Source organism: Rhinoraja longicauda, chromosome 29 (genome assembly GCF_053455715.1).
Source record: "Rhinoraja longicauda isolate Sanriku21f chromosome 29, sRhiLon1.1, whole genome shotgun sequence".
NCBI lineage: Eukaryota > Metazoa > Chordata > Chondrichthyes > Rajiformes > Arhynchobatidae > Rhinoraja > Rhinoraja longicauda.
The window spans coordinates 6,401,539-6,545,717 of record NC_135981.1 but is presented as its reverse complement, the minus strand read 5'-3'; the positions used below and the strand labels follow the sequence as shown (position 1 = coordinate 6,545,717).

At 46.5% G+C, this 144,179-nt stretch overlaps 3 protein-coding genes across 4 annotated transcripts in view; all 3 read left to right on the top strand.

Annotated features, from left to right (window-relative positions):
• med24 (mediator complex subunit 24) overlaps nt 1-28,352 on the top strand; it is a 47,835-nt gene extending 19,483 nt beyond the window's left edge. Inside the window, exons 13-28 of one of the 2 annotated variants that reach the window (XM_078424471.1) lie at nt 824-935; nt 1,607-1,749; nt 3,090-3,127; nt 3,345-3,467; nt 4,373-4,455; nt 6,370-6,545; nt 9,020-9,119; nt 11,385-11,560; nt 13,435-13,699; nt 14,946-15,127; nt 15,947-16,040; nt 17,315-17,414; nt 19,758-19,838; nt 21,313-21,461; nt 23,979-24,106; nt 25,929-28,352. In XM_078424471.1, coding sequence (XP_078280597.1) covers nt 824-935; nt 1,607-1,749; nt 3,090-3,127; nt 3,345-3,467; nt 4,373-4,455; nt 6,370-6,545; nt 9,020-9,119; nt 11,385-11,560; nt 13,435-13,699; nt 14,946-15,127; nt 15,947-16,040; nt 17,315-17,414; nt 19,758-19,838; nt 21,313-21,461; nt 23,979-24,095 — 1,939 coding nt within the window. In that variant the 3' untranslated portion in view covers nt 24,096-24,106; nt 25,929-28,352. The remainder of the gene's footprint in view (nt 1-823; nt 936-1,606; nt 1,750-3,089; nt 3,128-3,344; nt 3,468-4,372; nt 4,456-6,369; nt 6,546-9,019; nt 9,120-11,384; nt 11,561-13,434; nt 13,700-14,945; nt 15,128-15,946; nt 16,041-17,314; nt 17,415-19,757; nt 19,839-21,312; nt 21,462-23,978; nt 24,107-25,928) is intronic. The other variant, XM_078424472.1, reaches the window with a different exon arrangement.
• A 53,727-nt stretch (nt 28,353-82,079) lies between these two features.
• On the top strand, nt 82,080-134,588 carry LOC144607735 (uncharacterized). The gene is made up of 5 exons (XM_078424776.1): nt 82,080-82,109; nt 123,524-123,690; nt 128,832-128,939; nt 131,998-132,150; nt 134,124-134,588. The coding sequence occupies exons 2-5, from the start codon at nt 123,532-123,534 to the stop codon at nt 134,313-134,315; spliced, it is 612 nt and encodes a 203-aa protein (XP_078280902.1). The 5' UTR covers nt 82,080-82,109; nt 123,524-123,531; the 3' UTR covers nt 134,316-134,588.
• Nucleotides 134,589-139,922: 5,334 nt separating this feature from the next.
• mrpl10 (mitochondrial ribosomal protein L10) overlaps nt 139,923-144,179 on the top strand; it is a 9,659-nt gene continuing 5,402 nt past the window's right edge. The window contains exons 1-3 of the mRNA XM_078424775.1: nt 139,923-139,994; nt 140,695-140,864; nt 142,819-142,983. Coding sequence (XP_078280901.1) covers nt 139,940-139,994; nt 140,695-140,864; nt 142,819-142,983 — 390 coding nt within the window. The 5' untranslated portion in view covers nt 139,923-139,939. The remainder of the gene's footprint in view (nt 139,995-140,694; nt 140,865-142,818; nt 142,984-144,179) is intronic.

The window sequence follows — 144,179 nt, the reverse complement described above, 5'->3', positions numbered from 1 at the left end:
CAGAAGCTGGGAATTGGACCAACTTTTTCTGTGTAGCAAATTGGGGAATATCTCTGATTGTTGGTGTATTTGATTGTCCAGTCAAATTGCTGGTAAGGGAAATACATTGTTAAATTTATGACGAGAGTTTATATTAAACTTCTTGACGTTGACATGAGTAAATAAATGCTGGCATTATTAAGCAGACCTTCTGGGATTTCTCAGGAAAGTAGGAGCTGGAGTGTTTCTAATGCTTGCAACTTTTCAATTTGCCTAGTATACTGTTGGCAGTCAGTCCATGGCCAAGAAAGGTACATTTTTACCCCGGCGATAAACTTTATAAATTTTCACATTGCAGTCACCCAAGACTCCATTTACACCTCACTCTGCCTCACCCAGGCCACCAGCATATTCAAGGACAAGTCTCTCCCCGATCACTCCTTGCACCAGGCACGAGGTAGAGAAGTATGAAAATGCGCACCTCTAGATCCAGGGACAGTTTCTTCCCAGCTGTATCAGGCAACTGAACCATTCTATCAACAATCGGAGAGTAATCCTGAGCAACTATTTACCTCATTGGAGACCCTTGGACTATCTTTAATCGGACTTTACTTGCACGAATGTTATTCCCTTTTTCTTGTATCTGTGCACTGCGGACGGTTCGATTTGCAATCATGTATTGTCATTCCGCTGACTGGTTACCACACAACAAAAGCTTTTCACTGTACCTCGGTACACGTGACAATAAACAAACTAAAAAAAAAGTTTAACTTAACTGAGTTTTCAGTTATAAATACCTGAAAATGTTTCTCACGGCATTTCTTCTTTCTTTTTCACATTACAGGACTGCAGATAGAGAGCTAGCTCCCCAACTAAAATCTGCTGAAAATGCCAGCATTCAGCCCAACCCAGGCCTGATTCTGCGTGCAGAGCCCACCGTCACAAATATTTTAAAGGTGAATTTTGCTATTGTTTGTTTCTATTAAACCAATACTATTGTATTTTTGGACAGAACTTTTCTCCACAGGTCCTTGATCCAAGGCAGGAGTGAAATGAGAGCGTGGGCAGGGTGGTATGGGTCAATGATGATGCTGGCTCCCTTTTTGAGGCAGCGTCTCCAATAAATCTCTTAAATGACCTTTGATGGGCTGGACAGTGTTCGCCACTTTTTGTAATCTCCTTCATTCCTGGGCGTTGGAGTTACCCATCTCCTCAATCTTCGAAGGAAGTAGAGGCATTGATGGGATTTCTTTATGGTTCCAACAACGTGCTGGGTCTAGGACAGATCTTTAGATGTCGAAGAGAGAAGGAGAACTTCTTCAAAGTAGACATACCTTGAGGAGAAATCACAGTGGAGCAACAGGTAGTGTAGGAAAATAACTGCAGATGTTGGTGCAAATTGAAGGTATTTATTCACAAAATGCTGGAGTAACTCAGCAGGTCAGGCAACATCTCAGGAGAGAAGGAATGGGTGGCGTTTCGGGTCGAGACCCCTTCTTCAGACTGTGTCTGTGTATATACCCTGCTTCTGAAATTCAGCTCCATTTTCGTCAATGGATCCCTAATATAATGCACTTAAAATTTGGCCATTAAAATAACGCTTAAAAAATGTATTTGTTTCTTGCAGACCATGGATGCGGACCACTCCAAATCCCCTGAGGGGTTGTTGGGCGTCCTGGGTCACATGCTTTCAGGGAAGAGCCTGGATTTATTGTTAGCAGCTGCTGCAGCTACTGGAAAATTGAAGTCTTTTGCCCGGAAGTTTGTCAAGTAAGTGGAAAGTGAGTCTGAAATCACTGAGGGGCTGCTTTGAAATTTAGATATTTTACAGATTTTAATGACAGTAATTTACCTAATGTAATTGATTGACCGAATGAATTCAGTGTTGTTTAGGAAAGTAAGCCCTGTGTATGACTTGCTTCCTCAGATGAATATAGCAGTCATTGACCCATATTTGGGGAAGAATAAATAGTGATGATTTACTCTGGGGCAAGGTAAATGCGTCGGGCATTTTCCTTGCTAATTGACATATTGTCATTTTTAAATTTGGGCTACTGAGAGCTAGTTGTGGCTTGCAAGTATGGAGTTGAAAAACGTGCATGACTTAAGGCAGTACAGAATATAATTAAAGTTTCTGACGAGCGGCAATTTATGGAGCATTTTGGGTGTAAGCAATCAAGGATGGTTTAAGATTCGTCAAATCTAGACTGGAGAAACATGTAGCGAGCAAGTGCCCTACCATTCTTGTAGTACGGTAGCGCAGCGGTAGAGTTGCTGTTTTACAGCGAATGCAGCGCCGGAGACTCAGGTTCGATCCTGACTACGGGTGCTGCACTGTAAGGAGTTTGTACGTTCTCCCCGTGACCTGCGTGGGTTTACTCCGAGATCTTCGGTTTCCTCCCACACTCCAAAGACGTACAGGTATGTAGGTTAATTGGCTGGGTAAATGTAAAAATTGTCCCTAGTGGGTGTAGGATAGTGTTAATGTACGGGGATCACTGGGCGGCATGGACTTGGAGGGCCGAAAAGGCCTGTTTCCGGCTGTATGTACATGATATGATATGATAATTAGATTTTGCACTTCATGTTGACATGGCTAATAGTACAGTATAATATATGATGCATAATTCTATATGCCTAATATGAAGCAGCCGAGCATCTGAACTGGTTTAACACCGACAGCATGAAAGAATTGCTAATATTATTTATCATGCTGTCTCTACTGTGTGAGTTTGCAAAGCTAGTCTGTGGGAACTATCAAAAACAAAATCTATTTTAGAAACTATACGACTCTTGGAGTTGATCGTGTTGTTATCAGAATTGCAACCTCCAATTTGGAGGTGTAGTTATAAAGTAATTTGTGAAATATTTTGACATTTTTCAACCTGAGGCTGGCATGGGTCTGCAAATGACCACCTGGAAGGGTGGTGAAAGAAGAAACGCTCATCACGTTTGAGTACTTGGTGTGTACCTGAAGACTCATGACCTCAAGGTGGTTGGACAATCTAGACTGAGGAACTCTTTCTTTCCCTGCTCAAACATGATGGGTCAAACAGTTGCTTCCTGTGTCATAAATGTTCTGTAAACTGATTGTTTAAATTTTATCTTAGGTTAAATGAGTTTGCCAAGAACATCACGATGGAGGGATGTAAGTATTATTTATGTAAGATTATGACCTGATTCAGTTAATTCTGTCTTCAATCTGATGTCACAAAGTGGCATGCTTTCAACATCTTTTTGGGCAGTAAGTAGTTGCAATTCTGTGAGGGTCATGGTAACTAGACATGGGATCTGCAACACTTACATTTTCCAACAGTTAGGATTAGATAGGAGGCTGAAACCTGATTGCATTTTTCTTTGCCAAGCAACCGAATACTCTGAGAGACAAGAGACTGCAGATGCTAGAATTTTGAGCAAAACACAAAGTGCCGGAGGAACTCAGCGGGTCAGGCAGAATCTGTGCCAGGAATATACGGACGACTTTTCAGGTTGGGACCCTTGTTCAGACTGAACTGTTGAGCTGGATGTAATTGAGATTTTAGGACATAATTACCATTGACCAATATTTTGAGAAGCACAAGGGGGGCATCCGGGGGGGGGCAAATCAGCCTCAATCCTAATAGCCATTCCATTTGTATCTGGTGCATAGCGGAGGCATTGTGAACCATCTACAAAGTGCAGTTACTCACTCCGGCTACTCCCATAGCACCGAATCATGACTTCCATCCAACACCAGGCCACAGATGCCTGCAGGGTTTTGTCCAAAATGCATGCCACTCTAATTTGGGGGGTAAAAAATGTCACCAGTCCTTCATTACTTTTGGAAGTAAATCCTACGCAAGAGAGCTATAGGAATATATTCATCAAAAAGAATACAGTAGTTCAAGGAGTTAACTCATCATCACCGTTCCAATGGAATTTAGTGGTGAGCAAGATCCATGAAAGCTGACTAAATAAAAATAATTTAAAAATCAACTTATTCATTGAGAAGTTCTTGTTGGTGGCACAGGCAGCACGGTGGTGCAGCGGTAGAGTTGCTGCTTTACAGCGCCAGAGACCCAGGTTCAATCCTGACTACTGGTGCTGTCCATACAGAGTTTGTACGTTTCCCTGTGACTGCATGGGTTTTTCCCAGGTGCTCTGGTTTCATCCCACACTCCAAAGACGTACAGCTTTGTAGGTTAATTGGCTTTGGTAAAAATTTGTAAATTGTCCCTAGTGTGTAGGATAGTGCTAGTGTGCAGGGATCACTGGTCGCCGCTGACTCGGTGGGCTGAAGGACCTGTTTCCATGCGGTATCTCTGAAGTAAACTAAACTAATACGGTTTCTATAAATATAACCAATAACATGTTGAAAACCCATTGTTAATTTGTTCTGTCTTTTTCTTTCCAGCAAAAGCAGCCTCTGTCCGAGCATTACTGTTTGACATTTCCTTCCTCATGTTGTGTCATGTTGCTCAGACTTATGGATCTGATGTAAGTGCAAACTGGGCTCATAAATCTGGTGAAAATGAACTTTTCCATGCATATCAAGCAACCTATATTTAAGATTGATAATGGTAACTCATTCCTATCGATGACATTTGTCCCCACTAATTAAGATGCTGCAGATAATCATATGTGCACTGATGGATTATATTTGTTGCAAATAGTCTTTGCTGTCAGCACTTTCAAGATTCAAGATATCTTTATTTGTCATCCAAAAAACAAGTTTTTTGGACGAAATTTGGTCACCCACAGTCCAACAATAAAAGCAATAAAATAAGCAAATTATAAAATAAGCAAATTATAAAATAAGCAAATAAGCACTTATTTATACATTACATTTTAATGGAGTTTCTTTAGGGAAGAGATATCCAAACATTTCTATTTGGTGCTTGTTTGGCCAAGGCCTATGGAACTCCTGGTTGCTACCCATTTTGAACTCCTTTTCATATTTCCAAGCTGACCTTTCTGTCCTGGGTCTCGTCCATTGCCGGAGTGAGACCACATGCAAACTGGAGGGACAGCACCTCGTATTCCACTTGGGTAGCTTGCAAACCAACTCTTAAATTGTACTCTTAAAATTTTCAGAACAATAAAATTAGGCAGCACAGTGGCACAGCAGTAGAGTTGACGCCTTAGAGCGCCAGAAACTCCGGTTCATTCCAGACTATGGGTGCTGTCTGTACGGAGTTAGTACGTTCTCCCTGTAATATGTAATATCCCTGCAGCTGGTTATATTTAACTTCTCTTAAAAATCTTGGCCTTTCCCACCTTCTCCACCCTTATTGCCCTCTCAATAACCTCTCTACACAGCCATGGGTCTTTCATACATAGAACAGTTCAGCACAGGGACTAGGCCCTGCAGGCCATGGTGTTAATGACAACCACTGTGCCAATTTAAACCAATCCCATCTGCCGACATGGTTCATACTCCTCCAATCCCTGTGTGTTTCTGTGCTTGTCTAAAATCAATTATAATAATAATAATGATAAATTTTATTTGTCATATGTAGGTTGGCACAGGGTCAACGGTACAATGAAATCTATTTGACAAGACAACGGGTCATCTCAGCAGTAATATTCCAAGGATAAATAAGATTAAAAAATGACATTAGTAAGGTAAAAAGACAATATTAAAAATAGGTAAAAAGACAATATTAAAAATAATCAACATATATGATTTTAAATGTGTTTATGAGTTCAGAAGCCTGGTGGCCTGATGGTAGAAACTGTTCTTAAGTCTGGTGGTACGCGCAGCCATACTCCTGTATTGACAATTGTGGTTGGCTTTACATTCTCAACTCACTCGAGACCATTGCAACAATTGATTTGCTGAACCACTACGTATTTGGTTCCCTGGATAAAACATTCGCGTTCACCTTGTTTGTTGGATGAAGGAATTCCTTGTTTTTAACTCTTCCTTCACTTGGCATTTGATGCTTAGTTTAATGTTGAAGTGTTTAAATACGACAACAATCTGCCAGTAGACACAAAAGGCTGAAGTCACTCGGCGGGTCAGTCAGCATCTCTGGAGGAAAGGAATAGGTGACGTTTTGGGTCAAGACCCTTCTTCAGACTTCACCTATTCCTTTTCTCCAGAGATGCTGTCTGACCCGCTGAGTTACTCCAGCTTTATGTGTCTATCTTTGGTTTAAACTAGCATCTGCACTTCCTTCCTACACAACAATCTGACAGTGTTAATTCAATTTTGTGTCAGTTGTTACCGTACCTTTTCCTTTGTTACCTTTTCCTTTACAGGCTTTAAAAATAGACATTCACAAATAGCTGTCCTGAGCTTGTTTTGTGATCTTCCTGGCATCTGAGAACATGAAAGGTGTAGATTTTGTTATCATTTCATTCTAACATTGTAGGGAGACACAGTAATGTTTTGTATTTTGTTTGCAGGTGATTCTGTCGGAGCCCTGTGCGTCAGGAGAGGTGGTATTCTTTGAGACCTGGATGCTGACTTGCATGCCCGAGGAAGGGAAAATTCTAAATCCAGAGCAAGGCTTTCGTGCCGATCCCACTAAAGTAGAGTCGCTGATGACGCATCTGAACTCCTCTGCTGAAATGAAACTCGTGTATGTTGCAGTTTGGTATTTCATCTATATACTAAAACTCTCGTTTGTTTGTTTGTTTGTTCCTGAACTACAGCCAAAATGGTACACGCTAGCGCGACCATTTTAGGCCCACCTTACTCACCGTTGTCCCTTTGGTGCTAATGGAAGAAGTTTAATTGAAATAGGTGTTATATGTTTTTAAGTTATTCACATTTTAAAGTTTAAATCGTTCTCCTAGGGAGGGGGAGGGGGGAGGAGGATAAGGGGGAGAGGAGGGAGGGGGAGGGGAGGGGGGAGTAGGGGGGATGTGGAGGAGAGGAGTGGGGAGGAGAGGGTGCTGCACCAATGCAGGAGAGGTTTGGGCCCAACGGGTCCACGGTCTAGTTTTCACTAAATCGGATTGATTCTTAACTTCTATGGATAAATAGTTAGCAGTACAAAGAATACGGAGTTCAGCTTACCTATGTATTGGTTAGTGTAGGAAGGAACTGCAGATGCCGGTTTAAACCAAAGATAGACACAAAAAGCTGGACTAACTAAACAGGACAGGCAGCATCTGGAGAGAAAGAATGGGTGACATTTCAAATCGAGACCCTTCTTCAGACTGAATTAGGAAGGTTTGCTCTCATGGAAACTCAGTTAATTATATATTTCAACGATAATTTTAAGCAACAGGTCTGTAAGATGGTCACTAAGCAGTTCTAATCTTATGTCAAGTGAGGAGTTTTATTTCAAGAAATGTAGTCAGATATTATCTATCAGTCTCTGGTAGCAATGTCATGTTAGAAGACCATTTTTCAAAAATTGGTATTGCTTTTGATGACATATGGTATAAATGACTTGTGGTGAAACTAGGGCGGATGAGCGAAAGTTTGCGTAGAAGAAAGTTTTGAGAAGTGAAAGAGAAAGAATTACGTAGGCTACCTAATCTATTGCTTAGAATCTTGGTAGATGGGGTGATTAAATTGGTGAGTATGATCAAGGAGATAGAATTAGAGGACTGCATTTGTCTGGGAGAGATTGAAGGAGGTAGAGGAAAAAGATAATGGTTTTAAAGTTGAGACATTGCTTAACTGGGAACTAATATGCCAGCAAGAACATGGGAGATGGATGAATGAATGTAGGCGACAGAGTATTGGATAGTCTTTTATTAACAAAAGGTAAGACAAGTATGTGGAAATGAGGTTACAGACAACGTGATGGTGGGGGGTGGAAAGGATGGAGTCTGTGTCTAACAATTGGCACATGTAACTGGCCAGCGGTAGGAGGTTGTGAAGCGCCATTGTCACGTGTCCTCTCATAATTAATTGGAGGAAAGGTCTGCCGTCAAGCAGTCCAACAATTTGTGGAGATTGTGGCAGTCATAAAAAGTGTTGAAGTTTATTTGGGTGTTCTCATTGTACAAATGGAAACCATGTTTTATGGTAACGTTGATTTGTGGAAAGAAGTGTAAGAAAATAACTGCGGATGCTGGTACAAATCGAAGGTATTTATTCACAAAATGCTGGAGTAACTCAGCAGGTCAGGCAGCATCTCAGGAGAGAAGGAATGGGTGACGTTTCAGGTCATCCGAAACGTCACCCATTCCTTCTCTCCCGAGGTGCAGCCTGACCTGCTGAGTTACTCCAGCATTTTGCGAATAAATACCTTTGATTTGTGGAAACGCCTATTGGAGAGCCAAAAGACATGGATTGATTCCTGAGAGACACGAGGTAATGGTTGATTGCAGAAGGAAACCCCATAGCCAGTCAGCATCCCCTTAAAAGAAATCTGAACCAAGAGGGCATGAATTCAGCCTGTTTGGTGATTGTAGAGAGGCATTAGAGGAGGTGGAGAGGTTGGACGTGTCCAGGACTGCAAACAAATTGAGAAGGGCAGGCACGGTGGCACAATGGTAGAGTTGCTGCCTTACAGTACCAGAGGGCTGGATTTGGTCCTGACTGGGGGTGCCTCTCTGTACGGAGTTTGTACGTTCTCCCCTGACCAGCGTGGGTTTTTTCCATGCTCCGGTTTCCTCCCACACTGCAAAGACGTACGGGTTTGTAGGTTAATAGAAATGGTATCATTGTAAATTGTCCCTAGTGTGTAGGATAGTGTTAGTGTGCGGGGATCGCGGATCAGTGTGGACTCAGTGGGCTGAAGGTCGGCGTGGACTCAGTGGGTGTTTCATCGCTGTATCTCTAAACTAAATTAAACTAAAAGATTGAGGGAGTAGATGACTTTGAGTGATATTTTGATGATATACTTGAGATCCACATTACTCAACTTCCATCAGTATCAAGAAGATCTCCTGTAACGTAACTATTATATAATTGCCAAAGATTTGAAACTCTTCGAAGCTTTCAATTCTCTTCTGTTAAAGTGTCCACATGTCCGTGATTATTATTTTTAAAGTCATCTTTCTGGATTCACTGATTCACTTTGTTACCTTTTTAACATTTGGATTGCCATGTGTAATAGATAGCAGGAGTAATCAAACTCCTATTATTCTCAAGGCAGGTGAAGTGGCATGAAGTGTGCTCTTGTACACCAGCTGCTATTCTGGAGGTCCTAAACGCCTGGGAACATGGCCTACTGACTTTGGAAGCGGTGCAGGTAATGCGACACTTTTTGTTTTGCTGTGGGTCCGATTGATGAATGTATGCTTGTCACTTGTGTTGCTGTCCATACCACAAATACAAATGAATATTTCAAATTTCTGCCTTTGAATCACAAAAAGTCTGTTGCGCCTAATGTCTAATAGGTGAGATGCTGCCCAGTTGAGCTATCAAATTTGGCTTTTGTCAAGCTACTTGATCTCACTGAGGTGGCAATATAGTGCTAATTTGATCTCCATCTCCCTGGATTGGGGATGAAAGTCTAGCAAGGTTCCCCACTCCTGTTCGCTGTTCACTAATTCCTGCTAGACTCCCAGAGCTATGTAGCCTATAAACCAAGAAGGATTGAGTGTTTATTGTATTCTTCAATGTAAAATAGGTAGTCAGCTTGAAGATTGGCTGGTTGAGCATAGCCCAGTAGACATGAAAATTAAGAAACAGGGGAGACTGGAATTAATAATGTAGGAAAGTGAACATACAACATCTCTATACACAAAACTTAATTAATGTAATTTTTTTAAACTGCAAATACAGCTGGTCCTGCCTTTATTGTGATGTTAGATTCATAACTTCTACTCGTATTCTGAAGACACTGGACTTTGTTCTAAATCTGTTGGCTTTTTCACTTTCCTCATGTACTTGAACTTTTGTCATGGAACATTTCTTACCCAATATCACAGTCCAGCTGTTCTATTTCAAGACTTTAGCGAAGAATTCCTGCTCATAATTATGGCACTGATTATTACACAAATATTGAGTTGCATGGATTACTAAAAGTTGAGAAATAAAGCTTGCCTTTAATATATATATTCATGCAGGATCTCAGATGAGAGCCTTCTGAAATCCCAATTTTAAAATATTCATAATATTTATAAAGATTTGCAGAGAGAACATTAATTCCCTGTGACCGTGGAAAGGAATATAAAGTTCCTGAGAACCACAATCTGCAACGGTTATTTCTAAGTGATTATTCATGAGCCAGTGCAAAGGTTTATCTAAAAGGGGAAAGTATATATAAAAATGAGGTGTAGTCTCTTTGTGCCCATTAATCCATTCATTATCCGGGCGGCACGAGTTCGATTCTGACTACGGGCGCCGTCTGTACGGAGTTTGTACGTTCTCCCCGTGACCTGCCTGGGTTTTCTCCGAGATCTTCGGTTTCCTCCCGCACTCCAGGGTGTAGGATAGTGTTAATGTGCGGGGATCGCAGGGCGGCGCGGACCCGGTGGGCCGAAGGGCCTGTTTCAGCGCTGTATATCTAAATCTAAAAATCTAAAAAAAATCTATAATGTGCATGGACTGAAAATGATGACAGATTCAAACAGCTAGGAGTGGTGGAATGCCATGAATCAAATAAAATCTCAGATTCAACCACTGAGCAAAGAGCAGAATTTAAAACTTTTCTTATAAGAAAATAACTGCAGATGCTGGTACAAATCGATTTATTCACAAAATGCTGGAGTAACTCAGCAGGTCAGGCAGCATCTTGGGAGAGAAGGAATGGGTGACGTTTCGGGTCGAGACCCTTCTTCAGACTGATGTCAGGGGGGCGGGACAAAGGAAGGATATAGGTGGAGACAGGAAGATAGAGGGAGATCTGGGAAGGGGGAGGGGAAGAGAGGGACAGAGGAACTATCTAAAGTTGGAGAAGTCGATGTTCATACCACTGGGCTGCAAGCTGCCCAGGCGAAATATGAGGTGCTGTTCCTCCAATTTCCGGTGGGCCTCACTATGGCACTGGAGGAGGCCCATGACAGAAAGGTCAGACTGGGAATGGGAGGGGGAGTTGAAGTGCTCGGCCACCGGGAGATCGGTTTGGTTAATGCGGACCGAGCGCAAGTGTTCAGCGAAGCGATCGCCGAGCCTGCGCTTGGTTTCACCAAGGAAAAGAACACGATCAAGACTAGTTTTAGTGTGAAATTGACAATGAGCATAAGTTTCTTGTTAAAGGCTTCGCCAATGCCCGAACATCAGAATGAATTAGAATTGAATAAATGAGTTTGAAAGTTGATCAATACAATTGCAAAATGATTTCCACGAGAGCATCAATTTACTCTGTGTATTGGCTTTATATTTGCTATCATTCAGAGTGCAAACCTGGGGAATACTTGGGCAGCATTAATGGGATCTGCTGCTTATTCCTGTTGTAAGAGACCAGAGCATAAAAGTAGTTATCAATCCTCGTCTCATGCAATTAGTCTGTGATCTGTTTTGTAGCAAGGATGAATTTGTGTGAATCATTGCTCGATTTCTTCCCAACTAGAAAATCACCGATAACATCAAGGGGAAGATTTGCAGCATGGCTATCTGTGCAGTAGCATGGTTAGTAGCGCACGTTAGGATGTTGGGTCTGGAAGAGCGTGAGAAACCATTGCAAATTATCTTCCAGCTTGTAACACCACTCTATGCAGAGACCACCCTTCAATTCTACAATGAAAGGTAACTTCATTACATACCAGCTTTGAAAGAAAAACATAGCAAATCTGTTTTGATTTTGACAAATGCAGTCTGAAGAAGGGTCCCAACCTGAAATGTCAACAATCCATGTTCTTCAGTGGTGTTGCTGAGTTACTCCAGCACTTTGTGTCTTTTTTGGTAAATCAGCATCAGCAGTTCCTTGTGTCTCAAAATATTTTCCTTTCTTCAACCTTCCCAAAACTGAAAGAGTAGATGGTGATCAGCTTTAAGGATTCTGTCAGTTTTGCACTAAAGCTGACCCAAATTGGCCTTTATCGTGTTCTTTTCATATCAAGAAAAGTTTTAAATTCTGCTCTTTGCCCAAGTGGTGGAATCTGAGATTTTATTTGATTCATGACATTCCACCACTCCTAACTGTTTGAATCTGTCATTATTTTCAGTCCACGCACATTATAATGAATGGATTAATGGGCATCAAGATACTACAACTCATTTTTATATATACTGTCCCTTTCTAGATAGACCTTTGTCCTGGCTCATGAATAATCACTTAGAGATAACCGTTGCTGATTGGGGCTCCCAGGAACCCTTTATATTCCTTTCCAAGTCACAGAGAAATAATGTTCTCTCTTCACAAGTCCTTATAAATATCGTGAATATTTTTTCAATTGTGATTTCAGACGGCCCTCATCTGAGATCCTATGTGAATATACACCGATGTGCCAAAACATTATGACCACTGACAGATGAAGTGAATAACATTGATTATCTTGTCAAGGGGTGGAATATAATAGGCAGCAATTGAACAGTCAGTTCTTGAAGTTGATGTGTTGGATGCAGGAGAAATGGGCAGGAGTAAAGACCTGAGCGACTTTGACAAGGGCCAAATTGTTATGGCCAGACGACTGGGTCAGAGCATCTCTGAAACGGCAAGGCTTGTGGGGTGCTCCCGGTCAGCAGTGGTGAGTACCTACCGACAGCGGTCCGTGGAGAGACAAACCACAAACCGGCGACAGGATGTTGGGTGCCCAAGGCTCATCGATGCGTGAGGGCGGAGGACCAACAGCATATTAGGCAGGTGGTCATAATGTTTTGGCTCATCAGTGTATATAATATGCTCTTTGAAATATGGTAGCTGGAGGTGGACACAGTGCTCTAGCTAAGCAGACCTGCTCTTTTATGTGGGTTTAGCATAACATGCTGATATTTATACTTGACCCTTTTATTTACAAAGCCTGTATGTACTAATTTATTCTCGATCTCAAAATTCAGATGTTAATTCTAGTTCCGGGAACTAGGTTAATTCCCGGAATGGCGGGACTGTCATATGTTGAAAGATTGGAGCGACTAGGCTTGTATACACTGGAATTTAGAAGGATGAGAGGGGATCTTATCGAAACGTATAAGATTATTAAGGGGTTGGACACGTTAGAGGCAGGAAACATGTTCCCAATGTTGGGGGAGTGTAGAACAAGGGGCCACAGTTTAAGAATAAGGGGTAGGCCATTTAGAACGGAGATGAGGAAAAACTTTTTCAGTCAGAGTTGTGAATTTGTGGAATTCCCTGCCTCAGAAGGCAGTGGAGTCCAATTCTCTGAATGCATTCAAGAGAGAGCTAGATAGAGCTCTTAAGGATAGCGGAGTCAGGGGGTATGGGGAGAAGGCAGGAACGGGGTACTGATTGAGAATGATCAGCCATGATCACATTGAATGGCGGTGCTGGCTCGAAGGGCCGAATGGCCTACTCCTGCACCTATTGTCTAATTGAATCTAAGCCATCCAAGATTTTTCGGGTTTTGTTTCAGATTGGCAAGACTACAGACAGTAAATGTATTCACTAGTTTAGCGGGAAAACCTGTAATTTTTCTATTTCCTATTTTTCTGCTTTCTCCCAGGGTTGCTATCATGAACCTGATCTTGGAGCAGATGTGTGCCGATGTCTTGCAACAGACAGCAACCTCCATAAAGTTTCCCACAGCAAACCTGGGCCCCATCCCATACCGCAACCTGCTGCCAGTGAAGAAGCCAATTAAGGAGGTGCTCATTACCAATTTCAACAATGTACTGAATAAAGGCTGGGTCGACAGCCGCTCCATCCACGTGTTTGAGGCGCTGCTGCATATGGGAGGAGTATACTGGTTCTGCAATAACTTGGTCAAGGTTGGTGGACATGTTGAGGAAGATTTGTGAAATTAGGCAAAAATATTTGTAACCCATCTCTTGGCCTTTGTATTAATCCTTCTTATAGACAGGCATAGATTAAACTTAATCTATTCTAACATAATAAAACAGTTCTAATTCCTAACTACCATCACACACAGCAGGTACGTAACTTTGAAATACATTGATGGCTGCATTTGTTTAAAAAAGTCTTCTATTCAAAAGTGTAAATTTTGTCCCCCCCGACCCCCTCCCCTCCCATTGCAATAGGACAGGTTGCCACAGGATGTGTAAATCTTGGAGGATTTCCAACAGACATCATTTGCTTGTTCTTTATCATTCATTGTTCTTTATCTCCACATCACCGTCTACATCTCTCGTTTCCCTTATCCATAACCAGTCTGAAGAAGGGTCTCGTCCCGAAACGTCACCCATTCCTTCTCTATAGAGATGCTACCTGTCCCGCTGAGTTACTCCATCCATCCTTTTGTGTCTATCTTCAGTTTAAACCAGCATCTGCAGTTCCTTCTTGCACAGCGTTTATTTCTAATTCCCACTGACATAAAATATCAAGCAAAAAAAAAAAAAAATCCTGGAGGAATTTAGTGGGTCAGGCAGCATCTGTGGAGGGAAATAGACAGACGGGTCCAACATTTCGGGTCAGGACTCGTCTTCGGACTGACTGATTTGAAGAAGGGTCCCAACCCATTATGTCATCTGCCCATTACCCTTTTCAGTTGCTGCTTGGCCGGCTGAGTTCTACCATCTCTTTCTATTTTTCTCTGGATTCCAGCATCTGCAGCCTTTTGTGTCATCATAAAATATTAGTCTGAATATATTTATTCGCAAGTACAGTTATAGAAACGAGGGAATTTGAGATTGCAATTCCTACTTTAGCTACAACTTTATAATCAGCTGAGTGTGTGTATGACAAGCCTTGTATTTTAATAAAATTGTTCTATCTAGAAGCAATAGATTTTCTAGCTGCTTTAAACTCTTACTTCAGCAGTTGGGTGATATATTTCCTATAATTTAACCTGTTATTCTGGGCTGATGTTTTGTGCAAGAAAATGATTACTTTTGGATTCTTGCACTCTAATGCCAATATTTTTAAATCTAAAATGCTGTTAATTTTTGTGCGACTCCATGAGGTTGAAAGTTTTAGCCCGTCTCGTCTCTTATTGAGAACAATTATCAACGACGTCACCGACTAATCGCCTTGTCTATACATTTTGTTTCCCTTTAGGAACTATTGAAGGAGACAAGGAAGGAACACTGCTACAAAGCTGTTGAGCTCCTGCACAGTGTGTTTTGTTTGGACATGCAACAGATCACCTTAGTCCTGCTGGGTCATATCCTGCCTGGGCTCCTGACCAATTCCTTGAAGTGGCAGACGCTCATGGATCCACCTGGAAGAGCTCTCGCCAAGTATTCTCTTTTATTATTATCTTAACCATTCCTGTTACTCACTTGAAGCCGCTACTACCGTACATTTTCTTTATTCTGTTTGATTAAACAAAAAACTTAGGGGGCTAGAATTACAAAGAACTGGCAAATCGTAAAAAAGTTCTCTCTCCTTTTTGAAGTTCCGCTTTCTTATATTTGAGATATGAACTTTGCAAGAATTGAAAAGTAACCCAAGGTATTGCCCAGATATTGTAATGATAAATCAAAATTAATTCCTGGCGTTTTTATTCTTCACTTTTCGGCCTTGTTTCCCTTCTCACCTCTGCAAGGTGTGGCCCCTTACTGGGAAACATTTCCTTGGATATCAATAATGTTCCTGCACCTCTGTGTGAAATGATGTGGTTTGTATTGGCAGTACATTCAATACTCAAAGAAATCTCAGAGCATCTTTAATTCTCATTTGATTTGGCGCACACGAACGTGGGCGTTGCAGCTGGGACTTTCCTCTCCTTGAGATGCATTTCTAACTGTAGTTTGGTACCTCAACATCAAATACTATTTCATTTAACTTCTCAAGCTGCAAAATGAATTCTTCACTCTATCCTAAATAACAGGCAGTAAGCTCCTGTTAGTGTAATCATAAAGTAACTGTCCCTTTGCCCCATCTTGCCCGTAGTCATTCAGAGTACTTTACTGAGCGGGTCTCAATGCCTGCATTTGGTCTATATCACACTAAATCTTCTCTTAATATTAAAATAATATTAATTTTCCCTTATTGACTCAATTGCTTGGTTCTGGGAGAAATTCCATTATTTTACCGGCTTCTTCTGTTTATTGCAGGCTCTCGGTCTGGTGTTCTCTGAGTTCTCATTCCTCTCATAACAAGGGTCAGGCCACAGCCAAGCAGAGGAAAAGACACAGAGAGGATATTGAGGTGAGAACAGTACCTTTTCAAAAGGAACATCCATCAGTGTATTGTTTCTGTTAGAAAAATAAATCAGTAATAATATTGATCTGTAACCTTTAAAATTGATTATGTTATGAAAACGATTCATAGAATTGAATTTTTTTCCCAGAGAAAATGGGATCTTCCATTAATATAAGCATATTTCACATTTATGGGATGTTCAAAAATGCATAATTGTCATCCTTAAACTAATACTGTTGCATTAAATTTCCTCTGCATCCTCTCTACTTATTAAGTAAGTTTTTTGGTGAATTAGTTGCAAGAATTATTTTATTTTATCGAGTTGAAATAAAGGATTTCTGAGGCTTAACTGCAAAGCCCATATGTGGAATGAACCTGATCTAGTTGGATGTACAGACATTCCATAACCCCAACATTTCAGCGTGATCATATCACAGGATTGTCCAACTACAGTAGTCTGTCCCAAATATGTGCTGCGCCTTGCTGAATTTCTAAACCGCAGTAAAGTTGCCCTATTCTGTGGTAAGGTGGCTTGTTCCACGAGAGTTTGATTAAAAGAGAAACTGACTAATAGGTTAGAAGTGAAAGAATACCTTTTGTAACTACATTCCCCGAATCACACTTAAACTTGTATGTGGTGAAGGTGCACATGAGTCAGTTGTGTTAATAGTGGGCTGCTGACACCCAACAATTTTTCACACACTCCATTCAGCCTTCAACAGTCAGCAGTAAAAAACAAATGGCAAAGAAAGAACATTTTTTCACTGAGGTTATTGTAATGTCAGCCAAAAATGGACCAGAAATTTCACGGCTGTTCAGAGATTCACCAATTTACCAATAGCATTCCGTGTAGCATGGTGGGACCGCGGTAGAATTGCTGATTTACAGCGCCAGAGACCTGGGTTCAGTCCTGATTGCTGGTGCTTGTCGGTACGGAGTTTGTGCGTTCTCCCCGTGAGCTGCGTGGGTGTTCTCCGGAATCTTCGATTTCCTCCCCCACTCCAATGACCTACAGATTTGTAGGTTGATTGGTGTGGTATAATTATAAATTGTCCCTAGTGTGTGTAGATTAGTGTTAACATGAGGGGATTGCTGGCTCGGTGGGCCGAAGAGCTTGTTTCTGCTCGGACAAAATCTTCCTTGTGTATCTTTGGTAAAGTGATAGTCGCTGGTTGTATTTAAAATAACAATTTGAGTAGCACTGAGCCACCCTAATTTACAAATTAAGTGGATCATCAAAAGAACGGTGAAATGTAAAACTTGGGCTTCTGTTTCAACAGGACTACATCAATTTGTTTCCTCTGGATGATAGCCAGCCATCAAAACTGTTACGATTGTTAAGCTCAAATGAAGAGGATCCAAATATCCTTTCCAGTCCCGGTAGGTGCTCTTGATTCAAATCACGTCCTAGCCCAATAAAGAGCACTGGGTTATTAAAAGTGTGGGTGCACTAATATATTATGTTGCAGCTTTCCATTTAGGAAGATTAGTGAGTAGAAGTGAAACCGGATGTATTTTAAATAATGCTACAATATGAGAGTGTAAGATGATGTACATTAGCAACAGGAGTTCCACAAATTTAGGAACCATGATTTCAGACACATGGCATTTTCCTCCAGAGAGTCCTTACTGTGGACTATATGTTAGATGTCTTTAATGGAGTGGGCTTATGTGCAGATTGCAATCAACAGCTATAGTGAAATACAGTCTACCCTCATTATTATGGAGCTCTAAAACAGATTTCAGTTGTGACAGATGGAGCATCCCCATAGTAATCAGACACCACCGTTTCTTTAAGAACACATGCTGCGATTTACACTGCGGAAGGCCGTGGAAACTGACAAGCGATTGCTTCGATCGACACTTTTTTTTAGATTTTAGAGATACAGTGCAGAAACAGGCCCTTCGGCCCACCGGGTCCGCGCCGCCCCGCGATCCCCGCTATCCTACACCCACTAGGGACAATTTTTACATTTGCCCAGCCAATTAACCTACATGCCTGTATGTCTGAAGATCTCGGAGAAAACCCACGCAGGTCACGGGGAGAACGTACAAACTCCGTACAGACGGCGCCCGTAGTCAGGATCGAACCTGAGTCTCCGGCGCTGCATTCGCTGTAAGGCAGCAACTCTACCGCTGCGCCACCGTGCCGCCCTTGTGCAATGATAACCTATTAAACAATGTATCAAATAGTCTAGTATTTTTAACTTGCAGTAACAAAAAATACATTTTTTGCTATTAAAAAGAACATTATTTAAAAACAATTTGTCGCTTCACGGAGTGATTGCTAAGTGGGTTGGAGCGAATCCCTTAGTCAGTTATAGCGGGCAGTCGACAATAATGGACACCATTTCCACCTTCCCTATGGTCCATTATATCTGTAGGATTATCTGTCTGAACCTTGACCTGAGAGAGTAAAAGATGCATCCCTGCCAGTGATTCAGTGGTTTACTGTGACCGCACAAAGTTTGCTTTTTTTTAGCAGCGTGATAATCTGTTCACCGTTAATTTTGTTTCGTTGGGATCCACAGTGGATCAGCGTTGCCATATTTTAGAATTTCATAAAAAATATAAGTAAAACATGCAATCCCTTCTGCCGGCTCCATCTTTTTTTGTCATAGTATATTTCTTATGAAATTCTAAAATATGGCAATGCTGAGGTTACTTTACTAACCTTGTATCCCTCTGTTCCCTTATTGATGAAAACCTATCAAACTGTTGCGTACTAGCAACAGGAACGGGGTACTGATTTTGATTTTACTGATAAAGCAGGAACGGGGCACTGATTTTGGATGATCAGCCATGATCATATTGAATGGCGGTGCTGGCTCGAAGGGCTGAATGGCCTACTCCTGCACCTAATTTCTATGTACTATCGTCCAATTTCCTTTTGTGTGTGCTGAAGGCTGCGCTCTGCCGGTATGGGCTATCCCGATTAGTTGATTCAAGTTCTTAGATTAAAGTTGGTGGAGCCAATCTTCGGAATCTTCAGGCATGCCCAAGGCTCTTATTTGACTAAAACTGTCAGCTTGCTAGCAAAACCACCATCACAATATTCTATGTGTAGGAAGAAAATGCAGATGCTGGTTTAAACCGAAGATAGACACAAAAAGCTGGAGTAACTCAGCGGATGAGGCAGCATCTCTGGAGAAAAGGATGAGGTGACTTGTCTCGACCCAAAACGTCACCTATTCCTTTTCTCCAGAGATGCTGCCTGGCCCACTGAGTCACTCCAGCTTTTTGTGTTTATCACAATATTCTAGTTAAGTATCTCATCAAGACACTAAATTTATTCAAGCATTAATTTGTATGCTTATATTGAATACGAAAGGGAAAGAAATCTGTCTCTTATTCCCTGATCTCTCCCTCCAATTCTCATTCATGGGTTTGCCTGATTGTTCAATTATGTTTCTTTGTGGAAATGCGGCCTGCTGAGCTCGGCTGTTAATAATCACATCTGCTCCACAGAGTTAACTTTACTTCCATCATCAGGCATGCTGTCATATAGCTAGCACAAGACCAATTAAAAAGCACTTTGTTTACTTCTCATTCTTCCCATGAATATGTTCAAATATTTTGACAATTCAGTTCTCCTTTGCAATTTTTTTTTTTTGCATTGTAAGTCTGGGCTCTGGCCTCTTTAGATTTTCTCTACTTCTCCTGCGTAGCTGTTTTAGTCATTGTTCTGATTGTTTTATAATTATTTCAATGTTTGACGTTTAGGTGACCGTTCAATGAGCAGCTCACTGACTGCCTCTCAGCTTCACAACATAAACATGAGAGATCCCTTGAACAGAGTATTGGGTAAGTTCTGGGTGTTCATTCAAGCCCATTCAGGTGTGTGCTGTGTGTGCATTTGAGTTCGGAGTTGTATTTAACTGACATTAAATTGCATTGCTGTGTTTAAATGGTCCCACAGATCCTGTAGAAAAACTAAGTTGTTGGTTCCCTCTTGAGATTGTGATTTTAATTTTGTGTTTTATTTTGACCTATTTCATAATCAGATATTCTGCAACCCATTAATTGCTGTTTCATTACTAGGCATGTCTATATTGTGAGACACACCTAAGTCGACTCTGCACTACTTTCATGCCCTTTTTGATGATCAGAAATATCAAGAATCAGTTGAAACATATTTATAATGAGAAGTTTAGAGTTATCCTCATACAATGAAATAATTCGAAAACATTAAACTTGTATAAATTCCTAATTAAAATTAAAAACATTCAGTTTGCCGTTCCCACGGGGCAGCAACTACATTCAGGTGAATGGGGCAGGGCTAGGTGTACCATCTGTGACCGGTACAAAACTGAGGGACAATTTATGAAATTTAACCAAAATTTATTAATTTAATGAAATTAATTTTATTTATTTATTAAATAATTATTTATTTATTTAATAATTTATCAAAATTGATTTATGAAATTTAACCCTCAGCCAAGTAATATCAGGAACCACTCAAGGAGTCAGTGCATCTGCATCTAATCTCCAGTGAATTGTGTACTTCAGTGCTGCAAACACGCAGCCACAATGTGAAGTGGAACAAGTCCGGTTTTTTTCTGAGAATTTGCCAGCTGGACACATCAGCACATTCTAGCCTAATATATTGAAAAGTGAAAATAACTGCCTTTATTTTCTAGTATTCCCTAACCTATTCAGAATATAAAACTCCAAGTCTAAATTCCTGCCAAAACTCATTTTATCATATCATATCATATATATACAGCCGGAAACAGGCCTTTTCGGCCCACCAAGTCCGTGCCGCCCAGCGATCCCCGTACATTAACACTATCCTACACCCACTAGGGACAATTTTTACATTTACCCAGCCAATTAACCTACATACCTGTACGTCTTTGGAGTGTGGGAGGAAACCGAAGATCTCGGAGAAAACCCACGCAGGTCACGGGGAGAACGTACAAACTCCTTACAGTGCAGCACCCGTAGTCAGGATCGAACCTGAGTCTCCGGCGCTGCATTCGCTGTAAAGCAGCAACTCTACCGCTGCGCTACCGTGCCGCCCGTGTTTTGAAGCCGTGTTTCAGTAATGGTGTACTTCTTTACATTCAGTGGACAAAGAGACAGAAGTACAGCCATTTCTACTTTGTTCAGCTGAAGAAAATCTAAATTGTATTACGTTTCATCTCATTAATGTCTCGGGAGAGTCGTTCAGATTCAACAGAATGCCAAATGTCCCTCCACTGACACTGCTGAATTTGAACCAAAAGCTGGAATAAAAGATGCAATAACCTGTTAACTTTCTCTACTATCTTTTCAGCAAACTTGTTCCTCTTGATTTCCACAATCCTGAGCTCAAAGGTGGCTGGTCCACATACACAGTTTGTTCAGTGGTTTATGGAAGAATGTGTCGAGTGCTTGGACCAAGGAAGTCGCGGTAGCATTCTCCAGTTCATGCCTTTTACCATGGTGAGTCAGATCTTTAAATCACTAGATCACTAAGAAAAATAATTGAAAAATTAGTGCTTTAAATTATTTAATCTATATCCATGCTCATTGTTTAGCAATAAATGCTATAAAACTGGCATACAAAACTAGTCTTTTTTTTTAGATCCCTTAATTGTGTATTGATACAGGTTTAGAATATTTGAGCTGTTCAACTGTGTAGTCCCATCAAATTATTATAGGCATTTAGCTACAGCATCTATTTATCTGTACTTGTCTTAAAATAAGACTTGTCTTAAAAACTCGTTCAGAGTGGTCAGAATCCTTTAAAAGAAGGAAACCATGTCAATAATTCCCTTTTATTCCTTCCCACTTTGCCATGAAAATGGTCATGTGTCAAGTCAGTGAACTTTGCACTTAATTTGTATGAGAACTCGTTACGTCAATGTCCCTTTGCTAGTTCAGAATAGTGTATGTTAGTTAATGATCCATTCACATTCCACTTGCCACTTATTCTCATCAAAGAACAAAACAACTACAACTTTGAATTTCCAAAGGATTTGTGAACTTTTCCCTGGAACCCTCATGGGGAAATCGTCTCAATGGAATCTCCCTTTCTGTCATTTTAATGCCTTGTCTCTTGTTCATTGAAATGGCCCTAAAATGGCTATGAATAGATCAACATGCTGGCACTTAACTTTATTGTTGAAAGACACAATTTTGTGGGCATCAGTATTCTTCACAAGTGGACATTTTTCTACGCAAGTGTAAATATTGAGAGTTGGGGTGGGTTACCATTTCAATTTAGATTTAGAGATACAGCGCGGAAACAGGCCCTTCGGCCCACCGAGTCCGCGCCGCCCAGTGATCCCCGCACATTAACACTATCCTACACACACTAGGGACAATTTTTACATTTTACCCAGTCAATTAACCTACATACCTGTACGTCTTTGGAGTGTGGGAGGAAACCGAAGATCTCGGAGAAAACCCACGCAGGTCACGGGGAGAACGTACAAACTTCGTACAGACGGTGCCCATAGTCAGGATCGAACCTGAGTCTCAGGCACTGCATTCGCTGTAAGGCAGCAACTCTACCGCTGCGCCACCGTGCCGCTTTAATGATCCTTCATGAGAACTAACTGCACCAGCCTGGATAACACTCCAATGAAGAATTGAATGGAAAATGTATTGCTGAAGGTGCTGTTTGTTGGCTGAGGTTTAATCCCAGGCCATTTGTGTGCCTCTGGGTAATAATCATAAATGCTCCCAAGAGAATCGGGGAAGTTCTCCCTGCGATAGACACAAAGTGCTGGAGTATCTCAGTGGGTCAGGCAGCATCTCTGGAGAAAATAGATGGGTGACGTTTTGGGTCGGGATCTTTGATATAAACCAACACCTGCAGTTCTTTATTTCTATGGTTCTCCCTGTGTCCTTGTCAGCTTATTCATCAACTAAAACCAAATTAAAAAACTCTGCTTATTTGTGTTTATGAGAATTTGTCGTGAACCAATTGACTGATCAAGTCAAATTAATCTAAAGGGTCTGTAAAAAGTTTTGGGTATCTTGAGGTTGTGAGAGGTGCGACATTAAATGCATGTGTTATTTTTGTTATTCCATATTTTATAGTCATCTTTCAAAATACAACATTCTCACATTTTAATTACATTGCAGCATAAAGTAGTGATGGTTTATATGATTGTTTTTTGGAAAGTGATTTTTTTTGGTCTAAACTTTGCAAGGGCTTTGTTTTTAGAAGTTGACAGCTGCAAAATATATATTTTCAGTTTCTCTTCTTTGTAACCAAAGACCGTAAGTAATGTTGTCTAATTGAGGGTTCTTGCAAGTAAAAATTACTGCAAATTTCAAGAGTAAGTTCTTGCTTACCAGTATCTTTTACAATTGTAAAGGGCCCTAGTGAGACTGCACCTGGAGTACTGTGTGCAGTTTTGGTCTCCAAATATGAGGAAGGATATTCTTGCTATTGAGGGCGTGCAGCGTAGGTTTACTAAGTTAATTCCCGGAATGGCGGGACTGTCATATGTTTAAAGACTGGAGTGACTAGGCGTGTATACACTGGAATTTAGAAGGATGAGAGGAGATCTTATCGAAAAGTATAAGATTATTAAGGGGTTGGACACGTTAGAGGCAGGTAACATGTTCCCAATGTTGGGGGAGTCCAGAACAAGGGGCCACAGTTTAAGAATAAGGCGGTAGGCCATTTAGAACTGAGATGAGGAAAAACTTTTTCAGTCAGAGAGTTGTGAATCTGTGGAATTCTCTGCCTCAGAAGGCAGTGGAGACCAATTCTCTGAATGCATTCAAGAGAGAGCTAGATAGAGCTCTTAAGGATAGCGGAGTCGGGGTATGGCGAAAAGGCAGGAACGGGGTACTGATTGAGAATGATCAGCCATGGTCACATTGAATGGCCGTGCTGGCTCGAAGGGCCGAAGGGCCTCCTCCTGCACCTATTGTCTATTGTTTATTCAAATGTTTTTGTTTTCTTTTCATTGACACTGATATTTTTTTTTCCTGAAATAGGTTTCTGAACTCATGAAGTTGCCTGCCCTATCCAAACCAAAGACGGTGCTTGCTATAACTGATTTGGGCCTCCCTCTGGGACGTAGGGTTGCCGCAAAGGCGATTGCTTCACTTTAAAGGCCGGTCTGGTGAGTGGGCACGTGATACAGTGGTGTTGGCTTCATGCAAGAACAGATTACACAGCCTCTTGAATCTTTTCTGCTTGCACTGAAAGTATCGATGATCTTTGATCCCCACGTTCCTCTGTTCTCCCACTGCTGAGAAACCTTTCATTCTCAGCCCCCTTGTGCTCAACATCTGAGCATCCAAAGAGAAATCCAAAACTTCACAATCTAACACATCAAGAAACACATCTCAGTGTTGCTCCTTATGTCCCCTAGCAGTGGACATCTTGGCCAGTGGAATCAGTCTTTGGGCATCGACCCTGTTAACCCCTATCAAAATGCTGTATCTCTCGTTCTTCTAAACTCCAGAAAGTATAGACGAATCATATTCCATTTCTCTTCATTGTGCAACCCACTCGTTCCAGGAATAAATCTTGTAAATCGCTGCTGCAAGACAATTATAGTCCTCTTTACGTGCCGAGCCCAAGACTACACGCACTACTCCATTTGTGGGACTGCATGGTGGCACAGCCATTGGAACCACTGCCTCGCAGTGCCGGAGACCAGTGTTCAGTCCAGTCCTGACCTTGGGTACTGTCTGCGTGGAGTTCCCTTTGTGAACCCACATGGGTTTCCTCCCATGTCCCAATATAGCTTAAGTGGCCAATGGAAATTGTCTCTTGTGTATAGGTGAGTGGGTGGAATCTGAGGGTGGTGGGGGTGCTGTGTCCAAAACAATGTAGAGAATAATTAGGATTAATGTAGGATTAGCATAGTTGAGGAATGATGGTGGGCATGACTTTGATAGGCCAAAGGGCCTGATTCCATCTTATATCGCTCTGATTCTATGAGCAAAGCCCAGTAAAATGTCTTCAACCTCCTTGCTTTTGCATTTCAATGTTTTTGGCTTACTAAATTCTTATTGTATCTACATGTTTTGTTACTGTACCTTAGAGCCTAGTACACCATAATTTACAAGCTTTCCTACAATTTCTATTCCTACTAAAGATTATTTTTTTGGTTGGTTTATTTCCATATACACCAGGGTGCCATGAAATTCCTCATTCCCATTCTCTTACAACCCTGTGATCCCTGTACTTTAAGATTACTGGCTGTTCATATCATAGAAACATAGAAAATAGGTGCAGGAGTAGGCCATTCAGCCCTTCGAGCCTGCACCGCCATTCAATATGATCATGGCTGATCATCCAGCTCAATAACCTGTACCTGCCTTCTCTCCATACCCCCTGATCCCTTTAGCCACAAGGGCCACATCTAACTCCCTCTTAAATATAGCCAATGAACTGGCCTCAACTACCTTCTGTGGCAGAGAATTCCACAGACTCACCACTCTCTGTGTGAAGAAATGTTTTCTCATCTCGGTCCTAAAAGACTTCCCCCTTATCCTTAAGCTGTGACCCCTGGTTCTGGACTTCCCCAACATCGGGAACAATCTTCCCGCATCTAGCCTCTCCAACCCCCTAAGAATTTTATATGTTTCTATAAGATCCCCCATCAGTCTTCTAAATTCCAGCGAGTATAAGCCTAGTCTATCCAGTCTTTCTTCATATGAAAGTCCCGCCATCCCAGGGATCAATCTGGTGAACCTTCTCTGTACTCCCTCTAAGGCAAGAACGTCTTTCCTCAGATTAGGCTGTATCAACTTGTACATTTGTAACATTTGCTGCTAAAATAAGAAATTAGCACAGCATATCAGAATAGCACGTTTGGCCATGACCTTGGCAAAAATATACGGTAACATTTTTCATTGAATTGTAAAATGAGAGACAGTTTTATACAATATGTTGTTATGGTCACCAACTTGAACTTCTCTTCCTATCCACAGTTTCCCTGCTGGAACACGATTACACATTTGTTTACATGTTATCTGTGAAAAGCAGACATAAAAATGTCGAGCTGCTTGGAGTTCTGCATAAATACGAGGTGGAGGCAAAGATATTCTGGTCCACGGCAGCCTACTGCTTTCACTTCCGTTCTATGTACTGAGAATGCCCTTGTCTCATCAGATCCTGCAGCTTGAACTTGTTGGATTAAGACTTCCAGATCCTTGGTGACAAAGACTTGGGAATGAAGGGCTCGACTGCCTAAATGCGGTATTACATGCATGGGCTGCCTCAGACCAAGCCCCAGGCAAGAAATAGATGCGGAAAAGACTTCTGGCAATCTAAGTCAACCCTTCTGATTTGCTACCAAACCAGAAAATAGCTATGGATGTTCCTGAATGACTGTAAATCAGAAATTCTAATCCAATTGTTTATTTTTAAATGTTTTTATCAAAAGCAAAATATGTAAGATCACTTAACAATTAAATAAAAACATTTAAATCAATTTAAACTAAAAAGGGACAGTGTTGGAATAACTCAGTGGCTCAGGCAGCATCTCTGGAGAACATAAATAGTTGATGTTTCGGGTCAGGTCTCTGTAGGAGGGTCCTGACCCAATATGCCTCCGATCCACGTTCTCCAGAGATGTTTCCTGACACGAGTTACTCCAGCACTTTGTGTCCTTTGTTGTGTTGTAAACCAGCATCTGCAGTTCCTTGTCTCCATGTTTAAATCATTTGGTTCGATTAGAGTCATACACTGTGGAAACAAGCCTTTCGGTCCAACTTGCCCAAACTCACCAACATGTCCCATCTACACTCGTCCTACCTGCCTGCATATGGCCCATATCCCTCTAAACATGTCCTATCCATGTACTGTCCAAATGTTTCTGAAACATTTAGCTTCAACTTAAACTTAGTGTAATACCTTTTCCCTCATTGCCAATTCCTCCATTCTGCAGTGTTTGTTCTGGGGAATTGTTGCAATTTTATGTTCTGCGATTGGACTCCATAAGGAGTTTATTATAGGAATGCACAAAGCGAAAGTGCAGATGCAGCATGACCAGCAAGTTCAGAACTTTCACATTCAAATGCACACATTGAGGGAAAAAAATGCTGGTATTTCGATGTGGATCATAGCATCATATGACACCATCATAGTATTAAAGTGCTCATAGTATATTTTGCTGTGACTCACTCATAAATTAGCACATAGCGTAGAAAGACCCAGGCCTTAGCATCTGCACTTATTACTGGACCACTAGTTGCAGAAATCTTGGGACATCTTCAATGGCAATATTATTTATGTAACTTTTTATATACATGCATATGATTTTACATTGCCTCCAATCTGTTAATGATGTATCGAGCATTATGTAATATAGCAGTATTTAGCATGTCCACATGTGTCAATTATTTTTACGTGGATAGGAAGAGAAGTCCAATACAAAGTGCTGGAGTAACTCAGCAAGACAGGCTGCATCTCTGGATACAAGGAATGGGTGATGTTTCAGGTCAAGATCCTTCTTCAGACCGGAAAATAGTTTTTTGTTAATATTGTTTAGTATGGTATTGACATCAATTGTTAAAATCCTACGTTACTGAAAGGTGTGCAGTAAATTGCCTAAACAAGAAATGGTCACTATGGACTTGATGGAATTGAACTGAACAAATTTACTTCTTCTTTCGTGTCCATCATTTTACATCACTATCATCGTCCGTCCTGAAGAGGGCACAAGCTTCCGGCGACGATCAGTGAGTGCCTCACTTGTACAGTAGACCATGGTGGCAGCAGAATTAGCTTGGGACACTTCCAGTTTCCAGCCCCGCGACGTGGACACTTCTGCTGTGGGGCCAACAAATTTACTGAAAGCAGATAAAGATGAAATGTTTTTCTTACTAAATATTTAAGGTAATTGCATTTGTCAGGCAGTGGCCAGATTAGTCCTCACATTAATTAAAAGAGTAAATAAAAATACATAAAGTACACTTGTGAAATGCAGAAAACCTGGGCTCATTGGAGAGATTTGTTTTAAAAAAGCAAGAGAGTTTGGATCTTCCTGGTTATTTGAGTGTATAAGATGTGGCTAGAAACGCCCATAGTTGGAGGACTAGAACTACAATCGCCATCAGTACGTGCACTCCACAGGAAACTTGTGAGTACTGATAATGTGATGCCCACAACCTCAAACCAAATGGGGATTGTGACCATAAACAGTTTGACACGAGTTGATCTCTTGATTACTTATTCTTTTGGGAATTTGTTACGCATTCTACATTTTATATTTAAGTCATTTTAAAAATCATAATTAAAATGATATTGAAATCATGGTAAACGGTTCGTGTTTTCCTCGGACAACTGTTTACAAATTATGGTCACCGCTGCTGAAAGATCTGCTGGGATTTCAAAAGAAACAATAAATTGATTTCGTACAAATACTATTTTTGGTGTGAAAAGTTTATTAATCAAATGTTGCATTATGTTTGGTTTTTTGTTGTAAGAACATAAATTGTACATGTCAGTCTGCTGGTTTCATTGTTAATAGGACTGGGGAATTAGTCCATTCTTTCTTCGTCAGTCCAAGATGTTGCTGGGATATATTTTCCAATGATCAACTTGAGTCACAACTGGACTTCACTTTCTGGAAAATCAAAGAGAAGGTAAAATGGTGGGAAAAAAATCCTCCATTATAGACTATAGACAATAGGTGCAGGAGGAGGCCATTCGGCCCTTCGAGCCAGCACCGCCATTCAATGTGATCATGGCTGATCATTCTCAATCAGTACCCCGTTCCTGCCTTCTCCCCATAACCCCTGACTCCGCTATCCTTAAGAGCTCTATCCAGCTCTCTCTTGTTGTTTAACATCCAATGTTTGTTTAACAATTTAGAGGCAAATTAGAGGTTAAAGAGGCAAATGCTGGATTTCACAATGCCAAAATATTTGCTGTTTCCTTGTGCTTTTCAACACAAATATACAAGTGGCTGTTGTGGCTCACGTATCAATTATTTATTTGATTGCTTAAACTGTATAAAGTTTCCGGAAACATTTAGACGTTCAACACGTTTAAAGTGTGACATTCTCACATCAACCAAAAATCAAAGAGAAGGTAAAATGGTGGGAAAAAAATCCTCCATTATAGACTATAGACAATAGGTGCAGGAGGAGGCCATTCGGCCCTTTGAGCCAGCACCACCATTCAATGTGATCATGGCTGATCATTCTGAATCAGTACCCTGTTCCTGCCTTCTCCCCATACCCCCTGACTCCGCTATCCTTAAGAGCCCTATCTAGCTCTATGACATGGATTATAAAACCTGCAAGTCAGGTGGATAGTGTGGTGAAGAAGATATTTTACGTGCTTACCTATATTGGGGAAGGTATTGAATGCAAAAGGTGATTTGTCATGATGCGGCTGTATACGTCATTGGTGAGACCACACTGGTCTGGAGTACATTGTGCAAATCTGTGTTATAGAAGATATTTGAACTGATACCTGGTTAGGTAGAATTTAGCTGCCTGTAGGCCAAATGTAGGCAAACAGGGCGAGCCCAGTGTGCCAATTTGGTGGGCATCGATGGGGTGGGCTGAAGGGCCTGGCCTCTGCTGAATAGCTCTAGCCCATATTTCAGGGGCCTTCTTTCAGTGACGGCAGAGACGTTGATGCTTAAAACCGCCATTGGCTTCAATGTGCTAGCATTATCTTTGGTTCATTGGGGAAAACAGCATTTGAAGATCAAGATTTCAATCCCTCAATGTATCCTGGCGCATAATGCATGGTCTAGGCCTTTATTTAGTTTTAGTTTAGTTTATACATCATAGAAACAGGTCCTACTACCCAGCGGTTCTGTGTCGACCACCGATCACCCATACATACTCTAGTTCTATCCTACACACTAGGGACAATTTTACAGAAATCAATTAACCTACAAATCTACATGTCTTTGGAATGTGGAGGAAACCAGAGCACCCTGAAAAAACCCACGTGGTCCACAGGGAGAACATGCAAACTCTGCAAAGATACCACCCGAGCGAGGTCAGGATGGAACCCGGGTCTCTGGTGCCGTAAGTCAAGTCAAGTCAAATTTATTTGTCACATACACATACTGTGCAGTGAAATGAAAGTGGCAATGCCTGCGGGTTGTGCACAAAAAAGAATTACAGTTACAGCATATAAATAAAGTTAATAAGTTACTATTAGTGTCGACAAAAATTTAGTCTCTGGGGTTATAAAAGTTGACAGTCCTGATGGCCTGTGGGAAGAAGCTCCGTCTCATCCTCTCCGTTTTTGCAGCGTGACAGCAGAGGCGTTTGCCTGATCGTAGCATCTGGAACAGTCCGTTACTGGGGTGGCAGGGGTCCCTCATGATCTTGCTTGCTCTGGATCTGCACCTCCTGATGTATAGGTCCTGCAGGGGGGCGAGTGTAGTTCCCATGGTGCGTTCTGCCGAACGCACTACTCTCTGCAGGGCCATCCTGTCCTGGGCAGAGCTGTTCCCAAACCAGACTGTAATGTTGCCGGACAGGATGCTCTCTACAGCCCCACAGTAGAAGCAATGAAGGATCCTCAGAGACACTCTGAATTTCCTCAATTGTCTAAGGTGGTAAAGGCGCTGCTTAGCCTTACCCACCAGTGCGGCAATGTGCGTTGCCCACGTCAGATCCTCTGCGATGCGGACTCCCAAGTATTTATAACTGCTCACCCTGTCCACAGTAGATCCATTTATCTCCAGTGGTGTGTACGTCCTTGGATGTTTAGCCCTTCTGAAGTCCACAATCAGCTCCTTTGTTTTAGTGACATTCAAGAGGAGGCTATTGTCCTGACACCAGAGTGCCAGATCAGCCACCTCCTCCCGGTAGGCCTTCTCATCGTTGTTGGAGATCCGGCCCACCACCACAGTGTCATCAGCAAACTTGATGATGGAGTTTGAGCTGAACCTGGCCCCACAGTCATGTGTGTACAGGGAGTACAGTAGGGGGCTAAGGACGCAGCCCTGGGGGGATCCTATGTTCAGGGTGAGGGAGCTAGATGTGTGTTCTCCAATCCTGACCACTTGGGGCCTGGCAGTGAGAAAGTCCAAGACCCAGGCACACAGAGGGGTGCTAAGCCCCAGTTCCAGCAGCTTCTCAACCACTCTGCTGGGGACTATCGTGTTGAATGCTGAACTAAAGTCAATGAACAGCATCCTCACATAGCCCCTCTGGCTGTCCAGATGAGAGAGAGCGGTGTGTAGAACCTGGGAGACCGCATCATCCGTGGACCTGTTCGGACGGTATGCGAACTGTAGTGAGTCCATGTTGCGAGGAAGGAGGGCGCAGATATGCTTCTTGACTAGCCTCTCAACGCATTTCATGACAACTGAGGTGAGGGCCACCGGTCGGTAGTCATTTAAACACGCTGGAGAGGCATTCTTTGGCACCGGTACAATGATGGATCTTTTGAAGCATGCAGGGACCACGGACTTTGCCAAGGAGAGGTTGAATATTGTGGTGAGCACTGGAGCAAGCTGAGTAGCACAAGACTTTAGTACTCGCCCAGATATACCATCTGGGCCTCCAGCTTTCCTCGTGTTCACACGTGTCAGAGCCCACCTCACCTCATGCTCGGACACCGAGAATGTGTGCATGTCCCCGGGGGTGGATCCCCCTCCAGCCTCGCTAGCCAGCGCCCCCTCAGTGCTGTTTTTAGACGGCGAGCTGGTGGAATTACCCGTCTCAAACCGTGCATAAAAAGAGTTCAGGTCATCAGCTAAGGAGGAGCCGGCACTTCCGGTTGAGGGGGTGCTGGACCTGTAGCTAGTTATAGTCCGTAGCCCCTGCCAAAGGCGCCTGGTGTCCTGCTGCTCCATCTGTGACTCCATCTTGTCCCGGTACCTCCTTTTTGCATCCTTCACTGCCCTTCGCAGTCGGTAGGACTCTCCCTTGTAGTGGTCCATGTTGCCGGATGCCAGGCCGGAGTTGTAAGCAGCGGTGTGAGCATTCAAGGCCACGCGAATAGACCTGTCCACCCAGGGTTTTTGGTTAGGGAAGATACTGACCCTTACCGTGGGGATGATGGTATCGGCTATTGTGGCAATGAAGTCCGTAACCGCTTCCGCAAACTCATTTATGTCTCTGGAACTTGCTTGGAACATGTTCCAGTCGACTTCGCTCAGTGCATCTTGCAGCATGGCCTCTGAATGGTCAGCCCACCGCTTTACGTCCCTCGTCACTGTCGCTTCCCGTACTATCCGTTGTTTGTACTCCGGCAGCAGGCAAATGGCAGCGTGGTCAGATTTTCCAAAAGGAGGGAGAGAAACGGCCTTGTAGCCTTTCCTGAACGGCGTGTAGCAGTGGTCCAAAGTTATTTCCCCCCTGGTGACACACGTGATGTGTTGGTAGAAGTTGGGCATGACCTTTTTGAGATTTCCCCTATTGAAGTCTCCAGCCACCAGCACAGCCGCATCAGGGTTCTTGTTTTGGTGTTGACACAACACATCGTGTAGGGTGGACAGTGCCACGTCGGTGTCCGCATGCGGTGGGATATAGACGGCTGTGATGATCACCGAGCTGAACTCCCGGGGTAGGTAGAATGGTCGGCATGAGATAGTCAGATGTTCCAGGTCCGGCGAGCAGGAACGAGAAAGCGTCTTAATATTTCCAGGATTGCACCAGTTATTATTGGTCAAGAAGCAGACTCCTCCGCCCTTGGATTCCCCGGATTCTTCCGTTCTGTCCGCCCGGAAAACAGTGAAGGACTCGGATGGGCAGATCACCTGGTCAGGCACCAGCGGGGTCAGCCATGTTTCGGTCAGACAAAGGATGGTACATTTCTTTATGTCCCTCTGGAATCTGATCCTTACCCTCAGGTCATCCAGCTTGTTCTCCAGGGACTGGACGTTGGCCAGAAGTATGCTGGGCAGAGGTGGACGTAAGGCTTGGGTTTTCAGCCTGTTCCGAATCCCCCCTCGCTTCCCTCGGTGTTTTTTCCGACTTTCCCACTGACCTGCGCTCCCACTGCTGCTGCTGCCGCGGTGCGCTCCTTTGATGATCTCTATCGGTATATTGGTGAGTAGTTTTCTGTTTAATAGTGCTCCGGTAGCGCTCGAGTTTAATTTTACGAGCGTTTCCCGGTCGTACATTGGTCAATGCTAAGTGCTAGCACACGCTAGAGCACTTAGGGATAATTTTAAAGTAAACATACCAGTTGAAAACGCACAGTTCCCGCAGAGCTACCACGACGGCGACTGGACTGGACTGGACCGCGCCATCTTCTCGCCATCTAACAGTGGGTCCCACTGTGCTGCCTTATTTTTAGAATATGCCCTTAACCCAAGACTCCCAAATATCTTGATTTAACTAAATTATCAGTTGCAACGAAAGCTTGACAATTTAGTACATAAGACATAGAAGCAGGAATAGGCCATTTTGCCCTCTGAGCCTGGCCCACCATTCATGGTTGATCTTCCATCTCAACACCATTTTACTGTGTTATCCTTTTAACACTCGATTGCCTTAACATTCAGAATTCTGTTGAATAGTTTTGAAATCTACATGATCCAAATTTTGGGTCGGGGGCGAACTAGTTCAGAGATTGCATTGGGTGAATTCACATTTGATTCACTTTTGTGGATTTGGAAATAAAAAATAATTTCTCTTGATTCCAACCAACGGATTACTTAACTTGCAGACTCATGTAGAATCCCCCTCCTTCCCCTTTTTTGGAATTTCCAGAATGAATTCTCAGGCTTTTGAAGAGGAATGTTCCATGAGTGAAACGTGGGAACTGATGACTTATGTATGGGCACAACAAAGAGCAGAACAGTGGAAAAACTCAGCGGGCCAATCAGCATCTGTGGATCGAGACTGGGGCACCATCTCGACCAAACACAAGACTCCTTGTACCTTCTGCCTCCACAGTTGCTGACTAACCGGCTGAGTTCTTCCTGTGTTCTGTTTTTCCTTCCGGTATAAACATCTGTGGTCTCTTTTGCCTTCAAATGAATTGTTATAATGGAACATTATGATTTCATCACTTTACATGCCACAAGATTTTTCCTATTTCACTCTGGTGATTTCACATTACACCATTTGTTTCATAACAGTGAGTATTGCCTCATCTGGATGTTGCAATATTCGATCGTGAACCATGTTAGTCTTAATAAAGCATTTACAAGTTACTATTTTGGTCAGCAATGATTAGATTTCTCTGTGTCAGTGATATTTGGCTCAGCTTGATTCATGTATCCTTCTGAGGATGGAGGACTAGCCCGGTCTGACCTGCGGGGCACATCTTCCTGCTCCACATTTCGCATCTCCTCCATTTTATTAGTTTAGTTTACAGCGCAGAAACGGGCCCTTCAGCCCACCGGGACACTAACACTGTCCGACACACTAGGGGCAATTTACATTTATACCAAGCCAATTAAATCTACAAACAGCACGGTGGCGCAGCGGTAGAGTTGCTGCCTTACAGCGAATGCAGCGCTGGAGACTCAGGTTCGATCCTGACTACGGGTGCTGTCTGTACGGAGTTTGTACGTTCTTCCCGTGACCTGCGTGGGTTTTCTCCGAGATCTTCGGTTTCCTCCCACACTCCAAAGACGTACAGGTATGTAGGTTAATTGGCTGGGCAAATGTAAAAATTGTCCCTAGGGTGTGTAGGATAGTGTTAATGTGCGGGGATCGCTGGGCGGCGCGGACCCGGTGGGCCGAAGGGCCTGTTTCCGCGCTGTATCTCTAAATCTAAATCTAAAAACCTGTACGTCTTTGGAATGTGGGAGGAAACCGGAGATCCTGGAGGAAACCCACGCAGGTCAGGGGGAGAACGTACAAACTCTGTACAGACAGCACCCGTAGTCAGGATCGAACCCGGGTCTCTGGCGCTGTAAGGCAGCAACTCATGCAGTGCCACCACCATTATTGTCTACTCTCACTTTCTCATACTGCTCCCATTCATTCATTGACCAGACGGCTTGTTTACAGGTTATTGCCATGGTCACCCCAATTTTACCTGTCAGAAACACCCTCCCCCTTCACCCTCTCCACAACTTAACAAGCTTCATTCCTCTGCTTCCACTTCTGATAATTCTTTGAACTGAAACCTTGACTCTGTTCCTGTTCCCACAGGTGGGACCTGAACTGCTGAGTATTTCCAACATTTTCTGATTTTTATTTTAGATTTCCCAGCATTTGCAGTTTTGATTTTTTCCAGTTTCTGTTTATTCTCTGGTGCGTTGACTTTAAGTGTGCGGCTTATTACTTGTATTTTTATCTGGCTCGTGGGCCTAATTTCCTTTTTGGCATCTAGCGGACTTCTTGGTCTCGGGCAACCCCTAAAGCCTCCGAGACTGAAGTAGCCCTGGTGTGTAGACATTGAGGTAACGTAAAAACTCCTTGTCAACTCTTTACCCCACTCCTCCCTATTTAAAAACCATGTCTAACAGACGCCTGATCCAGATCCATAACCATTCCCTTTTAAAATTAGACACAAAATGCTGGAGTAATTCAACGGGTCGGGCACCATCTCTGGAGAAACGGAATAGGTGACATTGTCGGTCGAGACCCTTCTTTCCTACACCCCATTTAAACTAGCTTCCTATGACTGCTTTCTTAGTGAATACAGTGCAGGAAACACATTAGCATTTGAGAAAATTGTGCAACCTTAAGAAACATAGATGTGAAGAAGGCAGCAAGTCTTCATTCAAATCTAGGTTACAATCACCTTGTTGCCATTTCATTGAAACCGAAAACACCAGTCTCAGATAAAGGTGTTAAGGACATCTGCAGATTTACTGTCATTTACACGACCAGCATTCATTTCAGTGCAAAGACACTTCCCTTAAGAGTCATACCAGTCGATTTGTCGGTTTTCAGCCATGTAAACTACAGAGGGATTTGGGTAGAGTGTTATCACACCATGACTAATCAGTTATCTTTTTTTCCACAAAGTGATTTGCCAGCCTATTCATTTTCTAACTGAAAATAATAATCTACCTGATCGTGGAATCTCACATCTTTGGAACTAGACTTCAAATCAGGTTGTTTGTGGCAAGTCAAGTCAAGTCAAGTCAATTTTATTTGTATAGCACATTTAAAAACAACCCACGTTGACCAAAGTGCTGTACATCTGATTAGGAAAAAAATGAAACATACAGTAGCACGCAAACATAACAGCACATACAAAACAGTTCACAGCGCCTCCTCAATGAGCCTCAAACGCTAGGGAGTAGAAATAGGTTTTGAGCCTGGACTTAAAGGAGTCGATGGAGGGGGCAGTTCTGATGGGAAGAGGGATGCTGTTCCACAGTCTAGGAGCTGCAACCGCAAAAGCGCGGTCACCCCTGAGCTTAAGCCTAGACCGCGGGATAGTGAGTAGCCCCAAGTCGGCCGACCTGAGGGACCTGGAGTTAGAGAGGGGGGTTAGAAGATTTTTGATGTAGGGGGGGGGAATGTCCATTTAGGGCTTTATATGTGAATAGGAGGAGCTTGAAGTTGATTCTGTACCGTACAGGGAGCCAGTGGAGAGAGGCCAGAATCGGCGTGATGTGGTCCCTTTTAAGGGTACCCGTCAGGAGTCTCGCTGCGGCGTTTTGGACCAGTTGCAGGCGGGACAGGGAAGATTGGCTGATCCCAGTGTATAGGGAGTTGCAGTAGTCTAGGCGGGAGGAAATGAAAGCGTGAATGATTTTTTCAGTGTCGTCGAATTGGAGGAAAGGTTTGATTTTAGCTATGGTACGAAGTTGGAAGAAGCTGGCTTTTACCACAGCGTTGATTTGCTTGTCAAATTTTAATGCAGAGTCAAATATCACGCCGAGGTTTTTGACATGCGGTTTGACTAGGCAGGATAGGCTTCCAAGACTGCCTGTTATCGATTTGATGGAGTCGGGGGGGGCGAATAGGATGACCTCAGACTTGCTCTCGTTTAATTGGAGGAAGTTCTGTGCCATCCAACATTTTATGTCCTCAAGGCAGTGTAAGAGGCTATTTAAATTTGACTGGTTGTTGGGTTTCAGGGGGAGGTAAAGCTGAGTGTCATCGGCATAGCAGTGGAAAGAAATGCCGTGCCTTTGAATGATTTGGCCAAGGGGGAGCATGTATAGAGAGAAGAGAATGGGGCCTAGGATGGAGCCTTGTGGAACTCCGCAGGAGAGGCTAGCTGGAGCAGAGGAATAACTGCCTATGTTGATGGCGAAACTCCTATCCTAGGTGGGTCATTTAGTATTGTGTTCTCATCATTGGCAAAGAAGGGATCAAAAGGAAAAGTGGCTTAACTGCGGGTGTGAATAGACATTAAAGACACATAAAAGATACTTAAAGATACATTAAAGGCAAAAGGAAAACACTTATTAAGCTGGGGAAATAAACCGGTGTGCTTGAAGATTGGGGAATTAAATTTCAGAATTCAGCAAACAAAGGCCAAAGCATTGTTAGAGAGGATAAGTAAAATAATGTATGTAGGCTAGCGGGAAAAATATAAACAGTCTGTAAATATGAGCCAAGTACAAAATGCTGGAGTAATTCAATGGGTGGGGTTCTTTAGACTGAGGACGGGTGACGTTTCATCAGACCAAAGAAGGGTCCTGATCCAAAACGACGCCTGTCCAATTCCCTCCACAGATGCTGCCCGGGCCCCTACATTACTCCAGCCCTGTGTGTTTTGCTCAAGCTTCCAGTATTTGCATTTCCTTGTGTGTATCTGAAAATATTAGTGGCAACTTTCATTCCTTCCTGCCATTCTCTTGATCAAATGTGGATAAATATGATGCCTTCCCGACAGTAAAGCACCTTCACGGTAATACATTTTATTCCACCAAATTTAAATACATTGTACAACCAAGCAATCGCAATGTACATTGCAAGAAAAATGCCCGAGTGATGGCGCTGCACATGGAAACACAGGACGTCCCTCGACAAAAAACAGGCTCAGTTTTACAGATGCTTTTAAGTCGATTTTGTCTGTAAGTCAGAAAATGCACAAAAGTTACATAAATATTGAAAGCAGACTTTCACAGTATTATAATGACTGGCATTGAAAGCTCATGAGACTGATTAGAAAGAACAAATGCTAAAAATGGAAGGAGAGAGTTATTGAAGTAACTTATGTAGGCATTAGTTTGTTTATCATTGTCAGGTGAGCCAAGTTTAGTTCACTAGAGATTGAGCATGGAAACAGGCCCTTCGGCCCACCGAGTCTGCACCGACCGGCGATCCCCACACACTTAACACTACACTACAGACTAAGAACTATTTAAATTTATACCAGCCAATTAACCTACAAACCTGCACGCCTATGGTATGTGGGAGGAAACTGGAGATTCCGGAGAAAGCCCACGTGGTCACAGGAAGAATGTACAAGCTCCGTGCACACAGAACCCATAGTGAGGATCAAACCCGGGTCTCTGGCGCTGTAAGCAACTCTACCTCTGTGCCATTAGTGCTGCCCTGCAAAAGAGTGGAATGATTTCTGTGGATAATAGTAGATCCTCTTCTGGGACAGCAGACCAAGTTCTGCCATCAAGTTGCATCCATCAAGTTTCAAGTCTCTGCAAATATCATATCTGATCTTGGCCTGATTTGTTCAAGGAGGAAAAAGTAGGCTTGCAAGAAAAAATATAAACAGATTGAAAACATCAGCTCTTTTTGACCAGGTAGTAAATCACCTTCGCTGTCCTGTTGGCTATAAATCACTTGGTAGAACATTTTATGCCATTAGATCATAGAAACAGATATTCCCTTTTAAAATTAGACACAAAATGCTGGAGTAATGTAAGTGCCAAACATGATGCCAGCGCCATCTCTTATCTACCTGCACATCACCAATATCCCTCCATTCCTTGCATAGCCATGTGCCAAAGATAGACACAAAAGCTGGGGTAACTCAGCGGGGCAGGCAGCATCTCTGGAGAGAAGGAATGGGTGACGTTTCGGGTCGAGACCTTCTGACTCAATGTGCCTATTCATGTGCCAATCCAAAAGTCTCTTAAATGCCCTTTTGAGTTTAATAATGTTATGGCCGCTCATTTGTATGTAGAGGTACTCATAATTCGGGCATTTGTAACTCAGGGAAGGCCTGCAGGCTAACAGTTATAGAGTCCACCCCACACATCCTTCCCCATCCAGGCACATGAATGGTTCCTTCCAAGTGATTGGAAGCATATGTTTAGGGGCGAGTTCAAGCAACAGCCAATACTCTCCCAGATATCTTCAGCTCAGAACCAGAGTCAAATTTATCACCCATTGCTGCTTGTGTAAAAAATGATGAAAGGAATAGATCGGGTCGATGCACAGAGTCTCTTGCCCAGAGTAAGTGAATCGAGGATCATAGGTTTAAGGTGAAGGGGAAAGGATTTAATAGGAATCTGATGGGTAACTTTTTCATACAAAGGGTGGTGGGTGTATGGAACAAGTTGCCAGAGGAGGTAGTTGAGGCAGGGACAAACCCAACATTGAAGAAACAGTTGGACAGGTATATGGATAGGACAGGTTTGGAGGGATATGGACCAAACATGGGCAGGTGGGGCTAGTGTAGCTGGGACTAGTGTAGTTGGCCGGTGTGTCTGCGTTATATCACTCTATGACTCTATAACATTGTTTCTGAAAGTGCAGTCAAAACATGTATTTTTTAAATTAATAGCTGAATGGTTTATAATGGCAGATGCAAGTTCATCAGCTCCTGTCATAACCAAGGGAATCTTGGTCAGGAATGCTGGAGGTTGAGCAGAGACCGGATTGAAGATCTTATCGAAACGTATAAGATTAAGATCTTATCGAAACGTATAAGATTATTAAGGGGTTGGACACGTTAGAGGCAGGAAACATGTTCCCAATGTTGGGGGAGTCCAGAACAAGGGACCACAGTTTAAGAATAAGGGGTAGGCCATTTAGAACTGAGATGAGGAAAAACTTTTTCAGTCAGAGAGTTGTGAATCTGTGGAATTCTCTGCCTCAGAAGGCAGTGGAGGCCAATTCTCTGAATGCATTCAAGGGAGAGCTGGATAGAGCTCTTAAGGATAGCGGAGTCAGGGAGTATGGGGAGAAGGCAGGAACGGGGTACTGATTGAGAATGATCAGCCATGATCACATTGAATGGCGGTGCTGGCTCGAAGGGCCGAATGGCCTCCTCCTGCACTCATTTTCTATTGCCTATTGAAGTACATAAAATAATGAAGACACACAGAGGGTAGACAGTGTCGAAGACTCAAGGGCATGGATTTAAGGTGAAGGGAGCAAACTTGATAGGAAATGTGTAGGGCAAGGGTTTACAAGGTGGGTGATGGGGTGCCCAGAACGCGCTACCTGGGTCGGTGGAGGTGGAGGTGGTGGCAGATACGACTGCTACGTTTAAGAGACATAGATAGATAGGCACGTGGATATGGATCATGAGCAGGTAGAGACTAATTGGGATCATGTTCGGCGCACACATTGTGGGCCCGTACCTTAGATTTAGTCTTAGGGCTGAAGGAATCAAGGGATATGGGGCAAAAGCAGGAACGGGGCACTGTTTTTGGATGATCTGCCATGATCATATTGAATGGTGGTGCTGGCTCGAAGGGCCGAATGGCCTACTCCTGCACCTATTCTCTATGGTTCCCTGTGTGTAACTGTCTATATTCTAACATAGAAAATACACAGTGAATTTTACTAAACACTATCATGAGATGGTGAAAAAAAATGATGTGGATTTTATTAACTGCATTATGGACATTTTTTCCCAAAAAAACCCCCCATGCAATCATTTTGGGTTTGTTTTGTGATCTTATTTAAGTTCAGTCAATGCATTTTTGTGGGCTTTCGCTGAGAATAAATTGCTATTGATGTGGTTAGGACTGTTAGACAGCATGCCATTCACATAGGTTTGGCTTGTTCTGTTTCACTGCTCGACAATGACTAAAGCTGTTGATAAGTGAATATTTTATCAAAAGTCTAGCACTTGTTAGACCAAATGTAATAGACATGTCGCACAAACGTAGTAAACTTGAAATGTCATTTACTGGCATTGTGCAAATCTTCCTGCAACTGGCACAATTTATTCCGATTAAATACAACTCGGGTTTAAAGTGGTCTGAAGCTATCTTTTGCACTTAGCCACTTCTTACCGTTTAAATTAAAGGGCGGCACGGTGGCGCAGCGATAGTGTTGCTGCCTTACAGCGCTTGCTAGGTTTACTAGGTTAATTCCCGGAATGGCGGGACTGTCATATGTTGAAAGACTGGAGCGACTAGGCTTGTATACACTGGAATTTAGAAGGATGAGAGGAGATCTTATCGAAACGTATGAGATTATTAAGGGGTTGGACACGTTAGAGGCAGGAAACATGTTCCCAATGTTGGGGGAGTCCAGAACAAGGGGCCACAGTTTAAGATTAAGGGGTAGGCCATTTAGAACTGAGATGAGGAAAAACTTTTTCAGTCAGAGAGTTGTGAATCTGTGGAATTCCCTGCCTCAGAAGGCAGTGGAGGCCAATTCTCTGGATGCATTCAAGAGAGAGCTAGATAGAGCTCTTAAGGATAGCGGAGTCAGGGGGTGTGGGGAGAAAGCAGGAATGGGGTACTAATTGAGAATGATCAGCCATGATCACATTGAATGGCGGTGCTGGCTTGAAGGGCCGAATGGCCTCCTCCTGCACCTATTGTCTATTGTCTATTGCAACGCCGGAGACCCAGGTTTGATCCCACTATGTAACTCTGTCGCTGGCCTTTATGGCAACTTTTTGTGTGCTTTGTATGTAAAAAAATAAAGAATTTCACTGCACCTAGCTAGGTACAAGTGACAATAAAGTATCATCATCATCATCATCATCGTGATCTCTCAACTCTCAACTCCACTCCCCTATCTAGCCCCAATCGCCTGTCTGTCATCCTGTTACCATTTTGGCCCCATGTTTCACACCTTCCCCTCTCCCGGAATTTCTTTGCTAAAACTACAGCTACCATCGTCCATGTAGCACAGGTCTTGAGTACCACAGCTGGGACTTTGTTTAATCTCATAGCCGATGCTGCAGTCAGTGCTCTAAGTTTAGTTTAGTTTTTAGTTTAGAGATACAGCGCGGAAACAGGCCCTTTCGGCCCACCGTGTCCGCGCCGCCCAGCGATCCCCGCACATTAACACCATCCTACACCCACTAGGGACAATTTTTACATTTACCAAGTCAATTAACCTACACACCTGTACGTCTTTGGAGTGTGGGAGGAAACCGAAGACTCTCTGGAAAAAAACCCACGCAGGTCACGGGGAGAACGTACAAACTCCGTACAGACAGCACCCGTAGTCGGGATCGAACCCAGGTCTCCGGCGCTGCAAGCGCTGTAAGGCAGCAACTCTACCGCTGCGCCACCGTGACCGCCCTAGGACCACAGCTGCAACTTTGTTTGATCTCCTGGCCGTTGCTGTGGTCAGGGCTCTACGTTGGTCCTTGATATCACATGGCATTGAGTCAAGTTCGCTGGAACCGGGTTTCCACGACTCCAAGAATCTCAGCAGGAAGCTGAGATGAATCATCTCACGGGCATAAAACACACAGGGTCGGAATAAATCGGTCACTTTTGGGTGGAGACACTGGGAGGAGTGAGCTGGCACAGTGGTCATTGTTGGGACCCCAACTGTTCACAATCTCTACCGTGATCTAGGTGAAGGGGTCAAGTGTAATGTTGTAGATCGACACAAAATGCAGGAGTAACTCAGCGGGCCAGGCAGCATCTCTGGAAACAAGGGAATAGGTGACGGTTCAGGTTGAGACCCTTCTTCAGTCTGAGATTCAGGGGAGCGGCAAACTGGAGGTGGGAAAATGTACAGAACAAATCAGAGCCGGCACCGATGGCCAAAGAGCCCACAATGGTCCATTGTTGGCTGTGGAGGAGGTGGTAATGAGGGGATATGAACAGTGAAACCAGCAGGATGACTAGGGTGGGGGAATAGATGGAGAGAGAACGAGAATGCAAGAGTTACTTGAAATTAGAGAAATCAATATCAATACCGCTGGGTTGTAAGCTGCCCAAGCGAAATATGAGGTGCTGTTCCTCCAATTTGCGAGAGTCAGAATCATTTTCTCCGGGTAGAAAAGGCAAAGACTAATAGGCGGCCTGGCTTTAAAATGAGAGGGGAAAATTTAAAGAAAACTAGACCAAGTGGACCCGTTGGGCCCAAACCTCTCCTGCATTGGAGCAGCGCCCTGTCCTCCCCCCTCCCCTCTCTCCTCAACCCCCCCTCCCCTCTCCCTTCTCCCCCACTCCCCCCTTCCCCCCTCCTTCCCTCCTCCCTCCTCCCCTCCCCCTCCCCTCCTTTTAAACTTTAAAATATGAATAACTTTAAATATATAAGACCGATTTCAATAAAACTACTTGCATTGTCACTAAAGTGACAACAGTGAGTAAGGTGGGCCTAAAATTGTCGCGCTATCATGTATCGTTTTGGCTGAAGGTCAGTCACAAACAAGATAACAAACGAGAGTTTTAGTATATAGATGTGGAGGGCACGTATTTTACACAGAGAGGTGGTGGATACCTGGATCACATTGCCAGGCATGGTGGTGGAGGCAGGTACAATAGTAGACAATAGACAATAGACAATAAACAATAGGTGCAGGAGGAGGCCATTCGGCCCTTCGAGCCAGCACCGCCATTCAATGTGATCATGGCTGATCATTCTCAATCAGTACCCTGTTCCTGCCTTCTCCACATACCCCCTGACTCTACTATCCTTAAGAGCTCTATCTAGCTCTCTCTTGAATGCATTCAGAGAATTGGCTTCCACTGACTTCTGAGGCAGAGAATTCCACAGATTCACAACTGTCTGACTGAAAAAGTTTCTCCTCATCTCAGTTCTAAATGGCCTACCCCTTATTTAACAAACTGTGGCCCCTTGTTCTGGACTCCCCCAACATTGGGAACATGTTTCCTGCCTCTAACGTGTCCAACCCCTTAATAATCTTATACGTTTCGATAAGATCTCCTCTCATCCTTCTAAATTCCAGTGTGTACAAGCCTAGTCGCTCCAGTCTTTCAACATACGACAGTCCCGCCATTCCGGGAATTAAACTAGTAGTGGGCGGCACGGTGGCGCAGCGGTAGAGTTGCTGCTTTACAGCGAATGCAGCGCCGGAGACTCAGGTTCGATCCTGACTACGGGTGCTGCACTGTAAGGAGTTTGTACGTTCTCCCCGTGACCTGCGTGGGTTTTCTCCGAGATCTTCGGTTTCCTCCCACACTCCAAAGACGTACAGGTATGTAGGTTAATTGGCTGGGTAAATGTAAAAATTGTCCCTAGTGGGTGTAGGATAGTGTTAATGTGCGGGGATCGCTGGGCGGCACGGACTTGGTGGGCCGAAAAGGCCTGTTTCCGGCTGTATATATATATGATATGATATGATATGATTTAAGTGGCTTTTAGATCGGCGTATGGATGTGGAGGGATATGGATCACGGTCGGGCACTTTAATTTGGCATCATGTTCAGCATGGATATCAGAACTGTTCCATGTATTCCTTTCCATGTTCTATGAGGCAGGGTATCATTGCTCATAAAGGGAGGTATCTGAACAGTGCAGTATCATTCAATGGAGACAGTAGATATGAATGAATGAATGAATAATAATAATAATAATAATGCATTACATTTATATAGCGCTTTTCTAAAAACTCAAAGACGCTTTACATGGTTTACTAAAACATAGAAGAAAAAAAAATAGGTAAACGAACAGAAAAGGAAAAATAAGGTGAGGTGACCTTCAGTGGTTGAAGGCAGTGTTGAACAGGTGAGACTTCAGTGATGTTTTGAATGTGGTGAGTGAGGAGGAGTCTCTGACGGTTTGGGGTAGTGAGTTCCAGAGGGTGGGAGCGGCGATGGAGAAAGCCCTGTCCCCCCAGGATCTGAGTTTGGTCCGGATGGGGGGGGGACAGGAGGTTGGCAGCAGCAGAGCGGAGGGTGCGGGTGGGAGTGTGTCTGTGGAGGAGGTCAGTCAGGTAGGATGGGGCCAGGTTATGGAGGGCTTTGTAGGTCATGAGGAGGATTTTGTACTGGATTCTCTGGGGGATGGGGAGCCAGTGGAGCTTGTAAAGGACAGGAGTGATATGGTCACGGGTCAGGGAGTGGGTGAGTAGACGGGCAGCGGAGTTCTGGATGTATTGGAGTTTATTGATGATTTTTGAGGGTGAACCATAGAGGAGGCTGTTACAGTAGTCCAGACGGGAGGTGATGATGGCGTGGATGAGGGTTTCTGCAGCTGTGGAGGAGAGGGACGGACGGAGACGGGCGATGAATGAATGAATGAATACTTTGCTGTGATAATTCTTTGTTTTGCATATTCAAGGTATGCAAAGAGTTGGGTATGCAAAACAAAGGGTTTTGCATAAAGGGTGCCAACAAAGTTATAAAGTGTCCCGTGCCAGGTCCTCCTTTGTTCCCCGCCCTCTCCCCCCCTCTCCCTCCCTCCCCATCCCCTTCCATTGGCGGGGTCCTCCTGTGTTCTCCCCCCCTCACGGGGCGGTCCCACCAGACCAGGTCCACCTTTGTTCTCCCCCCCCCCCCCTCCCCCCTCACGGGGCGGTCCCACCAGACCAGGTCCACCTTTGTTCTCCCCCCCCCCCCCCCCCCTCCCCGCCTCACTGTGGTCCCACCAGACCAGGTCCACCTTTGTTCTCCCCCCCCCCCCCCCCTCCCCGCCTCACTGCGGTCCCACCACACCCTTGTTCTCCTACACAGTGATGTGGAATCAGTTTGAGCTGAAGTCACGAGGAGCAGGGGAAGGGAAGACATGCCAAACTGCGGCCTGTCGACATTGGGGAGCACAAGTCGGGAAATATCCGCCTCATGTTTAAAGAGGACAGCAATTGTCAGGAGAGTTGCAGGGTCCTCCATTGCGATGATCATGCAACAACAACAAAAAGGCTCTAGAACAGTTGGGCGTTTCGTGGTAGAAAAACGTACTGAGTGCATCACTTGGAACAGCTTCTTGGAACAGTTTGTTACGCAAACTAGCCAGGGTCAGGCTATTTTTGATTTGGTCATGATTAACGAGGAAGGATTAATAAGAGATCTTGCCATTAAAGTTCCTCTTGAAAGTATTGACCGCATTATGCTATTTCAGGAGCACTGTATTCAAGTGACAAGCCAGTGAATGAACGATGGCAGTTATTCATAAAAATGATTCTGGGTTCCGACCCGAAACGTCACCCATTCTTTTTCTCCAGAGTTGCTGCCTGAGCCGTGGAGTCACTCCAGCATTTTGTGTCCATCTTTAGTTGAGTTTGTTGTCACGCGTGCCGAGGTACAGGGAAAGGCCTTTTGCTGCGAGCTAACCAGGCAGCAAAAAGACTATAGGTGATTACAATCGAGCCGTCCACCATGTATCTTCAGTGTAAACCAGCATCTGCAGTTCCTTCCTATACAATGACAGCTGTTCAAACAGCTGGAATTAACACTGGACAGGAATTTATCCCAATTTAAGTGTTGGATTTCACTGGAAACAGACACAGTTTGTGGATAAGAAAGGAATACACCTTAGTCTACACTTGCCTTGGTCTCCACTTCACGCTGCCTCGGCAAGGCCACCAGCATAATCAAGGACCAGTGCTACCCGCTCACTCCCTCTTCCTCCCTCTCCCATCGGGCAGTGCGTTTTCAAACAGACGTTTGAAAACGCACACCTCCAGATTCAGGAACAGTTTCAAGGCAACTAACGGTCCTTTCATCATCAGTTGGAGTTCGGTCCTGACCTCCCACCTACTTCATTGGAGACCTTTGAATTATCTTTTAATTGGACGTTTCAGACTTCAACGCTCAATCTTTGCACGAAATGTATTACAGCCCAACGGTATGAACATTGACTTCTCCAACTTTAGATAGTTCCTCTGTCCCTCTCTTCCCCTCCCCCTTCCCAGTTCTCCCACTGTCTTCCTGTCTCCACTTATATCCTTTCTTTGTCCCGCCCCCCCCCCGACATCAGTCTGAAGAAGGGTCTGGACCCGAAAAGTTGCCCCTTCCCTCTTTCCTAGATGCTGCCTGACCTGCTGAATTACTCCAGCATTTTGTGATACCTTCGATTTGTACCAGCATCTGCAGTTATTTTCCTACACAAATGTATTACTCTTTATCCTTTATCTGTGCACTGTGGACAGCTTGATTGTATTCATGTGGTCTTTTCTTTGACTGGATAGCACACAAACAAACAGCCAGAGATGCTGCCTGTCCCGCTGAGTTACTCCAGCTTTTTGTGTCCATCTTCATGATAAATGTTAAACCTGGCAAACGGAGATAGATACAGAATATTGGAGTAGCTCAGCATCTCTGGAGAAAATAGAGAGGTGACGTCTCGGATCGAGATCTTTAACGTGAGGAGGTGTGGGATTAGGAACTTTGGAGCGACTCTTGGCCAAACTCTCAAAATGGAAGCTTTACGGTTCGGAAAATCTTGAGCTCTTTTTCATTCTCGATTCACCTTCAAAGTAACCCTCAGACAGCACGGGTTGAGTCTGAACAGATTGAAAGTCTGACACCTTCCCAGATTGTGAAACTATCTCAGGGCTGGCAAGGTGATTAATAATGATTTTTCTTTCTCTGAAAGAGTCTCCATTTTACAGTTTGTCTGACCTTGTTTTCAAGTCGTGGGAAGCACGAGAAAGGGCTGACGAAAAGTCAGAAGCATAACCTGCTCTCCGCAAGTGTGGCATCTGTACAGACATGATCTCTCCATAGACTTTGAGATGGTAGATGCAGTTGTGCAAAATCCGTCTCATCAATTAGAAGTCCCATTGAAACGTCAGACGTATAAGTTCACAGCAAACGAGATTACCTCTCTCGAAATGCTGCTGAGCTGAGACTACTTGGAGCATGAGCTAGAAGACTTTTCGTTCCGAGCAGGATTTGCTGTCTAAATGTTATGCTGGAACTAATCATCTGCTGTCAATAATCGATCTATTCAACATCAAATAATGAGAGGGAAACACAAAATGCTGGAGGAACTCAGCAGGTCAGGCAGCATCCGCGGAGGTAATGGTCAGATGACATTTTGGGTTGGAACTCTCCTTTCGAACTAGAGAGTGGTCCTGAACTACCACCCCCCTCTTTGGAAACCTTCAGGCTATCTTTAATCAGACTTTACTGGACTTTATCTCGCACTAAGCATTATTCCTTTTATCCTGTGTCTGCACACTCTGGACGGCTCGATTGTAATCGTGTGTGGTGTTTTCAGTGACTGGATAGCACGCAGCAAAAGGTTTTCCACTGTACACGTGGCAATATTAATCTAGACTATAATGAGAGGCAATGGACTTGGTTGGATTTGGTTTAAATTCTTAATGTCCAAATTCGTATTGTCCTTGAATTTAATTTAGTTTATCATTATCATGTAGGTTAATTTGACTGGGTAAATTGTAAAAAATTGTCCCTAGTGGGTGTAGGATAGTGTTAATGTGCGGGGATCGCTGGGCGGCGCGGACTTGGTGGGCCGAAAAGGCCTGTTTCCGCGCTGTATATATATGATATGATATGATATGATCACGTCGACCAAGGCACAATAGATAGGTTTGATCCACAGCAAGACCATACAGAAAAATAAACGTTGAGAAAACTCTGCAGCTCGTAATGTCAAAATCCTGGAACTCTCTCCCTAAAAGCATTGCAAGTGGACACACACAAAGGCCCAGCAATTCAAAAATACAACTCACCTCCACCTCCTTAACCCATTCCTTCTCTCCTGAGATGCTGCCTGACCTGCTGAGTTACTCCAGCATTTTGTGAAATAAATACCTTCGATTTGTACCAGCACCTGCAGTTATTTTCTTACGTTACTCCACCTCCTTAAGAGTAATTAGGGATGGGCACTTAAAAACTGGCTCTGCCTGTGGAACCCCCACCTCTGGAATGAATTTTAAGAAAAGGTAAGAAGCAATTTGATCTGCTGGGGTTTGGTCCAAGGTTCTAATTGAATTAAGTTACTGCCCGGCTCTTTTTAAAGAATGAACATGCAAAAAATCATTCATCTCTCCATTGGCCTGATCATCGATTTGGGTATTTATGGGGAGAGAGGGGTGTAAAGAGGGTAATGTATCTTAAATTTGTCACATTGTGACTACACTCCCAACGCTCTTCTGGAGTTGATGGGATTTCTCTGAGTGTCAGCACTGGGTTCAATGGGCCGAGTGGCCTCCTACGGAAATATCCAATGAGCACCAGAATGCTGCCTGGATTTCATCTCCCCATTTGGCCCTTCGGTGATGGCTCGAAGGGCTAAATGACCTCCTCCTGCACCTGTTCTCTATGTTTCTATGATGGCGAGAGGTTGGGTGGGCTTGGATTGTTTTCCCTGGAAACTTGGAGGTTGCGGGGAGGCATGATAGAAATGTATAAAACTACAAGAGGCATAGATAAGGTAGACAGTCAGAACCTTTTTCCCATGGTGGAAATATGCAACACAAGAGTGCTTAGCCACAAAGTGAGAAGGGGGATGTTTAATGGAGATGTGTGGGGCAAGTTTTTTACACAGAGAACGGTGGGGGGGCTGGAACGCACTGCCAAGGTGTGGTGGTGGAGGCAGATACAATAGTAGTGTCGAAGAGGCTTTTGGATAGGCACATGAAAGTGCAGAGAATAGAGGGGTATGGATCATGAACAGGCTGATAAGATCAGTTTAACTCAGCATCGTATTCGGCACAAACATTGTGGGCCAAGGGGCCCGTCAGCTGTTCTATGTTGTGTGAATACATAGATACATACATTAGGATTAACAAACTCATCGAGGCTGGCTCCGTCCTGGGGGGGGCGGTGTTGGATTAACGGGGGGGGTGGTCTTGGAGGGGGAGGACGCTCCTCAAACTGCGGAGCATCCTGGACAATCCAGCTCGCCCCCTCCACGACACACACTGGCCAACCTGAGGAGCACCTTCAGCAACAGACTGGTCCCAGCAAGATGCAGCATGGGACGCCACAGGAGATCCTTCTTCCCTGTGGCTATCAAACTGTACAACTCCTCCCCCTTCTGTCGTGGGCTAGACTGACTCCTCTTCCAACACCCCCCCCCCCCCCCCCCCCAATCTTTGCACACCCCCAATCCTTTCCACTCATCACTTTAGTTTCATGTATTTTGTGTTTTATGACTGTTGGCAGATCAATTTCCCTCCTGGGATAAGTAAAGTTATATCGTATCGTATCATTCGGGACAAATTGATATTTTGAAAAAACATTTTAAAAGCAACTTTGTCTTTCCCTCCCGATCATTTCTCATGAACGAATGTTGGGTGTTCTAAAACTCTGAATCTCTACCCTAACAATTCTTAAACATCGAATCGAAATATGCGCGGTACGTTTCTCGTTCTATCTCTCCCTGCGATGAGATGAGCTGTCGATGTTTGATGAGAGATTATTGAAACGGCTGAGGTGGTGAGGTGGTGTTCAGTTAATTCTGGTGTAATCTCCGTATTTGGCAGAAAAAAAGGTGCAAAAGGAAAGTGCTGCAGATGCTGGAAACGCAGACCAAGAAAGTCAAAAGGCTGGAAATGATCAGCAGGTCAGGTTGCAACTGTGGAGAGGAAAACAGAGTTAGCGTCTCGGGTTGATGACGCTGCGAGCCGAACCATTCATCTGAAAAGTTCAGTCTGTTTCCATTTCCTCAGACCTGCTGAGCAGGCATTAGAGTCTTTGTCGTACAGCACGGGAACAGGCCCTTCGGCCCAACTCGTACAAACTAACCAGGTGCACCGTCAAAGCCCATTTGCTCACCTGTGGCCCATATCCTGCTAAACCTTTGCGATCCATGCACTTGCTCAAAGGTCTTTTAGATGTTGTTATTGTACGTGTCTCAACTACTTCCTCTGGCAGCTCGTTCTATGTACCCACATTCCCAGTATCAAAGAGTTGCATCTCCTAGGTGGCTATATGGCTCCAAGATTCCTATTAAACCTTTCCCTTCTCACCTTAAACTTGTACCTTTTTTTTTTCTTAATTCCTCTACCTTGCGTAAAAGATTCTGCATTCACCCTGTCTATTCCGCTCATGATTTTACACACCTCTACAAGATCAGTCCTCAGCTTCCTGTGCTGCAAGGAATTAAATCCTACTCAACCTCTCCCGAGTTGCTCAGTCCCTCAAGTCCTGGCAACATCCTCGTAAATCTTCTCTGCGCCCTTTCCAGTTTAATAGCACATTTTCTGTAGCAGAGTGTTCAAAACTCAACACAATATTCCGAGTGTAGCCTCGCCAACATCTTGTGTAGCTTTAACATAACATCCCAACTTCTGTACTTACGAACTTCATCATTTGAGCAATGATATATCAGTTGTGTGGGAGAGAACAGCAGATGCTGGTTTAAATCGAAGGTAGACACAAACGTAACTTTTGCAGTAACTCAGCGGGACAGGCAGCATCTCTGAAGAGAAGGAATGGGTGACGTTTCGGGTCGAGACCCTTCTTCAGACATCAGTCTGATGAAGAAGGGTCTCGACCCGAAACGTCACCCATCCCTTCTCTCCAGAGATGCTGCCTGGCCCGCTGAGTTACTCCGGCATTTTGTGTCTATCCATATATCAGCTGTTGCGTTACAATGTGTTTTTTTTTTTAGAATACCCTCTATTGAGGCATTAGCTTGCCTACTGTAGTTTTTTAAAAAGCTGCACTGTAGAGCATTAAATGTTCTTGCATCTTAGTGAAATGGTTTAATTTGTGTACACTAATCATGGATCCAACCTCTTAACTGTTGTTGCTCTGTAGTCAATATGTCGTTGAACTTGCTGGGGTCATGCTTCTTTTAACGCTACAAAGGGGTCAAGGCCCCAGTTCTTTCCCCCCTAAACTCAGCATGGATTGTGCTCGGGTAGAAATGGAGGAATAATTGATCTGATTTAGTTGCCGCTGGTAATCTTGCCTTAAGTAAATGTGTACCATCTTGAAAGAGCACCTTTGATACAGTTTTTCAGTCCAGTCGATGTGACTGCTTTTCAAGAATGAGTTAGATTTAGCTCTTCGGGCTAACGGAATCAAGGGATATGAGGAAAAAGCAGGAACGGGGCACTGATTTTGGATGATCAGCCATGATCATATTGAATGGCGGTGCTGGCTCGAAGGGCCGAATGGCCTACTCCTGCACCTATGTTCTACGTTTCTATGTTTCTATGAAAGGAAGATTTGACTGTTTCAAAAGCTTGAAAGTGGATGAAACCGTGAGGAACTACTGGAAGACACCAAGGGGCCAACTGAATGAGCTAACACGTGGCAGATAGAATTTAATGCTGTGAAATGATATATTCTGGCAGACAGCATAAGAAGGGACAATGTACAAAAAATCTAGGGACAAGGAATTATGGATCTTTGCAGAAGAGAAAAAAAAATTATACTCAGGCAATAGATCTAGAAGGAAGAGACAAGAATGTTTACTTCTCTTTGCCATATGTACCAAAATAGAACAGCGAAATATCTTCTTGCAACAGCATTACATGTGAACGCAGTGCTCAATAGGTAACGTCATAAACATACCAAAAGAAAGAAGTTCAATAAATATTAAAAACCAATATCAGTGCAAAATAAAATAAAAGAACCAAACAAAACCGAATAATGAAAGGCCAAGACAGAGTGGTTGTGCAGAGGGTAGACACAAAATGCTGGAGTAACTCAGTGGGTCTGGCAGCATCTCCCATTCCTTCTCTCCAGAGATGCTGCCTGACCCGCTGAGTTACTCCAGCATTTTGTGTCTACTGTCGATTTAAAACAGCATCGGCAGGTTTTTTTTCCTACACGTGGATGTGGAGAGGTTGCTTCCAGTGGTAGGCGAGTCTAGGACCAGAGGGCACAGCCTCAGAATCTTCTTCTTATCCAGTCCACTTCGCACGGTTAGAAATTGTTCAACCAGAGCTGAACACACTTCTCGGCATCTGCACACTATGGCACCTTGTGCTTCTTGTGCGAAGTGGTGGAAGGATTGGTGGAAACAGTGCCGCGACATGAATGCTCTCTCTTTGACCCCAGCCTCAGAATGAAAGGACACACCTTTAGCCAAAGGGTGGTGAATCTGTGGGATTCATTGCCACAGACGGCTGTGGAGACCAAGTCATTTGGGTATTTTTTAAGGTGGAGATTGATAGGTTCTTGATTACTAAGGGCGTCAAAGGTTACGGGGAGAAGGCAGGAAAATGGGGCTGAGAGGGAAAAATAGATCGGCCATGATCGAATGTGAATTCATCCACATTACTAGAAAAAATAGAAAGTTACTTTTATATATCTTTAAATAGTTAGAGGCTAAAGGTGTTGGTGTTCAGAGGGAACTTGATGTCTATGTACATAGATCATTGACTGTTCACATGCATTGTCAGTGCAGAGTCAGGAGGGCAAATAATATGTTGCAATGAGATTTGAGTATGGGAGCAGAGATATTTTGCTGAGTTTACATGGGGCCCCGATGAGGACCACATCTAGAATAGCGTGGACAGGTCTGGTGTCCACATCTAAGGGAGGATGTCCATGGGTTACATAGAAACATAGAAAATAGGTGCAGGAGGAGGCCATTTGGCCCTTCGAGTCAGCACTGCCATTCATTGTGATCATGGCTGATCATCCGCAATCAATAGACAATAGACAATAGGTGCAGGAGGAAGCCATTCGGCCCTTCGAGTCAGCACTGCCATTGAATGTGATCATGGCTGATCATTCTCAATCAGTACCCCGTTCCTGCCTTCTACCCAAACCCCATGACTCCGCTATCCTTAAGAGCTCTGTCTATCTCTCTCTTGAATGCATTCAGAGAATTGGCTTCCACTGCCTTCTGAGGCAGAGAATTCCATAGATAACCTGTACCTGCCTTCGCCCCATATCCCTCGATTCCACAAGCCCCGAGAGCTCAATCTAACTCTCTTTTAAATTCATCCAGTGAATTGGCCTCCACTGCCCTCTGTGGCAAAGAATTCCACAAATTCACAACTCTCTGGGTGAAAAAGTCTCTTCTCGCCTCAGTCTTAAATGGCCTCCCCTTTATTCTTAGACTGTGGCCCCTGGTTCTGGACTCCCCCAACATTGGGAACATTTTTCCTTCATCAAGCTTGTCCAGTCCTTTTATAATTTTACACGTCTCTATAAGATCCCCTCTCATCCTTGGTTCAAAGGGCCTGTTTCCATGCTTTGTGACTTAATGACTCTCTGCCTCTATCAGGATCTCTCTTTAAGATGCACTATCAATAAGCCTTTTGCTGCCGATTTGCAATTAGGCACAGGAACCTGTAGCAGACATGCAGTATTGATCGCAACGGCTGCTCATTCTGACTGGCTTTGTTACATTCTCAGAATAATATCTCTAAAAATGCAGCAGTGCAAAAGATGTCACTGCCTTCGTCGGGGTGACCAGAGGAGATGTTTGGGGGACTTTATGCAGTCCAAGGTGAGAAACGATCATCAGCAAAAATGATTGCTTTTGCAGCTTTTGTACCATGCTTTTGGAAAGTCCAGTCATGCTGGCTACTGAAATGTCTCGGTGTAACTCAGCGCCAACGCAAAAGCGTTTCGAAAAAGCCAGGCAGACTTTTTGTTGGGTAGTGGAAAGGTTAGATGTTCTGCGGTTTGCGATGCTCCGGGTCTGTTGCACCTTTTGCTCATTCCACACAATGGAACTGCAACCAGAAGCAGGAAAAGCAGAAAGTGGGCACAGGGTTGAGGAGACTCAATTCCCAAAGAAAATCTTTGCGACCATGATGCTGAAAGGGAAGGAAGTAAAACTCCAGGTGGACAGTGGAGCCACATGTAACATCATTCCCAAGATGTATGCGGCACGGTAGCGCAGCGGTAGAGTTGCTGCTTTACAGCGAATGCAGCGCCGGAGACTCAGGTTCGATCCTGACTACGGGTGCTGCACTGTAAGGAGTTTGTACGTTCTCCCCGTGACCTGCGTGGGTTTTCTCCGAGATCTTCGGTTTCCTCCCACACTCCAAAGACGTACAGGTATGTAGGTTAATTGGCTGGGTAAATGTTAAAAAAAATTTTTTTTTAATTGTCCCTAGTGGGTGTAGGATAGTGTTAATGTACGGGGATCGCTGGGCGGCACGGACTTGGAGGGCCGAAAAGGCCTGTTTCCGGCTGTATATATATGATATGATATGATATGATGTGGATGAAACCAAGCAAGTATTGTCCATGTACAACAATACGACAGTGGTGCCTCTTGGGAAAAGCACGATGAGACTGGTGAACCCGAAGAATGGAAGGAAATACAAAGTAGAGTTTGTAGTCCTGGAGGAAGACTGCATTCCAATCCTGGGAAGCATGGCAGCCCAGCAGATGGGGCTCATCTCAGTGTGTACAGAGAACATAATGACACTGAGTGGCAGTGAAATCCCTCTGACCAAGGAAAGATTGATAGCGGAGTATGCTGATGTGTTTGAAGGGACAGGTAAATTTGAGGGCAAGTACCATCTGCTGGTAGCTGACAGCATAACGCCGGTGATCCACCCACCACGAAGAATCCCTGTAGCCTTACGGAGTAAGCTGAAAGAGGAGTTGGGCAGACTGACAGAAGCGGAAATAATTGCCCCAGTAGAGACCCACACACCATGGGTATCCAGCCTTGTGTGTGTAGAAAAGCCCAATGGGAAGTTGAGAGTGTGTTTAGACCCGAGGGATCTGAACAAGGGGCTTAAAAGAAGTCATTACCCAATGACAACGATCGAAGATGTCCTCACTGACCTGAATGATGCCAAGGTCTTTAGCACGTTTGATGCCAAGAATGGGTTTTGGCATGTGGAACTGGATGATAGACAATAGACAATAGACAATAGGTGCAGGAGTAGGCCATTCAGCCCTTCGAGCCAGCACCGCCATTCAATGCGATCATGGCTGATCACTCTCAATCAGTACCCCGTTCCTGCCTTCTCCCCATACCCCCTCACTCCGCTATCCTTAAGAGCTCTATCCAGCTCTCTCTTGAAAGCTGAGAGTTATCATATCATATCATATATATACAGCCAGAAACAGGCCTTTTCGGCCCTCCAAGTCCGTGCCGCCCAGCGATCCCCGTACATTAACACTATCCTACACCCACTAGGGACAATTTTTTTTTTTTACATTTACCCAGCCAATTAACCTACATACCTGTACGTCTTTGGAGTGTGGGAGGAAACCGAAGATCCCGGAGAAAACCCACGCAGGTCACGGGGAGAACGTACAAACTCCTTACAGTGCAGTACCCGTAGTCAGGATCGAACCTGAGTCTCCGGCGCTGCATTCGCTGTAAAGCAGCAACTCTACCGCTGCGCCACCGTGCCATTTAACACACCATATGGTAGATATAGGTGGAGACGCATGCCGTTTGGTCTGCCCACGGCCCCTGAGGAGTTCCAGCGATGACAGAACCAAGTGCTGGAGGGCCTGGAAGGAGTGAGGTCTGTTGCTGACGACATCCTAGTGTTTGGGAAAGGAAAAACGGCAGAGGAAGCAGAAAGAGACCATGACAGGAAGGTTAAAGCTCTGATGGAGAGATGTCGTGACCGTCACCTGAAGCTGAACATAGAGAAGGCAAAGCTGAAGGTGAAGGAAGTCACTTTCATAGGACACAGAGTCTCTGCTGCAGGACTGAAACCAGATCCAGGGAAGGTAGAAGCCGTGCTACAGATGCCTAACCCAACGGATGTCCAAGGAGTTCAGCGATTTATTGGTTTTGTTAACTACTTGAGCAAATTCCTTCCTGGATTAAGTGACCTATGTGAACCGCTACGCAAGCTGACACAGAAGGATGTAGTTTGGTGGTGGGCACAGGTGCATGACAGGGCGGTGATGGACATAAAGAAGCTAGTAACTGCCGAGCCAGTACTCAGATACTATGATCCATCCAAGGAGCTGACAGTTCAGGCCGACGCGTCAGAAACTGGACTTGGTGCGGCGCTGATGCAGGAGGGCCATCCAGTCGCCTATGCCAGCAGGGCCCTGACGGATGCGGAGACCAGATATGCACAAATAGAAAAAGAATTGCTGGCAGTGATGTTTGGTCTAGAGAGGTTCCATGTGTACACATATGGAAGGCCAGTGAATGTGCAGTCAGACCATAAGCCACTGGAGATAATCGCCACAAAACCACTTCATCGGGTACCAAAGAGATTGCAGAGGATGCTGGTGAGGATGCAGACCTATGATGTGACAATAAGATACAGACCAGGGAAGGAGATGCAGCTTGCAGACACGCTGAGCAGAGCATATATTCAGACTGGCAAGACTGACAAGACCATGAGAGAACTGGAGACTGTAAACCTGGCAAGGCACATCCCAATAGCACAGCCTCTGCTAAATGGCATAAGGGATGCAACAGGAGAAGATGAGACTATGCAGAAACTGCAAGAGGTGATCAAACGAGGCTGCCCAGAGAACAAGAAGGATGTTGACCCAGAGCTCATCTCCTATTTCCATGTGAGGGACGAGCTGAGTGTTGGAGATGGTCTCATATTTAGGGGAGAGAGAGTAATCATCCCTAAAGCCAGGAGACGCGACATGCTCACAAGAGTACATGATTCCCACATTGGTGTGAATGGCTGTCTAAGAAGGGCAAGAGAATGTCTGCACTGGCCCGGAATGAGTGCAGAAATCAAGGACTTCATACAAAACTGTGAGACATGTCAAGCTCAAGGGAAAGAGCAACCAAAAGAAACGCTGCATTCCCATGAAATTCCAGAGAGACCATGGGCGAAGGTGGGTGCAGATTTGTTCCACTTGGATGGAAGGAACTATTTGATCACTGTGGACTATTTCTCAGGATATTGGGAAATAGACTATCTAGAGAAAACACTGGCAGTGAATGTCATCCATAAAATGAAAGGCCAGTTCGCAAGATATGGAATACCAGATCAGCTCATCACAGATAATGGGCCACAGTTCACAGCTGAGGAGTTCAAGAGTTTTACCAAGAAGTGGCAGTTTGAACATACGAGCACATCACCCTATTATCCACAGAGTAATGGAAAGGCGGAGAGCAGTGTGAAAGTTGCCAAGACATTGCTGAGGAAGGCTAAGGCTGCCGGAGCTGACCCTTACCTGAGCCTACTAGCTTTTCGCAACACACCAACACCTGGCATGAGTAGCAGTCCAGTTCAAAGATTGATGAACAGACGTACCAGGACCATTCTACCGACTACTCAGAGGCTGCTCAAACCTGAAATTCCCCAAAAAAGTAAGAGATGAGTTGAGAGCAGCTAGAGACAGACAAGGCAGACTACTACAACAGAGGATCTCAAGATCTGATTCCCCTGAAAGCTGGCCATCCAGTTCGAGTGAAGCCGACCGATAATCGACATCAGTCCTGGAGGAAGGCTGTGGTTGTAGGCCGTGTTGAGCAACCCAGATCTTATGAAGTCAGAACCGAGGACGGCGTCATCTATCGTCGGAAACGGCGCCATCTGAGGAAGACCAACGAGCCATTTCATCGCGTTGATGTTGACCTGGATGACCTGGTGACGTTGCCTGAACCGGAGCGAGAAAATCGACCTATGAGCCGACCACCGGTCCCCAGGGAGCATCAAACCCTGACAACAAGATCTGGTAGATGCGTTCGAAAACCACGCTATCTGCAGGATTAGGTGCCCAAATAAGCATAGGGCCTGTACATGTAGTTAAATATAGATGTAAAGGCTATTAGGTTATGTTTAAAAAGTTCATGTTATATTTTCGGTTATAGTTTGATACGCATTGTTTTATGTAATGGCTAATAAAACTAAATAAATAAACAAACAAATTAATAGATAAAAAGGGAAAGGGAATGAGGAACCAGACACGTGTTGTTCAAAGTTTAGATAATTCCGAGCACTGAACTGTCGCAGATCCAAGGGAGAAAAATTTGGAAGCTACCACGGAAATGGATTGTCAAAGGCATGTTGGAAAATGGACTATAGACAATAGACAATAGACAATAGGTGCAGGAGTAGGCCATTCAGCCCTTCGAGCCAGCACCGCCATTCAATGCGATCATGGCTGATCACTCTCAATCAGTACCCCGTTCCTGCCTTCTCACCATACCCCCTCACTCCGCTATCCTTAAGAGCTCTATCCAGCTCTCTCTTGAAAGCATCCAACGAACTGGCCTCCACTGCCTTCTGAGGCAGAGAATTCCACACCTTCACCACTCTCTGACTGTTGGAGACATGTTGGACTCAGTGAAATAAGATACCATGGAAGAATTTAATTTATGGCTATACATGTAAAGTTCCTGTACATATCTGTTTTGTATATAAAGGGGGATGTTATGGGAATAGCGCACCCGGTGGTGCAGTACCGGGGATATATTACCCATGAGGCGGTAGCCAGAGTGATCCTGAATTAAAATGGCTGAACCCAAGACTCGAGTGTAAAGCCTCTGTTAATTAGTTGTGTAGCTGTACTGTAGCAGGTTACAGAAAGGAAACACACTAACAAAACAACCTGTGCCTGCCTTCTCCCCACATCCCTTGATTCCACTAGCCCCTAGAGCTCTATCCAAACTCTCTTTTAAATTCATCTAGTGAATTGGCCTCCACTGCCTTCTGTGGCGGAGAATTCCACAAATTCACAACTCTCTGGGTGAAAATGTTTCTTCTCACCTCAATTTTAAATGGCCTCCCCTTTATTCTTAGACTGTGTCCCCTGGTTCTGGACTCCCCCAACATTGGGAACATTTTTCCTGCATCTAGCTTGTCTAGTCCTTTTATAATTTCATACGCCTCTATAAGATCCCCTCTCATCCTTCTAAACTCCAGTGAATACAAGCCCAGTCTTTCCAATCTTCCCTCATATGACAGTCCCTCCATCCCAGGGATTAACCTCGTGAATCCTACGCTGCACTGCCTCAATAGCAAGGACCTCCTTCCTCAAATTAGGAGACCAAAACTGCACATAATACTCCAGACTCCTTACCTTGATAAGTTATAGACATGCTGTGCAATGTGTGTCGGAAAGAACTGCAGATGCTGGTTTAAATCAAAGATAGACAGAAAATGCTGCAGAAACTCTGGACCAGTCTGAAGAAGGGTCTCGACCCGAAACGTCACCCATTCCTTCTCTCCAGAGATGCTGCCTGTCCCGCTGAGTTACTTCAGCTTTTTGTGTCTATCTTTGCTGTACAATGTTGTACTTGTCGGATGATCAGGTAAGGTTGGATCCAATTACGATTACAAAAAATCACCTCCAAGCTGCTGGGGGACAGTCTTTGACAAGAATTGATATCACGGGTGATTTCTTGCCAACAACGCGAAACGCAAGTCGTTGAGACGACCCGGTCTAGAACCTGATGACTCACTTTGTAAAGGCCGGGGCACAGTTCCTCTGAAGTAGGAAATTATTAAAATCCCCTCTCATAATCCCATCGCGATGTGAATTCTTGGTCTGTGAGAAGAACATATTTTCCTTTCACTCATTGTCAATATCCTGTGGAAAAAAAAAAAGATCAAGAATTTTGACTTGAGTTGCCATCGCTGGAACTCATCAATTTAGATCTTTTATATTCCAATTTGTGAGCCCAAAGAAAATATTGTACCACAAAGGTAGATGGGACAGGCTGAAGAAGGGTCTCCACCCGAAACGTCACCCATTCCTTCTCTCCAGAGATGCTGCCAGTCCCGCTGAGTTACCCCAGGTTTTTGTGTCTACCTTCCCTGTTCATGGTCCTTTTAGGTAAACGTCTTCTTGTCATGTCTATTCATGATCGGAGCCCCAGCTCACCGTTTACATTCAGTCTGAACACTGGTGTTCAGTGCATTTCTGTGAGATCATACCCACAGCTTCTTTGGGGGGGAACATTCTACATCTGTTAATAATTCAGTAAGATATGTCATAATAATAGGAACGCTGCTTCCAGGAAGAGGAATTATTCAACTGACCAAGTCAGCCTTCTATTTCTGTAGCTACTTCAGTAATATTTCTTGTAACTGGATATTCCTGGGTTGGACCCAAGCCTGGATTAGTAAACCTTCGGTCACTAGGTCAAATGCAACAAAGTGAACTTGAAAGGTCAAGTCAAGTCAAGTCAAGTCAATTTTATTTGTATAGCACATTTAAAAACAACCCACGTTGACCAAAGTGCTGTACATTTGATTAGGTTCCAATAGAAAAAAAAAAATGAAAACATACAGTAGTACGCAAACAGTTCACAGCGCCTCCTCAATGAGCCTCAAACGCTAGGGAGTAGAAATATGTTTTGAGCCTGGACTTAAAGGAGTCGATGGAGGGGGCAGTTCTGATCGGGAGAGGGATGCTGTTCCACAGTCTAGGAGCTGCAACCGCAAAAGCGCGGTCACCCCTGAGTTTAAGCCTAGACCGCGGGATAGTGAATAGCCCCAAGTCGGCCGATCTGAGGGACCTGGAGTTAGAGAGGGGGGTTAGAAGATTTTTGATGTAGGGGGGGGAGTGTCCATTTAGGGCTTTATACGTGAATAGGAGGAGCTTGAAGTTGATTCTGTACCGTACAGGGAGCCAGTGGAGAGAGGCCAGAATCGGGGTGATGTGGTCCCTTTTAAGGGTACCCGTCAGGAGTCTCGCTGCGGCGTTTTGGATCAGTTGCAGGCGGGACAGGGAAGATTGGCTGATCCCAGTGTATAGGGAGTTGCAGTAGTCTAGGCGGGAGGAAATGAAAGCGTGAATGATTTTTTCTGTGTCGTCGAATTTGAGGAAAGGTTTGATTTTAACTATGGTTCGAAGTTGGAAGAAGCTGGCTTTTACCACAGCGTTGACTTGCTTATCAAATTTTAATGCAGAGTCAAATATCATGCCGAGGTTTTTGACATGCGGTTTGACTAGGCAGGATAGGCTTCCAAGACTGCCTGTTATCAATTTGATGGAGTCGGGGGGGCCGAATAGGATGACCTCAGACTTGCTCTCATTTAATTGGAGGAAGTTCTGTGCCATCCAACATTTTATGTCCTCAAGGCAGTGTGAGAGGCTGTTTAAATTTGACTGGTTGTTGGGTTTCAGGGGGAGGTAAAGCTGAGTGTCATCGGCATAGCAGTGGAAAGAAATGCCGTGCCTTTGAATGATTTGGCCAAGGGGGAGCATGTATAGAGAGAAGAGAATGGGGCCTAGGATGGAGCCTTGTGGAACTCCGCAGGAGAGGCTAGCTGGAGCAGAGGAATAACTGCCTATGTTGATGGCGAAACTCCTATCTTTGAGGTACGAAGCGAACCAGCTCAGGGCAGTGCCATCAATGCCAACTGCGTACCGGAGACGGTCAATAAGGATGGTGTGGTCCACTGTATCGAATGCTGCGCTGAGGTCGAGAAGGAGCAGGATTGCACAGTCGCCGGTGTCGATGGCGAGAAGCAGGTCGTTGTGTACCTTCAACAAGGCAGACTCTGTGCTGTGGTGGGCTCTGAAACCTGACTGGAAACTTTCCAGGATGGTGTTTTGGTGCAGGTAGGGCACTAATTGGTTAAGGATTGCCTTTTCAAGGACTTTTGACAGGAATGGCAGTTTGGAAATGGGTCTGTAGTTGCTAGGCAAGGTGGGTATGATATGTAATGGTTAGGTTAGTGGATAAGCAGAAAGACTTCAGAGTCATGGAGTTTAGTTTAGAGATACAGTGCGGAAAGAGGCCCTTCGGCCCACCGATTATGCGCCGACCCGCGATCACCTGTACACTAGTTCTGTCCCACACACGAGGGACATTTTACAGAAGCCAATTACCCTACAAACCTGCATATCTTTGGAGTGTGGGAGGAAACCGGAGCACCCGGAGAAAACGCATGGAGAGGGAGAGAAAGCAAAGGTTACTTGAAGGTAGTCAGTCTGAGGAAGGGTCTCGACCCGAAACGGGACAGGCAGCATCTCTGAAGAGAAGGAATAGGTGACGTTCCGGGTCGAGACCCTTCTTCAGTGTGAAGAAACATGAGTCTGAAGAAGGGTCTCGACCCGAAATGTCACCTATCCCTTCTCTCCAGAGAAGCTGCCCGTCCTGAGTTACTCCAGCATTTTGTGTCCATCTTTGTGTTCTGAGATTGTTTTATTCAAGCAGGATCAGAGGTTGAGAGCTGGGGTCTCCCAACTGTGCACCATTGAACGTCAGATATCTGGCTCAACGGTGTGGTGCTCTGGGTAGAGATTAGCGATACCTGGATCATGATATTACTCAGGTTGTTGACTATTTTATCTATGAGAGGAAACCAATTTGTGATATTAATCAGACTTGATTTAATCTTGAGCAACAAGGAGCCGAGCTGAAACTGCCTACAAGGCTCCTTGCTGATCTCCCTTACCTTTCTTAGACTAATAGACAATAGACAATAGGTGCAGGAGGAGGCCATTCGGCCCTTCGAGCCAGCACCGCCATTCAATGTGATCATGGCTGATCATTCTCAATCAGTACCCCCGTTCCTGCCTTCTCCCCATACCCCCTGACTCCGCTATCCTTAAGAGCTCTATCTAGCTGTCTCTTGAATGCATTCAGAGAATTGGCCCCCACTGCCTTCTGAGGCAGAGAATTCCACAGATTCACAACTCTCTGACTGAAAAAGTTTTTCCTCATCTCAGTTCTAAATGGCCCACCCCTTATTCTTAAACCGTGGCCCCTTGTTCTGGACTCTCCCAACATTGGGAACATGTTTCCTGCCTCTAACGTGTCCAACCCCTTAACAATCTTATACGTTTCGATAAGATCCCCTCTCATCCTTCTAAATTCCAGTGTATGCAAGCCTAGTCGCTCCAGTCTTTCAACATATGATGTTTCCTGGGCTTTGCGATCGTCTTACATTACCACAAAAGCTCTTCTTCAGGGGTTTCACATTTTGCAGTGTCTTATCCAAGAATAAAAAAACGACTCTTCATGTGTAATTTTAACACTAGGCTATTTGGCAAAGGGTCGCAGAGTGGAAAGAAAGAAACTAAGGGCATGAAAATTGGGAGCAGAAATGAAGGCGATACCAGACACATCAGCAAAGTATAAAGAAGAACGGGAACGCACCCTTCAGCTCCCCCAATGACCGCGACGAAGACGATGTCAAGATAAACTGGTCCCATCTGCGTGCACATGGTTCATATCACTACATCCCCTGCAATTCCGTGTTTCTAAAAGCCTCTTACATGCCACTGCGGCACCTGCTTCCACCACCAGCCCTGCCAGCGTATTCCAGGAACGCACCAACCCTGCACATCACCTTTAAACTTTGCCCCCCCCCCTCCCCCCTCCCCTCACACCATTAAAAATTGTAAAGACAAAGTATTTTCCTTTTGAGCAATCAAGAAAGTTGGCATTCAGCTGTGTTTAACACTGCAATAAAAATTGCATTTGCCTTGCAATTATTTTTTTGATCTCTCGACAGCTTCACTTTATTTTAAATGGTGTTCTGCATTGTTGCTGCTGGTACCAGACTGCACCAGTGAAATGCAAACCAATTTCCCCTCGCATTTCACCAATGCAGATTATTGCAGATTAATTAGGAACCATAGACGGTGTCTATAAGTGTGAAATTCTGTGGCCAGTGTTTGTGATGTTGTGGGTGGAACATTGCAACTACACTTAGTTTTAACACAACTAGGCTCTGGTGACAACTATAATCTGTTTTGAATCTTGCGTGTTATCATTATAAAGGTTAAAAAAAAACCGCAGCAGACTTTTTTGCAGATTATGTATCTTTAAATGTTATGGATCTACTTTCCTTTCTCTATTCTTACCTCTTCCTCGTCTCTTCGTGCCTGTAAATGGAGAAAGCCATTCCGTTTCGGTTTCAACTGAAGCATTGATTAGTGCGGCTGTCAGGGATTAAGGGCAGAAGGCAGGAGAATGGGGTTGAGAGGGAAAGATGGGTCAGCCATTATTGAATGGTGGAGACTCGGGAGTCCAATCGCCCGGCGTGGGGGAGCTGAGATCCCCCCCCCCCCCGATGTGGGAGCTTGATCGCCCCGACGCGGAGGGCTCGACCACCGGTTGCGGGAGCCAAGATTGCCCCGGCAAAGGAAGGTCCGACCGCGAGAGAACAAAGAAGGGAAGGAGATGAACGTCTTTTGCCTTCCATCACAGTGAGGAATGTGGGGGAGTCGCTGTGGTGGATGTTCATGTTAAAAATGTATTTGGGTATCTTGTTGCTCTTTATTGGTATGACTATATGGCAATCTGAATTTCACTGACCCTTAATTGGTTCATGTGACAATAAACACACCTTGAAAACCTTGAAACCTTGAACTGGGATGAGGGGCAACCACATTGAAACTTACCAAATAGTCAAAGGCCTGGATAGGTTGGATGCAGAGGGAATGCAGTGGGAGAGTCTAGGACCAGAGGTCATAGCCTCAGAACTAAGGGATGTGTCTTTAGGAAGGAGGTGAGGAGGAATTTCTTTAGTCAGAGGGAGGTGAATCAGTAGAATTAATTACCACAGAAGGCTGTGGAGGCCAAATCAATGGATATTTTTAAGGCAGAGATAGATAGATTCTTGATTAGTACGGGTGTTATGGGGAGAAGGCAGGAGGATGGGGTTGAGAGGGAAAGATAGATCAGCCATGATTGAATGGCGTGGTAGACTTGATGGGCCACATGGACTAATTCTGCTCCAGGATCTTATGAACTTATCTCATCAAGCAGATGCCACAGAAGTTCAGCCACTCCTGGTTGCACATTCCATTGTCCAGATGGACCATCGGATATGATCTTGGGCTGGAACATTCCACCCCTCAGCATGGGTTGGTTAACATTGTCTAATAGCCTAGGTCTGCAGCACATTATCTAACATGAGATTACATTGAATTTGGGTGTTGTGGGTTGTGGGGAGAAGGCAGGAGAATGGGGTTGAGAGGGAAAGATAGACCAGGCATGATTGAATGGCGGAGCGGACTAGATGGGCCGAATGGCCCAATTCTGCCCCTATGACATATGAATTTATGCACTTTATCATATCATATCATATACATACAGCCGGAAACAGGCCTTTTCGGCCCTCCAAGTCCGTGCCGCCCAGTGATCCCCGTACATTAACACTATCCTACACCCACTAGGGACAATTTTTTCATTTACCCAGCCAATTAACCTACATACCTGTACGTCTTTGGAGTGTGGGAGGAAACCGAAGATCTCGGAGTAAACCCACGCAGGTCACGGGGAGAACGTACAAACTCCTTACAGTGCAGCACCCGTAGTCAGGATCGAACCTGAGTCTCCGGCGCTGCATTCGCTGTAAAGCAGCAACTCTACCGCTGCGCTACCATGCCGCCCAATGCCTTTACTATCCAATGCCTTTACAAATGGAGCCATTGGGAACTAAAGTGAATATATTATGTTCCAATTTTAATCTGACACAAATCTAATTGACAATCACTTTATTGAACGTCGCAGCCTTGGAGCGAAGAATTTTGGAGGGAAATTTAATTCTGGTGAACAGGGTCGTGGGTGGTTTAAACAGAGGAAAGGAGATTCACATTCCACCCTGAGCAGATGTCTCAAGGAGCAAAGGGACACGTGACGATAAACGAAACTAAACTAGACACAAAAAGCTGGAGTAACTCAGTGGGTCAGGCAGCATCTCTGGGGAGAAGGAATGGGTGACGTTACAGGTCGAGACTCTTCTTCAGACTAAACAAGATTCAGCACAGTGGGGCAGTGGTAGAGCTGCTGCCTCATTGTGCCAGAGACCCAGGTTCAATCCTGACTTGGGGTGCTGTTTATGTGGCGTTTGCATGTTCTCCCTGTGGCTGCGTGGGTTTTCTCCAGGTGCTCCGGTTTCCTCCCACATTCCAAAGACGTGCAGGTTTGTGGGTTAAATGCTGACCAGCGATCCTCGCACACTAGCACTATCCTACACACACTGGGGACAATTTATATTTATGCCAAGCCAATTAGCCTACAGACCTGTACGTCTTTGGAGTGTGGGAGGAAACCAGAGCACCCGAAGAAAACCCAAGCGGTCTCAGGGAGAACGTACAAACTCGGTACAGATAAGCACCCATGGTCAGGATCGAACCCAGGTCTCTGGAGCTGTAAGGCAGCAACTCTGCCGCTGCGCCACAATATTGTATTGTTTATAAAGGTCCTGGCATTTAACTGATATCCACTTGGTTACGTTGAACTTAGGAACTTTTCACCAAGTGGACTGCATTGCTTCAAGAGGGATAGTCACCAGGTCCTTTGAAACAGCAATTGGAGATCACTGTTCAATTCTTGTCTTACCACATCAGATTGAGGTCTCGATTTCTCCTCTAATGGTGCAGTGGAAGGAAGGGATTGGAAAGTACATGCAATATCAAATGAAATATTTAAAGTTTCTTTGTTCATGAAACAGTGGAAATTACCGTGAGACCATTGAGCTTGCAAGATGATTCAATATAGAATGTAATCTTGCAATTCCCCTCAACAGTCAAACAAGTACAATGTTATAGTAGCTAATACTATAGAATTGAAATAAACTAAACTAAATTAAATTTTATTTTAATTTGTAATATTCAGTAAAGGTTATATTTAACTGTGCCACAATATAGGAGTAACAGAATATTCCTCTTTGCACCCATCTCGAATGCAAAGCCTCCATCACAGCCAGTTCATAATTGGAAGAAATATCCATCCTTCTACAAGGTATGGATGATGTCAACAATCTGCCTGAGAAAATCAAGTCAGTTTGAAACTCTGGTGTTGTTAGTAATTGGGAAACCAATTTATTCCCCAGTTCCCTGTTGTGGTCTCTCAAGAGACATGATTGCAGGCCGACCGTGTTATTGTTCCATCTCCTAAACATCTACTTCTATGAAATATCGAGAAGCTTTTTAAAGCAGTCCTGCACGTTTAAGATGTGTGGGGAGGAAGTGCAGATGCTGGTTTAAACTGAAGACAAACACAAAAAAGCTGGAGTAATGGGTCAGCATCTCTGGAGAAAAGGAACATGCGACGTATCGGGTCGAGACTCTTCTTCATACCTCCTTCAATTCAGGAGTTGCGTTCCTTCCCTTTTCAATCAGGCTGAAAATAACAGAGTATATAATTAAATGGGAGAGTCAAAGAACTACAGGTGCCGGTTTATACCAAAGATAGCCCACAAAGTGCTAGAATAACTCAGCGGGATACTCTCAGATGCTGCCTGACCCGCTGAATTACTCCAGCACTTTGTGTCTATCTTCACAATTAAATGTGACCTTGTCGTCGATCAATCATAGAAACATAGAAAATAGGTGCAGGAGTAGGCCATTCGGCCCTTCGAGCCTGCACTGCTATTCAATATGATCATGGCTGATCATCCAACTCAGTATCCCGTACCTGCCTTCTCTCCATACCCCCTGATCCCTTTAGCCACAAGGGCCACATCTAACTCCCTCTTAAATATAGCCAATGAACTGGCCTCAACTACCTTCTGTGGCAGAGAATTCCACAGATTCACCACTCTCTATGTGAAAAAAAAACGTTCTCATCTCGGTCCTAAAAGACTTCCCCCTTATCCTTAAACTGTGACCCCTTGTTCTGGACTTCCCCAACATCGGGAACAATCTTCCTGCATCTAGCCTGTCCAACCCATTAAGCATCACAAGAAGCCATGTTGTTGAAGTCTTTTCCATTTCTAATCTGGAAAATTATTTCCAGCTGGAGTTTTCCGCAATAGACTTGCAGAGTTGTTAAACATGTTTAACATTCTCAGGCCTGAAATGCATTAAGTTATAGTGGAATCTTTGAAATTAGAAAAGAGATTAGGAAGCGTAGAAAACTACTGTAAAACTACTGAAAGCGTAGAAAACAAATGAAATCAGCACTTCAACTCCCTCTCCCACTCCCAGCCTGACCTTTCTGTCATGGGCCTCCTCCATTGTCATAGTGAGGCCCACCGCAAATTGGACGAACAGCATCTCATATTTTGCTTGGGCAGCTTGCAACCCAGCGGTATGAACATTGATTTCTCTAACTTTAGATAGCTCCTCTGTCCCTCTCTTTCCCCTCCCCCTTCCCACTTCTCCCACTGTCTTCCTGTCCCCGACTACATCCTTTCTCTGTCCCGCCCCCTCCCCTGACATCAGTCTGAAGAAGGGTCTCGACCCGAAACGTCACCCGTCCCTTCTCTCCTGAGATGCTGCCTGACCCGCTGAGTTACTCCAGCATTTTATGATACCACTTAAAATGCTCAATCTGTTTCGTGAGGAAGACTGTTTCATTTTCAGTTTTGATTCTCGAAACCCTGTGGAATAATGTGAGTCAAAAATGGAAAAGCGTCCCGCCCTCTCTTCTTTATCAGTTCATTTTACAAACAGGAAAAAGCACCAGTCATGGGACAGATCGCCCCTTGAGTCTGAAACATTATTCAGCAAGATCATTGATGTGGTCATCCTGTTCTCATGGCGGGGCTTTCCTGTCTGACTCCCAGTCATTTTGATTCCTCTACGGTCGAGCTACTTGGTTGGCTCAGTCTTGTTATCGTTCGGCCTCCGCCGGGCTCTGCTGAGGTGAGAGAACTTCAGCGATTCCAGACCATCTGAGAGCAAAGGTTCCTCATCAGATCGGCGATCAACGAGACTATGCCCTTTGCTCTAGATTCTCGCAAGAGGGAAATCGTTTCCTCTGCATGTCTTGGTAGAAAATTCAACACATTTATTGCATCATTGCCAATTACTCATCAGTCGAATGGGCCAAAACATCATCGGATTTGAGTTCCCAGAGGTGATGCTCAGCTGTAATGATGATGATGGAAGAGCCTACATCTTGCCCAGTGTGTGAAAGTGCGATACAATTTAGAACATTGAACATAATTTAATTTAGATTTAGGTCAGAGATATTCAACACAGGATACAGTGGCATAGTAGTTGAGTTACTGCATCAGTAGACAGACTCAATAGAGAATGGACAACAGACAATAGGTGCAGGATGAGGCCATTCGGCCCTTCGAGCCAGCACCGCCATTCAATGTGATCATAGCTGATCATTCCTGTCCACTCCTGGTTCTACTAACGTGAGGATACGAGTTCAATTCCTACCAAGGAGCTTGTGTTTAACTAATTAAAACAATTGGGATGGCACAGAGGTGCAGAGGTCGAGTTGCTGCCTTACAGCGCCAGAGACCCGTGGTTCGCTCCTGAGTCTGTACGGAGTTTGTACGTTCTCTCCGTGACCTGCGTTTGTTTTCTCCGGGATCTCTGGTTTCCCCCCACACTCCAAAGACGTGTAGGTTTGTAGGCTAATTGGCTTGGTATCGTTGTAAATTGTCCCTGGTGTGTGTAGGATAGCGTTAGTGTGCGGGGATCACCGGGCGGCGCGGACTCGGTGGGCCGAAGGGCCTGTTTCCGCGCTGCATCTCGAAACTAAACTAAACATCATTTGATGGAAGACTGCCCAAAGGTTAAAGTGTTGCAACTGGTGGCTAATAAAAACATACAAACATAAAAATTAAAAGCAGGAGTAGACCATTCGGCTCCTCAAGGACAAGCTCCCGTAGCCAGGATCGAACCCGGGTCTCCAGCGCTCGCAGGCAGCAACTCTACCACTAAGCCACAACACCGCCCTCTTCGTTAAGTGCTTATCTTTTATTTTTTCATACATTCCACGTGCTCAGATGGATTCTACTCAATCACCTGTTGGTCAATTCATAGATAGTTTTTAAATGCACAATAAACCAGAGATGTTTAGCATGAATTTATCAAGGTTTAGGGAGGCACGGAGGTGCAGCGGTAGAGTTGCTGCCTTACTGTGCTTGCAGCACCGGAGACCCGGGTTCGATCCCGACTACGGGCGCCGTCTGCACGGAGTTTGTACGTTCTCCCCATGACCTGTGTGGGTTTTCTCCGGGATCTTCGGTTTCCTCCCACACTCCACAGACGGATAGGTTTGTAGGTTAATTGGCTTGGTATAAGTATATATCCCTAGTGTGTGTAGGATAGCGTTAATGTGCGGGGATCACTGGTCAAGTCAAGTTTATTTGTCACATACATATACAAGAAGTGCAGTGAAATGAAAGTGGCTAAACTACAAAACAGATTAGAAAAAAAAAATTTAACACAAAAAATAAATTAATACAGTAGATTAAGTTAGTCCCTGGTGATATGAGAGTTAACAGTCATGATGGCCTGTGGGAAGAAACTCCATCTCATCCTCTCTGTTTTTACAGCGTCGGTACGGACTCGGTGGGCCGAAGGGCCTGTTTCCACGCTGTATCACTAAACTAAACTAAAATGTAGCCGATGTGAAGCTCCAAAGAGGTTAGCCAAGTCACTGAAGGAAGGGCGCATGGGGAACCCAGCCAAACGTAGCTGAGGCCAGCAGAGGAAGTGGTGAAAGAATCTGCAACCCAAGAGGAATCAACACAATGCCAACATTGACAAGAGGCTCAGTTACAGAAGAAGATGAGTGGTATAAATTATTAGCCACGGCTCAGGATTTCTCCGATTTTTTTTCTACACACAAATATAATCCCTTGGAAATAAGGAAGTGAAACTCATAAATAATGGAGATGGACACAAAAAGCTGGACCAACTTGAGGAAGTAACAAGGTGCCGACTTTCCCCTGAGCCTGAAGAAGGGTCACGACCCGAAATGTCACCTATTCCCTTTCTCCAGAGATGCTGTCTGACCCGCTGAGTTACTCGGGCTTTTTGTGTCTAATTCCTATTCCCAACCCAGTCCAGGTTCCCAGTTCCAGGTCTCCCTTCCAACTCGCTAGCATCCTGATTCTCATGCTCCCCTTCAACTGAGCAGGATCTCATTCCACACAGTCCCTCTGGACCGGCATCTGCAGTTCCTTCTCACCCACAAACAACCAGGCTGGTGTTGTGCAAAGGCAATGGGTCGCCTGATGGGGATTGAAGGCGCCGTTGTTGTTGATCAAAGTCAGGAGATCACGAGTAAAGATGAGCCAATCTGCATCACATTGTAGGAAGCAAGGTCCTGGGAAAGGAGGAAATTGAGACCTTCAGACCCAAACTTTCTGGTCGTTCCACTCTCCAATTCGCGACGTCGTCTCTTCATGTGATCGGGTTTGTTTGTTTTGAACACATGATGGGACTGAGTAACACATTCACTTCTAGACACATGTACATGTGATGCCATTGTGAAGAATTCAAACAATTCCCAAGCACCCCACTGCTTACAATGGCTCAGGGTAGAAACTCCCAAGAAGAAAATAGTGTTAGTGAAAACGTTCCCACTCCCATTACACTTTAAATCGCATTTCTCCACATGGTTAATAACCAGAATAAGTAGTTCAGGCTGGTGTGAGGGAGGTGATTCATTCTCATCACTGGCTGCTATTCAGATGATTCCTCTTATAAAAGTGAAAGTCTGTCATACTCGGTTTGATCCTGGTCTCATGCTCATCGTTTAATACAATGAACTATAAAAGGACGTGAACAGAATTTTATTCAACTGTTCTTACAAAATTAAGTTCTGAACTGTGTTCCCAACCTTTAAATCGTGCACATTATATTGATGCGGCAGTCTTAAAGTGTGCACTATAAAACTAAAACAAAATGGAAATTTTGCCTTGAACACATCCCCTTTGATGGCTCATTTTCACACCTTACCCTTCCTTATCTCTGTGTCTCCCTCCCCTGATTCTCAGTCTGAAGGAGGGTCTTGACCTGAAACGTCAAACATTCCTTCTATCCAGAGATGCTGCCTGTCCCACTAAGTTACTCCAGCATTTGTGTCTATCTTTGGTGTAAACCAACATCTGAAGTTCCTTCCTACATGTTTTGACTCATCTCTTCGTCCTCCTTCTGTTGCCTCAAAGCCAATTTCATACAATCGCAAACATGTCTAGCCTGCACCCATATTTGGATAGTCTGAGCCACTTGATTATTTAGATTGTTCACAGCTTGCAGGACCAAAGACCTGCCAATTATGTGCAGGAAAGAACTGCAGGTGCTGGTTTACGCCATAGATAGACACAGAATTGGGGTGCAACGGTAGAGTTGCTGCCTTACAGCACCACAGACATGGGTTTGATCCTGACCACAGGTGCTGTCTGTACAGAGTTTGTACATTATCCCCGTGTTCTGCGTGAGTTTTCACCGGGTGTTCTGCTGCCTGTCCCGCTTAGTTGCTCCAGCATTTTGTGTCAATCTGCCAGTAGTTGTTATTCATTCATCACAAGCAGTTCACCTCTGTAAACCTATGTCAACACACATATCCTTATGTACCAAGGGAAACTCGTCTTCCCAATGTACTCTTGACACCAGAGACTGAGCTCACCGCAGTTGCACATTTTGTGTCTGCGTCTGAAGTTTAGTTTAGTTTAGCTTAGAGATACAGCGCGGAAACAGGCCCTTCGGCCCACCGAGCCCGCACCACCCAGCGATCCCCGCACAATAACCCTATCCTACGCACTAGGGACGATTTACAATTTTACCGAAGCCAATTCACCTACAAAACCAGCACGTCTTTGGACTGTGGGAAGAAACCGGTGTACCTGGAGAAAACCCACGCAGGTCACGGGGGATAACTTACAAACTCGGTACAGACAGCACCTGTAGTTGGGATCGAACCCGGGTCTCTGGCGCTGTAAGGTAGCAGCTCTCCCACCATGCCACCCACTTACTACACCACCGTGCAGTCCTCTTACTCACCTGCTGTTCACATGCCAGTGTATGATCTATATCCCGCCATTCCTTGTCTATGTTCATGTGTCTGTGTAATGCCTCTTAAATGACAATAGACAATAGCCAATAGGTGCAGGAGGAGGCCATTCGGCCCTTCGAGCCAGCACCGCCATTCAATGTGATCATGGCTGATCATTCTCAATCAGTACCCCGTTCCTGCCTTCTCCCCATACCCCCTGACTCCGCTATCCTTAAGAGCTCTATCTAGCTCTCTCTTGAATGCATTCAGAGAATTGGCCTCCACTGCCTTCTGAGGCAGAGAATTCTGCTATCGAAATGCTGCTATCGTATCGGTTTCCACCATTTCCCCAGACAGTAAACTGCAGACACATTACAACTCTTTGTGCAGAAGGACTTTATTTGGAATATTTCAAAATTACACATCAATTCTGTCAGTGTAACACTGTATATAAATATCAATAATTTAAATGATGTACAATTACTTAAAATAAATACCATTCAAATGTGTTCTTTAAATATCCTAATATTTCTAGATTTCCAGTTCACTGTGCAGTCATGTTGTTAGATAGTTCTGTGAGGGCGAATTAGCTGAGGAATGGCAGGAAGATGAGTTGTGATAAATGGAGGCGATTTATTTTGTGTGTACTAATGAGGCCAGGACGTACCCCATGAATGTTCAGGTCCTGGGGAATCTGAAGGAATGGAGGGGACCTCGGTGTGAAAGTCCAAGGGCCCTTGAAGGTGGAAGTGCAGGTAGACGTCATAATTAAGATGGCACATGGGATCACTTCACTTGTTGGGACACTGAAGTAAAGAGCAGGGACGTGACTCTTTAACTTTGTAAACCTGACGCCAGCTGGTGTGCCTCGTGCAGATCTGTCGCCACCGTGTAGCAGGGGAATATAAGCACTGGTGAGGCTGCAGAGGAGGTGCTTGGGATGGACCGTTACAGTAATGAAGGGAGGTGGAGAGGCGAGATGGAGAGATCTGTTTTCCCTGGAAAGGAGGAGGTTCAGCGAGGACTGAGGTATGTAATATTACTGGGGGGGGTGGGGGGGGGTTACAGATGGAATCTTTTCCCCATATCAGAGGTGAATAAGACGAGAGGACATGGGTTGGGGTAAGGGGTAAACGATTTAGAGGGGGGATTTGATCATGGCCTTTTTTACTACCAGAGGGTGGTGAGCACGTGGAATGTAAGGCATGGAAGCAAAGTATTGAAGAAGGGTCCAGATGAGCACAAGAAAGCCCTAAATGTCAAAGAATGTAAGCTAAGCGCTGGAAGATGGGATCAATATGGATGGGTGCCCAACGGTCGGATGTACATGGTGGTCTGAATGACCCCTTTCCGTATTGTAAGACTCCATAATGCTACAGGCTTTATACAGTAGGGGTCTCACTAAAGACTTGTCCACACCTGGTAGCTTCACCATCAATGATGAGGCTGACAAACAGTAACATTGGATCAAAGCACCTGCTTCCACATTAGCAAAAAGCTAAAGATCTTTTTTTATTTTTGAACAGAAGAATGCTAGTGAATGTTTTGATAAATATTTGGCCTTGAAGATGAATATTACAAATGAGCGTTGAGTGGCAGACTAAGTAGGAACAAATTCGGAGGAATGAATGGTGTTTCGGGTTGAGGCCCTCCTTCAGACTGAGAATCAGGTTAGAGCGAGGCAGAGAGATATGGCAGGTTAAGGTGTGAAAATGAGACATCAAAGGGGACGTGGCTCAAGGAAAATGTAGAATAGATCATTGTCAGGTAGGGGAAGGTGACAACGAAGCACTCAAATGTAACAAATCTAATCAGGAGGACAGTCAGACCGGTCGGAGATCTAGGATGGGGGAAGGGGAAAGGGATGGGATGGAGAGAGAGGGAAAGCAAGGGTTACTTGAAGTTAGGGAAGTCAATCTCCAGCCAGGAGATGAGCTCAGAATTCCAAGTTGATATTGAGAGATCAACTTGGAATAGGCTTCCATGCCGTCAGCTATTTCTTTCACTTTCACAAATAGCTTGCAACGTTTCCAGCATTCTCCGTCTATAATTTGTTTCAATCTTCACTTAAAAAATATATCTTAATATCCATAAGAAATGTCTTGGTATACAAAAAAATATATTATTTCAAGTATATTATTATTTAAAATCAGAAGTAAACATTCATCCGTACCAATAAAGACCACAATTAGTATTTCCAGAAAAACAAGGAGCAATGGAGGTTCTACCACAGATATAATCAATTCCAAAATAAGTATGTATGTTTGTCTTTCTTCTTAAATATTATCCTAATTTTTTTAACTGTGTGCTATATATTAGCCACACCTATCAATTGTACTTTTACATTCTGACCGAAATAAAATTGAAAACCCGGTAGGTATTTTCTATCAAAAATCTCAATCTTTTCAGTGCACAATACACAAACACTTTTTCAATAAAGTCATTCTCAAAGATCACTCTTGCTGGTTCAATTCTTGTGGGCACTGGGTTGATGTCTAAAAGATGCAACTATTGAAAAAAGAAAGAATTTGGGTCAATTATTTACAATGTTTATAGAACCACATGACACACAATAGCCATTTTCAACAGAGGGCGGGTGAGCGGACCGGCTGTGGGAGGGAGGGAATGCCCGGCCTCGATGGTGGAGTGGGCCCCACTTGCTGGAGGCCCTGCAGCAGCCTGTGGCTCAGGTGGACCGGGCCCCGCTCCAAGAGGCCAAGCGCGTGGACCACACGCGGCCTACAGCGGTGGAGAACATCGCGGCTAAGCCTGGCCAGGCTGACCCTGCAACGTCGCCATGGCAACGGGTCTTCATGGTCAGACCAAGATCCCTGCACTTACGACAACTGGGGCATGGAAATGGCGCCAAACTGGCGACCCTGTATACTGTCCCAGTGTACCACGGCTGTACACTTGTACTGTATCTGAGATGCTTATCCAATATGTGTCTAAGTGCTTATGTATAGTGAGCTGGACACAAAAATGATTTGCACTGTATCTCGGTACATGTGACAAATAAAGTTCCATAGCAATAATTTAAATATATATATCTGAAAAAAGATGGGTCTCGATCCAAAAAGTCACCAATTCCTACTCTCCACAGAGGCTGCCTGTCCTGCTGAGTTACTTCAGCATTTTATGTTTGTCTTCGGTGTAAACGAGCATCTGCAGTTCCTTCCTACACCTGCATATTTACTATGAATGTTATTTATGTGAGTGTTATCGAGTTTATTGTGATATGCACAGGGAAATGAAAATCATGCTTGCAGGAGCATCAAAGGCGCATAGACTCAGACAACGTTCAAACGACAACAAATGCATCGGTCGCAAATATATTCGAAAGGTGTCCGTACAATTAGGACATTGGGAAGAGGTATCTTGGGTGGGGATGGCGATGAGGTCGGAGGGTGGTGCAGTCAGGATGTGAATATTGGATGACACAATGAGCAGTGTTGCTGGGACCGCAAGGAAATGCAGATGCTGGTTTATACCAAAGATAGACACGAATTTCTGGAGTAACTCAGCGGGTCAGGCAGCGTCTCTGGAGAAAAAGAATAGGTGACGTTTCGGGTCGGGGCCCTTCTTCAGACTGAAAATAGAAGTGGAGGTGGGGGGGGGGGGGGGTAAACTGGAGGCGAGAAAAAGACAGAACGAATCAGGGCCGGGCAACAGATGACCTCAGGAAGGATGGAGTCCAGGATGCCAACAGTGGAACTGGTAGGGACAGTAGGAACTTGTCGGGAGTTAGGTTTGCAAAAGGGTGGATGGGTGAGTGAGTTTGACTTACATTGGGATGGGAGTTGGGGAGGGCATTGCATGAGTGGCCTGATGGAGAATAGCTTGAAGGGGTGAGGAAGTCTATCGGCACAGGCCAGGATATGCTCAGGCAGGTTCCTTTAAAGTTTTCAGGACAGGCTTCACATGTCCCGTGAAGGGCTACTTGTGAATCACCAGACCATGTGTTGTGTGTCAACCAGAGGAACCAGCTCTGTCCATCAGCATTCTGTTCACTCAGTGGGCCAAAGGTGAGGGGAAAAGATTTAATAGGAACCTGAGGGGTAGCTTTCTCGCACAAAGGGTGGTGAGTGTACGGAACGAGCTGCCGGAGGTGGTAGCTGATGCAGGTACTATCACAACGTTGAAGAAAGATTTAGACAGGTACACGGATAGGACAGGTTTAGAGGGATCTGGGCCAAATCAGGCAGGTGGGACGAGTGGGACCAGGAGGGCAAGTTGAGGCGAAGGGCCTGTGTCCACACTGTACGACTCTATGAATCTTTTATGTGAAGAAACGGTGAAGTTCAAGATCACGGCACAAAGGCTGGATCCCCTTCAGAGATAAGTTTTATGGAGAAATTCTGGTGGTTTGCACACACTACACTTTTGTGAAGTTCTAGGTCCAAGCCTGAGGAAGTACTCACAAGGTTCTCAATGTTTGATCTGAGGCGATTCACATCCATACGTGTGCTTTCTATTTCCAGAGGATTCTGCTTAAAATGCCTCTCCACAACATCTGCCCTGAGGTACTCTTGATACTGTTGTAGCACATTTGACACGTGAAGCAGACAGGTTTCCTGAAAGAAAAAAATCAGCATTAATGCCAATGAGGGTAGGAAACCATTTTCCTGCTTTTATTTCACCCTTTGTAATACAGCATCTTTGATCTGGACTTTGACACACTGCTGCCTCTCTGCAGCTTCTCTCTATTTTACCTTCATAGGGTCGAGGAGCAGAATTTGGCCATTTGGCCATTTGGCCAGTCTAGTCTACTATGCCATTCAATCATGGCTGATCTATCTTTCCCACCCGATCCCATTCTCCTGCCTTTTCTTCATAACCCCTGACACCTGAACTAATCAAGAAGTTCCCCCTTAGTATCACCCTCTCTCCAGGTGAGTGTGTGACCATATACCATGCAATTAACGCTTTTCACTGTACCTCGGTACATGTGACAATAAACTAAACTGAAACCTTATATATATATTTATAGTAGAAAGTATATAGAGCCCCAGATATTTTGAGCGCAGAAAAAAAACATTCAGCCCATGTTGTCTCTGCCACCTACTTGCTCCAGACATCTGTTTAGGTGAAGCAAATGCACAGAATATTGGTGTTAATTATTGAAATGGATGTCATGGTGAATACCTTTTTACCCCCAATTGTCTTTCCCAGCAAAGTAAAGCTATTGCACCTCTTCCCATTGTTAGCCTCCTAGTCAGGGCACTTGCAGATTGCACCACTTGTGCCTATCTTTGGTATAAACAATCATCTGCAGTTCCTTTTATTACATTTTCTAATGCTGCTGGGTAAAGAACGTACATAGATCAAACCAGCGTGGAAACGAGCCACTCGGCCCACGATGTCTGTGCAGAGCATGATCCCAAAATAAACTGATCCTCTCTGCCTGGGGTGTGTACCCATATCCCTCCATTTCCTGTACACCCATGCGCCCCTCAATAACACTGGCCTCATTCAATTGGAACGGACCTTGTTGCAAGAGGAGTGTAAACATCACACAGAGTCCAAATATCACAGCGCATCAATAGTTGAAAAGTTGAAGTTGGAGTATGATTCAGCCGGTGCACACATCGACACAATGTACCCATGCCGTTAAATGATAGGTATTAATGATCACTCAATCCTACAGGCAACTGAATCATCCTACCACAACTAGAGAGCAGTGCTGAAGTACTGTCCACCTCATTGGTGACGCTCGGACGATCCTTGATCGGACTTTACTGCAGTTGGGAATGTGAAAATGGCACTGAAACCTGGCGCCTCCTGCACATAGACTCAGTGGGCTGTTCTAGACATTATGTACTTATTGTACATATGTGTGGCAATAATCTTACTGATCTGTACGCAAACACTGAATCTCACTGCACCTTGGTACAAGGGACCACTGAACCTAGACAGATTCATGGGTGACCCTCGGACTATCTGTGATCGGACTTTACCTCGCACTAAACGTTATTCTCTTATCAAGTATCTATACACTGTAAATGGCTCGATAGTAATCATGTTGTTGTCTTTCCGCTGACTGGTCAGCACGCAGCAAGAGCTTTTCACTGTACCTCGGTACATGTGACAATAATAAACTAATCTGAAAGTGAACTGCAACTGCAGCTTGGACAAATATAAGACAAAACTAGACCAAGTGGATCCATTTGGCCCAAACCTCTCCAGCGTAGGTGCAACACGTTCTTCTCCCCCCCCTCCTCTCTCATCCCCCCTCCTCTCCCCCCCTCCCCTCCTCCTCCCCCCTTCCCCCTCCCATCCCCCTCCCCCTCCCCCCTCCCTCCACCCCCCTTTCCCCACCCCTCCATCACTCCCCTCCCACCTTCCCCACCCCCTACCCCTCCTTCCCCCTCAACCCCCCCTTATCCTCCCTCCACCCCCCTCCCTCCCTAGGAGATAGATTTAAACTTTAAAATGTGAATAACTTTAAAAACATAACACCGGTTTCAATGAAACTTCCTCCATTAGCACCAAAGGGACGACGGTGAGTAAGGTGGGCCTGAAATTGTCGCGCTATCGTGTACCATTTTGGCTGTAGTTCAGGAACAAACAAACAAACAAACAAACGCGAGTTTTCGTATTTTGATATCACTCACCATCTGGAAATGTGTCTGGGTACAGCTTCTGTTATAAATCGGTAATAAGTTGAGGGATCCTTCCAGTAGAGCGAGCTGATCTACATGCATGAATGGATGTTCTGTTACCTGGGATGGAAAGAAAGGATAAGTAGGTGAGGTCCTAAACCTACAACCATGACCCTTTACAAGGAGAAGTGCTGTGGATACGCACAAATGCCACCACCTGCAAATTCCTCTCTCAGTTTCCTCCGGGTGCTCCGGTCTCCTCCCACATCCCAAAGGTTTGTACGTTAATCGGCCTCTGTAAAATTGCCCTGAATGAGTGGGGGGTGGATGTGAAAATTGGCTAACATAGAACTGGTGTGAACTGGAATCAAGAACAAGAAGACATAGGTTTAAGGTGAGGGGACAAAGAGTTAATAGGAACCTGAGGGACAACTTTTTTCCACAAGGGGTGGTAGGTATATGGAACGAGCTGCCAAAGGAGCTAGTTGGGGCAGGCACTATCATGATGTTTATGAAACTCTCGAACAGGTACATGGATAGGACAGGTTTGGAGGGATATGGGCTATACGCAGGCAGGTGGGACTAGTGTAGATGGGGCAGGTTAGTCGGAGAGGCCAAGTTGGGTTGAAGGGCTTGTGTCCATGCTGTATGACTCGATGAGGGGATCTACAGCCAGTGTGGACTTGGTGGGCCGAAGGAACTGTTTTAATGCTGTATCTCTAAATTAAACAATGCCCAAATCCCTGGTTACCTTCTATGTACATGATGGGGGTCAAAACTGTCTGATTCAAAGATGGAGGTGATACCACTTGGGAAAATCTCATGTTCGATCAAACGTGGATTAAATCAATGTATCCACACTTTTACCACAACAGCCATTCCGTATTTTCTAAGTTCCATCATTCTGGTTTCTTCAAGTTGTGATCCACCTCTACAAACTTACAGAGCTGAACAAGACATTAAACTGCAATCTCCAAATCTGCACATTTCCACCATACCGTGGGTGAATTAGCCCAGGTGACCACAATCCATTACCAAAAATGCTGGAATGTAAGGTAACTGAATTCCAATGTGATGGAATATATTGCTCAAATTGCCTTCACATTAGAAAATTGCCAAAGCACGATGACGCAGCGGTAGAGCTGCCGCCTCACAGCGACAGAGACCCAGGTTAGATCCTGACTACGGGTGCTGTCTGTACGGAGTTTGTACGTTCTCCCCGTGACCCGCGTGGGCTTTCTCCGGGTGCTCCGGTTTCCTCCCACACCCCAAAGACGTAATTGTCTAGGTGTAATTGTAAATTGTCCCGTGTGTGTGTGTGTGGGACAGTGTTAATGTATGTGCGGGGAGCCCCGGTCGGTGCGGACTCGGTGGGCCGAAGAACCTGTTTCCACACTATCTCTAAACTATACTAAACTTGAATGTGACATCTTCCGCTGAATGTGTAAGATGTCACTTTGTCCTTAATGTGCACTGTGGGTTGATTGGCGGTATTCGTGCAGTCTATTTGACTTAAACAACTGCACCTCGGTGCATGTGAGAATAATAAACGAAATTAAACTAAACTAAACTAAAGTATCTGTGGAGGGACTGGATTAGCAACATTTCGGGTCGGAAACATGGGTCTGTCCATTTCCGTGTCCACACTGAAGGAGGGTCTGGACCCGAAGCATCACCTATTCCCTTTCTCCAGAGATGCTGCCTGACCCTTGTATCTTGTATCTTGCTGAGTTACTCCGGATTTGTGTGTGTGTCTCCCTCCACAGTTACTGCCTGAGCCGCTTGAGCTACTCCGGCGTTAAAGGGCTGTGTGTCTGGGGCAGATCACAGCGAGAGGGAAGGGGTGGGGACTTTCAAGGAGTGCAGAGTCCCGCGGTCGCTTGTTAGTTAGCGGGCAGTGAGTGGAGAGAGAACGCTCTCGGATACCAGCCACGGCAGTCTCTGCCCGGCCAAAACCACAACTCAACCCAGACCGTGAGGGACACTGCGGACCAACGCTCTCTCTTGTTGATACCGGTAACTGGTCGTGGCTGATAACACGTGTGGGAAGGAACTGCAGATGCAGGTTTAAACCGGAGACAGACACTAAATGGTGGAGTAACTCAGCGGGACAGGCAGCTTCTCTGGAGAGAAGGAATGGGTGACGTGAAGGAATTGTAACCGAACATCAAACATTCGCAGCCAGGATCAGGTAACGCCACCACCACCAGCAAACAGTAAAACAGTAACAGTAATACATTCGCTCTTCCAGACCCGCTAACCAATTCTCATGCCCTCCCCCTCCCCAGACTCCAGCTAGACAGTCCATAGCAAACGGCAGTTCAACAAAAAAAATTGATTTAAGATAAGATATAAAAATAAAATGTAAGATATTGATATGGATATTGACACAAAATGCTGGAGTAACTCAGCGGGACAGGCAGCATCTCTGGAGAGAAGGAATGGGTGACGTTTAGGGTCGAGACTTCATCAGAGATGGATTTCCAGATGGAAACGTTTCAGTGGGGACATGAGCCAAATGGGTTTAGCCCAGAGGTCAACTTGATCAGCATGGTCGGACAAGGTGGGCCGAAGGACTTGTTTCCATGCTGACTCGAAATACTCAGCAGGTCAGACAACTTGAAGACAGACACTAAATGGTGGAGTAACTCAGCGGGACAGGCAGCATCTCTGGAGAGAAGGAATGGGTGACGTTTGGTGCCGAGACCCTTCTTCAGACTGATGTCAGGAGATACATAGATAAGGAAGTGTAAGGTGTGAAAACAGGACCAAGCGAATAGAGATCAAGGGAAATTAGAATCGATCGTTGTTAGCTGGGAGAAGGTCACAACAAAGCAGGCAGAGATAAAATGTAGTCGGAGACAGTCAGACTGGTCGGAGAACTGGGAAGGGGGTGAGATGGAGAGAGAATGCAAGGGTTACTTGGTTAGAGAAGTCTCGACCCGAAACGTCAGCCATTCCTTCTCTCCAGAGATGCTGTCTGTCCCGCTGAGTCGCTCCAGCATTTTGTGTCTATCTTGGGTTTAAACCAGCGTCTACATTTCCTCACGCAGAGTAACTCAGCATCTCTGGAGAGAAGAAACTTGCAGTTCCTTCAGACCCAACTTGTAGAGTGCGCGCTTAAAGCCGATTGCTAACCAATATTTAAGGCGTTTCTCGCGAATTGCCCGACAGGTGGTTCAATTTTATCCTCTGTACAAAATCTAATTTAATGTCGCTGCATTGCATTTGATTCCCCGTTATTTATTCGCATTTATGATCCGGAACGAACCGCGTCTTTAAAGTGTCGGGTCTGCACTGTACTTACAAAGAACGTCATTAGATTCATGATGCCTTGGCGGATATGGAGGGCAAAGTTCTTGTTCTTGACCGCTGCTTCCCGGAATTCCGGCGTCAACTGATCGCCAGATATCTCCAGCGGCAATGTTGGAGCACCCCACGCAGTCCCCGCCAATATCCAGAGCACCATCCACCCAGCTGGAAAGAGGAAAGAGGCAGTTAGTCTAACTGTGTGTGTGTGTGGAGGGGGGAAGGAAATGCAGATGCTAGTTTTAACCGAAGATAGACACGAAATGCTGGAGTAACTCAGCGGGACTGGCAGCACCTCTGGAGAGAAGGAATGGACAGGCTGAAGAAGGGTCTCCACCCGAAAGGTCTCCTATTCCGTCTCTCCAGAGATGCTGCCTGGCCCACCGAGTTACTCCAGCTTGTTGTGTCTGTCTGCAGTGAACTGACTGTTGTAATCGAGGTTCAAGCGCCAACTATTTTCTGTAACATCTGTCCTCTCAACGGCGCAGCTCCTTTTTGTTATTCGTTGACCTAACTCCATCTCCTTCTGTTTCTGGTAGTTCAACCATCTCAAATGAATCATTACATCCACGCTATAAAAAAAAATACTAGAAAAAGCGGATTGTTAATAATTTGGCGTTGTTGGTTAACAAATGCAGGTACTTACCACTGATACGAGTCATGTTGAGGAGACTTGGTTTCTTTGGAACCTGTATGCTCTGTAATGGGCAGATGATGGAGTGAAAGTGGAGGAGCAGTGAAGAATGCTTCATTTATATGGTGATCAATGCCCACCGTCATTAGTCAGACCTTCCACATGGGAAGTAATGTCAGGGGTTGGAAATGTCAGGGGATTCTCAAAAACTTTGTGGGCAATGGACAGATCTTTCATTTAACATCGAATGGCATGATTAAATGTGCACTGTTGGTTTCAAGTGGAGGTTTTGATGTTGCTTTCATTTTAAATCCAGTCAAGGTCAGATCAAATACTCGGGTCAATAAAAACAAAAAGGGTGGAGATCTGGGTTAAGTGGGGAACATATTATTTGGAAAATAGACACAAAACGCTGGATTAACTCAGTGGGTCAGGTCGTATCTCTGGAGAAAAGAATAGGTGACGTTTCGGGTCAGAACCCCTCTTCAGACTTGAGGAAGTAACAAGCGGGAAAGACAAAAGGTGAATGAGTGGATGTTTACTTGGAATTTCAGGAGGCCTTTGATAAGGTTCCCCCACGTGTGGTTACTAAACAAGATAGGACCCTAAGGCATTAGAGGCAAGGTACTACTAGCAGGGATAGAAGATTGGCTGACTGCCAGAAGTCAAAGAGTTTGATCAAAGGTTGCCTTAACTGGTTCGCTGCAGGTGTCTAGTGGTGTTCTACAGGGCTCGCTGTTGGCTACACTACTTTTCACGTTATTTGTTGATGATCTGGATGATTCTTCAGACTTGAAGAAGGGTTCCGAACCGAATCGTCACCTATTCCTTTTCTCCAGAGACAGGCTGAGTTACTCCAGCATTTTGTGTCTACCTTCGGTTTAAACCAGCATCGGCAGTTCCCTCCTACATGTTCTATTTGGAAATTGGACGGGTTTAGAAGAAAGCGAGACGATCTCATTGAAACATAGAAAGTTCCGAAGGACTTGATTAGGTAGATCTGGGAATGATTTTCTTCTGACTGGGATTATCAGAACCAGATATTTTGCAGCATTTTGTGTCTGGATATTCTCCAGCATTTTGTGTCTACCCAGGTGTCACAATCTCTGTATAAGGCGTCAGCCATTTAGACATAAATCACCATTTAGGTGCAGGAGGAGCCCATTTGGCCCTTCGAGCCAGCACCGTCATTCATTGTGATCATGGCTGATCGTCTCCAATCAATAACCTGTGCCTGCCTTCTCCCCATATCCCTTGATTCCACTACCCCCTAGAGCTCTATCTAACACTCTCTTAAATCCATCCAGTAATTTGGCTTCCACTGCCCTCTGTGGCAGAGAATTCCACAAATTCACAACTCTCTGGATGAAAAAGTTTTTTCTCACCTCAGTTTTAAACATTTGGGACAGAGATAAATGATTTATTTACCTCGATGGGAGTGAATCCTTTGGTTGATACATTTATTTTTCAGGATTTGGGTTTCTGCAGAAAATTTGTCATAGGTAGCCCATGCCTGTGTTAGAGGCTTGATTGGCCATGACAGTTTGCACTTATTAATTCAGCCAGATGACTGAATCTGAAGTTACTTAAAGTACACACTGGGTAAGGATGGCAAATTTCCTGCACGAAAGTCAATTAGTAAACCTTAAGACCATAAGACATAGGAGCAGAATTAGGCCATCACGTTTGATCAAGGCTGATCTATTTTCCCTCTTTTTGCCCGGACTAGATGGGATTTTCATAGTCATCATTACTGATAACAGGATATTTTATTAAAATCCCAGACTGCCGATCAGATTTGAAACTCTACATTCGTACGCATGACTCGAGATTGCAAATCCAGGAACTGTGGATTTTTAGTTCAATAACTTGACTGTTTCCTTGTAATCCTCACCGCCAAGAGTGGATGTGGATGCACAGTCACATTGTGGTGAAAGTGTTTCAGGACTGAAAGGGTTAAGAGTGTAAGTGCAGAGGAGCATGTCCGAGCATGTCCTAACACGAGAGGCTTTGTTTCCAGGGTGCTGATGATGAAAGAGGTATGGGACCTCCCACCCCCCCCCCCCCACCCCCTAGCCCCCCGGTATAAATATGCACGGCTTTGGATCGGACCTTTGAGTGGGACCAAGAGGGAGAGCGAGTATGTAGCCAAACTCGGGGTTGCTCTCCCACTCCCCCGTGCATGAATATAAAGGTGTTGTTTCATTCTTAAGGTGACTAATGTGTTTTTTGTTGTCTGATAGCTCGAATAGAACTTTAACAGTGGATTCAAGTTAGGTTATGTTGTGTTTATTGTCGTGCATAAGTAGGGTCTGGTCGTGTTACAATGAAAACCTTACTTGTGCAGCAGCAGTACAGGCAACACAGATGCACACATCACACAAAAACTGAAAGTACACATCAATTCGACAATTCTACAATGAAAAGAAAAAAAAGATTTTGTTTAATTTAGTTTCGTTTATTATCGGAACGTGTACCAAAGTTCAGTGGAAGTTTTTGTTGCGTGCTATCCAGTCAAAGAAAAGACTGCACAGGAATACAATCAAGCCGGCCACAGTGCACAGGTAAAGGTCAAATGGGTACAACATTCAGGGTAAGATACAACATTGAAGTCCAAAAGTGAGAAGTGAGCATTACCTGGATGTTGGCGATCCTTGTTGACAGATGAAGTCAGCGACTCAAATGGATTCTTTCGATCGTGGGCATAGTTTAGTTTAGTTTAGAGATGCAGTGGGGAAACAGGCCCTTCGGCCCACCGTGTCCGCACCGACCAGTGATCAGTTCACATGAACACCATCCGACACACACACTAGGTACAATTTACACTTATAGCAGCCAATTAACCGACAAGCCTATATGTCTTTGGAGTGTGGGGGGAAAACGAAGATCTCGGAGAAAACCCACGCATTCACGCGGAGAACGTACAAACTCCGTACAGACAACACCCGTAGTCAGGATGGAACCCGGGTCTCGGGCGCTGCAAGCTCTGTAAGGCAGCAACTCTACTGCTGCGCCACTGTGCCGCCCCTAGTGGGGATGGACTGTGCCTATGATGGTCCAGGCTGTGTCCACCTCCCTGTGCAGCCTCTTGTGTTCCTGCGATTTGAAAGACAGGGATTGAGAACTAAGAGATAGAGAGATGGTATAAGAAATGCAAAAGATCAACTACAATGTGCCAGCACGGTGACATAGCAGTAGAGCTACTGCCTTACAGCGCCAGTGACCCGGGTTAGATCCCGATCACGGTTGCTTGTCTGTACAGAGTTTGTACGTTCTCCCCGTGACCTGCGTGGGTTTTCTCCGAGATCTTCGGTTTCCTCCCACACTCCACAGACGTGCAGGTTTGTTGGTTAATTGGCTTGGTATAAATGTAAAATTGTCCCTAGTGTGCAGGGTAGTGTGAATGTTCGGGGATCGCTGGTCGTTGCGGACTCTGTGGGCCGAAAGGCCTGTTTCCGCGCTGTATCTCTAAACAATATTATTATTACATAGCGGAGGGGATGTGAGGGACCGTGTGGCCTACTCCTGCTTCTATTTTTTAAATTCTAATGTTCTGATCCTCCTATGAAAAGAAATGGTGTGACAGTAAGTGAAGAACTGGGGTTAATTATTCCGGGCAAGGGGATAATAATTTTTTTTTTAAATGTTCCTCAAAGTTCCTCTGAAGGTTTTACTGTGAGGCTGCTTTGAAAATTACACGATCATTTTTGGAGGGGTGGAAATGAATTCGTTTCTTGGAACTATGTCCAGATAGTTCTGCTATAATGCATGTTTCCATAATGAGAATTGGATAAAACACGAATTATGAATTAGGGAACACTATTTGTATTATGCAGGTCAGTTTTGTTATTACACTAGACCAAGTGGACCCGTTGGGCCAAAACTGCTCCTGCATTGGTGCAGCACGCTCTCCCCTCTCCCTCCCTCCTCCCCTCCCCCGTCCCCCACCCTACCCCCCACTCCATCCTCCTCAACCCCCCTTATCATCCCCCATCCCTCCACCCCCCTCCCTTCCTCCCTCCTCCCCTCCCCTCCCCTCCCGGTCCCCCTCCCTCACCCTTCCCCGCCCCTCCACTCCACCCCCCTTATCCTCCCTCATCCCCCCTCCCTCCATCCCCCTCCCTCCCCCTCCCCTCCCTCCCCCTTCCCCCCCCCCACTCCATCCCCCTCAACCCCCCTTATCCTTGCTCATACCCCCTCCCTCCACCCCCTCCCTCCCTCTTCCCTTCCCCCCCCCACTCCATTCCCCTCAACCCCCCTTATCTTCTCTCATCCCCCCTCCCTCCCTCCCTGCTCCCTCCCTTGGAGATAGATTTAAACGTTAAAATGTGAATAACTTTAAATATATAACACCGATTTCAATGAAATTTCTTCCATTAGCACCAAATGGACAACGGTGAGTAAGGTCGGCCTGAAATTGTCGCGCTATCATGTACCGTTTTGGCTGCAGTTCAGGAATAAACAAACAAACACAACTCTCTGGGTGAAAAAGTTCCTTCTCACCTCAGTTTTAAATGGCCTTCCCTTTATTCTAAGACTGTGGCCCCTGGTTCTGGGCACTCCCAACATTGGGTACATATTTCCTGCATCTAGCTTGTCCAGTCCTTTCATAATTTTATATGTCTCTATAAGATCCCCTCTCATCCTTCTAAACTCCAGTGAATACAAGCCTAGTCTTTTCAATATTTTCAATATTGTCATGTGTACTGAGGTACAACGAAAAGCTTTGTTGTGGATGCTGTCAAATCAAATCAGATAAGATCGTACACTAATACAATCAAGCTAAACTCATGTAAAAGGTAAAGGGCAAAGGGAAAGATACAGAGTGCAGCACATAGTTCTCGGCATCTGAGCTCAACAGTTCCAGAGACAAAATCCAATGTCCACCATGAGATAGAGGGGGAATCGAACAGTACCCTAGCTTATAGAAGGACTGTTCAGAAGCTTGATAACAGAGGGGAATAATTCTATGACAACACGGTAGATTCGTGGTAACCATCACCAAAGCCGCCACAGCCAGACATAAAAACAGCTTCTTTCCCCGAGCAGTAGCTCTACTCAATAACCAAAAGTCTGTAGCCTCCTTTTGCTCTGGTATTTTATTTCATTCACATGTTTAAACTGTAATGTTTTATTCATAATGTTTTAATGTTTAATGTTTTATTCTTAATTGTCTACTGTATGTCGTGTTGTTACTTGCGAGCGGAGCACCAAGGCACATTCCTTGTATGTGCACGTACATACTTGGCCAATAAAACTTATTCAATTATTCAACCTAATCAATTTATATATTTGTTTACATATCTGTTGTGCTGCTGCAAGTCTGAATGTTTATTGTTCCGTTTCAGGACTTATTGTGGTAAGACACTCTTCACTCTTTGGACTCTTAACTAGCTGCTTAATCTAAATTTAATTTAATTTAGTTAGAGAACTGGTTTCATGGAAGAATACGGTGGCGCAGCGGTAGAGTTGCTGCCTTACAGCGAATGCAGCGCCGGAGACTCAGGTTCGATCCTGACTACGGGCGCCGTCTGTATGGAGTTTGTACGTTCTCCCCGTGACCTGCGTGGGTTTTCTCCGAGATCCTCGGTTTCCTCCCACACTCCAAAGACGTACAGGTATGTAGGTTAATTGGCTGGGTAAAATGTAAAAATTGTCCCTAGTGTGTGTAGGATAGTGTTAATGTGCGGGGATCGCTGGGCGGCGCGGACTCGGTGGGCCGAAGGGCCTGTTTCCGCGCTGTATCTCTAAATCTAAAATCTAAAATACAGGGAGTGATGGTTGAAGGTTGTTTTTTCAGACTGGAGGCCCATGACTAGTTGAGTGCCTCAGAGATTGGTGCTGGGCCTATTGCTATTTGTGATTTATATCAATGATTTGGATAAGAGCCTAGAAGGCATGATTAGTACGTTTGCAGATGACACTGAAATGGGTGGTTTCGTAGATCGTGGTATCATAGATCGTGGGGACCGTTATCAAAGGGAGGGAACGCAAGATAAAATTAAACAGGAGGACAATGGAACTAGTCAGTGAACGGGTGGGACAGAGAGAGAAGGGAAGCAAGGATTACTTCAAGTGAGAAATCAGTGCTGGGGTGTAAGCTGCCCAAGCGAAATATGAGGTGCTGTTCCCCCAATTTGCGTGTGGCCTCACTCTGACAATGGAGGAGGCCCAGGACAGAAAGGTCAATGTGGGAATGGGAAGAGGAGTTAAAATGTTTGCCAACCAAGAGATCATGTAGGCAGAGGCGGACTGAGCATCCGTGTTCGGCGAAACAATCACCCAGTCTGCAATTGGTCTCACCGATCTACATGAGCCCACACCGAGAACAGCGGATACAGTAGACGAGGTTAGAGGGGGTGCAAGTGAACCTCTGCCTCACCTGAAAGGAGTTTTGGGGACCCTGGATGGAATTGAGAGAGGAGGTTTCGGGACAGGTGTTGCATCTCCTGCGGTTTGCAGGGGAAAGTCCCCAGGGAGGGGGTGGTTTGGGTGGGAAGGCATGAGTGAACCAGGGGGTTGCGGAAGGCACGGTCTCTGCAGAAAGCATTACTGGAAAGCCCGCAACCCTCAGTCTAATATCACAACCAAACCTTTGCACCTTTTAGAGTGTTACCCACTGACCCACAACTGACATTTCAATGATCTTCTTTAAAATCTATTTTTGATATTTTATTGTCAGCTTGTTTAAAATGTTTTTATGCCATAACATGGCAGGATGTGGGTGTTACGTGACTTCCCCAAAGTATGCCGCCATTAGCATCAAGGAAATTTGCGATAATAAAGAATGATATACCTGTGAACCCAGATAGAGGCAGATGGTATCTTTTCCTCAATGAGTTTGCAGACAAAGTATGGGGTGGGTGATTTCAGAGTTGATTGATTAATTGATTGATACTTTTTTTATCACATGTGGGCAGCTCGTTCCATTTATCTACCACCCATTGTGTAAAAATTTGCCTCTCAGGTTCCTATTAAATCTTTCCTCCCCTCACCTTCAACCCATGTCCTCTGGTTTAAGGGTGAGGTAAGGGCAGCCGTAGGAGGTAGTTGAGGCAGGTACTATCACAATGTTTAAGAGACATTTAGACAAGTACATGGATAGGATGGGTTTAGATGAATATGTTCCAAAGCAGGCAGGTGGGACCAGTGTGGATGGGACATGTTGGTTGGTGTGGGAAAGTTGGGCAGAAGGGCGTATTTCCACACTGTATGACTCTATGACTTTGGAAATGGAAAATTGGGAGACTGGGATTCACATAGGTAATCGTGAAGAAGGTGTGCCCGCATCTCTACTTTCTCCAGTTTAACGAGATTCTGCATATCTCAGAACATCTAACAAACATCTGCAAATGAACTGCAGGAGTATCCGGACTGGTTGCTTTATGGCCTGGTACAGCAATTCCAACGGGTAGCCACGTAAGAGACTGCAGAGAGTGGTGGGCTCAGCCTGGTCATGATGCAGAAGGTGACTGAACTCTTCCAGCCCATGTGGAATGAAGGGAAGGTCCCACAACTGAAAGATGCCAGCATAGTCCGCATCTACAAGAGGAAAGGCAACCGCCAATCTTGTGACAATCATCGAGGCATCTCCCTCCTGCCCATAGCTGGGAGGAACTTGGCTCACATCCTGCTCAACTGTCTCATTCAACACCTTGAGCAGGGTCTCCTTCCAGAAAGCCAGTGCGGTTTCTGTCCTGGAAGTGGAACTGTCGTCATGATATTTGCTGCACGCCAACTCCAGGAAAAATGCCTCAAGAAGATGCCATCTAGCATTAAGGATCACCACCATCTGGGCCATGCCCTTTCTCACCTCCACCATCGGGCAAGAGGCACAGAAGCCTGAGGTCCCACACCACCAGGTTCAGGAGCAGCTACCTTTCTACAACCATTAGGTTCTTGAACCAACCTGCACAACCCTACTCCTAGATCGACATTGGAACTCTATAGACCTTCTCTTGCAATACCATGGACTTGTTTAGGAAAATAACTGCAGATGCTGGTGAATGTGTAGGAGAAAAACTGCAGATGCTGGTTGTAGGAAAAGAACTGCAGATGCTGGTGTCTCGACCCGAAACGCCACCCATTCCTTCTCTCCCGAGATGCTGCCTGACCCGCTGAGCATTGGATGTCTACCATGGACTTATTATTTTTCTTAATTTTCTTTCGCTGGTCAATTTTTATTTGCGGTCTTCTTTTTTGTTAGAAATTTGATATGTAATTTCTGCTTAATTTACTTCATTTGTTTTTGTGTGTTGTTTGAAATCCGTGTGCCTGTGATGTTGCGGCAAGCAAGGATATTAATTGTACCTGCGCTTCACAACACTTTTGCATACGACAATAAATTCAACATGATAAATGTGGAATTGTAGAAAAAAAAAACATAGATTCAGCATCAATGATGATGAAAGTGGCGGATTGTTTGTAAAATCCAATAGGTTCACTGATACCCTTCGCAGAAGGAAGTCTACCATTGTTACCGTACGTGTGTGCGACTCCCCACCCAACAATGAAGTCACATCTTCACTTCTCCTGCAGTGAAGGCCAGAAACCAGGGTGAACGCTGCCATTCACCAGGGATCTATCTCTACATCCCATGATAATAGGGAACAGAGGAAATCTGACAGGAATTTCGAAGCTGCAGCTTTGCAAAGTGAACGTCAAGGATTAACCCGACGGATTATTTCACATGATACCATTACGCAAATGGGGAGAAAACTGGCAAAACTAATCCCAAGGGGGAACGCGGTGGAACATCAACATTACAGCACAAAAACCGATTGCTTCTTCTTTTTATGTGAATTGTACCAATTAAACGAAAGATAGAGGCGTTTGAGTGGTGGGTGGATGCAGTAAATATTGCTTCAGACACGTGGGAATCTCTGATGACAGATGGGGTTGACCTTTCCTTTAAGAAACGTAAACTTCTTTAGAAACGCTGGAAGTTTCCTTCATATTCAGAATCTACCTTTCTTTTTAAAACGAGGATGTGGTGGGACCCATCCTGTATGACTGGCGGTCTCGAGGAGGGAATCCTGTCACTGGGATGAAGACTACTATTACCAAGCTGCCTACTGCAACCGAGGCAATAATACATGGAACATAGAAAAATAGCTGCAGGAGTAAGCCATTCGGCCCTTCGACCCATTCGAGTCATGGCCGATCATCTAAAATCAGTACCCCGTTCCTGCTTTTTCCCCCATCTCCATTGATTCCTCTAGCCCTATGAGCTAAATCTAACTCTCCCTTGAAAACATCCAATGAATTCGCCTCCACTGCCTTCAGTGACAGACAATTCCACAGATTCACAACTCTCTGGGTGAAGTTTTTCCTCCTCAGTCCTAATTGGCCTCCTCATTCTTAAACTGTGTTAATAGAGGTGTAGAGGTAGAGGAGAGCAAGACTCAAAGAACTTTAGACTTTAGAGATACAATGCAGTAACAGGCCCTTCGACCCACTGAGTCTGTGTCGACCAACAATCACCCCGTACATTAACCTACACACACTAGGTACAATTTTACAACTTACCGAAGCCAATTAACCTACGTCTTTGGAGTGTGGGAGGAAACCGGAGCACCCGGTGAAAACCCACACGGTCACAGGGAGAACTACAAACTCCTTATAGACAGCACCCGTGGTCTGGATCGAACTTGGGTCTCTGGCGTTCAAAGGCAGTAACTCTACCGCTGCGCCACTGTGCTGCCCCTAATCTGTTTCCCAGAGTTTGGCCATGCCCACTAAATGAAGGAAAGGGTGAGCAGAATGGTACGGAAGGGGTTTACACTTCCCATTGCCTCGGCAAGGCCACCAACATAAACAAGGACCAGTCTCACCCTGGCCACTCCCTCTTCTCCCTTCCCTATCAGGCAAGAGGTACTGAAGTTTGAAAACACACACCTCCCGATTCAGGGACAGTTTCTTCCCAGCTGTTATCAGGTGATTGGACTGCCCTCTCACCAACTAGAGAGAGGTCCTGACCTCCCATCTACCTGATCAGAGATCTTTGAACTCGCTTTAATGGGATTTTATCGGGCTTTATCTTGCACTAAATGTTATTCCCTTTATCCTGTATCTACACTGTGGACAGCTGATTGTAATCATGTGTAGTCGTTTCACTACAGATGGACATAAAAAGCTGGAGTAACTCAGAGGGACAGGCAGCATCTCTGAAGAGAAGGAATGGGCGATGTTTCGGGTCGAGACCCTCTTGCCAGTCTTTCCACTGACTGGATAGCAAGCAACAGAAAGCTTTTCACTGTACCTTGGTACACCTGACAATAATAAACGAAACTAAAACTAAATCCTTAATTCTAGGGTCCATTGCCTCCTATATATTACCTGAGAACTGCCTCAGATTGTTCGATTGTGCTTCACGGCTAGAGGTGTTCTTAAAATGTAACTCATTATGGTAATATCAGAATCAAAGCTGCAATAGGGATAACATAGTTGGCAGAGATGGTGCCTCACAGTGCCAGAGAACCGGTTTGATCCTGACCACAAATGCTTTCTATGTGGAGTTTGTACCTTCTCCCCATGACCGTGTGGGTTTCCTCCGGGTGCTCCGGTTTCCTCCCACGTCTGAAAGACGTGTGGGTTTGTAGGTTAATTGGACTCTGTAACCTGGAGGGGGGGGGGGGGGGGGGGGCTCAATGAAACTCACCGAACAATGAAAGGCATGAACAGAGTGGAGGTGGAAAGGATGTTTCCACTGGTGGGAGAGTCTAGGACCAGAGGTCATAGCCTCAGAGTTAAAGGGCTCTCTTTTAGAAAGGAGGTGATGAGGAACTTCTTTAGCCAGAGGTTAGATAATCTGTGGTACTCATTGCCACAGAGGGCTGTGGAGGCCAAGTCAGTGGATATTTTTAAGGCAGAGATAGACAAATTCTTGATTAGAATGGGTGTCAAGGGTCAAGGGGAGAAGGCAGGAAAATGGGATTAGGAGGCAGAGATCATCCATGATTGAATGGCGGAGTAGACTCAATGGGCCGAATGGCCTAATTCTACTCCTATAACGTGTCAACTTGTAAATTGTCCCTAGTGTGTAGAGAAATTGGGAATAACAAAGAACAGGTAAGTGATGGTCGGAGTGGGATCCGTGCCTGAAGAAGGGTCTCAACCCGAAACGTCACCTGTTCCTTTTCTCCAGAGATGCTGCCTGACCCGCTGAGTTACTCCAGCATTTCGTATCTATCCTCACTGGGCCAAAGGGCATGTATTTCCAGGCTGTGTCTTTGAATCCAATTCAACAAGCTCCCACAAATGGTTATGAGATAACAGCCCATTCATCTGTTTCAGTGATGATGACTGAGAGATAAATATTGTTCAGGATGAGTTAGGGAATCTTTCCCCAGCAAGGTTAATCCAGGTCAGCAGAAATTGAATTTGTCAGGGACCTGTCCTACCCTGAGAGTTTGGTCTTGCATCCCAGAGGGCTGGCACCTTGGATACTCCAGTATTTCACACCTCTTCTCCACTCTGACACCCTTTTGTCTTCTTTTCATCTTCATCCTTTGTCCGTCCATTTGCCAATAGACAATAGGTGCAGGAGGAGACCATTCGGCCCTTCGAGCCAGCACCGCCATTCAATGTGATCATGGCTGATCATTCTCAATCAGTACGCCGTTCCTGCCTTCTCCCCATACCCCCTGACTCCGCTATCCTTAAGAGCTCTATCCAGCTCTCTCTTGACACCATTCAATCCCCCCCCCTCACCTGTATCTCACCTTGAAAGGCTTTGTTCCACCCCCACCCCCCCCCCATCTCTTCTCCAGTTTTCTCCCCCCACCTCCCCCTACATATTACAATCAGTCTGAAGAAGGATTCCGGCCCAAACCGTCACCTGTCTATTTCCTGCACAGATGCTGCCTGACCAGCTGGGTTACTCCAGCACATTGCGTTTCACACAAGATTCCTGCGCCTGCAGTTCCTTATGTCTCCCATTACCCTGTTCTACACGGTTCTGATAGCACCTTCTTCCACGGGGCACTCAAGGCATGATGCCAGGATTGGCAGGGTGCCAGCAGTATGTAACTCAAGGATCAAAATGAAAGTGAAGACTGGCAAGTGGCAGGAAGGGGGTGAGATCGGCCAAGAAAAACTAAAACTGCGAAAGAGAAGTGGTTGTTGTGCAAAAGTTCCGACTTGGAAGGGAGGAAGGAGATTAAGTAACAAAGCTGCTCTTGACTTAAATGATAAACAAGGGACGTTCCCAAGATGGGGGTGGAGGGGGCGGTGGGATGAAGTGATGTTATCTTCATTCTCTGACGCAAAACGGGCATGGTAGTTGTTGCAAACATTTACTGGATATTCCTGATTTCTTCTTCTAAAAGCAGAATTTGGTCATAAAGATAATGGAACACAGGACCTAGAAAAGTACCGCGCGGGAACAAGTGGTTTGGCACTCAATGTCGGTGCCAAACATGGTGCCAGGATAGACCCATACACAGTGGCGCAGCGGTAGAGTTGCTGCCTTACAGCGAATGCAGCGCCGGAGACCCGGGTTCAATCCCGACTACGGGTGCTGTCTGTACGGAGTTTGTCCGTTCTCCCCGTGACCTGCGTGGGTTTTCTCCGAGATCTTCGGTTTCCCCCCGCACTACAAAGATGCACAGGTTTGTAGGTTAATTGGCTTGGTAAATGTTTTTAAAAAATCGTACCTAGTGGATGTAGGATAGTGTTAATGTGCAGGAATCGCTGGTCGGCGCGGACTCGGTGGGCCGAAGGGCCTGTTTCTGCGCTGTTTCTCTAAACTAAAACTAAAACATACTACAATAGAGTCTTAGAGTCAAATATCACGGATACAGGCCCTTCGGCTCAACTCATCCATGCTAACCAAGGTACTCCATGCAAGCAGGTCCCATTTGCCCAATTTTGACCAACATCTCTCTAAACATTCCTATCCATGCACTTGTCCAAGTGTCTTTTAAATGCTCGTTCCAATACCCAACACCCTGAGTGATCAACATGCAAGTCTGAGGGTAGTGGGCATGTAGTACGAGCTGCCAGAGGTGGTAGTTTTCGTTGCCCTTCGGGTTCCTAAAAAAATCTTTAGTATGTGTAGGAATGAACTGCAGACGCTGGTTCACACCAGAGATAGACACAACATGCTGGAGTGAGTCAGCGGGACAGGCAGCATCACTGGATAGGAGGAATGGGTGATGTTTCGGGTCGAGACCCTTCTACATAAAAGATCCTTCTGCATTTGGTTCTTGGTCCTCCAAAATATTCCAAATGGAATTTAAACTCTTCTTCAGAATGATTGCAGGAGAGAGCAGGAAAAAAAACTGGAAGAAGGAAGAGGGGGTCGGACAAATCACGGCCAGCAATACATGACCTCAGGCGAGGGGGGGTTCCCTGATAGGCAGATCGTTGGACAAAGGCGAGATAGAAGCAGGTATGAAGAAGGGTTCCGACCCGAAACGTCACCCGTCCTTTATCTCCAGAGATGCTGCCTGACCCACTGAGTTACTCCAGCACTTTATGTCTATCTGAAGGATAGTTGATCTCCTGCCATGAAGGACAATAAAGAAACATTTGGGTTTCTACAATAAGCGGAAGGGAACTGAAGAGGAGGGAACCGGCAACAACAGTCCTGAGGAACAAGGCCGGTAGGAAAGTGAACCGCCCTGCAGGAGGCGCCCTCGGGCATGAAGATGGCCGGGCGAGGAGAGGGACATTGGTTCCTTAAACCATCTAGACCAAGTAGACAGCTGGAGGTCTTGCAGCAGCCTGGGGCCCACCCAGATTGGACGCCGTTCCAGAAGACCTAGCGGGTGGACCGGAGTTTGGAACTTTGGAAATGGCGCCAAATCTGGCGACTTGAAAATAAATTGTGCTTTGCACATGACAAGAAAGCGCCGTTGCGCTATAATCTGTTATTTCACGGCCACTACTACCGATCGTGACTTTTGAATGCAGTGAAACTTCATGCAGTCTCATGGTCATTACCACAGTCCCTGGGAGACCATCACTGTAACCACTAAGTCATCGTACTCTAGGAGAAACCGAATGTAGGAACTCATATGAGCATTTCTTGAAAAGGATCTTCCAGCTATTTGTCAATATTCTACACTGTTAGATTAACTAAAACATCCCATCTGCTCCCCCCCCATCTGTTCTCGCCTTATCATACTGGCTCCCAACTAAAATGCCCTGATTTTAATATTGTCTCACTTGTTTTCAGATCTCTTTGGTCTCACCCTTCCATTCCTCTCTAGCCCCCACACCTCTTCCTATCTGATGGTATAATCAAGAGAGAGTTTAGATATAGCTCTTAGGGCTAATGGAATCAAGTGATATGGGAGAAAGCAGGAACGGGGTACTGATTTTGGATGATCAGCCATGATCATATTGAATGGTGGTGCAGGCTTGAAGGGCCGAATGGCCTACTCCTGCACCTATTTTCTATGTTTTCTATGTTTCTATCTCTGTAATCCCCTCCAGCCCTATGGCACCTTCCTACCCCTGCAATTCCTTCCAACCCATCAATGGTACTTTGCCATCAATGGTGGCAAATCTGCCCCAGTACCTACACTCCTCCCTTCCTCTGCAATTCCCTCCAATCCCGAAATCTGTACTTATCTCAACAATCCCCTGCATCCTCGACCTAAAATTTGATTCATAAATCTTTCCTTGTCTTTTTTTTCCCTTTAGGAGTCCCCTTAAAATCTGTTTCTTTCACCAATATAGTTAAATCGCTGAGATTAGGTGGCTATCAGTCCAACAGTAGATCCGTTCATGCAAGCTATCTGTTCTAAACTATCGATTTTCAGACCGTAAGCTTCAACAAACAACAGTATGATTGCACCCAAGATATTTGTTAGTGGTGCTAAATGAATGTTATTTCCCTACCCTTCTTTGAAATAGTCAGAGATGTAGTCATACATCATGGAAGCAAGCCCTTCAGCCCAACTTGTCCATACAGACCAAGATGCCCCATTTTGTGTTGGAGATGTTCAAGTGTGGGGCATCATTTGATCTATCTGATAGGGGAGATCAGATTTGAGTCTTTTTTTTTTTGTTTTTTTTTTTGAAAAGCATATGTACAGATAGAAATAAAAGACAAATTTGTTACAAAGTTCTTACATAGCTTAAATTTTTAAATTTTTAAAGAGAGAAAATAAAAAATAAAGAAGAAAGAAAAAAAAACTATAAACTATTGGGAAGAGAGAATTTTTTAAAAAAAGGTATAACTATAAAAATTAAAGAGGGTAGATCCGGGAGACAATAACCACAGTTGTACATCCAACCCTTAACTCAAGTTTCAACTTTTAATTTTAATTTTATTTTAGTCCTGTGTCAGGAGTCTTATTTGAGTCTTATTTGAGTCTTATGGCAGACAGCCATTCTTCACTGCTACAATGGAGCATTAACCAGGGTTTTTGTGCTTTGGAATTTTGAAGGATACCATCGATTCAGTCAACAAAACCAACTGAAAGTTGGATTCTATCCACAAAACTGTCAGAGAAAGTCCGACTAATGGAATGACATTTAGAGCAAGATAACGTGCAGTAAAGTCCGATTAAAGATATCATATTTGTTGTTTCATATTTCCAGCATCTTTTATTGTCATTTATAACAGAGGAGGCCATTCCAGCCATTGTGCCTCCGCCAGGCTGTGGTTAGAGGGAAGATAGACACAAAAAGCTGGAGTAACTCAGCGGGGCAGGCAGCATCTCTGGAGAGAAGGAATGGGTGACATTTCGGGTCGAGACCTTTCTTCAGAACTTCTTCAGGTTAGAGAGAATGGCCACACACTAATTTCACCCCTGCCATCGGGACGAAGGTGCAGGAGCTTAAAAACTGTAACGGCCAGGTTCAGGAACAGCTTCTTCCCTACAGCCATTTGGCTATTAAACACTATAACCTCAAATAAGCTCTGAACTACAATATACTTTTATTGTTATCATTGCACTATTATTATTTTTTTGTGTACATATGTGTGCGTGTGTGCATGTGTATATATATATATATATATATATATATATATATGTATATATATATGTATATATGTATGTGTATTTAGATTTAGAATCCTCTGCTCAGGGTATAAGCCTGTGTTTGTTTGTGTGTTTGTTCATTTGTACCGGTTAAGCCGCTGTGTACCTTGTGTGTTGTGACTGTTGGCAGACCAATTTCCCTCTGGGGTGAATAAAGTTCTATTGTATCGTATCGTATCGTATGTGTATATATACACACACTGAACTTGTTTTCTCCTCTTGTTATTATGTTGTTTACAGTGTACTGTGTTTACATGTTCTGTGGTGCTGCTGCAAGTAAGAATTTCATTGTTCTATCTGGGACACATGACAACAAAACACTCCTGACTCTTCACTCTCTTGGAGAGTTCGATGACTCTCTCGTCATTAGTTCCTGTGGTTTGACGTACAATTCCTACCTCTTTGTTTGCTCAGATTCGAGATGTTTGTCGATACTTCTTGAGCAATTGCGGCAATTTTTTTGTTTAACAGCACCACCTATAGACTAACCAAAATAGGGAAGTGAATGTCTTAAAGATTGAATGGAGTTCCCGCCCTCCCCCACTTCTTATTTCAGAAGCTGGCCAGCCTAATTTTCCGCTCGATACAGAGAACTGCTGGATACAGGTTTAAAGAAAAAGGAGACAAAGTGCTGGAGTAACTTGATTTATTCACAAAATGCTGGAGTAACTCAGCAGGTCAAGCAGCATCTCGGGAGAGAAGGAATGGGTGACGTTTCGGGTCGGGTCAGGGGGTCGGGACAAAGGAAGGATATAGGTGGAGACAGGAAGATAGAGGGAGATCTGGGAAGGGGGAGGGGAAGAGAGGGACAGAGGAACTATCTAAAGTTGGAGAAGTCGATGTTCATACCACTGGGCTGCAAACTGCCCAGGCGAAATATGAGGTGCTGTTCCTCCAATTTCCGGTGGGCCTCACTATGGCACTGGAGGAGGCCCATGACAGAAAGGTCAGACTGGGAATGGGAGGGGGAGTTGAAGTGCTCGGCCACCGGGAGATCAGTTTGGTTAATGCGGACCGAGCGCAGGTGTTCAGCGAAGCGATCGCCGAGCCTGCGCTTGGTTTCGCCGATGTAAATGAGTTGACATCTAGAGCAGCGGATGCAATAGATGAGGTTGGAGGAGGTGCAGGTGAACCTTTGTCTCACCTGGAAAGACTGTTTGGGTCCTTGGATGGAGTTGAGGGGGGAGGTAAAGGGACAGGTGTTGCATCTCGTGCGGTTGCAGGGGAAAGTGCCCGGGGTTGGGGTGGTTTGGGTAGGAAGGGACGAGTGGACCAGGGAGTTACGGAGGGAACGGTCTCTGTGGAACGCAGAGAGGGGAGGGGATGGGAAGATATGGCCAGTGGTGGGGTCCCGTTGTAGGTGACGGAAATGTTGGTGGATGATATGTTGGATCCGCTCGCTGGTGGGGTGGAAGGTGAGAACGAGGGGCATTCTGTCCTTGTTGCGAGTGGGGGGAGGGGTAGCAAGAGCGGAGCTGCGGGATGTAGAAGAGACCCTAGTGAGAGCCTCATCTATAATGGAGGAGGGGAAGCCCCGTTTCCTGAAGAACGAGGACATCTCGGAAGCCCTAGTGTGAAACACCTCATCCCGGGCGCAGATGCGGCGTAGACGGAGGAATTGGGAGTAGGGGATAGACTTTTTGCAGGTGACCGGGTGGGAAGAAGTGTAGTCCAGATAGCTGTGCGAGTCGGTGGGTTTATAGTAAATGTCCGTCACTAGTCTGTCTCCTGTGATGGAGATGGTGAGGTCCAGAAACGGGAGGGAGATGTCGGAGATAGTCCAGGTATATTTAAGGGCAGGATGGAAATTGGAGGTGAAGTGTATGAAGTCAGTGAGTTCTGCATGGGTGCAAGAGGTAGCACCAATGCAGTCGTCGATGTAGCGGAGGTAGAGTTCGGGGATGGGGCCAGTGTACGTCTGGAACAGGGATTGTTCGACGTACCCGACAAAGAGGCAGGCGTAGCTAGGGCCCATGCGAGTGCCCATAGCTACGCCTCTGGTTTGGAGGAAGTGGGAGGAGTCAAAGGAGAAGTTGTTGAGGGTAAGAACCAGCACTAGGCGGAGGAGAGTGTTGGTCGATGGGGATTGGCTGGTTCTACGATCGAGGAAGAAACGGAGGGCTTCGAGACCATCCTTGTGGGGGATGGAAGTGTAGAGTGACTGGACATCCATGGTGAGGTAGTGGGGGCCTGGGAACCGGAAGTTATCGAGGAGATGGAGAGTGTGTGAGGTGTCTTGGACGTAGGTGGGGAGGGATTTAACCAGGGGGGATAGGATGGAGTCGAGGTAGGTAGAGATAAGTTCGGTGGGGCATGAGCAGGCAGAGACAATGGGTCTGCCGGGACAGTTCTGTTTGTGGATTTTGGGTAGGAGGTAGAATCGGGCCGTGCGGGGCTGGGGAACTATGAGATTGGAGGCACTGGGGGGTAGATCGTCGGAGGTGATGAGGTCCGTGATGGTGCTGCTGATAAAGGTCTGGTGTTGGTCGGTGGGGTCATGGTCCAGGGATAGGTAGGAAGAGGTGTCTGATAGTTGTCGTCTGGCCTCGGTCCGGTAGAGGTCAGCACGTCAGACTACCACAGCCCCTCCCTTGTTAGCTGGAGTAACTTAGCAGGTCAGCAGCATCTCTGGAGAACATGGAGGGCCCCTTCTTCTGACGGGTCCCGACCTGAAATGTCAGCTATCCAGAATGCTGCCTGACCCGATGAGTTACTCCAGCACTTTGTGTCTTTTTTCATTTTATACTGTTTGATTGCAAATTCATACTGGACACTGGAGGAACAGCATCTCATATTCCACTTGGGTAGCTTGCAACCCAACATGATTCTCCAATCCCCCCCCACCCCACCTCGTCTCTCTTTCCAGTGCCCCTCCCCTCACATTTCTCACTCTGTCCCGCTCCTTCTCCCCCCCACCCCCACCCCTTTCCTCTTCCACTCATATCCCCCCTTCTGGCATTACATTTCACTCCTCTCCTTATCATATTTGACCAGGAGGAGTTTGCACATTCTCTCTGTGCCTGCGTGGGTTTCCTCTGTGTGCTCCGGTTTGCTCCCACATCCCAAGGACATGCGCCTCTGATTAGGTCTGTATGAATTGCCCTGGTGTGTAAGTGGAGGTTGATAAAGAGGACTAACATAGAACTAATGTGAACAGGTGATCGACAGACAAGGACCCTGTGGTCCAAAAGGCCTGTTTCCGTGCTGTATCTCTAAACTAAACTAAACATGAGTGTGGAAAGGAACTGCAGATGCTGGTTACATCTGAAGATAGACACAAAATGCTGGACTAACTCGGCGGGACAGGCAGCATCTTTGGAGAGAAGGAATGGGTGACGTTTCGGGTCAAGACTCTTCTTCAGACTGCGAGTCATGGGAGTGGGAGATACAGAGATAAGGAAGTGTTAGGTGTAAGAACGAGACATCAAAGGGGGTGCAGCTTAAGGAAATTGAAGAATAGATCATTGTTAGCTAGGAGAAGGCAACAACAAAGCAAGCAGAGATAAAATGTAATCAGGGACAGTCAGACTGGTCAAGGAACTCGGAAGAGGGAGGGATTGAGAGAGAGGGAAAGCAAGGGTTACTTGAAGTTAGAGAAGTCAATATTCATACCGCTGGGGTGTAAGCTGCCCAAGCGAAATATGAGGTGCTGCTCCTCCAATTTGTGCTGGGCATCACTCTGACAATGGAGGAGGCCCAGGACAGAAAGGTCAGTGTGGGAATGGGAGGGGGAGTTAAAGTGTTTAGCAACCGGGAGATCAGGTAGGTTTAGGCGGACTGAGCGGTGGTGTTGAACGAAACAATCGCCGAGCCTGCTCTTGGTCTCGCCGATATGTAGGAGTCCACACCTGGAACAGCAGATACAGTGGATGAGGTTGGAGGAGGTGAAATTGGGGGGGGAAGACAGAAGACAATGGGTGCAGGAGTAGGCAGGTGTGAGGAATATGGGGGGAGGGGCGCTGCACAGAGAGACGAGGTGCGGGGCTGCAGATCTCCTCGCAGCCCACCGGGGGGCAGCACAGGCGGGTCAATGGGGAGCTTCCCATTGGCTGATGGGTAACGCGTCATGGCCGGACGCTGCCGATTGGATAAGACGTGGCCTCTGTGATTGGTCCGCTCTGTTGGCAGCGTCTGATTGGCTATCGGCGTCAACGTCCGTACCAATCACTGGCGGCTTGGCGGCGGTGAGCGGGAGGCTAGTGGCGGCGGCTGCACTGGCGCTGGGGCGGCGAGGTGACGGAGCGGCCCCCTCCCCCCCTCTCTTTCCCCACCCTCTGTCTCTCTCTCTCTCTCTCTCTCTCTCTCTCTCTCTCTCTCTCTCTCTCTCTCTCCCCCCCCACCCCCCTCCCTCTCCTCTCTCTCACCCCTTCACCCCCATCCCTCCTCTCCCCCACCCTCCCTCTCTCCCCCCTCCCTCTCCCCCTCCCTCCCTCTCTCCCCCTCCCTCTCTCTCTCCCCTCCCTCTCTCTCCCTTCTCCCTCCTCCCTCTCCCCCCTCCCCCTCTCTCTCTCTCCCCCTCCCTCCTCTCCCCCACCCTCCTCTCCCCCACCCTCCCTCTCTCCCCCTCCCTCTCCCCCTCTCTCTCTCTCCCCCTCTCTCTCTCTCCCCCTCTCTCTCTCTCCCCCCCTCCTCCCTCTCTCCCCACTCCCTCTCTCTCTCCCCTCCCTCTCTCTCCCTTCTCCCTCCTCCCTCTCCCCCCTCCCCCTCTCTCTCTCCCCCCCTCCTCCCTCTCCCCCCTCCCCCTCTCTCTCTCTCCCCCTCCCTCCTCTCCCCCCTCCCCCTCTCTCTCTCTCCCCCTCCCTCCTCTCTCCCCACTCCCTCTTGTGCTAAACTGCCTGCAACAGTAAAGAACACATCAAAGGGAAATTCTGTAGACAAGGAGTAGATGAATCTTCGTTGAGTAATCTCCCAGATTGCTGCCAGTGATCACTGTATTTGGCGCTCTTAAATAAATTGTCTTGACTGTCCTTACACTGGACAGTCAAGACAGTTAGACTGCCCGATCTTTGTGTTGTGTTTTAAAGCTTTCTTTAACGATCTCCAGATGAGTCATTGAGATTGGAGATGGTGCCTGATGATGTGTGGTCGGAACGGGTGACACCAAAGACCATCAATGATCAACTCTGATGAGATTAAGATCTCAGTTCTGATTTTGACCTTTTTTCTTGTAAAGCTCTCAAAAAGAAGATAAGTCATGACATGATGAAATAGGTCATGCTAAATAAGATGTCTCCTCAGCTTCCTTCCATACTGGAGTCAATTATTTGATAAATCTATCAATTTCCAATATTTCACTGATGAAATCAGTGGTTTTCCAGTAATGGATGACTTCCAAACTACTCCCAAGCCTTTCCAAATGTATAATAGCTTTAAGGTGAGAGGGGCAGAGTTTAAAGAAGACGTGCGTGGGGGGGTTCAAGTTTTTTAAAGCAGATGTTGGTGCGTACCTGGAATGAACTGCCAGGGCTGGTGGTGGAACCAGATATAATAGTGGTGTTTAAGAAGCTTTTGGATGGATAAGCAGTGAATAGAGGGATATGGATCACAGGCAGGCAGATGAGATGAGCTCAACGTGGCATCATGTTCGGCACAGGCATTGTGAGCTGAGGGGAACCTTCGTGTACTGTTCTGAAGAAAAGTCCTGACTCGAAAGGTCGATTATCCATTTCCACCACAGATGCCGCCTGACTCGTTGGGTTACTCCAGCACTTTTTTTTGTGTTTTGCTCAAGGGTTCCAGCATCTGCTGATCCTTGTGTCTCCACTCTACTGTTCTATGTTCCACACTGTGTGATACGGTGCTATACATGATACTGCTGTACAGCTCTAGTGACCCAGGTTTGACTCTGACCTCTGGTACGTTGCACTTTCTCTCGGTGACCATGCTGGTCGTTCTCTCCAGTTTCCTCCAGCATAGGAAACTTTTCCTGTGGGCAGAGCAATCTGAAGCTAGAGGACATAGTTTAGGATAAGACAGGTAGAAAAGGTTCTCGTTGAAGCATTTCCTCATTGAGTGGGCGGTGGGAACCTGGAGCGCACTGCCTGAGAGGGTGATGGAAACAGATACCCTCAGAACATGTAAGAAGCATTTGAATCTCCATTTCACAGGAGGCTGTGGACCAGGTGCTGGTCGATGGGGTCCATGTTGATTAGTATTTGATGGTTAGTATGGGCATGGTGGGTTGGAGGGCCTGTCTTCTGCTCTGTATGACTCTATGACTCCCTAAAGCTTGGCGGCAGTGTGGGCTGTGAAAGGTTTAGTTTAGTTTAGAGATACAGCGCGGAAACGGGCCCTTCGTCCTTCCGAGTCGGCGCCGACCTGCGATCCCCGTGCATTAAGGCACACTAGGGACAATTTACAAATTATACCAAGCCAATTAACCTACAAACATGCATGTCTTTAGAGTGTAGATCAAAACCGGAAATCCCGGAGAAAACCCATGCAGGTCATGGGGAGAAGGTACAAACTCCGTACCCCCTTAGTCAGGGTCGAACCCGGGACTCTGGCGCTGTAAGGCAGCAGTTCTGCCAATTCTGCCCCACGATATGCAGGGGAGTTTCAAGGGTGAGGGAGATGGTTAATAATAAACGTGGCAAGGATATGGCAGATAGAATGTGGAAAAATGTGACTTCATCCACATTACTAGAAAAAATAGAAAGTTAATTTTATATATCTTAAAATAGTTAGAGGCTAAAAGGTCAAGTCAAGTCAAGTTTATTTGTATAGCACATTTAAAAACAACCCACGTTGACCAAAGTGCTGCACATCTGATTAGGAAAAAAAAAAGAAACATACAGTGGCAGGCAACCAAACGTGTTGGTGTTCAGAGGGAACTTGGTGTCTATGTATATAGATCATTAACTGTTCACATGCATTGTCAGTGCAGAGTTAGGAGGGCAAATAATATGTTGCAATGAGATTTGAGTATGGGAGCAGAGATATTTTGCTGAGTTCACATGGGGCCCCGATGAGGACCACATCTAGAATAGCGTGGACAGGTCTGGTGTCCACATCTAATTGAGGATGTCCATGAGTTGCATAGAAACATAGAAAATAGGTGCAGGAGGAGGCCATTTGGCCCTTCGAGCCAGCACCGCCATTCATTGTGATCATGGCTGATCATCTACAATCAGTGCCTGCCTTCTCCCCATATCCCTTGATTCCACTAGCCCCTAGAGCTCAATCTAACTCTCTTTTAAATCCATCCAGTGAACTGGCCTCCACTGCCTTGTGTGGCAGAGAATTCCACAAATTCACAACTCTGGGTGAAAAAGTATCTTCTCGCCTCAGTTTTAAATGGCCTCCCCTTTATTCTTAGACCGTGACCCCTGGTTCTGGACTCTCCCAACATTGGGAACATTTTTCCTGCGTCTAGTCCTTTTATAATTTCATATGCCTTTATAAGATCCCCTCTCATCCTTCTAAACTCCAGTGAATACAAGCCTAGTCTTTCCAATCTTTCCTCATATGACTCCCTCCATCCCAGGGATTAACCTCGTGAATCCTATGCTGCACTGCCTCAATAGCAAGGACGTCCTTCCTCAAATTAGGAGACCAAAACTGCACACAATACTCCAGACTCCTTACCTTGATAAGTTATAGACATGCTGTACAATGTGTGTAGGAAAGAACTGCAAATGCTGGTTTAAATTGAAGATAGACACAAAATGCTGGAGAATGTCTGGACCAGTCTGAAGAAGGGTCTCGACCCGAAACGTCACCCATTCCTTCTCTCCAGAGATGCTGCCTGCCCCGCTGAGTTACTCCAGCTTTTTGTGTCTATCTTTGCTGTACAATGTTGTACTTGTCGGAGGATCAGGTAAGGTTGGATCCAATTACGATTACAAACAATCATCTCCAAGCTGCTGGGGGACAAATTCTTTGACAAGAATTGATATCACGGGTGATTTCTTGCCAACAACGCGAAACGCAAGTCATTGAGACGACCCGGTCTAGAACCTGATGACTCACTTTGTAAAGGCCGGGGCACAGTTCCTCTGAAGTAGGAAATTATTAAAATCCCCTCTCATAATCCCATCGCGATGTGAATTCTTGGTCTGTGAAAAAAACATATTTTCCATTCACTCATTGTCAATATCCTGTGGAAAAAAAAAAGATCAAGAATTTTGACCTCTTCTTCTTGCGTTTGAGGCAACAGAAGTTATGAAGCTGCTTCTGCTATCTCTGTTTGTTGCCGTTCGCCTGACTGAGGTCAGTTGACAGGGCTCACCACGGGGAAGTCGACAACATGACCCCTAGAATTTTGACTTGAGTTGCCGTCGCTGGAACCCATCAATTTAGATCTTTTATTTTCCAATTTGTGAGCCCAGAGAAAGAGGGAACAAATATTGTACCACAAAGGTAGATGGGACAGGCTGAAGGGTCTCCACCCGAAACGTCACCCATTCCTTCTCTCCAGAGATGCTGCCAGTCCCGCTGAGTTACTCCAAGTTTTTGTGTCTACCTTCCCTGTTCATGGTCCTTTTAGGTAAACGTCTTCTTGTCATGTCTATTCATGTGAGATCCAATAGACAATAGACAATAGGTGCAGGAGTAGACCATTCAGCCCTTCGAGCCAGCACCGCCATTCAATGCGATCATGGCTGATCACTCTCAATCAGTACCCCGTTCCTGCCTTCTCCCCATACCCCCTCACTCTGCTATCCTTAAGAGCACTATCCAGCTCTCTCTTGAAAGCATCCAACGAACTGGCCTCCACTGCCTTCTGAGGCAGAGAATTCCACACCTTCACCACTCTCTGACTGAAAAAGTTCTTCCTCATCTCCGTTCTAAATGGCCTACCCCTTATTCTTAAACTGTGGCCCCTTGTTCTGGACTCCCCCAACATTGGGAACATGTTTCCTGCCTCTAATGTGTCCAATCCCCTAATTATCTTATATGTTTCAATAAGATCCCCCCTCATCCTTCTAAATTCCAGTGTATACAAGCCTAATTGCTCCAGCCTTTCAACATACGACAGTCCCGCCATTCCGGGAATTAACCTAGTGAACCTACGCTGCACGCCCTCAATAGCAAGAATATCCTTCCTCAAATTTGGAGACCAAAACTGCACACAGTACTCCAGGTGCGGTCTCACCAGGGCCCGGTACAACTGTAGAAGGACCTCTTTGCTCCTATACTCAACTCCTCTTGTTATGAAGGCCAACATTCCATTGGCTTTCTTCACTGCCTGCTGTACCTGCATGCTTCCTTTCAGTGACTGATGCACTAGGACACCCAGATCTCGTTGAACATCCCCTCTTCCTAACTTGACACCATTCAGATAATAATCTGCCTTTCTATTCTTACTTCCAAAGTGAATAACCTCACACTTATCTACATTAAACTGCATCTGCCATGTATCCGCCCACTCACACAACCTGTCCAAGTCACCCTGCAGCCTTATTGCATCTTCCTCACAATTCACACTACCCCCCAGCTTAGTATCATCTGCAAATTTGCTAATGGTCCTTTTAATCCCTTCATCTAAGTCATTAATGTATATCGTAAATAGCTGGGGTCCCAGCACCGAACCGTGCGGTACCCCACTGGTCACTGCCTGCCATTCCGAAAGGGACCCATTTATCCCCACTCTTTGCTTTCTGTATCCTGTGAGATCCTACACACAGCTTCTTTGGGGGGAACATTCTACATCTGTTAATAATTCAGTAAGAAATGTCATAATAATAGGAACCCTACTTCCAGGAAGAGGAATTATTAAGCTGACCAAGTCAGCCTTCTACTTTTGTAGATACTTCAGTAATATTTCTTGTAACTGGATTGCTCCTGGGCTGGACTCAAGCCTGGATTAGTAATCCTTCGGTCACTAGGTCAAATGCAACAAAGTGAACTGGAAAGGTGGGTACGATATGTAATGGTTAGGTTAGTGGATAAGCAGAAAGATTTAAGTGTCATGGAGTTTAGTTTAGAGATACAGTGCGGAAAGAGGCCCTTCAGCCCACCGAGTATGCGCCGACCCGCGATCACCCGTACACTAGTTCTGTCCCACACACGAGGGACAATTTACAGAAGCCAATTACCCTACAAACCTGCATATCTTTAGTGTGGGAGGAAACCGAAGCACCCGGAGAAAACGCATGGAGAGGGAGAGAAAGCAAAGGTTACTTGAAGGTAGTCAGTCTGAGGAAGGGTCTCGACCCGAAACGGGACAGGCAGCATCTCTGAAGAGAAGGAATGGGTGACGTTTCGGGTCGAGATCCTTCTTCAGTGTGAAGAAACATGAGTCTGAACAGTGATGGAAATGGGGGGGGGGAGGTACGCAGGGGGACGGCGTTCCCCTAGTTTTCAATTTCCAGCTCGGGTTTAATGAGTACTGCAGAAAGATTCGAGTCGTTTATCACTTTATTCAACTCAGACGAAAACGATTTGTTAACTGCCAATGTTAGCACAATAGTTATCAGGTAGTAGTTATACAATGTGTCATCAATACATCGATCCCCATTCCTGAGTAAATGTAATTGTGTGTTGACCATGTATTAATAACACCGCAATCCTTTGAATAAAATTCAAGGGAGAATTTCTTAAACTGACTGTCAGTGCGACCCTACCCTGCCCTACGGTCCTGCCCTGCCCTGCCCTGCCTTACCCTACGGTCCTATCCTGCCCTACCCAACGGTTCTACCCTATCCTACCCTACCCTGCCCTACCCTACCCAAAACTGCCCTACCCTGCCCTGCCCTATCCTACCTTACCCTGCCCCACCCTACCTTACCCTGCCCTACCCTGCCCCACCCTACCTTACCCTGCCCTACCCAAAACTACCCTACCCTGCCCTACCTTACCCTGCCCTGCCCCACCCCACCCTACCCTGCCCTACCCTACCTTACCCTGCCCTACCCAACCCTGTCCTGCCCTACCTTACCCTGCCCCACCCTACCTTACCCTGCCCCACCCTACCTTACCCTGCCCCACCCTACCTTACCCTGCCCAACCCTGCCCTACCTTACCCTGCCCTGCCCCACCCTACCTTACCCTACCCAACCCTACCTTACCCTGCCCTGCCCCACCCTACCCTGCCCTACCCTGCCCAGCCCCACCCTACCTTACCCTGCCCTGCCCTACCTTACCCAACCCTGCCCTACCTTACCCAACCCTGCCCTACCCAGCCCCAGCCCCACCCTACCTTACCCTGCCCTACCCTGCCCCACCCTACCTTACCCTACCCAACCCTACCTTACCCTGCCCCACCCCACCTTACCCTGCCCTACCTTACCCTGCCCCACCCTGCCCAGCCCCACCCTACCTTACCCTACCCTGCCCTACCTTACCCTGCCCTGCCCAGCCCCACCCTACCTTACCCTACCCAACCCTGCCCTACCCTGCCCCACCCTACCCTGCCCTGCCCTACCGCCCTACCCTGCCATACCCTACCCAAAACTGCCCTACCCTACCCTACCCTGCCCTGCCCAACCCTACCCTACTCTTCCCAACCCTACCCTGCCCACACTACCTTACCCTGCCCTACACTACCCTGCCCAACCCTACCCTGCCCAACCCTACCCTGCCCCACCCTACCTTACCATGCCCTACCCTGCCCAACCCTACCCTACCCTGCCCAACCCTACCCTGCCCTACCCTACCCTGCCCAACCCAACCCTACCCTGCCCTGCCCAACCCTACCCTGCCCTGCCCTACCCTGCCCTACACTACCCTGCCCAACCCTACCCTGCCCTACCCTGCCCAACCCTACCCTGCCCTACACTACCCTGCCCAACCCTACCCTGCCCAACCCTACCCTGCCCAACCCTACCCAGCCCTACCCTGCCCAACCCTACCCTGCCCTACCCTACCCAACCCTGCCCCACCCTACCCCGCCCCACCCTGCCCAACCCTACCCTGCCCTACACTACCCTGCCCAACCCTACCCTGCCCTACCCAACCCTGCCCTACCCCGCTCTACCCTGCCCAACCCTACCCTGCCCAACCCTACCCTACCCTGCCCCACCCTACCCTGCCCTACCCAACCCTACCCTGCCCAACCCTACCCTGCCCTACCCTACCCTGCCCTGCCCTGCCCAACCCTACCCTACCCTGCCCAACCCTACCCTACCCTGCCCAACCCTACCCTACCCTACCCTGCCCCACCCCACCCTACCCTGCCCCACCCTACCCTACCCTGCCCAACCCTACCCTGCCCTACCCTGCCCAACCTTACCCTGCCCTGCCCAACCCTACCCTGCCCCACCCTACCCTGCCCTGCCCAACCCTACCCTACCCTGCCCAACCCTACCCTGCCCAACCCTACCCTACCCTGCCCCACCCTACCTTACCCTACCCTGCCCTACCTTACCCTGCCCTGCCCAGCCCCACCCTACCTTACCCTACCCAACCCTGCCCTACCCTGCCCCACCCTACCGCCCTACCCTACCGCCCTGCCCTGCCCAACCCTACCCTGCCCCACCCTACCCTGCCCTACCCTACCCTACCCTACCCTACCCTGCCCAACCCTACCCTGCCCTGCCCAACCCTACCCTACCCTGCCCCACCCTACCTTACCCTACCCTGCCCAACCCTACCCTGCCCTACCCTACCCTGCCCAACCCTACCCTGCCCTGCCCAACCCTACCCTGCCCTGCCCTACACTACCCTGCCCAACCCTGCCCTACACTACCCTGCCCAACCCTACCCTGCCCAGCCCTACCCTGCCCAACCCTACCCTGCCCTGCCCTGCCCAACCCTACCCAACCCTACCCTGCCCCGCCCCACCCTGCCCAACCCTACCCTGCCCTACACTACCCTGCCCAACCCTACCCTGCCCTACCCTGCCCAACCCAACCCTGCCCTACCCTGCCCTACCCCGCTCTACCCTGCCCAACCCTGCCCAACCCTACCCTACCCTACCCTGCCCCACCCTACCCTACCCTGCCCTACCCAACCCTACCCTGCCCAACCCTACCCTGCCCTACCCTACCCTGCCCTGCCCTGCCCAACCCTACCCTACCCTGCCCAACCCTACCCTACCCTGCCCAACCCTACCCTACCCTACCCTGCCCCACCCTACCCTGCCCCACCCTACCCTGCCCAACCCTACCCTGCCCTACCCTACCGCCCTACCCTGCCCAACCTTACCCTGCCCTGCCCAACCCTACCCTGCCCCACCCTACCCTGCCCAACCCTACCCTACCCTACCCTGCCCAACCCTACCCTGCCCTGCCCAACCCTACCCTACCCTGCCCCACCCTACCTTACCCTGCCCTGCCCAGCCCCACCCTACCTTACCCTACCCAACCCTGCCCTACCCTGCCCCACCCTACCCTGCCCTGCCCTACCGCCCTACCCTGCCATACCCTACCCAAAACTGCCCTACCCTACCCTGCCCTGCCCAACCCTACCCTACTCTGCCCAACCCTACCCTGCCCAACCCTACCCTGCCCAACCCTACCCTGCCCACACTACCTTACCCTGCCCTACACTACCCTGCCCAACCCTACCCTGCCCAACCCTACCCTGCCCCACCCTACCTTACCATGCCCTACCCTGCCCTACACTACCCTGCCCAACCCTACCCTACCCTGCCCAACCCTACCCTGCCCAACCCTACCCTGCCCAACCCTGCCCTGCCCTACCCTGCCCAACCCTACCCTGCCCTGCCCTACCCTGCCCAACCCTACCCTGCCCAACCCTACCCTGCCCTACACTACCCTGCCCAACCCTACCCTGCCCAACCCTACCCAGCCCTACCCTGCCCTGCCCAACCCCGCCCTGCCCTGCCCAACCCTACCCAACCCTACCCTGCCCCACCCTACCCTGCCCCACCCTGCCCAACCCTACCCAACCCTACACTACCCTGCCCAACCCTACCCTGCCCTACCCTGCCCAACCCAACCCTGCCCTACCCCGCACTGCCCTGCCCTACCCTGCCCAACCCAACCCTGCCCTGCCCAACCCTACCCTGCCCTGCCCTACCCAACCCTACCCTACCCTGCCCTACCCAACCCTACCCTGCCCAACCCTACCCTGCCCTGCCCAACCCTACCCTACCCTGCCCAACCCTACCCTGCCCAACCCTACCCTACCCCACCCTACCCTGCCCAACCCTACCCTGCCCTACCCTACCGCCCTACCCTGCCCAACCTTACCCTGCCCTGCCCAACCCTACCCTGCCCTGCCCAACCCTACCCTGCCCAACCCTACCCTACCCTACCCTGCCCAACCCTACCCTGCCCACCCCAACCCTACCCTGCCCCACCCTACCCTGCCCTACCCTACCCTGCCCAACCCTACCCTGCCCCACCCTACCCTGCCCTACCCAACCCTACCCTACCCTGCCCTACCCAACCCTACCCTACCCTACCCTGCCCTGCCCCACCCTACCCTGCCCTACCCAACCCTACCCTGCCCTGCCCTGCCCTACCCTACCCTACCCTGCCCTACCCAACCCTGCCCTACCCTACCCTGCCCTACCCTACCCTGCCCTACCCAACCCTACCCTGCCCAACCCTACCCTGCCCTGCCCAACCCTACCCTGCCCAACCCTACCCTACCCTGCCCCACCCTACCCTGCCCAACCCTACCCTGCCCTACCCTACCGCCCTACCCTGCCCAACCTTACCCTGCCCTGCCCAACCCTACCCTGCCCAACCCTACCCTGCCCAACCCTACCCTACCCTACCCTGCCCAACCCTACCCTGCCCACCCCAACCCTACCCTGCCCCACCCTACCCTGCCCTACCCTACCCTGCCCAACCCTACCCTGCCCCACCCTACCCTGCCCTACCCAACCCTACCCTACCCTGCCCTACCCAACCCTACCCTACCCTGCCCTGCCCCACCCTACCCTGCCCTACCCAACCCTACCCTACCCTACCCTGCCCTACCCAACCCTACCCTGCCCTACCCTACCCTGCCCTACCCTGCCCTGCCCTGCCCAACCCTACCCTGCCCTACCCTGCCCAACCCAACCCTGCCCTGCCCTGCCCAACCCTGCCCTGCCCTACCCTACCCTGCCCTGCCCCACCCTACCCTGCCCAACCCAACCCTACCCTACCCTGCCCTACCCTGCCCAACCCAACCCTGCCCTACCCTGCCCCACCCTACCCTGCCCTACCGCCCTACCCTACCGCCCTACCCTGCCATACCCTACCCAAAACTGCCCTACCCTACCCTGCCCTGCCCAACCCTACCCTACTCTGCCCAACCCTACCCTGCCCAACCCTACCCTGCCCACACTACCTTACCCTGCCCTACACTACCCTGCCCAACCCTACCCTGCCCAACCCTACCCTGCCCCACCCTACCCTGCCCCACCCTACCTTACCATGCCCTACCCTGCCCTACACTACCCTGCCCAACCCTACCCTACCCTGCCCAACCCTACCCTACCCTGCCCTGCCCTGCCCTACCCTACCCTGCCCAACCCTACCCTGCCCTGCCCAACCCTGCCCTACACTACCCTGCCCAACCCTACCCTGCCCAACCCTACCCAGCCCTACCCTGCCCTGCCCAACCCTGCCCTGCCCAACCCTACCCTGCCCCACCCTGCCCAACCCTACACTACCCTGCCCAACCCTACCCTGCCCTACCCTGCCCAACCCAACCCTGCCCTACCCCGCACTGCCCTGCCCTACCCTACCCTGCCCAACCCAACCCTGCCCTGCCCAACCCTACCCTGCCCTACCCAACCCAACCCTACCCTGCCCTACCCAACCCTACCCTACCCTGCCCAACCCTACCCTGCCCTGCCCAACCCTACCCTACCCTGCCCAACCCTACCCTGCCCAACCCTACCCTACCCTGCCCCACCCTACCCTGCCCAACCCTGCCCTACCCTACCGCCCTACCCTGCCCAACCTTACCCTGCCCTGCCCAACCCTACCCTGCCCTGCCCAACCCTACCCTACCCTGCCCTACCCTGCCCACCCCAACCCTACCCTACCCTACCCTGCCCTGCCCCACCCTACCCTGCCCTACCCAACCCTACCCTACCCTGCCCTACCCAACCCTACCCTACCCTGCCCTACCCTACCCTACCCTGCCCTGCCCCACCCTACCCCGCCCTACCCAACCCTACCCTACCCTGCCCTGCCCTGCCCTACCCTACCCTGCCCTGCCCTACCCTACCCAACCCTGCCCTGCCCTGCCCAACCCTACCCTACCCTGCCCAGCCCTGCCCAACCCAACCCTGCCCAACCCTGCCCACCCCAACCCTACCCTGCCCTACCCTGCCCCGCCCTGCCCTGCCCTACCCCGCCCTGCCCCGCCCTGCCCTGCCCCGCCCTACCCCGCCCTGCCCTGCCCCCCCCTACCCCGCCCTGCCCTGCCCCCCCTACCCTGCCCTACCCTGCCCTGCCCTACCCTGCCCTGCCCCACCCTACCCTACCCTACCCTACCCTGCCCAACCCTACCCAGCCCTACCCTGCCCTGCCCTGCCCCACCCTACCCTACCCTGCCCAACCCTACCCAGCCCTACCCTGCCCTGCCCCACCCTACCCTACCCTGCCCAACCCTACCCAGCCCTACCCAGCCCTACCCTGCCCTGCCCCACCCTACCCTACCCTACCCTACCCTACCCCGCCCTGCCCTGCCCTGCCCCACCCTACCCTACCGCCCTACCGGACCGCGAGCACGGGCTCAGGTAAAGTCGCCGAAACTGAACAGGAGGACTCTGACAATCCGACTTGGGCATTGAGGGACGAGCCGACTTTGAGTTATTTATTCTTTGTAATTAAACCTTTATCTATATAACTACCTTTTTGGAGTAAAATGTGAAGTGAACAGGAAAGAAAACCGTTGCGTTGCCCGGTCCGCGCGCCGACCGTCAACGACAGCCGGCGGCGGCTGCCCGGGGCGCGCACGCGCACACGCATCCAGCCGGCGGCTGCTGCTGCTGCCCGGGGCGCGCACGCGCACACACATCCCGCTGCTGCCCGGGGTGCGTACGCGTACACGCATCCCGCCGGCGGCTGTTGCTGCTGCCCGGGGCGCGCACGCGTACACGCATCCCGCCGGCGGCTGCTGCTGCTGCCCGGGGCGCGCACGCGTACACGCATCCCGCCGGCGGCTGCCCGGGGCGCGCACGCGCACACGCATCCAGCCGGCGGCTGCTGCTGCTGCCCGGGGCGCGCACGCGCACACACATCCCGCTGCTGCCCGGGGTGCGTACGCGTACACGCATCCCGCCGGCGGCTGTTGCTGCTGCCCGGGGCGCGCACGCGTACACACATCCCGCCGGCGGCTGCTGCTGCTGCCCGGGGCGCGCACGCGTACACGCATCCCGCCGGCGGCTGCCCGGGGCGCGCACGCCCGCATGCAATTGGCGCCAACGCGCCTGCGCACTTCCCCGAGCCGCCATCACGCAGCAGGTTGGGTGCGGGCTGGGGAATCGAAGAATGTCTTTGATGTTTGTTTTCGCTTCACCCAGAGTGAGCAAAGTCTCATTATTCACGGGCAAATAATCATCGGGAAATGCATTATATTGAATTGTGGGTGTGTTTTCTTTTTAAAACAATACGTACTGTACTTCACTAACAATCATGGTCTGGCATGGCCGGTCGCTGGCGGGCGGGCGGGGGCGGGCCTTTCACTGAAGGTGCCGGTACAGGTGAACACTCGGTACATTTAGCATGTGCTGGCACCCCCTTCACTAACCGATAGCACCTGGTTAAAGAAAGCAGCGGTGGGTTTGTTTTGTGGGCGAGGCAGGGAGGTGCTTGCCCCAGACTGAAATGACCTGTAACTTGTTGCAGTAAACCTGTGTCTACGATGCCAATAAATAACTCAACCTGTTAAATCACCGGGGAGCTGCAAGAAACAGATCATCGCTTTCTCCCACTATCGCTTAAAAAGACAGTACCAAGTCACAGTGGTGTAGGAAAATAACTGCAGATGTTGGTACAAACCGAAGGTATCACAAAATGCTGGAGTAACTCAGCAGGTCAGGCAGCATCTAGGAGAGATTCTCGACCCGAAACGTCACGAAATCACAGTGCCCGGTTCCCCACAAAGTTGGATAAAGAGCTTATTGTCTGGCACATCGATGGAGAAAGCGCTCGCACAAAGAAGTATAGACTTGCAATCATTCTCTGTAACATGATGTGCGCTTTGTGTTTGAGGAGTTCGCTATTTGCGCCCTTTGATAGTAAACAAAACTGAAATCTTGCAGGTTAAGCGCAGGGATATTGATACAATTGTCTTAGCCTGCTGCCACACACGGTGTTACATGTCTATATTTTTCCTCTACCTGGGGAATATTTGAAGCTGAATAACATTATTCTTAATTTGGGCATCATTTTGATTCTAACGCAAACTCCTGGCTATACCTATTGCATCAGTTTTGTAGCATAATCTGATGGGGACTGCTACACCTCAGCTGTTGAAGCTATCTCCTGTTATTACTAAACTTGATCTTTTTGATACTCTTCGGCCTGTTTTCTTCCACCCGATTCAATATCAAGCCTATTAAGCCTATGCATTTTTATAAACAGTGAGTTTCTGGTCTCGTGCCTCAATCCCCCCCACCCTTCCTTCCCAACCTCAGCCTCACGGATCTTAGAGTACCCCTAGTTCCTAAAACCCATTTCCATCACTGATTGTGACGTCTACCTGCACTTCCACCTTCAAGGGCCCTTGGACGTGCACATCGAGGTCCCCTCCATTCCTTCAAACTCCCCAGGAACTGAACATTCATGGGGTACGTCCTAGCCTCATTAGTACACACAAAATAAATCGCCTTCATTTATCACAACTCATCTTCCTGACATTCCTCAGCCAATTCACCCTCACAGAACTATCTAACAATGTGAGTGCACAGTGAACTGGAAATCTATAAATATTAAGATATTTAAAGAACACATTTGAATGGTATTTATATTAAGTAATTGTACATAATTTAAATTATTGATATTTATATATAGTGGAAGAAAATAACTACAGATGCTGGTACAAATCGAAGGTATTTATTTCACAAAATGCTGGAGTAACTCAGCAGGTTAGACAGCACCTCAGGAGAGAAGGAATGGGTGACGTTTCAGGTCGAGACCCTTCAGACTGAATATATATTTGTATATATGCAACACTATATATAGCGTTACACTGACAGAATTGATGTGTAATTTTGAAATATTCCAAATAAATTCCATCTGCACAAAGAGTTGTAATGTGCCTGCAGTTTACTGTCTGGGGAAATGGTGGAAACCGATACGATAGCAGCATTTAAGAGGCATTACACAGACACATGAACATAGACAAGGAATGGCGGGATATAGATCATACACTGGCATGTGAACAGCAGGTGAGTAAGAGGACCGCACGGTGGCGTAGTAAGTGGGTGGCATGGTGGCGCAGCGGGAGAGCTGCTACCTTACAGCGCCAGAGACCCGTGTTCGAACTCAACTGCAGGTGCTGTCTGTACCGAGTTTGTACGTTATCCCCCGTGACCTGCATGGGTTTTCTCCAGGTACACCGGTTTTTCCCACAGTCCAAAGACGTACTGGTTTTGTAGGTGAATTGGTTTCGGTAAAATTGTAAATCGTCCATAGTGCGTATTGTGCGGGGATCCCTGGGTGGTGCAGGCTCGGTGGGCCGAAGAGCCTGTTTCCGCGCTGTATCTCTAAACTAAACTAAACTTCAGACGCAGACACAAAATCGCCAACTGTGGTGTGCTCAGCCTCTGTTGTCAAGAGTGCATTGGAAGAGGGGTCTCCCTTGGTACATAAAGATATGTGTGTTGACATAGGTTTACAGAGGTGAACTGCTTGTGATCAATGAATAACACCTACTGGCAGATTGACACAAAATGCTGGAGCAACTCAGCGGTTCAGGCAGCATCTCTGGAGAGAAGGTTGTATTCATTCTGGATAAATTGGACCGCGTTAATAATGAAACACAGATAAGCTGTGGAATTTGACAAGGATGTTGCAGGAACATTGGAAGGGCAGATGGACCGAGGGAAGATTTCATTAAGTTGTGCTAAAATTAAGGGAGGTAAAAATTAAAGTGTCTGGATGTGCTTTCTGAGAGCCATAAGAGGCAGGATACACCTATTCCTTTCCTCCAGAAACCCTATCTGATGGGCTGTGTTACTCCCGGCATTTAACTTGGACTCGTTTAGAGATACAGTGCTGAAACAGGCCACTTGGCCCACTGAGTCCACGTCGACATGTTATCCCCTATCTTACACACTGGGGACAATTTACAATTTTACCGAAGCCAATTAACCAACAAGCCTGTACGTCTTCGGAATGTGGGAGTAAACCGGACTTGCACAACGAGGCCCCATCCATTCGTTCAAATTCCCCAGGACCTGAACATTCATGGGGTACGTCCTAGCCTCATTAGTACACACAAAATAAATCGCCTTCATTTATCACAACTCATCTTCCTGACAGTCCTCAGCCAATTCACCCTCACAGAACTATCTAACAATGTGAGTGCACAGTGAAGTGGAAATCTAGAAATATTAAGATATTTAAAGAACACATTTGAATGGTATTTATATTAAGTAATTGTACATAATTTAAATTATTGATATTTATATATAGTGGAAGAAAATAACTACAGATGCTGGTACAAATCGAAGGTATTTATTTCACAAAATGCTGGAGTAACTCAGCAGGTTAGGCAGCATCTCAAGAGAGAAGGAATGGGTGATGTTTCGGGTCGAGACCCTTCAGACTGAATATATATGTGTATATATGCAACACTATATATAGTGTTACACTGACAGAATTGATGTGTAATTTTGAAATATTCCCAATAAAGTCCTTCTGCACAAAGAGTTGTAATGTGCCTGCAGTTTACTGTCTGGGGAAATGGTGGAAACCGATACGATAGCAGCATTTAAGAGGCATTTCACAGACACATGAACATAGACAAGGAATGGCGGGATATAGATCATACACTGGCATGTGAACAGCAGGTGAGTAAGAGGACCGCACGGTGGCGTAGTAAGTGGGTGGCATGGTGGCGCAGCGGGAGAGCTGCTACCTTACAGCGCCAGAGACCCGGGTTCGAACTCAACTGCAGGTGCTGTCTGTACCGAGTTTGTAAGTTATCCCCCGTGGCCTGCGTGGATTTTCTCCAGGTGCACCGGTTTCTTCCCACCGTCCAAAGACGTACTGGTTTTGTAGGTGAATTGCCTTCGGTAAAATCGTAATACGTCCCTAGTGCATCGGATAGGGTTATTGTGCGGGGATCGGACATGCCCGGACATGCTCCTCTGCACTTACACTCTTAACCCTTTCAGTCCTGAAACTCTTTCATCACAACGTGACTGTGCCTCCACATCCACTCTTGGTGGTGAGGATTGCAAGGAAATGATCAGCCAAGAACACATTGAATGGCGGTGCTGGCTCGAAGGGCTGAATGGCCTCCTCCTGCACCTATTGTCTATTGAAACAGTCAAGTTACTGAACTAAAAATCCACAGTTCCTGGATTTGCAATCTCGAGTCATGCGTACGAAAGTAGAGTTTCAAATTTGATCCACAGTCTGGGATTTTAATAAAATATCCTGTTATCAGTAATGATGCCTCTGAAAATCCCATCTGGTCCGGGCAAAAAGAGGGAAATAGATCAGCCTTGATCAAACGTGATGGCCTAATTCTGCTCCTATGTCTTATGGTCTTAAGGTTTACTAATTGACTTTTGTGCAGGAAATTTGCCATCCTTACCCAGTGTGTACTTTAAGTAACTTCAGATTCAGTCATCTGGCTGAATTAATAAGTGCAAACTGTCATGGCCAATCAAGCCTCTAACACAGGCATGGGCTATCTATGACAAATTTTCTGCAGAAGCCCAAATCCTGAAAAATAAATGTATCAACCGAAGGATTCACTCCCATCCCAAATGTTTAAAACTGAGGTGAGAAAAAACTTTTTCACCTAGAGAGTTGTGAATTTGTGGAATTCTCTGCCACAGAGGGCAGTGGAAGCCAAATCACTGGATGGATTTAAGAGAGAGTTAGATAGAGCACTAGGGGCTAGTGGGATCAAGGGATAGGGGGAGAAGGCAGGCATGGGTTATTGATTGGGGACGATCAGCCACGATCACAATCAATGACGGTGCTGGCTCGAAGGTCGAATGGGCTCCTCCTGCAACTATTTTCTATGTCTAAATGGCTGACGCCTTATACAGAGATTGTGACACCTGGGTAGACACAAAATGCTGGAGTAACTCTGGTTCTGATAATCCCAGTCAGATGAAAATCATTCCCAGATCTACCTAATCAAGTCCTTCGGGACTTTCTATGTTTCAATGTGATCTGCTCGCTTTCTTCTGAACCCGTCCAAATTTCCAAATAGAACATGTAGGAGGGAACTGCCGATGCTGGTTTAAACCGAAGGTAGACACAAAATGCTGGAGTAACTCAGCGTGTCTCTGGAGGAAAGGAATAGGTGACGATTCGGTTCGGAACCCTTCTTCAAGTCTGAAGAATCATCCAGATCATCAACAAATAACGTGAACAGTAGTGTACCCAACACCGAGCCCTGTAGAACACCACTAGACACCTGCAGCGAACCCCAGTTAAGGCAACCTTTGATCACACTCTTAGACTTCTGGCACTCAGCCAATCTTCTATCCCTGCTAGTAGTACCTTGCCTCTAATACTATAGGGTCCTATCTTGTTTAGTAACCACACGTGGGGGAACCTTATCAAAGGCCTCCTGAAATTCCAAGTAAACATCCACTCATTCACCTTTTGTCTTTCCCGCTTGTTACTTCCTCAAGTCTGAAGAGGGGTTCTGACCCGAAACGTCACCTATTCTTTTCTCCAGAGATACGACCTGACCCACTGAGTTAATCCAGCGTTTTGTGTCTATTTTCCAAATAATATGTTCCCCACTTAACCCAGATCTCCACCCTTTTTGTTTTTATTGACCCGAGTATTTGACCTGACCTTGACTGGATTAGAAATGAAAGCAACATCAAAACCTCCACTTGAAACCAACAGTGCACATTTAATCATGCCATTTGATGTTAAATGAAAGATCTGTCCATTGCCCACAAAGTTTTTGAGAATCCCCTGACATTTCCAACCCCTGACATTACTTCCCATGTGGAAGGTCTGACTAATGACGGTGGGCATTGATCACCATATAAATGGAGCATTCTTCACTGCTCCTCCACTTTCACTCCATCATCTGCCCATTACAGAGCATACAGGTTCCAAAGAAACCAGTCTCCTCACCATGACTCGTATCAGTGGTAAGTACCTGCATTTGTTAACCAACAACGCCAAATTATTAACAATCCGCTTTTTCTAGTACTTTTTTTTAAGCGTGGATGTAATGATTCATTTCAGATGGTTGAACTACCTGAAGCAGAAGGAGATGGAGTTAGGTCAACGAATAACAAAAAGGAGCTGCGCCGTTGAGAGGACAGATGTTACAGAAAATAGTTGGCGCTTGAACCTCGATTACAACAGTCAGTTCACTGCAGACAGACACAACAAGCTGGAGTAACTCGGTGGGCCAGGCAGCATCTCTGGAGAGACGGAATAGGAGACCTTTCGGGTGGAGACCCTTCTTCAGCCTGTCCATTCCTTCTCTCCAGAGGTGCTGCCAGTCCCGCTGAGTTACTCCAGCATTCCGTGTCTATCTTCGGTTAAAACTAGCATCTGCATTTCCTTCCCCCCTCCACACATACACACACACACACACACACACACACACACATACTTAGTTTAACTGGCTCGTTCCTCTTTCCAGCTGGGTGGATGGTGCTCTGGATATTGGCGGGGACTGCGTGGGGTGCTCCAAAATTGCCGATGAAAATATCTGGCGATCAGTTGAGGGAATTCCGGGAAGCAGCGGTCAAGAACAAGAACTTTGTCCTCCATATCCGCCAAGGCATCATGAATCTAATGACGTTCTTTGTAAGTACAGTGCAGACCCGACACTTTAAAGACGCGGTTCGTTCCGGATCATAAATGCGAATAAATAACGGGGAATCAAATGCAATGCAGCGACATTAAATTAGATTTTGTACAGAGGATAAAATTGAACCACCTGTCGGGCAATTCGTTAGAAACGCCTTAAATATTGGTTAGCAATCGGCTTTAAGCGCGCACTCTACAAGTTGGGTTTGAAGGAACTGCAAGTTCCTTCTCTCCAGAGATGCTGAGTTACTCTGCGTGAGAAACTTGTAGACGCTGGTTTAAACCCAAGATAGACACAAAATGCTGGAGTGACTCGAGACAGCATATCTGGAGAGATGGAATGGCTGACGTTTCGGGTCAATAGACAATAGAAAATAGGTGCAGGAGAAGGCCATTCGGCCCTTCGAGCCAGCACCGCCATTCAATGTGATCATGGCTGATCATTCTCAATCAGTACCCCGTTCCTGCCTTCTCCCCATACCCCCTCACTCTGCTATCCTTAAGAGCTCTATCTAGCTCTCTCTTGAATGTATTCAGAGAATTGGCCTCAACTGCCTTCTGAGGCAGAGAATTCCACAGATTCACAACTTTCTGACTAAAAAAGTTTTTTCTCGTCTCTGTTCTAAATGGCCTACCCCTTATTCTTAAACTGTGGCCCCTGGTTCTGGACTCCCCCAACATTGGGAACATGTTTCCTGCCTCTAACGTGTCCAACCCCTTAATAATTTTATACGTTTCGATAAGATCCCCTCTCATCCTTCTAAATTCCAGTGTATACAATCCTCGTCGCTCCAGTCTTTCAACATATGACAGTCCCGCCATTCCGGGAATTAACCTAGTAAACCTACGCTGCACGCCCTCAATAGCAAGAATATCCTTCCTCAAATTTGGAGACCAAAACTGCACACAGTACTCCAGGTGCGGTCTCACTAGGGCCCGGTACAACTGTAGAAGGACCTCTTTGCTCCAATACTCAACTCCTCTTGTTATGAAGGCCAACATTCCATTGGCTTTCTTCACTGCCTGCTGTACGAGACTTCTCTAACCAAGTAACCCTTGCATTCTCTCTCCATCTCACCCCCTTCCCAGTTCTCCGACCAGTCTGACTGTCTCCGACTACATTTTATCTCTGCCTGCTTTGTTGTGACCTTCTCCCAGCTAACAACGATCGATTCTACATTTCCCTTGATCTCTATTCGCTTGGTCCTGTTTTCACACCTTACACTTCCTTATCTATGTATCTCCTGACATCAGTCTGAAGAAGGGTCTCGGCACCAAACGTCACCCATTCCTTCTCTCCAGAGAAGCTGCCTGTCCCGCTGAGTTACTCCACCATTTAGTGTCTGTCTGCGGTTTAAACCTGCATCTGCAGTTCCTTCCCACACGTGTTATCAGCTACGACCAGTTACCGGTATCAACAAGAGAGAGCGTTGGTCCGCAGTGTCCCTCACGGTCTGGGTTGAGTTGTGGTTTTGGCCGGACAGAGACTGCCGTGGCTGGTATCCGAGAGTGTTCTCTCTCCACTCACTGCCCGCTAACTAACAAGCGACCGCGGGACTCTGCACTCCTTGAAAGTCCCCACCCCTTCCCTTCCCTTCCCTCTCGCTGTGATCTGCCCCAGACACACAGCCCTTTAACGCCGGAGTAGCTCAAGCGGCTCAGGCAGTAACTGTGGAGGGAGACACACACACACACACACAAACCCGGAGTAACTCAGCAAGATACAAGATACAAGATACAATGGTCAGGCAGCATCTCTGGAGAAAGGGAATAGGTGATGCTTCGGGTCGAGACCCTCCTTCAGTGTGGACAGGGAAATGGACAGACCCATGATTCCGACCCGAAATGTTGCTAATCCAGACCCTCCACAGATACTTTAGTTTAGTTTAATTTCGTTTATTATTCTCAAATGCACCGAGGTGCAGTTGTTTACGTCAAATAGACTGCACGAATACCGCCAAGCAACCCACAGTGCACATTAAGGACAAAGTGACATCTTACACATTCAGCGGAAGATGTCACATTCAAGTTTAGTATAGTTTAGAGATACAGTGTGGAAACAGGTTCTTCGGCCCACCGAGTCCGCACCGACCGGGGCTCCCCGCACATACATTAACACTGTCCCACACACACACACACACGGGACAATTTACAATTACACCTAGACAATTACGTCTTTGGGGCGTGGGAGGAAACCGGAGTACCCGGAGAAAACCCACGCGGGTCACGGGGAGAACGTACAAACTCCGTACAGACAGCACCTGTAGTCGGGATCGAACCCGGGTCTCTGTCGCTGTGAGGCGGCAACTCCACAGTGGGGCTTTAATCCTTCCACTCTTGACCGCAGTTGCCAAGGCTGCGAGCTCTGGATACCCTCCTCACACACTAGGCTCTCTCAACCTCTCCCCATTCAAGAGGTCCCGTCCCAGCTTTTCACCCGACCTCGGTACACGTGACAATAAACTAAAGTCAAAATTAAACTCACCATTTAGTTTTGGTATCACAGAATGCTGGAGTAACTCTGCAGGTCAGGCAGCATCTGGGAGAGAGGGAATGGGTGATGTTTCTGGTCGAGACCCTTCTTCAGACTGATGTCGTTTTGGCCTCACACTTATAATTGCCGTGCACACATGGAACATTAGAGTTAGTTTCTACCCAAGACACACAGAAATGCAAGAGCTGAGAATCTAATGATGATGCCCGTGCCATAATACAGGAAAATAAAAACAGTGCAGCTCACAAATCCTATATTCAGTCTGTGAATGGGACAATGTTGCCTCCTCTAGGAGTTGCATATTCCTCAGAAAAATAAATATCTTTCCAAGCCCAGAATTTTAGTTTAGTTTAGAGATACAGCATGGAAACAGGTCCTTCGGCCCACAGTGTCCACGCCAACCAGCGATCCCCGCACACAACCACTATCCTACACACTAGAGACAATTTACAATGTTACCAAAGCCAATTAACCTACAAACCTGTACTCTTTGGAGTGTGGGAGGAAACCGAAGCTTCCGGAGAAAACCCACGCAGGTCAAGGGGAGAACGTACAAACTCCGTACAGACAGCACCCGTAGTCAGGATCTAACCTGGGTCTCTGTCGTTGTGAGGCAGCAACTCTACCGCTGCGTCATCGTGCTTTGGCAATTTTCTAATGTGAAGGCAATTTGAGCAATATATTCCATCATATTGGAATTCAGTTACCTTACATTCCAGCATTTTTGGTAATGGATTGTGGTCTCCTGGGCTAATTCACCCAAGGGATCGTGAAAATTTGCAGATTTGGAGATTGTAGTTTAATGTCTTGTTCAGCTCTGTAAGTTTGTAGAGGTGGATCACAACTTGCAGAAACCAGAATGATGGAACTTAGAAAATACGGAATGGCTGTTGTGATAAGAGTGTGGATACATTGATTTAATCCACGTTTGATCGAACATGAGATTTTCCCAAGTGGTATCACCTCCATCTTTGAATAAGACAGTTTTGACCCCCATCATGTACATAGAAGGTGACCAGAGATTTGGACGTGGCTGTGTTTTTTGTCTATTGTCATCGTTTAATGTACGTTTTGTTCTATTTTTAACTCTGTGTATGTGGGGGGGTGGTGGGGGGGTTGGGGGAAACCTTTTTTCTAATCTCTTCCTCAACGTCTATTGTCTATTGTCATCGTTTAATGTACGTTTTGTTCTATTTTTAACTCTGTGTATGTGGGGGGGTGGTGGGGGGGTTGGGGGAAACCTTTTTTCTAATCTCTTCCTCAACGGAGATGCGATCTTTACCGTGTCGTATCTCCGATCGCGCTACGGCCTAACATCGTGGAGTCGGCGGCCTCCAGCTGGGATCGACCTTGAAGACTCCGGTCGCAGGGCCTGGACTTACCATCTCGGAGGCTTCGGCCGTGGGCCCTGCAGACCGCAACATCGGGAGTTCGCTGGTCCCTGGCTGGCGACCGGTTTTCGGGAACTCCAGCCGTAGCAGCTTCGACCGCCCCGGAGCGCGAGGTACGATCGACCCGCTCGCAGGCCCTTCATCGCCCTGCGTGGCTCGGCCGCAGCACTTTCCATCGCCCGGTGGGGGCTCAAGACTTTCATTGGCCCGCTCGGCTCGGCCCTGGGACTTTCCATCGCCCAGTGGGGGCTCAGGACTTTCATCGGCCTGCTCGGCTCGGCCCTGGGACTTTCCATCGCCCGGTGGGGGCTTCAAAAAGTTGGGAGCCTCGATCACCTCGTGGCACCACGGGAGAAGAATGAGGAGGAGATAAGACTTTTCTTTGCCTTCCATCACAGTGAGGGTATGCCTGGAGCAATCGCTGTGATGGCTGTTTGTGTAAAAATTGTATCTGTGTGTCCTGTGCTTTTTGTTGTCTACTGCCGGACCCTGACGTGAGAGGACGCTGGCGTTGTTTATTCGCCGCTTTTCCGTTAGGATAGTTTGTCTGTTTGTTTTTATGTTGATTGTTTTTGTAAAGCACTTTGAGCACCCGATAAGGCGCTATATAAAATAAATGCTTATTATTATTATTATTATTATTGTTTAATTTAGAGATACAGCATTAAAACAGTTCCTTTGGCCCACCAAATCCACACTGGCTGTAGATCCCCTCATCGAGTCATACAGCGTGGACACAAGCCCTTCAGCCCAACTTGGCCTCTCCGACCAACCTGCCCCATCTACACTAGTCCCACCTGCCTGTGTATAGCCCATATCCCTCCAAACCTGTCCTATCCATGTACCTGTTCGAAAGTTTCATAAACGTCATGATAGTGCCTGCACCAACTAACTCCTTTGGCAGCTCGTTCCATATACCTACCACCCCTTGTGGAAAAAAGTTGTCCCTCAGGTTCCTATAAACTCTTTGTCCCCTCACCTTAAACCTATGTCTTCTTGTTCTTGATTCCAGTTCACACCAGTTCAATGTTAGCCCATTTTCACATCCACCCCCCACTCATTCAGGGCAATTTTACAGAGGCCGATTAACGTACAAACCTTTGGGATGTGGGAGGAGACCGGAGCACCCGGAGGAAACTGAGAGAGGAATTTGCAGGTGGTGGCATTTGTGTGTATCCACAGCACTTCTCCTTGTAAAGGGTCATGGTTGTAGGTTTGGGACCTCACCTACTTATCCTTTCTTTCCATCCCAGGTATCAGAATATATATTACCGTCAGAAGATGAAGTAGTTCGACTGGAGCATTCCCTCAACTTATCACCGGTTTATAACAGAAGCTGTACCTGGAGAAACTTCCAGGTGGTGAGTGATATCAAAATACTAAAACTCTCGTTTGTTTGTTTGTTTGTTCCTGAACGACAGCCAAAACGGTACAAAACGGTGGACAATTTCAGGCCCACCTTACTCACCGTCATCCCTTTGGTGCTAATGGAAGAAGTTTCATTGAAATCGGTGTTTATTCACAAAATGCTGGAGTAACTCAGCAGGTCAGGCAGCATCTCAGGAGAGAAGAAATGGGTGACGTTTCGGGTCGAGACCCTTCTTCAGTGAAATCGGTGTTATATTTTAAAAGTTATTCACATTTTAAAGTTTAAATCTATCTCCTAGGGAGAGAGGGGGAAGGGGGGTGGAGGGAGGATAATGGGGGGGATGGAGAGGAAGGGGGAGGGGTGGGGGAAGGGGGAGGGGAGGAGGGAGGGGGAGGGGAGGAGGGAGGGGGGTGAGAGGGGGGATGAGAGGGGAGGGGGTGGAGAAGAACGTGTTGCACCTATGCCGGAGAGGTTTGGGCCAAATGGATCCACTTGGTCTAGTTTTGTCTTATATTTGTCCAAGCTGCAGTTGCAGTTCACTTTCAGATTAGTTTATTATTGTCACATGTACCGAGGTACAGTGAAAAGCTCTTGCTGCGTGCTGACCAGTCAGCGGAAAGACAACAACATGATTACTATCGAGCCATTTACAGTGTATAGATACTTGATAAGAGAATAACGTTTAGTGCGAGGTAAAGTCCGATCACAGATAGTCCGAGGGTCACCCATGAATCTGTCTAGGTTCAGTGGTCCCTTGTTCCAAGGTGCAGTGAGATTCAGTGTTTGCGTACAGATCAGTAAGATTATTGCCACACATATGTTCAAAGACGTACAGGTATGTAGGTTAATTGGCTGGGTAAATGTAAAAATTGTCCCTAGTGGGTGTAGGATAGTGTTAATGTACGGGGATCACTGGGCGGCACGGACTTGGAGGGCCGAAAAGGCCTGTTTCCGGCTGTATGTATATGATATGATATGATGAAGTACATAATGTCTAGAACAGCCCACCTAGTCTACGTGCAGGAGGCGCCAGGTTTCAGTGCCATTTTCACATTCCCAACTGCAGTAAAGTCCGATCAAGGATCGTCCGAGCGTCACCAATGAGGTGGACAGTACTTCAGCACTGCTCTCTAGTTGTGGTAGGATGATTCAGTTGCCTGTAGGACTGAGTGATCATTAATACCTATCATTTAACGGCATGGGTACATTGTGTCGATGTGTGTACCGGCTGGATCATACTCCAACTTCAACTTTTCAACTATTGATGCGCCGTGATATTTGGACTCTGTGTGATGTTTACACTCCTCTTGCAACAAGGTCCGTTCCAATTTAATGAGGCCAGTGTTATTGAGGGGCGCATGGGTGTGCGGGAAATGGAGGGATATGGGTACACACCCCAGGCAGAGAGGATCAGTTTATTTTGGGATCATGCTCTGCACAGACATCGTGGGCCGAGTGGCTCGTTTCCACGCTAGTTTGATCTATGTACGTTCTTTACCCAGCAGCATTAGAAAATGTAATAAAAGGAACTGCAGATGATTGTTTATACTAAAGATAGGCACAAGTGGTGCAATCTGCAAGTGCCCTGACCAGGAGGCTAACAATGGGAAGAGGTGCAATAGCTTTACTTTGCTGGGAAAGACAATTGGGGGTAAAAGGTATTCACCATGACATCCATTTGAATAATTAACACCAATATTCTGGGCATTTGCTTCACCTAAACAGATGTCTGGAGCAAGTAGGTGGCAGAGACAAAATGGGCTGAATGGTTTTTTTCTGCGCTCAAAATATCTGGGGCTCTATATACTTTCTACTATAAATATATATATAAGGTTTCAGTTTAGTTTAATGTCACATGTACCGAGGTACAGTGAAAAGTGTTAGTTGCATGGTATATGGTCACACACTCACCTGGAGAGAAGGTGATACTAAGGGGGAACTTCTTGATTAGTTCAGGTGTCAGGGGTTATGAAGAAAAGGCAGGAGAATGGGATCGGGTGGGAAAGATAGATCAGCCATGATTGAATGGCATAGTAGACTAGACTGGCCAAATGGCCAAATTCTGCTCCTAGACCCTATGAAGGTAAAATAGAGAGAAGCTGCAGAGAGGCAGCAGTGTGTCAAAGTCCAGATCAAAGATGCTGTATTACAAAGGGTGAAATAAAAGCAGGAAAATGGTTTCCTACCCTCATTGGCATTAATGTGGTGGTGGGCCGGATCTCCGACAACGATGAGAAGGCTTACCGGGAGGAGGTGGCTGATCTGGCACTCTGGTGTCAGGACAACAGCCTCCTCTTGAATGTCACAAAAACTAAGGAGCTGATTGTGGACTTTAGAAGGGCTAAACATCCAAGGACCCCCACGCTACTGGAGATAAATGGGTCTACTGTGGATAGGGTGAGCAGTTTTAAATACCTGGGAGTCCACATCAAAGAGGATCTGACATGGACAATGCACATTGCCGCACTGGTGGGTAAGGCAAAGCAGCGCCTTTACCACCTTAGACAGCTGAGGAAATTCAGAGTGTCTCTGAGGATCCTTCAATGCTTCTACTCTGGGGCTGTATAGAGCATCCTGTCCGGCAACATCACAGTCTGGTTTGGGAACAGCTCTGCTCAGGACAGGAAGGCCCTGCAGAGACTAGTGCGTTTGGCAGAACGCACCATGGGAACTACACTCGCCCCCCTGCAGGACCTATACATCAGGAGGTGTAGATCGAGAGCAAGCAAGATCATGAGGACCCCTACCACCCCAGCAATGGACTGTTCCAGATGCTACAGTCAGGCAAACGCCTCCGCTGTCACGCTGTGAAAACGGAGAGGATGAGACGGAGTTTCTTCCCACAGGCCATCAGGACTGTTAACTTTTATAACTCCAGGGATTTTGTCTTCTCTGTATTAACTTTAATTTATATGCTGTAACTGTAATTCTTTTTTTTTGCACAATCCGCAGGCATTGCCACTTTCATTTCACTGCACATCGTGTATGTGTATATGACAAATAAACTTGACTTGACTTGACTTGACTTAATGCTGATTTTTTTCTTTCAGGAAACCTGCCTGCTTCACGTGACAAATGTGCTACAACAGTATCACGAGTACCTCAGGGCAGATGTTGTGGAGAGGCGTTTTCACCGGAAACCTCAGGAAATAGAAAGCACACGTATGGATGTGAATCGCCTCAGATCAAACGTTGAGAACCTTGTGAGTACTTCCTCAGGCTTGGACCTAGAACTTCACAAAAGTGTAGTGTGTGCAAACCACCAGAATTTCTCCATAAAACTTATCTCTGAAGGGGATCCAGCCTTTGTGCCGTGATCTTGAACTTCACCGTTTCTTCACATAAAAGATTCATAGAGTCGTACAGTGTGGACACAGGCCCTTCGCCCCAACTTGCCCACCTGGTCCCACTCGTCCCACCTGCCTGATTTGGCCCAGATCCCTCTAAACCTGTCCTATCCGTGTACCTGTCTAAATCTTTCTTCAACATTGCGATAGTACCTGCATCAGCTACCGCCTCCGGCAGCTCGTTCCGTACACTCACCACCCTTTGTGCGAGAAAGCTACCCCTCAGGTTCCTATTAAATCTTTTCCCCTCACCTTTGGCCCACTGAGTGTACAGAATGCTGATGGACAGAGCTGGTTCCTCTGGTTGACACACAACACAAGGTCTGGTGATTCACAAGTAGCCCTTCACGGGACATGTGAAGCCTGTCCTGAAAACTTTAAAGAACCTGCCTGATCATATCCTGGCCTGTGCCGATAGACTTCCTCACCCCTTCAAGCTATTCTCCATCAGGCCACTCATGCAATGCCCTCCCCAACTCCCATCCCAATGTAAGTCAAACTCACTCACCCATCCACCCTTTTGCAAACCTAACTCCCGACAAGTTCCTACTGTCCCTACCAGTTCCACTGTTGGCATCCTGGTATCCCTCTCGTTAGCCTGCCAACAATGGCCCATCATGGACTCCATCCTTCCTGAGGTCATCTGTTGCCCGGCCCTGATTCGTTCTGTCCTTTTCTCGCCTCCAGTTTACCCCCCCCTCCACCTCCACTTCTATTTTCAGTCTGAAGAAGGGCCCCGACCCGAAACGTCACCTATTCTTTTTCTCCAGAGACGCTGCCTGACCCGCTGAGTTACTCCAGAAATTCGTGTCTATCTTTGGTATAAACCAGCATCTGCATTTCCTTGCTGTCCCAACAACACTGCTCATTGTGTCATCCAATATTCACATCCTGACTGCACCCACCCTCCGACCACATCGCCATCCCCATCCCCACCCAAGATACCTCTTCCCAATGTCCTAATTGTACGGACACCTTTCGAATTTATTTGCAACCGATGCATTTGTTGTCGTTTGAACGTTGTCTGAGTCTATGCGCCTTTGATGCTCCTGCAAGCATGATTTTCATTTCCCTGTGCATATCACAATAAACTCGATAACACTCACATAAATAACACTCATAGCAAATACGCAGGTGTAGGAAGGAACTGCAGATGCTGGTTTACACCGAAGACAAACATAAAATGCTGGAGTAACTCAGCAGGACAGGCAGCCTCCCTGGAGAGTAGGAATTGGTGACTTTTTGGGTCGAGACCCATCTTTTTTCAGATATACATTTTAAAATTATTGCTATGGAACTTTGTTTGTACCGAGGTACAGTGCAATTCATTTTTGTGTCCAGCTCACTATACGTAAGCACTTAGATACATATTGGATAAGCATCTCAGATACAGTACAAGTGTACAGCCGTGGTACACTGGGACAGTATACAGGGTCGCCAGTTTGGCGCCATTTCCAAGTCCCAGTTGTTGTAAGTGCAGGGATCTTGGTCTGACCATGAAGGCCCGTTGCCGTGGCGACGTTGCAGGGTCGGCCTGTCCAGGCTTAGCCACGGTGTTCTCCGCCGCTGCTCCACCGCTGCAGGCCGCGTGCGGTCCGCGTGCTCGGCCTCTTGGAGCGGGGCCTGGTCCAGCGGGGCCTGGTCCAGCGGAGCCCCAGGCTGCTGCAGGGCCTCCAGCAAGTGGGGCCCACTCCACCATCGAGGCCGGGCATTCCCTCCCTCCCACAGCCGGTCTGCTCACCCTCCCTCCGTTGAAAATGTCTATTGTATGTCATGTGGTTCTATAAACATTGTATATAATTGACCCAAATTCTTTCTTTTTTCAATAGTTGCGTCTTTTAGACATCAACCCCGTGCCCACAAGAATTGAACCGGGAAGACTGATCTTTGAGGATGACGATTGGGAAAATGCGTTTGTGTACTCTGTACTGAAAAGAATGAAATCATTTATAACAGGTATAACAGGTATAACAGAGCTTTATTTGTCGTTCGGTACCGAAGTACCGAACGAAACTACATAGGAGTCATAGAAAAAAAAAAGAACACAAGACACATCACCCCAACACAAACGTCCATCACAGTGACTCCAAACACCCCCTCACTGTGATGGAGGCAACAAAACTTCCACTCTCTTCCCCACGCCCACGGACAGACAGCTCGTCCCCGACCGACCCGCACAGTCCCCGCACCGGGCGCTGAAACGTCCCGCGGCCGAACCGGGCAATGAAAGGCCCGCGACCAAGCCTTGCGCAGCTAAGTCCCGTGGTCAAGCCGCACCGGGCGATGTCAAGTCCGCAGTCGAGCCGCACCAGCGATGAAAACCCCGCAGTCGAGCTGCACCGGGCGATGTTAAGCCCCGCAGCCGAGCTGCACCGGGCGCTGTTAAGCCCCGCAGCCGAGCTGCACCGGGCGATGTTAAGCCCCGCAGCCGAGCTGCACCGGGCACTGTTAAGTCCAGCGGCCAAGCCGCACCGGGATGTAAAGTCCAGCGGCCAAGCCGCACCGGGATGTAAAGTCCAGCGGCCGAGCCGCACCGGGATGTAAAGTCCAGCGGCCGAGCCGCAGCGGGCGATGTTAGGCCCCGCAGCCGAGCCGCACCCAGCGCCGTGAGGAAGAGAAAAGTTCCCCCCACCCCCCCACACCCACCCCCACCCACCCACACCACCACCCCCTCCCACACATACACAACCAAGAAAATATATATAAAAACCATCCCAACACCGACACACAACAAAAAAAAAGACGGTCAGAATCTAAAAGTACAATTGATAGGTGAGGCTAATATATAGCACACAGTTAAAAAAATTAGGATAATATTTAAGAAGAAAAACAAACATACATACTTATTTGTAGCCTCATTAGTACACACAAAATAAATCGCCTACATTTATCACAACTCGTCTTCCTGCCATTCCTCAGCTAATTCACCCTCACAGAACTATCTAACAACGTGAGTGTGCTGTGAACTGGAAATCTAGAAATATTAGGATATTTAAAGAACACATTTGAATGGTATTTATTGTCAGTAATTGTACATCATTTAAATTATTGATATTTATATATATAGTGTTACACTGATGGAATTGATGTGTAATTTTGAAATATTCCAAATAAAGTCCTTCTGCACAAAGAGTTGTAATGTGCCTGCAGTTTACTGTCTGGGGAAATGGTGGAAACCGATACGATAGCAGCATTTAAGAGGCATTACACAGACAAATGAACATAGACAAGGAATGGAGGGATATAGATCATACACTGGCATGTGAACAGCAGGTGAGTAAGAGGATCGCACGGTGGTGTAGTAAGTGGGTGGCATGGTGGCGCGGTGGGAGAGCTGCAACCTTACAGCGCCAGAGACCCCGGTTCGATTCCAACTACGGGTGCTGTCAAGTCAAGTCAACTTTATTTGTCACATACATATACAAGATGTGCAGTGAAATGAAAGTGGCAACGCCTGCGGATTGTGCTAAACTACAAAACAGAATCTAAAAAAAAAATTTAACACACAAAATAAATTAATACGGTAAATTAAATTAGTCCCTGGTGATATGAGAGTTAACAGTCCCGATGGCCTGTGGGAAGAAACTCCGTCTTATCCTCTCTGTTTTCACAGCTTGACAGCGGAGGCGTTTGCCTGACCGTAGCAGCTGGAACAGTCCGTTGCTGGGGTGGTAGGGGTCCCCCATAATGTTGCTGGATCTGCACCTTCTGATGTATAGGTCCTGCAGGGGGGCGAGTGTAGTTCCCATAGTGCGTTCAGCCGAACGCACTACTCTACGCAGAGCCTTCCTGTCCTGGGCAGAGCTGTTCCCAAACCAGACTGTGATGTTTCCGGACAAGATGCTTTCTACAGCCCCACAGTAGAACCATCCTCAGAGGGACTCTGAATTTCCTCAACTGTCTGAGGTGGTAAAGGCGCTGCTTTGCCTTACCCACCAGTGCGGCAATGTGCATTGTCCATGTCAGATCCTCTTTGATGTGGACTCCCAGGTATTTAAAGCTGCTCACCCTATCCACAGTAGACCCATTTATCTCCAGTGGCGTGTACGTCCTTGGATGTTGAGCCCTTCTAAAGTCCACAATCAGCTCCTTAGTTTTTGTAACATTCAAGAGGAGGCTGTTTAGATATACAGCGTGGAAACAGGCCCTTCAGCCCACCGAGTCTGCGCCGCCCAGCGATCCCCGCACATTAACACTATCCTACACACACTAGGGACAATTTACACTTATACCAAGCCAATTAACCAACAAACCTGTACGTCTGGGGGGAAACCGAAGATCTCGGAGAAAACCCACACAGGTCACGGGGAGAACGTACAAACTCCGTGCAGACGGCGCCCGTAATCGGGATCGAACCCGGGTCTCCGGCGCTGTAAGGCAGCAACTCTACCATTGCGCCACCGTGCCACCCTAAACCTTAATAAATTCATGCTAAACATCTCTCGTTTATTGCGCATTTAAAAACTTTCTATGAATTGACCAATAGGTGATTGAGTAGAATTTTTTCTGGAAAGTATGAAAATAAAAGATAAGCACTTAACGAAGAGGGCGGTGTGGCGGCTTGGTGGTAGAGTTGCTGCCTTATAGCACCAGAGACCCGTGTTCGATCCTGGCTACGGGTGCTTGTCTGTTCGGAGTTTGTACGTTCTTCCCTGCATGGGCTTTCTCCAAGAAATTTGGTCTCTTCCCTCACTCTAAAGACGTACAGGTTTGTAGGTGAATTGGCTTGGTATAAAATGCAACCAAAAAAATCCCCACGTGTAGGATATTGTTAATGTGCGGGTATCGCTGGTCGGTGCAGACTCGATGGGCCGACAGGCCTGTTTCCGCACTGTATCTCTAAACTAAACCAAATTGCATAACTCCGGTGCAGATGGATCTGGGCAAATTAGTGCATGATTTGCAAGAGGTTTGTATTGCTAATTAAATGCAGCAAATGCTAGAACACCATGACTTTCCCTAATAACAATACTTAACCAATGATAATTATGTCAAACAACTCAAACATTCACCAGTAGATTTAACAATAATTATTAACTCTTTAGTCACACAATAGGTTAGTTTTACAACTCACAAAACTTATTACTTGACTTCAGATATTATACTTTAGACTTCAGATTGAGACTTTAGAGATCAGGCCCTTTGGCATGTCGACCAGCCATCACCCCCCACACTAACATTATCCTACACATTGGGTACAATTTACACTTTTTGATCAAAGGTAATTAACCTACAAATCTATGTGTCTTTAGAGTGAGGGAGGAAACTGGAGCACCCGGAGAAAACCTGTGCACACGGCAGCCAGCCAACAGTCAGTCGGTTGTCTTTTTCTTTTTTTTTCATTTTAAATGTAATTTTAATTTCAAGTTTTCGTGTAGTCCAGCTTTTTGTGTCTATTTTGTGTGTACCTTGTGTGTTGTGACTGTTGGCAGACCAATTTCCCTCTGGGGATGAATAAAGTTCTATTGTATCGTATCGTATCGTATGTGTATATATACACACACACTGAACCTGTTTTCTCCTCTTGTTATTTTGTTGTTTACAGTGTACTGTGTTTACATGTTCTGTGGTGCTGCTGCAAGTAAGAATTTCATTGTTCTATCTGGGACACATGACAACAAAACACTCTTGACTCTTCACTCTCTTGGAGAGTTCGATGACTCTCTCGTCATTAGTTCCTGTGGTTTGACGGGCGATTCCTACCTCTTTGTTTGCTCAGATTCGAGATGTTTGTCGAAACTTCTTGAGCAATTGCGGCACTTTTTTTGGCTAACAGCAGACAAAAGGAGACTAAGTGCTGGAGTAACTCAGCAGGACAGCAGCATCTCTGGAGAGCATGGAGGGCCCCTTCTTCTGACGGGTCCCGACCTGAAACGTCACCTATCCAGAATGCTGCCTGACCTGATGAGTTACTCCAGCACTTTGTGTCTTTTTTCATTTTATACTGTTTGATTGCAAATTCATACTGGACACTGGAGGAACAGCATCTCATATTCCACTTGGGTAGCTTGCAACCCAACATGATTCTCCAACCCCCCCACCTCGTCTCTCTTTCCAGTGCCCCTCCCCTCACATTTCTCACACTGTCCCAAAAGGTCAGTGTGGGAATGGGAGGGGGAGTTAAAGTGTTTAGCAACCGGGAGATCAGGTAGGTTTAGGCAGACTGAGCGGTGGTGTTGAACAAAACAATCGCCGAGCCTGCGTTTGGTTTTGCTGATATGGCGGAGTCCACACCTGGAACAGCAGATACAATAGACAATAGACAATAGGTGCAGGAGGAGGCCATTCGGCCCTTCGAGCCAGCACTGCCATTCAATGTGATCATGGCTGATCATTCTCAATCAGTACCCCATTCCTGCTTTCTCCCCATACCCCTGACTCCGCTATCCTTAAGAGCTCTATCTAGCTCTCTCTTGAATGTATTCAGAGAATTGGCCTCCACTGCCCTCTGAGGCAGAGAATTCCACAGATTCACAACTATCTGACTGAAAAAGTTTTTCCTCATCTCTGTTCTAAATGGCCTACCCCTTATTCTTAAACTGTGGCCCCTGGTTCTGGACTCCCCCAACATTGGGAACATGTTTCCTGCCTCTAACATGTCCAACCCCTTAATAATCTTATACGTTTCGATAAGATCCCCTCTCATCCTTCTAAACTCCAGTGTATACAAACCTAGTCGCTCCAGTCTTTCAACATATGACAGTCCCTACGCTGCACGCCCTCAATAGCAAGAATATCCTTCCTCAAATTTGGAGACCAAAACTGCACACAGTACTCCAGGTGCGGTCTCACTAGGGCCCTGTACAACTGCAGAAGGACTTCTTTGCTCCTATACTCAACTCCTCTTGTTATGAAGGCCAACATTCTATTGGCTTTCTTCACTGCCTGCTGTACCTGCATGTTTCCTTTCAGTGACTGATGCACTAACACACAGATCACGTTGTACGTTCCCTTTTCCTAACTTGACACCATTCAAATAATAATCTGCCTTCCTATTCTTACCACCAAAGTGGATAACCTCACACTTATCTACATTAAACTGCATCTGCCATGCATCCGCCCACTCACACAAAACCTGTCTAAGTCACCCTGCAACCTCATAGCATCTTCCTCACAGTTCACACTGCCACCTAGCTTTGTATCATCGGGAAGAATATCCTTCCTCAAATTTGGAGACCAAAACTGCACACAGTACTCCAGGTGCGGATGAGGTTGGAGGATTTCAATGTGCATATTGTGCAATAATAAATATATTATTATTATTATTTCACTGCACATTTATGTGTATGTGACAAATAAATTGACTTGACTAGGAGGTGAAAGTGGGGGGGAAGACAGAAGACAATAGACAATAGGTGCAGGAGTAGGCAGGTGTGAGGAATGTGGGGGGAGGGGCGCTGGACAGAGAGACGAGGTGCGGGGCTGCAGATCCCCTCGCAGCCCACCGGGGGGGGGGGGGGGGCAGCAGAGGCGGGTCAATGGGGAGCATCCCATTGGCTGCTGGGTGACGCGTCATGGCCGGACACGCTGCCGATTGGACAAGACGCGGCCTCTGTGATTGGTCCGTCCTGCGGGCAGCGTCTGATTGGCTGTCGGCGTCAACGTCCGGACCAATCGCTGGCGGCTTGGCGGCGGCGGCGGCAAGATGGCGGCGGTGAGCGGGAGGCTGGTGGCGGCGGCACTGGCGCTGGGGTGGCGAGGTGACGGAGCGGCCCCCTCTCTCCCTCCCTTCCCCCTCCCTCTCTCTCCCATTCTCCTCCCCCCCTGTGTCCCCCCCCCCCTGTCTCCCACACCCCCTGTACCCATCATGGACGACTCCCACCCCCTGTGCCCTGACACAGATGTCCCCCCACGCCCTGGGCCCTGTGTGCCCCTATTCAAGCATGTACAATATAATGCTAACACAAAGTCCCAATCTGTGCTGGGAACCCACCAAAGTGTAAAAGAGAAATTTTAAAAGAAAGACGGCACAATAACTGCTGATGCTCAAATAGAGGCAAAAGCAGATTGACAGGCCCTTCAGCCCAATTTGCCCATGCCAACCCAGAAGCATCATCGACACCTCTGCTTTTCCACGTCCCATGATTTGTGGTGGGCCTCCGAAGTTGGTGCTGGGCATAATGCTGTTTGACATGTATCTGTGTTGATGATTTGGATGAGAATGGACAAGGCATAGTCTGCAGTCTCTGGCCTCTCCACCTAGTTGATGATCCTGTCTGCTATTGTTTAAAGAAAGTTTCCCCTTTTCTTGGCCCTTCCACCCCATTACCTTCTGGAAATAGCTATGTTTAGCGTCCCGCTGAGCTTATGCTGACTGCTTGAAAGTTAAGAAACTTGATGGGCAAAATATTTAGCTTCCCAAGCAGTTTGCTAAGTTGAAATGTGCTCTTTGTTGTAAAGGGTGGCTTCCATTCCAAGTTGTCGTGCGTCATGGATCTAAAGCAGTGACCCGCCATCGCAAGCCCATGCACATCATGCGGCAGAAGTTGTTGGCTGTCACGGAATATATCCCTCCAAAGCCTGCCGTCCCAGAGAGATGCATCAAACCTCAGGAGCAACACGTTTATGAGGTGAATACATTTAATGGATCATACATTTAATGGATCATACAGAGTATTATCTGAATGGTGTCAAGTTAGGAACAGGGGAACTACAACGAGATCTGGTGCATCAGTCACTGAAAGGAAGCATGCAGGTACAGCAGGCAGTGAAGAAAGCCAATGGAATGTTGGCCTTCATATCAAGAGGAGTTGAGTATAGGAGCAAAGAGGTCCTGCAGTTGTACAGGGCCATAGTGAGACCGCACCTGGAATACTGTGTGCAGTTTTGGTCTCCAAATTTGAGGAAGGATATTCTTGCTATTGAGGGCGTGCAGCGTAGGTTTACTAGGTTAATTCCCGGAATGGCGGGACTATCATATGTTGAAAGACTGGAGCGACTAGGCTTGTATACACTGGAATTTAGAAGGATGAGAGGAGATCTTATTGAAAAGTATAAGATTATTAAGGGGTTGGACACGTTAGAGGCAGGAAACATGTTCCCAATGTTGGGGGAGTCCAGAACAAGGGGCCACAGTTTAAGAATAAGGGGTAGGGCATTTAGAACTGAGATGAGGAAAAACTTTTTCAGTCAGAGAGTTGTGAATCAGTGGAATTCTCTGCCTCAGAAGGCAGTGGAGGCCAATTCTCTGAATGCATTCAAGAGAGAGCTGGAAAGAGATCTTAAGGATAGCGGAGTCAGGGGGTATGGGGAGAAGGCAGGAACGGGGTACTGATTGAGAATGATCAGCCATGATCACATTGAATGGCGGTGCTGGCTCGAAGGGCGGAATGGCCTCCTCCTGCACCTATTGTCTATTGTCTATTGCTTTATTTAACAAGGATAGTGCTAGTTTGCAGGGTTCACTTGTCAGCATGGACTCGGAGGGCCGAAGGGCATGTTTCCTCGCTGTGTCTCTAAACTAAACTAAAATTGGATTGTATACAAATACAACTAGCATTTCAATGCCAGTGTTGATGAATAATTATCACTGAAGAAGGGTCTCCACCCGAAACGTCACCCATTCCTTCTCTCCTGAGATGCTGCCTGACCCGCTGAGTTACTCCAGCTTTTTGTGATACCTTCGATTTGGACCAGCATTTGCAGTTATTTTCCTACAATAATTACCACTAGTCAATTACACTCACAATCACTCGCCTCATCTCACTCATTTTTAGTGAATGTTACAGGGAGAATAATAATAAATGAAATGTATTTCAAACTACTAGCCTTTCTATTAGACTAGGCTTATACTCGCTGGAATTTAGAAGACTGAGGGGGGATCTTATAGAAACGTATAAAATTCTCAAGGGGTTGGAGAGGCTAGATGCGGGAAGATTGTTCCCGATGTTGGGGAAGTCCAGAACCAGGGGTCACAGCTTAAGGATAAGGGGGAAGTCTTTTAGGACCGAGATGAGAAAACATTTCTTCACACAGAGAGTGGTGAGTCTGTGGAATTCTCTGCCACAGAAGGTAGTTGAAGCCAGTTCATTGGCTATATTTAAGAGGGAGCTACATGTGGCCCTTGTGGCTAAAGGGATCAGGGGGTATGGAGAGAAGGCAGGTACAGGTTACTGAGCTGGATGATCAGCCATGATCATATTAAATGGCGGTGCAGGCTCGAAGGGCCGAATGGCCTACTCCTGCACCTATTTTCTATGTTTCTATGTTTCTACTGATTCCACTTTTAAACTACTGAAATTATACTGATTCCATTGAGAAAATGCTGCAGTTGTTATGTAGGAGCAGGTTAACACTGACAACAGCTTCCTTATCTCTGCATTTTACTGTGAATGAACAGCTGCCAAAAAGTGCTATGTTTCAGAGAACAATGATGGTGAAAGCTAATGTAATCAACCTTTGATCAACTGCTGATTACTTGCAATAGGATCGGTCTCTGCTGTTCGTATAGTAGCATTTTTGCTGTTACTTTAGTCAATGCAATGTGACAGTGTACAATAGTAATTGTATAAATTTCTCTTCCAGCCATCTATCTTGGATAAACTGATACGGCGAGATGTGGAAATTACATTCCAAGAGAATAAAATGATAGCAGTTTTCCAGGACAACTCCATCAATTCGGGGGACCTGAGGCTTCTTCGACATCGATTAATGAAACACGATATTCGCATGAAATTTTTCCCAAATCGGGTCTGTGTAATATTTATCATTCTGTTACTGAAGATATTAGTGCGGTATACTGGCGCACCCGGTAGAGCTGCTGCCTTACAACGCCAGAGACCCGGGTGCGATCCTGACCTCGGGTGCTGTCTGTGTGGAGTTTGCACGCTCTCCTTGTGACCGCATGGGTTTTCTCCAGATGCTCTGGTTTACTTTCAAATCCCAAAGATGTGCGGGTTTATGGATTAATTGGTCTCTGTAAATTGCCTCTGGTGTGTAGGGAGTGGATGAGAATGTGGAATGAGGTAGAACTAGTGTGAATCGGTGATCAATGGACAATGTGCACTCGGTGGGCAAAGCGCATGTTTCCATGCTGCATCTAAACATTCATTTAGTTGCTCCTAAATAGTAATACTTGTTTGCCAGGACCCTTATTGAAAATTTACCCGAAGATTCCTCCTTAATATACTTCCTCACTCCTCCAGAAAGTATCAGCTCTTGGAGGATACAGAACTCTCCACTATTTTGCCAGATTGGAAGTTATCCATTTGCAAACCTATTTCGTGGTCTGGGCTGAAAGTCACTCCTGCAGAAGGGTGAAGACTGTGCTAATCCCATCTGTGGTTGTAGCCTCAGTTTCTGAAGAAATGTATTTAAAGAGTTCATGGGACATTGCTTCTGGCACTGTACCCATTGAGAAAATAAGTTTAGTTTTAGTTTAGTTTATTAATGCCATATGTGTCGAGGTACAGTGAAAAGATTTTTTGTTGCGGGTTATCCAGTCAGCAAAAAGGCTATAACATGATTACAATCAAGCTGCCCCCAGTGTACAGATACAGGATGAAGGGTTATAACATTTAGTGCAAGATAAAGTCCAGTAAAGTCCGATTAATGATCGTTTCAAGGTCATCAATGAGCTGGATGGGAGGTCAGGACTGCTCTCTAGTCGATGAGAGGACGGTTCAGTTGCCTGATAACAGCTGGGAAGAAACTGTCCCTGAATCTGGAGGTGTGCGTTTTCAAACTTCTGTGCCGCTTGCCTGATGGGCGAGGGGTGGAGAGGGAATGACCGGGGGTGTGTCTCATCCTTGATTATTCTGCTGGCCTTGCCGAGGCAGCGTGAAGTCTGGATGGAGTCAATGGTGATAGGTGATTGCTGAGAGAATGTGCAAACTCCACACAGACAGCATGTGGATCAGGATTGAACCTGGTCACTGGAGCTAGGA

Coding starts and splice junctions, on each gene's coding strand:
- LOC144607735 (XM_078424776.1), top strand. CDS start 123,532: ATGGTGCTCTGGATATTGGCGGGGACTGCGTGGGGTGCTCCAAAATTG. Junction 123,691..128,831: donor TGAATCTAATGACGTTCTTT/GTAAGTACAGTG, acceptor TTTCCATCCCAG/GTATCAGAATATATATTACC. Junction 128,940..131,997: donor CCTGGAGAAACTTCCAGGTG/GTGAGTGATATC, acceptor TTTTTCTTTCAG/GAAACCTGCCTGCTTCACGT.